The 144,179-nt window shown below is 35.6% G+C and overlaps 2 protein-coding genes across 5 annotated transcripts; one reads left to right on the top strand and one right to left on the bottom strand.

Annotated features, from left to right (window-relative positions):
* The first annotated feature begins 7,301 nt into the window (after positions 1–7,301).
* On the top strand, positions 7,302–13,028 carry LOC131046167 (alpha-galactosidase-like). The gene is made up of 15 exons (XM_057979839.2): positions 7,302–9,187; positions 9,316–9,374; positions 9,569–9,625; positions 9,819–9,853; positions 9,967–10,070; positions 10,173–10,248; positions 10,345–10,403; positions 10,640–10,705; positions 10,790–10,873; positions 10,982–11,046; positions 11,648–11,730; positions 12,020–12,110; positions 12,346–12,395; positions 12,498–12,638; positions 12,777–13,028. Exons 1-15 carry the CDS (start codon positions 9,039–9,041, stop codon positions 12,870–12,872), a joined length of 1,215 nt encoding a protein of 404 aa, XP_057835822.1. The 5' UTR covers positions 7,302–9,038; the 3' UTR covers positions 12,873–13,028.
* A 22,560-nt stretch (positions 13,029–35,588) lies between these two features.
* On the bottom strand, positions 35,589–114,640 carry LOC131046218 (protein ARV 2). Of its 4 annotated transcripts, none has more exons than XM_057979905.2 (10): positions 114,363–114,640; positions 114,221–114,268; positions 107,356–107,445; positions 100,186–100,231; positions 100,010–100,092; positions 84,522–84,619; positions 67,924–67,990; positions 67,548–67,623; positions 35,915–35,993; positions 35,589–35,751 (listed from the first exon to the last, which is right to left on the bottom strand). In XM_057979905.2, the coding sequence occupies exons 1-10, from the start codon at positions 114,447–114,449 to the stop codon at positions 35,745–35,747; spliced, it is 681 nt and encodes a 226-aa protein (XP_057835888.1). In that variant the 5' UTR covers positions 114,450–114,640; the 3' UTR covers positions 35,589–35,744. The 4 variants fall into 4 exon arrangements, with proteins under 4 accessions (XP_057835888.1, XP_057835890.1, XP_057835889.1 ...); XM_057979907.2 differs by having other exon boundaries at positions 114,386–114,640; XM_057979906.2 differs by lacking the exon at positions 100,186–100,231 and having other exon boundaries at positions 100,010–100,084.
* Between the last annotated feature and the right edge of the window lie 29,539 nt (positions 114,641–144,179).

The following is a 144,179-nucleotide window of genomic DNA, read 5'->3' as shown; positions in this document are numbered from 1 at the left end:
TCTCATTATTTCCTCAACCAATCAATTAAAACGGGGACCCATAATGGAGTATTCCACATCTACTGAATGTACAGAAAAGTTGTCCATATTGTCATTGTGTGTATCATTGTTGTTTGTAGTGTCCATGTTCTCAACATTTGGAATGTTTCTATAGGCATCCATGTCAGGTAATGTGGTATGATCAGAATTGAAAAAGATATTATTGTCATACTCATAGGAAATCATGTTTGCAGACCCTTGAGCCTCTTTAGCTTCTCTCCTAGATTTTTGGGAACAAGTTTCAACCATGAACTAGGTATTGACCAAGATGTGTGAGACTAGATGAAAATGGAAAGAGTATGAAAGACCAAGAGTTGGATGGAATGTAAATGAATCTAAGGTGTACTTGCAATGTCCAAAGTGTAAGACCAAGTATGTATGTAGTAGAGTAGGTGTGACTTCCAAAGAGATGATAGTTTCTCTTGATGAGGTAAGTTGACCTTGACTCTAAGTAAGACCAAATGAGACCCAAGGTGATAGACCTTGATGAGGGACCACTTAGCAAAATGTTGTTGTATGTAATGTGTTGACAAAGTATGATGAGGATAAGCAAGTGACCTTTTGACTCAAGTTTAGACAAATGTGTATGTAATGTAAGGTGTAAAGCAATGATGGACTTTGTGAGACCCAAAGATAGGTTGAATTCTAGATGAAAACCCGGAGAGATAACCTAGGAAGCTCAAGAATTTTGAAACTGACTGTTTCTTGTTTGCTGGATTGTAAAATTTTTTCAATTCTGAACACAGACATGCCTGTATACTTCACAGACGCGGTTATATGACACAGACATGATTTTGTCCGACACAAATGCGTTTCTGAGATTTTTGTAAATGCAATGTTGCTCAAAAGATAAAGACGTGTTTCTACCCTTCACAGACACGTTTAGATGAGACAAACACTATTCTGTCAGACACAGACATGTTTCTAAAAACTTTGTGCAATTTTTACAATGTATGAAGTTGCTTGTTGTGACCAAATCTGAATGTTTGATTGTTTTCCGTGACAAGATGACACAATGTTGATGAGGACTCAATGTTTGCGAGTGTTTAGACTCAAAATGACTCCAAGAAAAGTGTGTTGTTTGATGTAAAATTGTTTTGCATACACTTTAAGACACAAAAGACACAATGTTTTGATGTTTGGTTTTGAATGTTTGATTGTTCAAAATAAGTCAAGCACAATTCTTATGGTTGGCCAGGACAATAGTTGTTGATTCCCACATGAGGCTACGCTATTCAGAGTGGATACTTAGATGCTTGAACCCATTGGCTCCATCCTCGACACTCACTTCTCAGGGTAGCCAAGCATCAGTCCCCACAAAAACTCCCCGTGGTGAACTTTTTATCTCTACTAAGAACCGTATGTGTGTGGATTGCTCCAGAGGTCTGACCTCCTGCCCCAACAACTAGAAGGATTTTGGCTTCTAAAACAAAAAGGTGCTAGTAAGGGCATCCGTTCGTGTAGCCATACATGTGGCACTTTCAGCTCTCTAAATACAGAAGGCTCCCAGCTGATAAGGGTTACGCCCTACAATTGATCAAATAAATTTGATCAAACAAGTTTATGGGGAGACATAGTGTCAGTATGAACTAATTAGCACACGTTATCCATGGTTTTCATCATGAATATAGTTGTTTATAGTGGTTCGGAAGATGTGGGTTTTCCTCGCTACCACTTGGGTCGTTCTCTCCTCACTAGTAGTCCTAATGACCACACGGGGAGATAGATCCTCTAAATATTAAACAAAAAGAGCCTATTGCCCAAGACACAAAAGACACTGGTTCAATTTCAGTGCACCAATTGAAGTGTTTGATAATCTATGAAAACAAGGCACACAATAAAGATCAAAAATCCTTGCTAAGGTCCTGCAACAAAGATCTATTAGTAGTAAATTTAGGTAAATTTTAGATCCAAAAGACTTTTTGAAATAGGGGTCTTCAACAAAATGATTTTTCCTTTCAAGACAAGTTGCACCAATTTCATTAGCTAGATCTGAAGATGTTAGCTCAAAATAAACCAAATCTGAAATCCGAATGACAAAATACCAAATCAAAAAAATGCAACAACTGAACACAGACGCGGTTATAAGTAACACAAATGCTATATAAATACGCAAACGCGGTTAGATCTAACACAGATGCGGTTCCCGAACATAGACGCGGTTCCTGAACACAGACGCATCTGGAGACCTCACAAACGCAAATAGGGAACACAGACGCGTTTCCCAGAATCTGCAAAAAAAAAATACTGTCGAAGGTGCAAACGCAATTCCAGATGTCACAGACACGGCAAAAAATCAAAAACGTGATCCGAATGTAGGTAGACGCGAAAATATCAAAAATGTTGTCAGAAATGTCAGATCTGCAATTTAAAAATACAAAATCTACAACCAAATATGTTAAATGTAAAAGGGATAAGAGTCCCACCGGGCATGCCAAAATGTATACGGTGAAAATGGAAACAACAATATTGAAAAGCTAAACGAATTCAACCACAAAACCCTAGCCTAACAACAACAAAGATCCACCATAACATATGAAGATTACCTAAGACAATGCAAATCAAATGAAATCACAAAGATTATACCATCACATATCCAATAGGGTTTGAATCTTCATTCTTCCTATCTCCATTGATCTTGTTTGATATATTTTCTCTCATATTTTATATGCACAAGAGCTCAGCAAAGAATGAGAATGTGGTTGCAAGTATGATCGCATATGAAAAATTGAATGCTAGGATGCTTGATTAAAATGTATATGTCCAGGGGATTGATAATGAAATAAGCATCTCTTTATATAGAAGACACTATAAGAAATGAAGGGATAAGATTGAGAGGTGTAAAAGATAAATGGTCGGCTATGATTAGAGGGTAGGTAGAGAAAATAAGAAAATAATGAGAGGGTAGGTAGTGTAAGAATTAAGAGATGAATGACATGTGTCATGGGTAGAAAAGGTTAATGAATTAATTAAATAAATAAAGATTTATTTAATTAATAGAAGAAGTGGGATCAATTAAATAAATAAGATATTTATTTAATTTAGGAAAGGGGTAATTTAAATAAATAAATGTATTTATTTAAATGAGAAATAAGGCTAAAAGAGGATAAATGAATTAATTAAATAAATAAAGATTTATTTAATTAATAGAAGAATTAGGCTAAAATAATTAAATAAATAAAATATTTATTTAATTAGACTGGACAATTTTAGGTGTCTACAAGTACTTCATGCGTCTTGCATCCTGCTTTTTTATAGTCATATCTAAACTGGGGGAAATGCCCTTGATCTAGTTGATGGAAGTGGATTCTACATTATTTTGTGATTCATTGAGTTTTTCATTCAAAACTATCTCACAAAATCCAAAAACTTTGGAAAACTATCTCACAAAATCCAAAAACATTGAAAAACTATCTTACAAAATCCAAAAACATCAGGAAACATCAAACAAACAAAAACATGGCAACACCTTGTACATACATTTTTCAAAGCAGTTACCAAACAAACATTGTGAAATACTCAAACGATGACCACTTATCTGATCAACCAAACAATCAACATCAAATATGCAAACTGTCTTCAACAAGGAGGCATCCTTCCTTACCAAAACAAAGACATGGTACCATTTTCTTTGACAAGAAAATTATGTTTAAGCTATCAAATACTTGGTTGATTTGTGGGTTATTTATTCATATCAGGTTCCTACAACATTGTTTGTGTATCTTCTGTGAATTATTCCGATGAAGTACTGGGGCATGTCCTAATGGTGTCTACGTGAGAAGTTCACTAAGCTATGTGATCAAAGGCAAAATACAATCATAGATCACAATGGCTTGTTGACTACAGTGTATACCTCGACCATATGAACATGAACCATTATCAAGGATCCATATTCTTTATTCATTATATATGTTGTTTGCTTACAGGTGCAATGCTCCATCTTTGGTTCCTACTGCCTCATCCAAACTCGATGATGATTTATCTCTTATTACGGTATGAACTTGTCTCAGGATATGATTGGCAAAACATCAAGGAGAATGTTCCAAGTCATGCATGAAAGAAGATAATCCTTGTCTGTTCCGCAAGCAATACTCAAGTCAACTTGATCCATTATATCAAGTTGCTTGTATTAACTTGCTATATCAAAATCCATGTAAGGAATACTCCGATCATCTTGAATCATTATGTCAAGTTGCTTGTATTTTCTTACAACATCACCAAGTTCAATGATGAAAAATAAAGCACTATGGATCGCCATTTCATCTCATCTGTATATATTGCATTCTGTTGCATTCCATTCATCCATACATTCATAAATAGCTGCATATCATTCATACATAGTAATGACAATGGGTGCATACTCTATTTTCTTCTTCTTCCATAGGAATGAGTCATAGGTCCTCCATTTCTTCTATCTAACATCAAACCCCCCTACCCTCCCCATCTCGATAATCAACATTACATACCCTACATCGTGCCCCATCAAATCAATCAAGCCATGTTCCTCACCATCCATCTCTAATAGGAGGGGTTGCGTTTCCTATCCCAAGTCATCCTATAAGCCAAGCAAGTTACTCTATCTACACAGGTACATCGACTCACACACACCTAAACTATCAACAGATACTCTGATCAAGTATCTTTGGGTCTCAACAGGTAATCGATTATGGAAAACCTAGACTACATCAGGTATTTATCATAATGACCTAGTCTCAACGGGGCTGCTATGATTCACCACAACCGTCCATCACACGGACACACTGTCAATTGATCAACCAATCCAACACAATCCAATGGACAATTACATCAATTGGCTAAGTCTCAACGAGTATTTTGCTTCATATACCTTGACTTCATCGGACAATTACATCAATTGTCTAAGTCTCATCAGGTCGCTTTGATTCACTTACTCAGACTTTATCATGTCCAAGAGACCAACTGACATCAACTATCACGCTTTGACTCGACCGGGGCAATTGAATCGATTGCACCAGATTGTTCAACCAATTTTGATCAATTATATAGCATCACTCAAAAACCACACACTACATCTGCTCTATATCTCTTGCATGACCCAAAGGTACTCACTAGCTTGTTGTTTTTCTGTTTCACTTTGTTTTCTCCCATTCTTTCCCTGTTATTGCTAACTTCTTCTCTTCTACCACCCTGCCAATTTTCATTATTTTTCGAGAGATCGCCTGATTTTTTAAAAAATTTCGGCCCATCTCTCGAGGGGGCATACCACCCATAATTAATATTTTATGAGACATTTCTTCACACCTATTTTTCTTTCTTTGAAACAACGCGATAAACCGCACCGTCTCAAAGAGGGGCAAATGTAGTCACATAAATATGTCCATTTTAATTAAATGAATATTTGCTATTTATTTAATTAAAGATCCACTAGCCATCAGTTCATTAAATTAATATTTAATTAATTCATCTTCAAACATTCCCCTATTAATTAAATAAATTATTCAATTTATTTCAATTAATTCATTAAACCAAAATTCATAATTAATTAAATGAATAAATTCTATTTATTCAATTTAATCCCCTTTCTTCTTTTAAATAAATTAAATAAAACATTTATTTAAATCATAAATCCCCCCCCACTTGCATTTTTCTACAAATGCAAGTTGCAACCACAAGTTGAAATAAATTAATTTTATTTTAATTAAATTCTATTTTCCATCACCCACCAAATCCACTTGCACTCCTAAACCCCCTTCTAGATTCTTCTAAACCCTTCCTAATTAACCTAATCCATCCCCTAATTATTGTCACATTCCTAAGCAATTTGGAGTCACTTTTCAAAGACATTTAATGCTTTGTGTATTCAACAATTTAACCTCTAAAGTCTTCTAAACCACTTATGGCTTTTACATGACCATTTATGGTTAACCCCTAACTCAACCCTCATATGACTCATGTGTTTCCTCAAACATTTATTGCTTTGACCATGGTTATCCTTTTTACCTTTGAACAAGAGTTTATCCATTGGATAAAAGCTTTATTCTTTGAATTAAGAATTTATTCACTCAACCAAACCTTGACCTTAACTCCCAAATTAACTCTCAGGTCATGTCAAACCTGACCCTTGTTGAGATTACTCAATCTCAACCATCCATTGCTCCATTTTACCTATAAATAGAGCTCACATTCCTTATTTTCAAATCCTCAAACATCCTCAAGCATTTAGCATTCTTAGTCATAATCCTGAAAACTTGTATGCATTTAATCGATAGTGAATTTTAGAGAGAGCATTTAGCATAAATCACATATATTGTCATTTTGGACTAAAATAAATCTTAGTTCATTTCATAATATATCTAATTAGTTTGTTTTAGACTTGCATAGCATAGTTAATCATCTACAATCTTGAACCTCCATAAACATCCAGAGTGCACAAAACTGCTCAGAGCTACACTAATTTGGAACTTGGAGAGGAGAGGAACAAAGGAGAAGGAGCTAAGAGCATGTTAAAAAGCATTTGGAGATGTCTTGTGGTATTTACTTCCATAGTTGAATCTTTTATCATGTTTTTAGTGTCTCTTTTGATATGCCTGCTTAGATTAGTTTTTGGTTGATTAACACTAACAATTTCTTGTGTTTTTGTGTGTTATACGACCACAGGCTTAATCTAACTCCTGCCCATTTCGCAGAGCATCACCTACATTTATAAACTATTTTCCTCTTCTAATCTCTTATAATTTTCTTCTAAATTATCATTCTTTTTCTTGATCTCATCAAATATTTTTTCTCTTTCTTCGAACTTTTTCATGTTTTTCATTAATTTTTCTACTTCTCTCTCAAGATACTTTTTTTTTTCTATTTATCTTTAATAATTGCTATCATTTCTGAATTGTCTTTCTTTCACTTCTAATAATTCTTCTTTTAAAAGATCCATCTCACAAATTAAATTTTCATTTTTTCCTTTCACTTTTTACCTATCTTTAACATCGAAACAAATGACTTCAACTCACCTTGTTTGTACTTGATTTTGTTACAATGATTTACCATCATTGGCAGCTTTGTATGCTTCTCTTCCACCTTTTCCTTTCTTTATCAGCTACACCTTTCTGCTTCTTTTTCAGCTACAGCTTAAAGAAAATCGTAGCAATATTCCAGCCATGATTTGAGCTACTAAAAACTTCTGATTAGCATATGAACTTCAGCAATAAACATTTGCTTCAAACTTCACAACTCCTTAGCTTTCTTGAGGCAGCTTCTTCTCCTATTCCTCTTATATTTGCATCAGCATCAGCATCAGCCTTTGAATCAGTCGCTATTTTTTTTGACATTCATAAATTCTCTTCTGAAATACATTAAAAAAAAACCTTTTATGAACCAGCCACAAATACCTTTTTAAGATCTGTGACCTTCAAACTTCAGTAGTCTCCTTATGCCTGAGGGCTCCCCCTTGGACTTGGTAGTTTTACTTTAAATTCCTGTGGTTTCAGAAATTTCAATGATTTTTATTTGTGGTGTTTCCTTCTGGAAAGAACATGGTTGCAGAGGAGATACCCAAAATTGGGATTTAAGGATTACATTTCCATTCAGTCAATTTATAAGCAGATACATAATAAATGTTACAAAGACTGTAGAGAAGAGTTAGCTGCAGCTTTAATGGTGGATAAATGAAAGAAGCAGCGTGGATGGCTGCACGTGCACCTGAAAGACATGGAGGTGCAAGGCAGTTGGCGTCAGCGTGAGGTGGACTTGCATGGACATGGCAAAATTGGTTTCAAAAAATTTGTGTTATTCTTTTTTAAAAAATCAAATCCTTACCACTAGAAATCTGTAATTTTCGACTAACACAAAAATTATGTGAAAATTGTACTTTTTAGTGATTTTTTTTGGAACCAACTTAGCCGTACCCGACTTGCATAAGATAGATGGTCTGTGCCGACAATACTTGATGGAAATAATTAATTTATTCTTAACACCACCTTGAATCTAAATCGGCCTTTCAAACTGGTGGCAGCTTCTTGCAGTCGAGCAGCTTATTAATCTTCAACGTCCTGAACAAAAGAGTGAACGGCTAATGTTCTTTGCTACAGGGTGACTCCGGTGATTCCATTTGGAGTAGCCCTGACTTCTGCGCTCTTAACAATTATCTCCCTAACCTGTGATAGATGATGGATCAAACTTGGGCGGTTGCTTGTGATCTGATTGGATGGAGATTTTATGAATTTTCAATTCCAATCAAATCCATTCAACCCTTCCATGAAATTCCACAAGAATTCCTTCCTTCCAAACTTCATCAGCAATCTGATCTTCTATCTCATATCAATTGAGCAAATATAAAAAACAATAATGAAACTGAGAACATATCAAACCTAAAATTATTTCATTGTATTCATTCTCCATTACATTTTCATAATACATTTCCGTATATATAGTTATCATTTTCATAATACATTTCCGTCTATATAGATATAAGAATACAACTGAAATTTACAGCCACCTATAAACTAATAACTACATACAATACTAATCCTCATTGTCCTTCATTCTAGTCAAAAGTAGGTGCGAAATAGTTGGAAAGATTGCTTGCTGTGGATAGGGAAATTTCTAATTTTGGTGTAGAGATGACATATCTGAGGTGGCATTTGAGATAATTTCTCAAAAGCACGGTTTATCAGTGTATTGAAGCTGAGAAATGGGTGAATAATTTTAAGTTTGATATGTTCTCAGTTTCATAATACATTTCCGTCTATATAGATATAAGAATACAACTGAAATTTACAGCCACCTATAAACTAATAACTACATACAATACTAATCCTCATTGTCCTTCATTCTAGTCAAAAGAAAGTGCGAAATAGTTGGAAAGATTGCTTGCTGTGGATAGGGAGATTTCTAATTTTGGTGTAGAGATGACGTATCTGAGGTGGCATTTGAGATAATTTCTCAAAAGCACGGTTTATCAGTGTATTGAAGATGAGAAATGGGTGTACTTGCTCTGGCCCAACTAAGCTCTATTGGTCTAAACAATGGCTTGTGTGTGTTGTAAATCAGTTGTTATCTTCTTGCTTGCTGCGGGCTTCTCTGGTGTTGTCTGTAATGGAGAGGATTCAGCTCGGAGTGAGACCTCCTCAAGGAGTTTGCTACAGAATGGACTGGGTGCGACCCCTCCAATGGGGTCAGATTGAATGTTTCCTTGTGACATGTTGTGTTGATGTGGATTTGGAGATCTTGTTTGATCAATGGAGTTTATTGTGGTGATGTTGCTTGTTTTGTCTTTATGTTTTCTGTTGGTGGGTGTTGCAGATGGAATAGTTGGAACCACTTTGGATGCAATATCAATGAAAACATTATTAAGGAAACTGGTATGCAATGGCTAGTAGATACGCTGTCTAATGAAGGATTCGTTGCTTGGTTTAGATACTCAAACTCAATAGAAAATGATTTAGAACACAGGATTTGTTGTTTTGTTTCAAAATCTATTGTCAGCTTCACAGAAATGAAATATTCGGAATCCTGCCAACTACATATTATGACCCTGTTTTCTTGGTTCCTGTAGCTGATGCATTGGTTTCAACTGGCTTTAAGAATCTTGGATACGAGTATGTGAATATAGGTAAATCTAGTCTGCCTGTACATTGATTCAAGTAGAACATGTTATAGGAGTTGGAGCAAATTTTCTGCATTATTATAAGTCTTTCAATGTGTGGCGCTTAGATCTAGAATCAAGGCTTGACAAAGTTTTGGGTCACTGCATTACTAATGTGTGCATTCTTGATTATTTGAATTCCTCGTATTTGATCGACCAGATGATTGCTGGGGGGAGTTCAAGCGATCCGAAAATGTGTGTCTTGACATCCAACAGAGTTTTGTTTAGTGATTTTATGTTTTTAATTGGGCTCTGTGAGTAAGCCAGATTGTCAACCAATTACATGTTGAATCTCTCTGATTTCACAGGGAAAACTGGTTGCAAAATCTTCAACATTTCCATCTGGCATCAAGGCGCTTGCAGACTACGTTCACAGCAAAGGTCTCAAATTAGGCATATATTCAGATGCTGGGTATGGAAAACAGAGGTCTATTGTCTGAAATTGTGCAGGCTAGAAGTATCATATCAGTTTTCTTATTCGTTGCTATTTTCACCGAGTTCCTTGACTTCTCAGATACTATACTTGTGCCAAGCAACAACCAGGTTCCTTAGGACACGAGCAATTAGATGCAGATACTTTTGCTGAATGGGTACATCTACTTCATCCTCCTACAGTCCCGAATTCAAATTTCAATGTGAAGTTTTGAACAAATGAAATTGGCCTCACTAATTGTTTTTCATGATAGGGAGTGGACTATCTCAAATATGACAACTGCAACACGGATGGCAGTAAACCAGAAGCTCGGTATGTCTGTCTTTGTTATCCTTCAAGATCTACTTGGGTTATCCAAATGAGTGTGCTCAAAATAGAGAAAGTGTTGTTATAGTGATGGGTGTTTAAGATAAGAATGACTTGTTCTCCAATATTTTCTGAGGACCAATTAATTAAGTATACGGTGTTTAAGATGAGAATAAATTGTTCTCCAATCTTTTATGTGGACCAATTCACTAAGCATGCTTTATTTTTGCATCAAATTACAGATACCCAATAATGAGAGATGCACTTCTCAAAACAGGGCGTCCGATATTTTACTCTCTGTGTGAATGGTAATTCTTTAAGGTAGTTGCAGATAGAATTGGCAGTGGTTATAAATCTAAATCTTCCCGTTACATGACATTATGTTCTTGCAGGGGAGTAGACCATCCTGCTACATGGGGCGGGAAAGTCGGAAATAGCTGGAGGACAACACAAGACATTAGCAACAGTTGGGATAGGTGATATGGTTGATCCCAAATTCATGGATTGCTATGGTGCTTTAAAATCACTCTTATTGTAGACTAATTGTTCTGAGCATGGATGCTTAAGTGGTTCATTTGGTACAGCATATCTTCTCGAGCAGAACTGAACAACGTATGGGCAGACTATGCAGGACCAGGTGGATGGAATGGTGAGGACTTTCCCAATTAAAGAGAAATGCAACTGATATTATAACTGGGCACAAAATTGTTTCTTTATATTGGCCTAAAACTAAAATCGCCACTACAAGTCTATATCGCACCCATTTTAATTTCTGTAATCATTCATCTTAGCCTACTCAAGGTTCAAATACAGAGTCAACAGTCATTGTTGTTGAAGATGAAACACCAATATTTTTTTTCCCTCCAATTCTCTTCTCTGTTTGGCTTCTTTCTGAGTTGTATTGGAGTAATTATATATATCTGCTGCTGTGTATTGTTTGTAATCCGAACTGAGAATAATAAGAGAGTTCCCTTGCTTAATAGTGGACGTAGCCAATTTGGGTGAACCACTATAAATCCGAGTGTTCTGTTTATTGTGTCTTTTTACTTTATTCTTTTCTTTCCTGTTTTCTCCACTTCGTCAATTCGCTTTTCATAATCAAACAATTGTTTGGGTTTGAAAATGTCTATAGTTTACATAAACGATTTTGACAAAGAATTAATCACCTATTTTTAGCTTTGATGATCTTCTAAATTTTCCTGACCTTATGCCATGTAACCAGTCGTACTCACTATGCATTTGTGAATCAGATCCTGACTTGTTGGAGGTAGGAAATGCTAACGCGAGCAGAGAAGAATACGGCTCACATTTCAGCCTCTGGGCCCTAATGAAGGTAGACTTATTTTATCCTTCATTCTTAATCGTTAAAGTTTGTGATGCTCATATTTGAATTAACTTAGGAGCAAATTACTGCAAAATGCTATATCAGATCTTAACCGGGAAAAAGGGAGTTTGCTGTGGTATACTTGAAGAAAGCTTCTGTAGACAGTGCCATCCACACTGAAGCATTGAACCTCATTAAGAAATTATCAGTGGGAACACTGTTATGACTAAAACAAGTATATACTGAATGATGATGATAAACAATTTGAAATGTCATTTACTCTTAAGCATGATTGCAGGCACCATTGCTGATTGGATGTGATGTGAGATCTATGACTCCAACTACAAGAGATATTCTTGGCAATGCGGATGTGATTGCAGTCAATCAAGGTAAGATGCCCACTAGAATGGTGTGCATCTAGGTTAGGTCTATATTCTAATCAAAGTGCTTAAAGGCTCACTGGAGTAAATGGGTTGGAATCAGTTCTAATTTTTATGAAGTATTCGTAATCCTACATTCTCTCACCAAGCTTTACCGCAATAAAATATACCAATTTCCCACTTTTCAGACCAAAGGAAGAAGATAAGAACTGACTCCTAATTCCCTGTCTTCAAATGTCTGCAGACCCTTTGGGAGTACAAGGAAAAAGAGTGACCAAATATAAAGAGCTTGAGGTATTCATGTTTATCACAGATTGTTTGATTCTGATAACACTTTCACAGTATATGCCATTTATATATATTGTACCTTGAGGCATTATCAAATGGCTTATGCAGGTGTGGGCAGGGCCTTTATCCAACAATCGTGTGGCTGTAATCCTATGGAACAGAAGTGAGACAAGAGCTATGATCACAGCCTTATGGCAGAAGATTGGTCTCCAGCCTGGAGAAGAAGTTACTGTCAGAAACTTATGGAAGGTAATATACTACTCCAGTGTCAAATCAAAATTGTTACATGATTGAAAGGACCTTTAAATTAGCAATCTTTATATTCTTAATGCTGAAGAGCATTTCAAAGTACTGATGGACCATGGCATTGATATATTGATTTTGCAGCATAGAACTGAGCCAGACACCCGCAAAGGCAGGCTGACAGCATCAGTGAAACCACATGCTGTTAAAATGTATATTTTAACCAGAATTCATCAGTAAAATATTGCCAGTAGATTTATCTCAACACAAGTTAAACAGATAACTGGTAAGGTTTATCTTGATTCTTCATACACTTAGTTCATTTTGGAAAAATCTGTAAGATTCTCCTGGCAAATCATATCATTATTGGAATAAAGTTGTCTGGCATTCTTTGGATCTATTTGATCCTCTGGCTTTCATCTTGATTCTTCATAACATTTAGTTCGTTTTGGAAAAATCTGTAAGATTCTCCTGGCAAATCATATCATTATTGGAATAAAGTTGTCTGGCATTCTTTGTATCTATTTGATCCTCTGGCTGAAAAGCTTGTGAATTATGTACAAACATTTATATGATTATTGCTCGTGTATTAATATGCATGAAAAGTAATGAGATCAAGTGTAGAAAACGAATCATCTTCTGTTTTTTTGTTTATTTTAAAATTAGTACATTGTAATATGTATTGGTGACGACCACTTGATGCATTGGACCCAACAATTATATTCTCGAAGTGTTGAATGACCTTTTAGTTGCTATTATTAATTATTAATTATTAATTATCATTGGATCTTCAATACGAGGGAGACCACAAACTATAAACCAATATAATAACATTATAATTGGTCCATATTCTCTTTGATAAATGTTATTTTATTGGAGCTTGGTTGATGGCATCCTTCACTATCAGACAGCCTTATGCAAGAAAAAGTTAAAAAATTAAAAAATTAAAATCTAAACATATTAAATATTAAATAAGAAAATAGTAAATGAGAGTAATTTTTTAGGGTTAATTTAGGTTAGTTAAATAAATGTAATTATCTCAGCATTAATTAATTCATAGATTAAAGTGAATCACAACTGGGCATGATAAAATATGCAAATTAGTAGTATTTTATAAAATTAAATATATTGGGATAAATTTGTTCAATTTTAGGAGATAAATATGAAGTAACATAGATTTCATTTGTCTAGTTTCAAAAAAAGAGATAATCTAGGTATATCCAATGTCTAAAATCTCATATAAAACTAGTCTACTAAGGATGATGCTAAGAATGATGCTAGATCATCCAGGTTTGTGGGCATTGTCCAAAAATATTTTTTAGTTAATTTGTTTTGTTTTGAAATTTTGATGTGTTTTGTGAGAGGAAATGTCATAAATCTTTGGCTAAATTGAGAGGAAAGTTCTTCAATTATGGCTAAAGAGCCTAATGATCTTTAGATAACAAGTTAAAGCACTTAAGGATGACCAAAAGCAAAGAAGTTAGTCAAACTCTAAAAAATATTAAGGTCATCACCAACCTTGACATCCCAATGGGTATCTTATTGGCATCAAGTTAATATTGAACCTCATACCCAATAACCAAATTGGCATGGTGTTTAGGATACACTTGAACCTTGACACTCCAAACTATGCTACAACTAAGTCATGCTTTTAGGTCTTTGTTTACTTGATAATGGAGAATGCATGGAGGCAAGGTTTAGGGTTGATAGTTGATCCCTAATATTCTATGAGGATGCCAAGCCCTTGACGAAACTCATAGCCATGTATCAAAAATGAGTATGCATGTGTTTTAAAGTACACCCAACACTTGACCACTAGGCTTCATCAGGTTTATTAATGATTTGAGCTTTGAGTCCCAAATCCTTAAGGCTTGGTAATCTTTCAAGTCAACCTAAGAAGATCACCATAAACCTATCTTCAGGTTGGGCAACTAAGGACCAATGATTAAGGTGGGTATGATCTTCTTCACTTCTAACATTGCAAGATAGGGGGTTCTCTAAGATGTTGGATTAATGATAAGTAGATTGAGGACTCCCTTAATGGAAACTATACCTAAAGCATAATTTATCCCAATACTGGTGGCATAATATACCTATGTGCTAGTTTGGCAATGTAAGGGTAAGCATCTTACATACAAACAGCATGCAATATGAGTGGTCAAGAATGGATTTTCAAACATCACAGCAAAATGCTCTAAACTAATGGAACTAAAAATTGTTTAATTTGATTGAGTTTTTTAGTGTGTTGAAGACTATTAGAGACATAGAGAAAACAAGTGACATATAGGTGCCTACATCCATTTTGGACAACAAAGTCTCTAAAATCCCACAAATATGGAACAATTAAACCCAAGGTGATACCTCAATCAAGATATCACAAAAGACTATTGTGTTCTAAACATCAAGCAAGCTAGACTCTACATATATATTTAAGAAACTAATAATAGTTACAAAATATTAAGTGAATCTATGTAATAATCCTTGATCATCCAAATAGACTTATTATGTTGAAAAAATATCATACAATATCATTGCATGAATAATTACAAACATCTGATTGAAAAACTAAACAAAATACATAAAAAATGCAATTGAATTTTCATAAACATATTCAACTAATATTGATCATACCATTAATCAATTAAAATACAATGGATACACAAGTCTATTACAAATTTGGTACATGCCCAGATTGTTACAATATCAAATACCTATACCTAGACCTAGAGATTGAAACCTTTCTTGGCAATACACGACATATTCAAAGGACCTGATGGTTGTCGAGAGGTACACAACCGTCAATCAACCGACAGATAACTACCCGAGACTAACAACCCACTCAATACAATTAATCAATACATTGTCAGATAACAAATATTATCAAACATAACAATAAGCAATTTATACCGACAACACATACTTCTTCCTATGAATCATTCTCTGCGTGGGATTTCCTACTTTTCTCTCCTGTGCTCGCTTCTTCTATGTCCTCTCTTCTTACAACGAAGTTTTTCTATCTTTCATCCATTTGATGATAATGAGGAAGAATTATGGCACGAGAACAATCAAGAGATCTCAACCTCTAGGTGATCCAAACTCATGCAAATAGTTGGGCACATAAATCTAGATTTTGACAATCAAGAGAAAGCATGATCAAATGTCTCTACAAGTCAATCGTGTCTAGCATTGTGGGCGTTATCATTTGAGTGTACTACAAGGGAAAATTGCCCGCATAATCAGCGATCTTCAGAATGTAGTTGACAAAGTTGATGTCTACAAATTATAAATGTAGCGCGAGCGTCATTTCAATCCTTGGAAGTCCTGGCAAAACCATTTAAATTCCTTCTACAGTGCTCTGGATTTGAAATCTTGTTGTTGAAGAGGCAGAAGAACATTGATGTTGATCATAATGTCTGTCGAGGTGGAAGACACGTCCTCAAGCAAAATGAACAGCGACAAAATCAATCTAGAAGAGCATTAGGGTTGCGTAAACCTCTTTTGGAAAGGGAACAATAAAGCATCGACCCTGAAAGGTGCTTAGTCAAGTTTTACAATTTTTGCAATGAGGGAAACTTGAACAAGGTATGGAGGATGGAAAAACATATACAAGGGAGTCAATATAAGTTTTCTTGGATTGCCTATTACTAATGGACCATAAGTAGGGGTAAGGCAAACAACTTATGAAGCATAACATAAAGAGAGTCTAGACACACAAAATTTGAGTTGCTAATAGGATCTTTGGCAAAATGTTTATTTCGATGATCATAGAAGCAAATGGGTAACAATTCTTGCCAACCCTCAAACCTCGATGACACCGAAGGAGAAGATAATGTAAATTCCAAGCTGCATAGAACAACCAAGTGCCAATAGGGTCCTTGGTAAAACGTCTATTTTGATGACCATAGAAGCAAATCGGTAACGGTTCTCGCAAACCCTCAAACATCGATGACACGGAAGGAGAAGATAATGTAAATTCCAAGCTGCATAGAACAACTAGAGGATGGAGTGTGGCAAATCTTGATTGAATCATTTGTAGAGAGGATTGAACTTCTTCTTCTTATGATTGAACTGCCATATGAGGGATTTTAAAGGAAAAGAAAAATATTATTTATGGGTCTTTCAACCATGGAAGGAGGTAGAGATTGGGAGTGTGAGGTCGGAAGTCATATGAGGAGATTGCATAATATGTGAGGATAAGTTTTGGCCATAAAGAAAGTAACTAGCATTTGTAGGTATAAACAAAGAGATAGAGTGAGAAAAAGGCCATGAAGGCCAATATGTGATGTAAAATTTGAATAAGAATGTAATCTCTAAGGCAAGTATAAAAATAGAAAATATTTTTAATTTTGTTGTGAGAAATAGTTGGTTGATTGCTTGTATGTGTATGTGGGTTACAAGGTTGGAAATTTTAATAAGGCCCCTTGACCACGACTAAACCAAAGGGTCAGTTCCATGATTTTGGGTCAATTATTTCTCTTGTGATTTCAATCTCTAAGATGGGGTTTGATTTGGAACACTACACACTACACACTTCTATTATCTAATTCGTTACATTTTTCTCCTTGTTGACTATTAAGGACTAACAATATGTAAAAAAAAATGTAGAGAGATTGCTAGATCACAAGGATCAAGTTCTCTTGTCTTCGAACATATAGTGTCGTGGTTTAAACACTTTGTTGGTGAAGCGGCCACCAAGGTTCAAATCCCTGCTGGGCCATTGTGCTCGTAAGGCCTTGTGCCTTCACCGGGCCATTGTTCTCGCAGATTTGAACAAGTAAAGTGTGGGGATGAGGTCCCCCGTTTGTGGCCTCATCGGTTCATAGCTCCAGGTCAAAAGCGTTCATGTGGAGCCGAAGGGCATGTCGTGCCAACGTCACCGGTCATGTTAAAAAGTTTACCAGGCATAGTTTTAAAAAAAAAAAAGGATCAAGTTCTCCTAAGTCAGTCCCCTTGATTGGCTTGGCTTTGTGGTCATTAAAGGATTTGTAGACAACAATTAATGGTGCATGTCATCTAGATTTTGATTATTATGCAAAGTATTGTTCCTTTCAAACCTTTAACTCAAAACTTTTATGTTAAATGCTCCTTGTATGCTCTAGGATTTAGAATGATAATACAATGTGAATTTATGCCCAGATTAATGTCTTTAAATACTAAGAAATAATAAAATTCGGCACAAGTGTGTTACAAATTGGCTCCTAAAAATTATGAGCAAATGATCATAGTCGAGTATTAAATTTAAAAAAAGAAGAAAAGATTTTAGGTTATATCTACGTCATGTGGGACCAATCCCACATGTCATAGGAATGACCTAGGATAGGAAACATGACATATGGGAATTGAGAATGCATTCATGTGAATTAGGGATGAGGGAATAAGTGCAATTAGAGTAGGTAAAAGGATATAAGTATGGAAATGTGTGTGCAAGTGAGGATGGATAAGGATTGAGGAAGTGTCATACCTAGCACAATTGTGTTGCATGTCACTATGTAATCATATTAAGCAAGAACCCCCCAAAAAATCATTTTTATTTGTGTTTGCAAGTATTTTGACAACACTTTGCCGCAAAGAGGTTTTCAAGTGTTTTCGTGTTTATTGTACATATATTTTCTCCACTAAAATTATGTAAATTGTGTCATTAGGCATTATTTCTTTGCACTTTCATTATCAAACTATTAGTATGTTTATATATCTAGTTTTACATATTGGGTGATCTATTGAGTAGGATTAAGATGCTTTTTGGAAGCTTTTTAATATGTGGGTTGTATGGACATCCACATAATGCATTTGCATCTTGGGCAATGACTTTTTATGCTCGATGTCATGTTCTTCTTTGTTGATTATTTTTTATTTTATTTATATTTATCAATATTGTGCTTTAGATTCTATTCAATTAACACTTTCATTCCCATTTCATATTAATGTAAAAGTAGATTTTTTTTTCCCTTTTATAATAGGTTTTCCATACTTATAGGTTGTATGGATAACTCAAATGTGGCTTATCTATATCCATATATATTTCAATGATGATGCAAAATATGTTTGGTTGGTTTGGTTTGGTCACCTGGCTCATAGGTTTGGTTGTTATTATGAGGAAAAGAGATGGTGTTACTTGATATAGTGTTGTGGGACCTATGATTATTGACCATAACACAATATGTGTGAGACTTATTTGGGTGGTGATCATGATTTCGTGGAGGTTTCTTGTATGCTTGGAGACTTGCCACAACATAGTTGTTTATATTGTTACATTTAGTGGTGATCATGATGTCATGTAGGTTCCTAGTATACTTAAAGATTAAGAAAACATAGTTTTTTATGCAATCACGATTGCCAATGATCATGGTTTTATGGAGTTTCCTTGCATGTGTGGATCTTTGACACAACATGGTTTTTTATGATAGAAGTGTTGTTATATGGAGGCTAATTAGACTCGAGGTTAAACTTCCCCCCCTTCTATCAGCACAATTTCCCCCCAGATTATTTAATGGGGGTTTGGGGGCAGCACCCCCAATATTTTTCTATTGGCTGACATATTCTAACCCTATATTTGTAACCAACATAAGTCTTGATAAAATGTCTAAGGGTTAGGATTTTTTGTAGCATTTTGCAGCAGTATTGAGTTGCAAGGATTGTTGGTTGTAATCGGTTCGATTTATTGGATAATAATATTGGACTCTCTATTTGGTGGATGTAGCTCGAGTTTGGGTGAACCACATTAAAATTGTCTCCTCTTTATTATTATTTATGTGTTTTGCATTCCTCTATTTAATCATTATTTGCATATAATTGATATTTTTTGCATGCAATTCCTAACAAGAAGCATGGTTGGTAGTGTTGGATTGATTCTTGATTACAAGTGATGATTTAAATTCTTGTTTTAGAGACCTTGGTGTTGCTTTATGCCCTAGAACTGATGGTGTTGTATTTGAGTGTGTTTTGACCATGTCTAACATTCATTTAGAATATGTTTACCACATGTCTAATATGTAAGTCCTTTATTTTTCATTAGGTCATTGGGTTTCCCCTCTCCAAAGTACCACTTCCATATTCACCTTATTGTTCTTATTTATGGTCAAAATTTTCTTATGTTATAGATAAAGGAGTCAAACCTTCCCTAATCAAGATATCTCATTTGGTTCTTCTAGGTATCCTAGTCTCTAACTTATTTTCATCAAATAATTTTTAGAGCGGGATTTGTGGACTAACCTTCTCTCTTGTATCCCTTTCATAACTTTAATTTCCCAAACCCTACCAATCCCTTTACTTTTTCTTTTAGAGATAAATCTCTACACTTCTACTTGAGCTTGGTACATGTCATGAGGTACTCCTAATACCCCATCCCCAACATTCCAAAAATTAACTTCTTTTCAAGATTTCCCTTTCAAACATCCCACATTCCACACATCTCTACAATATGAGTTTTCCTCTGCCTCTAATTCCCAAAAATTTGACAAAAGACATAAGGTATGACTTTTTCTCAACCCCCAACAATTCAAAGCTCTTGCCAGTTTTTTTGTTGGCTTATTGTCAACTCACTAAAACAACCCATAAATGCCATGTGGGTGGCTCAAAAGGTTCAAGAGAACTACAAAAGTATTGACACCGATAGAGATGGCATTTCACTACTCATTCTTTTTCACTTGGTTTAGGCAAGTATCCAAAGTGATTTTTAATGGAGAAAGACAATAAGTAGGTAGCCTTTCATCTAATCGTTGTTTTTGTCTTACACCTTCCCACAATCATTCAAATGGCCAATTTTGTAACCTAACTCACAACACATGTAGAAAGAAGCATTATCATAGCCATGATGATATTAATGCAAGTGGTTGAAGTGATAGATATTGGATCTATTTTGTTCTTGAGCAGTAATGATGAGAATGACTTGGGTTAGGTTTTAATGCCTCTAGTGCTAACCTTTATGATTACCCAGATCAATTAGTTTGATTGCCATGATGAATATTTAAGGAAATGAAGAAAGGTAAAGTGTGAAATGACATGCATGTGTTTAATATGGTCACCAGGGTTTCAAATCTTGATTCATTTGTGCCATGTTCCAAGTGATTTATGGTGGATTTTGTAGACCTTTTGAACTTTGCACACTAAAACTCCTTAACCATTATCATGCAATGTGACATCAATAAAAATAATTTGTTTGTCATGGTTGAACTATGTTGTGAATCCTAATGACACCAATTTGAGTGCAAACAATGAATAACAACGTTGATAATGGTGTGAGCAACCTCCACACTACCCTTTTGTTGCATTCCCTCATTTCATCCTAAATTCCAACGCTGAATGATATAGTTTTGGACTTTTTCATTTGTAAGGGTTGGTCATTATATGATTTCCATTGTATTAGTGTAAGAACATCTAAGGTTTTTACATTCAAGTTGTGTGTATGTCATTAAGCCTTCTCTCCAAGTGGTAGAGAGGAAGGTACTAAAGCTGATTTCCATAACCATGTGTCTCCTTTGGCATTTTTTAGCATTCTTGAGGGTTTAAAATAATATGGATGATAGGCTCATTGCTATATGAATTTTTTTCGTTCACCACATTTTCTTGTGAGATTGTAACAAAAACTAGATGAGTGTCACAATACTTTAAATCAATGAAAATTGTTATTTGTATTAGTCGCTTCTTTGTTGCATGTGAATGTTTATGAGTTCCGAGAAGGATCATTAAGTAGATGTGATTACAATATATAATTACCTTTATTGTAACTTTTTATTTGTTATTTTAATGGTTGGATATGACTCTATAACTCAAGAAGGCACCAATCACTAGAATCTTCACTTCCCATAGACATTAAACAAAACAAGATCGTTCACTAGCAGTTAGTGGAAGTAGAATTAGGATTTATACATTTGGTTCATGATTCGGAAATATAAACCAAGGAACTATCTTATCAAAATTCGAAATGATGAAATCATTAAAAAATATAAACATGTATGTCAACACATTTCGACTATGTAAAATGATAACCAAAACTACCTTCAAGGATTAAAATAAAGCTGATATCTATTGATGAATGTGCAAGGTGTGTGATTAGCTATATAAAGACATTTTAAATATAGTTACACTTGATCTAGCCATACAAATTAGGGTAAAGTGTAAAAATCAGATATGGGTGATTTTTTATTCATTGTAACATTTTAATTAGAGTAAAGTGTAAAAATCATATAAGCGATACCTCTAGGAATATCCTCCTACATGCAAACTAAGCCTAGAACATGAGAGTTTACTATCACGACCCACTTTTTCATTAATATTTATTACTTCTAAACAAACTCTTAATTCTTGTAGAATTAGTTTATTCATAGGTCAATTGAACTATTTAATGAACTATGAATAGTTCAATTGACTTAAATCGCACAAATCTTATGAAAAATATTTCTTATTAATGTTGTTTAAATTAATTGAATTATTTATAATTTATAATATTTTCTATTTTTTAATTCTATATTCTCTTGGATGAAAGTGTGGATCTTCTATGACACAATTTGTGGGAGGATAGCATTTCACTAGGAGTATATGGATGATAAAATAAATGGTTTACTCAACCTAGAGGGAAGGAGTAAAGGGCCTTAAGATTTCAACCTAGATAGCTTTACGTACAACATAGAAGCAATTGTGGGGCAATTTTATTGTGGTTTTCAAGAGCTTGGTAGTGTGGCACTTGAGCTAACATTTGAGAAGATCTGCAATTTTGATACGTAGATGTTCACCAATAATTATTTTTACGTGATAAAGGCGTGATCTAGAGAGGGATTTCATACAAAAGCAGAAGCCAATATATGAGGCATGCAATAATATCTTCGATCATGAAATTCTCTGTTGATTCTATCATTGGAATTGCTTTTGCATTTGCATTAAATGATATTTTATCTCATTCAAGATTCTGTTGACTATATTTTATGATTGAAGAAAGCTTGTCTTCAATTAGACTTATATATGATTTGTTGGAATCTTTTTCTTTTGATTTCATATCGATGAATTGCACAAAATATTGAAGATCATTAGTTAAGATAGAAATGTATTTATATCATTAATCATTTAAGGCACGCTGTAAATCTAATTTTTATTTAAATTACATATAATTATCTATCATATTAATCAAGATAGAAATGTAATTATGACAATTTGCAAACCTAATCTTTAGGTAAATCTCACATAATTTTCTTGAAGCTTAAGTGCATTTCACTCAAGGTATATACCATCCAAATTTGGATATCTAGAAAAATGATTGAGCATAAATATAAGCTCTCGATGAAAGACTTTCCTTATCATACTAATGTGATAAGTAATAAGGAATTTTAATATTGTTGTTTTTATATTATGATCACACGTAATAAAGGAACAAATAACATTATTGCAGATAGAGTTGATGATTTGGGTTATTTAGATCATATATATAATTTTAGATATGAAACGTAGAATGCTAGATAGTAAAACTTTCTTTCTATTGTTATTTCTTAAATTACAATAAACTTGATTTAGTGAACAAATAACCTACTTAGTTATAATCAATTATAAGCAAGAGAATTTTTACCAAAGGATGGGTATTAAATTAAGAAAAATATATCTATATAATGTAGTTTTTGATTAAAAAAGAAACATATAACGAGGGTGCTGACCCATAGTACAAAGCCCATAGGCAACAAAGAGTAAATACAAACCAGGGGTGCAGACCCCGAGCAAAACAAGGTTAGATAAGTTAACACAAAACCTATCCAACCTACAACAACCCAAAACCCATCTTAAGGATGGGGAGAAGCACCCAGGCCTTGACAAAGAGGGGTTTGAGGGAGGGGGGAAGACTTCCCCTTCCACCTACGACAAACCACAGTCCAAGCAATACTAACACTAGGACTTTCAAATGAAGGATCAAGTAGGGAGAACCCCACAGAGTTACTATCAACAAAGACAGTAGGTTGCTGCAACAAAACAACAATAGGTTGTTGTGACGGTATAACACCAAAAGTAGGCTCAATAGGAGTAGAACGAAGCTGCAGAACAAGAGTAATAGAGGTGGGGGCCTCAAGAATAGAGACAACCACAACAATAGAAGTGAGAGGGTCAGTAGAAGCTTCAACAGCAGTGAGAGGCACTTCATCGCGAGAGGAGACATCACCCTCATGAGAGGAGCCAACAAAATTTGAGTCCATAGCATTGACTGTCAAATGATCTATAGTAGCATCCTTCCACCAAGTAGCAACACCCCTATGATGTGGAAGAGAACAATTCGAAGCAAGATGACCTGTTGAGAAGCATTTCTAACAACGAAAGGGAAGGCCCTCATAATCCAACAGTTGAGATGATATTATGATTGGATACTTATTCAGAAAAAAACTAATTATGTTAAGTATATGTACTTGTTAATTGAAAATATAAGTAAGTATAAAGTCTTTGCCTTTGTTATAGTTCCAAGAAAGAGTAAAGCTTTTTCTCATTTGAGTTCATCAATATAAGAAACTTAAATAGACTAAAACTTTGATTTGCATTATCATCTTGGAATGTCTCACAACTTGAAGCGTTGGTGATGAGACATCACCGGGATTTAAGTACCCTTGACTAAAATGGTTATGTACATTTGGAAACTTTATTTGTATCTTAATGAATGAATAAGTGGGATGGTCAAGATGCTCTAGATCAATTTTTCGATTTGAAATGCTATGCAAGGGAGTTAAACCTTCTAGTTAAACAAAAAAAACTAAAATTATGGGTTGGGTTAATCTCCAATTGATAAGTAGAGATCAAGATTAGGACATTGACATGTGTAGGTTGAACTAATCAACTTAATCTAGTAGTTAAAATCTTACGTCATCTTCTTGTATTTCCCTTTATAGGTATTAAGATGAAACGATTAGAAGTCGATGCATCATTTTACATGTAAATTATTCTTATTGAAAAATATTATCATGTCAATGTGTGATGATTAGGTCATTACTGCATATTATTGTTAATAAAGTTGTATAGCAAAGACTTTGGCGATAAGATGTGAGTATCTGAATGTTAAATAAAATTGGCTATGAGTAGATAGATGGTGATGTGTGTTATAAGTTTAGTTTTCTTAAAAAAGAATCCAACCCTATCTTTCCAATTATAAATTAGTTGCATTCTTGTATTGATGTTTGTATTTCTCTAGTACTAACCTGTTAGATATATCGACAAATAGAGTGAGTATTTTAGTATCACTTCATTAGGATTGTTTGTGTAATTATTTATTCATATAGGATAAAATTACACCTTACTTAAGTTGACTTAGGTAAATGCATAACATCGCAGTTTGCATATGAGACACTTAGGGATGTGCATACATTGAGAGTGAGTATGTAAGAGAAATTCCACCTTTTATGGTGTGATATTGTTGTTACTTTATCATATCCACTTATTGTGGGATGATAATTCCACCTTCTGTGGTTGAACCACCTCATGTGAAATATTTTATTATTTCTCCTACCTACCCCTACCTACCATTGCATCTCATTGAGCCACATGTCATCTTTGTGTGCTCTCTTGTCTTTTAGCCTTGCCTTTATAAGTGGGCTCATCTACATTGTATGTGACTTTTAATGATCTTTTGATAATATTGAGAATACCATTTATTCTCTATTTTGCCTCTCTTTTGTGCTATTCAATGTGCTCTTGATCTTAGTTATTTTCAACAAATTCTTACATGGTATCAAAGTCATTAGGGCTTCATTGAGTAGTCCTTTTGGAGAGCTTTTGGAGCATTCATATTCCAGATCTAGGGAGCTACACATTTTGGAGGTGTCCTATGGTGATTTTGACCTCAACGTGCATCCGGAAGGTCATTTCCAAAAAAATTTGAGTATAAATTCGGCCATTTTTGGAGAAAGTTGATTTTCGAGCCTTTGGAGGAAAAAAATTACCCAATTTAGGCACAGTACGATTTTATATTAAAAAAATTATACCTTTTTCCTACAAAAAAAATAATTTCATTTTTTATTTCTCAAAAATTCGCAGATTTTTTTTCATTGTAAGAAGTTATTTACTGTCAGCACCTGTAGATTTGCAGGGATATTTGTACTCCTCTAACCTCCGACCCACTCTGGTCGCTCCTCGCTGCTCATTTTCTAGCACCCACCGGCAGCCCTGCTGCTCCACTAGTCTTCCTCGCTGCTCTGCCATTCTTCCCGACAACAACTTTGGTGCCATCCACGCCATGCACAGTACCCGACGAAGGCTCTTCATCGTTGCCTCCTAGCAACTGCCTCCACACCGCAACCACTGGTTTAACTCCCTACCTGTTCCTTCTCGACTAGCATGCTCCTACCGACAACCCCACTACCGACAACCCCACTACTTGCAGCGACACGTGGAGCCTCTACATTTGCCCACGCAAACCGTAGTCACTGCCCACTCTATGCTAGTCATCAAACACGTGGCACTTACTCAACTGGCCATGCACGTGCAATCGTATCGGTCGTACTGCCACGCAGCAATCCCAGTCGACAGTCCAGTCACCTACCACACGGACCAAACACGCCATTCATCCGTACAACCCAGGTGGCAATCCAGTCAACAATTTACCGTACTGCCATGTCATTTACATTTTGACACATGTCACATTCTGATTGGCCACGTCAGAAGTCGTACGCCACACCTGCACGGTCAACCTTCTATACAGTCCAGTCAGCATAGAAGTAATTATTTTGTATTATACGGAACCATTCAACGACTGCCACGTGTCATGTTCATACGGTACAAACAACCATGCAAGGGGGTGCAACATTTTGGTGACGAATAGACAATCATCAAATTGAAGCTCGTGAAATGCTGATGTCAACACTGTGTCAGCCCATTTTTTTAAAAAATTGGACCCCCTCCAATGAACTTTTTGATTTTGCAGGCAAATTTTGAAGGGCCATAACTTGCTCAATTTTGCTCCTTTTTGGGTACAATTGTTTTGCACGTTGGTGGTGCTATATTCTGATTTTGGTAGACAAATTTTTCACGAGTTTCAGTTTTTAGTGATTGTACCTTTCCAATCCTCGTTTTTGCAACTTCAAAGGCTCCGTTCGGGCTCATATGACCTCTTTTTCCGGTGTCATTTTTTTGAAAGTGCATAATTTTTCATCTACTTTCATAATCTGCCATCAATTTGCAATGATTTTGAGTGGATATTTTACTTTCAACATTTGGTCAATTTTGACCCATTTGGTACTTGTAATTGCTTGGAGATCATTTATATTTTTTATTTGAGTCTGTAAGATCCTAATTGTGGCAGTTGTAAAACACAATCAAAAGTCCACCTTGCCTTGTTTTGCAAGTGGTCCATTGTATATGCACTACAAAATTATCTTTTTTGGGGGGTTTCTTCATTGAGTGAATTTGGGGAGGGGGGGTTCTCTTGTGCTCTTGTCTTTTGATCTTGTGCTCTTTTGTTTCATCACGGGTTCACATAAGTTTCCTTTGTTAACTGCACATAACTATGCTTCTTAGAAAATTGATGCTTGGAGCAAGTTATTGGAAAAAGGTTTAATACAATATGTTGATGGAACAATAACAGCACATGCGGATCCTAAGGCTGATCTTAATGCTCAAGCTGAATGGCCCATGAAAAACTCTATGGCTATTGGTTTTTTAAGGAAATATGTTTCAAAAGATCTCATCTTCCATATTTAAAAATGTAGAACAGTCGAAGAGGATTGGAACAAATTTGCTTCTTTGTATGGAAAAGTTGATAAGGTTAGGGGGTACATGCTTGATAGTGAACTCTCTAGCTTTGATCCCAAGAATTTTGATTCTATTGAGGATTATGTAACCAAAGCTAATGAGCTTAGAGCACAACTTATTGATTGTGGTATAAACAAGGATGATGATCAATTGGCTTTCAATTTGGTGCACAAGCTTCCATCAGAATATGCAACCTTTGTCTCTAGCTTCCATACTCAAAGATTGACAAGTAGTTCATACTAGGCACCATCTTTTTCTACATTGACAGAATTTTTGATTCTTGAGCAGGATAAGTTGAGGCAAATGGAGATTCTCAAGTCTTCAAAGTCTGTGGTTTTGGTGGCTAATCAAGGGAATCAAGGAAAGGGCTCCAACAAGAAGCATACGCACTCTAAGCCAAAGCCACACCAAGAGAAAACACAACCACCCTCTCCACAACAAAGTGATTTTACATCCTCCTCCTCATCTAAGGGGAAATCATCTAAGGAGAAGTATTTTTGTGCATATTGCAAGAAGTTGGAACATGAACAACAATATTGTTATAATAAGGATATTGATGAGTTGAAGCATCTTCTTGAGAAGAACAAAATCAGTTTACCTTCTAGAATGTCTACTTTAGCTTATCCTTCACCCTCTAAAGAAATGGAAATTAATAAGGGTAAGAATCACACTTCTTGGACACGTGAAGGACAAGCTTTTTGTGCTATAAGTCATGATTCAAGGAGATGACTTCTAGATTCAGGGGCTTCTCATCATATGGCATCTTCACAATCTATGTTCTCTTCATTTGAGTGTTGCCACATGCCACCAATTTAGATGGGCAATCATATCATATTCATGTAACTCCTTGAATGATGTGTTGTGTGCACCTCATTTGACAAATAATCTTCTTTTCATCTATCAGATCACTCATGGGGCAACAAGGAGAACTGTGGAGTTCACATCTGATTCAATTATCATTAGAGACTTGGAGAGTAGAGCTATCCTTGCAACTGGGGTGGTGGATCATGCATCTTGGTTGTACTCTTTTTCACATTTTGGTCCTTTTGATGATGTTGATTATTCACATGATGATCACACTTGTGTTGATTCAGCTATAAAGGAGAATTTTGGTTACTTGAACTTGGGGATTCTCACATGTGAACCCGTTCTTGAGACTAGCATTTCATTTCCTCCTCTTGATATCACATCACCTATTGCACCAGATGATGCTACAGTTGTGCCTACTTGTGATTTAGTGCAGTAGGATATATCTTGTCTTCCAACTTCGGTTCATTGGGATGCCTACTTGATAGACATTGCAGGTTTGTTTGTGGAGTCCTACATTGCAAATTTGGAAGACATCATTGATGATATTCATATTCTCTTTGATGAAGATGATCCTTCTTCACTTGTTGCGAGGGAACACTCTGACCCTCTTGTTCATTCTCTACATGATCATTCTTTCGAGGTTGACATGTGAGTCTTTGGATCTTGTGCTACATTCATCTTCATTAGATATTGGAGTACCTTTTTCAGTAGTGTGGACAAGTACACCTGATTTGGAGAGGGCAACTTTCAGCATCGACATGGGGACACTTGAGCAGTTTTTAGAGACTCCACACATCTTGATTTTTTTTCGTACATCTTCCCTTCATGATTGGGGAGACTTCATGGATACACTTTTGGTTTTGTTTCTTCCCAAGGGGAGGAACGTTGTTCGACGTTCGTAGAGCAATTTCTTCATTCAATTTTGACCTTCTACCATTGGTGTAGATTTTACATTGAGGGGGGGCTACTTGGTCTCTCTTCTCTCTTATGGAGGGGACTTTTTCCTCACATGGGGTTTTGTCCTTCACATACTTCTTTGAGAGTTCTCTTGTATATATTCATCTCTCTTTTGGTGGGGGAGTTTTTTCCCACGTGGTTTTCTCCATTTCTCCGATTGTGAGATTTATTTGCATTGGTTTGATTGCATTTCATTTGTACATAGGTACCTAACACAGCCTAGTAGCTGGGACCCATCTTGCATTGTTAGCTTAAGTGGATTCCCCTAAGTTGCACTTAAGGGAGGGTGTTGGTGTAATTATTTATTCATATAGGATATAATTACACCTTACTTAAGTTGACTTAGGTAAATGCATAACATCGTAGTTTGCATATGAGACACTTAGGGATGTACATACATTGGGAGTGTGTATGTAGGAAAAATTCCACCTTTTGTGGTGTGATATTGTTGTTACTTTATCATATCCACTTATTGTGGGATGATAATTCCACCTTCGGTGGGTGATCCACCTCATGTGGAATATTTTATTATTTCTCCTACCTACCCTTGCATCTCATTGAGCCACATGTCATCTTTGTGTGTTCTCTTGTCTCTTAGCCTTGCCTTTATAAGCAGACTCATCTACATTGTATGTACTTTTTAATGACCATTTTGATAATATTGAGAATACCATTTATTCTCTATTTTGCCTTTCTTTGTGCTATTCAATGTGCTCTTAATCTTGGCTATTTTCAACAAATTCTTACAAGGAAAAATATAATAGGGTGAATGAAATTATGATTAATTAGAAGAAAATTTAATGATTGTTGGAGTATTACTTTTCACCTATGGAATTTTAAATCTTACTATCTGGAATATTAGTTTGAGTTCCTAGTTTATGACTAATGGAGTTGTCACTATTTATGACAAACAAGGTATTACTCCATAATGATCTCGCTAAAAATGACTAAGTAGGTGGTGGAATAATGGGAAAGTTAAATAAAAGAAATACTTCAAGTTAACTTATTGTTGGTAAACAGATTTGTCCTTCTTAAATACCTTTTAAAAATGACTCCCAAATGCCCAAATTGAAAGACAAAACAAGAACCAACAGTTGAGTCACTTGCAATGGTGAGTGCAAGTGCTCTTTGAATTTTGATACAGCTCCCTTCGTTGGATAAAAATATATATTTTCTGAATATGCTTTTAACCAGAAAGCAATAAAGGAAGACTAACATCTACCCATAACCATGAAAGTAGATGCGAATAACAGATTTATATTACAGTGAATGAAGGTAAGTAAAACATAGTTTAATTATCCACACCCACGAGTATGCCCTTTCCAACAGATTAAAATGCTCTTGATGCTGATCGAGTCTCTCTCATGCCTCAAAGGACAAGGGGGATCAGAATACCCAGACAAAGAGTTAACAACAGATTTCTTTCCAAATACAAATTATTTCTGAAATCCAAGTTTCAGAATTAAATGCATACACAACTTTTAATGTAGCAGAAAAGGCAATGAAAGGTAATCACAAGAGAAACAAAGTTCATTGTAATCAAAAGAAAATATTGACAAATCCACAGATCAACAAAATCTTCTTTATTCTATCAATGCCAAAAATGTGAGCTCACAAACTCAATTTTTCTGAAAAATAAAATTGTGCAGTCCAGAAAACAATGTTGTCTTTCCTTTTTTTACAGCAGAAAGATAAAAAAAAGAAAAATCAGAACCATTCTCATTTCTTTCATTACATATATATAGCTGAGAATTTCAGTTATCAATAACTGATTCTTGAAAAGATTATTAATTAATCTTTTCATTTATCTTCTATCTTCTTCCAATAACTCTTTTTAATTTTGCTTCAAATCTTTTATCCTCTATTCTTTTCTGAAAAATATTTGAAAAGAATGTAAATTAAACACATCTAATTATGTGTTGACAGGTGGTCATTTCTTTTATATCTTCATTTCAAAGCCAAGTCTCCACCGTGAGCTTCTCATAATAATAGTTTTCTCAGAAATTTGTATAGACCCATACTCAGAGATCAATAACTTTCGAACGCGATAATATTTGTCCAATCGCTCCGGTGAGGATTTAGAAAACTAGATTTTCTAAAACCTATCAAAAATTCAACACGATCCAACGGTGCAATTAAAAGTTATGCCCCCCGCACCGAGACTGATTTTTCTATCTCAGAAAATCCGTGGTTACAGGTTGCATTGAAAATTATAAATATACATGCCCAAACTTGCACATGGATCACGATTTTTAGGTGCCATTTGAAGGAATGAGCTCTATTTTATGAAAAAGCTCTCTTTATAATAGAGAAGGATTGTAACTCTTCAGATTTTTTGTAATACCATGAGCTGCTGAAACAATTCTTTGAAAATATTATCAACTGTTATCCTTTGTTATCAACATATGAATTGATAATTAAATCCATCTTTCAAAAAACCGAATCTTCCTTTGTAACATGAAGGTTGGACTTTGTATGTGTTAGTGTGCATATCTCAAAAGTCATCCAAACACTTTTACTCTCAGCTCGATGATCATTTTTAAAAACATCCACATTCTGAACCTGTGAACTTTGAACTTTGAACCTTGAACCTTGAATCTGTGAGGTTCAAGCAAATGGTTCAAAAACACAAACTGCACCCACAGTATAATTCATTGATTTTTTTTTCCTTCCATGTTCCTACGCGTTGAACTTTGAACCTAAACAAAAAAGGTTCAATGGTTCAAGTTCAATGAACAAAAATTACAAAGCCCGAAATTTGAACTTTGAACTTTTTGAACCTGCGCGCTTGAACCTGCGGGTTTGAACCAAAAAGGTTCAAGGTTTAAGTTCAATGACAATTGTTCTTTTGGGCTGTCATAGAAAAACCTGCATAACTTTTTACTGGGAGCTCCGCTTATTATGAAATTTTAAGTGTAGAATAAATAAGTTGAGTAGGGCATAACTCAAAAATAATTTTTGCATATGACACATAAAAATCGAGATTTAATTGTTTGGGCATATGGGTAACCCAAAAAATAAACAATTAAAATCTCCTAGCCGACATGGAGTTTGGCCATAAAAACTGGTCATTTTGGAGAAGAGGATGTTAAAATTATCTCTGTAAAAGAATTTATGTCATCTTTCACAGAATTTGAAAAACAATGACTTATTTGTGACTCGCAAGTAGGGGATATCCAAGAGGGTGCTTGAAAATTTGAACAAAGGTGACCGACACTTTCAACATTAAAACATTAGCAATAGCTGGTTTTTAGCTGATTATGAGGCTTTAGGCACGAGCAAAAAATATATGGGTAACACTTATGAAACTAAACATCCTACTGCATCTTCTATTGTCGATGTGTTGCCTACTGTGGGTGTGCTTCTAATCTTTTATGTCTCAGGTTGTATCATGTTTCCTGTATAATTCCATGGATATGCTTCAATCCTACGCTCATGTAACTTAGCTTGTCGTACACTATGTTCTTGATTTTCTCTTTCCTGAGTATGGCATTATACAAATGCAATTAAAGAATATGATTTACACCATGGGAAAGCGTTGGTAGGTGGCTTTTTGGCACCTATATTGCATTGAAGTGGGCCATGTACGAGTAGGATGAAAAGATTGTTGAACAAGCTATCGTGGTACACAAGAAAGAACTTGGAATCGCACTTTGATGTTTTCAGAGCATTAGGGGAAGCGTATCAGTAGTAGATATAGCTAATTTCGCACACATAGAATTTTCAAATCATACATTGGATTTCAAGTTATTTTTTTGGTTGTCTCCGACTTAACTGCTTATAACTAAGGATCCGGTTTCTGGGTAGTAACGATGGATGCTGTGGAAATCGTTATATGCGGAAAGGTCAAAAAGTGGTCATTTAAAAGTGTCGTCCCATACATAAACACCTTTGCGCCAATAGTAGATAACTCATAATTTCCAGTAGTAGTCTAGTAGTAATGGACAAATGCCCCAATAGTTATGCACAAATGTCCTAGTAGTGGTGCACAAATGGGCCAGTAGTGGTGCATAAATGAGCTAATAAAGGGCAAAAAAAACTGAAAAATTATCCATTACTGATACATGTGATATTCATTAATGAACTTTTCATTATCATTTTTTGGGCTCCTTCACAATCTACTAACGAAGGGTTGGGTTGACAAAATGGCATCTACTATTGAAACTATGTCAACTACTGATACCCTTCCCCTACTTTACCCAATTACACGTGGTTCTTCGACCTCATGCTCATAACACTACAGATGAAGGCCACTGCGTGAATAAATAATCAGCTGCCATACTTGGTTTTCACTGTAAAGGGTGTTTGGGCTGTATGTCTTCTATAGGCCATTTTGTTTTTAACCTTGGCATTTGTTTTTTGGTTGCCATTTTCTGTTCCTTGCACCTTTTTCTGGGATATACCAGTAATTATGTGGGAAAACCCCATCGGATTCTCCTCCTGTCTGAAATCGGGAAATTCCTGTCACGGTTTTACCATCATTTTTCCTTTCTTGCATGTTTTTTCTCGGTGTTATTCCAATTTCCACGTACGAAAGGCATGTTTACTTAGTCATGATAATTTTCTAGTCATGCAAATTGCACATTTCTGAGCTATATATTTTATAGTGTTAGCTTTGGTAATGATCTGTTGTTCACTATATCAATTTCCAGTTGCATGAATACCTCCTATATTACAAGGAAACAATCCAAACTGTAATCTGAACACCCAGACAGCAAGCAGAGGAATCAGAGATAAATGTTTATGTTAAAAAATTATAAATCTGTCATCATCATATCTTCAGATGTAAATGAGATCAGAAAGTATATACTCCTCTATATCAATCATTTGCTGAATCTTGAAAACTGTGTAATCTTAAATTCCAGACAGCATATCTCCTCTATTCTATAAGTATTACTTTACAAATAATGAAAAAAACATTAGCATTCACTGTCACTTATAATTTCAGAATTGAAAAGTGATATTATTATTCATTGTATAATAATATATAGATTTAATCCTCTAAAATTATACGCATCTTATTTACACCATCTATCCATACATATAATCATAAAATAATATATACATTAATAAATAAGTATTATGTATCATGGATACAAAAATTTATTATTTAGTTTTTTACATATTAAAAAATATTAATACTTTTAAATAAAATAAAAATTCTAGCCATTTTGATCATAATTATTTCTTCATTATATAATATTTCCCAAATTTATAGTGATTTTTCTATTTCTGACATTTCCACTTTGTGGTTGTTACTCATTTATATACTTGTGTGACACATTCTAAAGCATAAATAGATGTTTTGCCAGAAACAAGATTTAAAATATTAATTGTTAATGAGTTGTTTACAAAAACCAAAAAACATATTAAAATAAAGCTATTGTTTAATGTACACATTATATACACTATCATTAACAAGTAAAATAATAAAAAATGTGAATTTTTTAGTTAATAAAAAATGTGAATATTTTAGTTTTTTAATTTTAATATTTTATTTATAAATATATAATAATAAGATGATTAAATATTATGATTACTTTAATCATTTAGGTATAGCATGATGGTTAAGTTGTTGCATTGTTGTAGTCATCAAGGTTCAAACTCCCATAGACAATAATGATTGCAAAAATTGTGTCTTCATTGATCCATTCTTTTTATGGGTTTGAACCTTCACATTGCAATTGTTGATATTGATGTTGAGGTCTTTGTGATCCAAACCCTCATTAGAATAGTATGCTTGTGGGTTTGTACCTCTACCAACTATTAAGCCCACAGATTTGGTTTATTCACAATAATATGATTTTACTATATTATAAGGCATTAAGTCAATAGTAAAAGCGTAAATATAATGTTGGAAAAAAATCATTTGCAAAAAGTGTATGAATTTAAATGATCTTTTTCTTTCTTATTTTTATGGATGGTATTTGGATGAAAAATCAATTTATAAGAAAATTGTTTAGAATTTTGAATGTCAAATCCACTCAATGGGTTTCTTTCTCTAGTTAAAAATAATAAAAAAATATAATTTAAAGCAATGTGTGATGTGAATATTTTCAAATTCTTATGGCTTGGTATTAATGTTTAGTAAATAGTAGTAGATTACCAAAGTTGTTATTGAAAAAATATTTACGGAATACATCATTAATATTATTTACCATTATATTTTCAAAACCTAAAAATTTATTAAGATGAACAATTTGAAAACTCTATTTTTCTTTAACATTTCATAATTTAAAGAACTTAAGTTAAAAATAAAATACTTGTTAATTTTTTCATGTAAAAAATTCTCTATGTAATTTATTGTCACAGTGAGCACTTATCATTGAAAAAATTATATCTTGTAGTTAATAATGAGAAAAAATGTCTAGTCTATTTTTAGAAAGTACTTAAAAAAAATTATATCTTGTAATTATTATGAGAAAAAAATTATAAATTATAATAACTCCACGTAAAAAAAATTAAGAATAAAAAAAATCTCTTAAATAACGACAAACATTTTCTTAATAAATATAAATATTCCATATAACAAACAACATTTTTTACTAATTTCCATTCTTGTAATTTAAGATAATCCTAATCCTTAGAAAAGTACTCTTGGGAGTGTACAGCTAAATCTCTTTTGACCTCTGAAATAATCTGCTAGCCCCTAGTAGAAGAAGAAACATAAAAAAACCTTGAGACCATGTATTCACATTGTCAAAATATGCATAATAACTATAAATGTATTCCTGATCAACATACTACTATACTACTAATTCTATTGAGTTTAATTATAATTTATGTCAAAATGTAAAAGAGCACAAACTTACATGTGTTGTGTCAATAACTTTGCTAAATGGCAGATAAAACTTGTCCCGATGCTCTCTAACATTCTTGAGTTTGTAATAACTGGTAAATAACAAAATTTCAAATTTCATAATTTGATTAACAAAGAAAATGTATTTACCAATTAAAAACACAAATAACAATCAAGGAAACCCTTAAGATTAAAGACAATCTCAACAAATTTAATTCATAGATAAAAAGTCCAAACCACTTAATTAAAATGAAATTTAATGTATTTATTCAAAATGTATAGAAAAAAATAAAATCTCACAGCATCATTACCAACTACATAACACTCATATGCATTATAATGTATACAATTACAATTAATAATAAATTATAATCCTAATACTATAGATGAAACCCCACTGGCTGGAAATGAAGCATTTGGGAAAGAACAAATAGAGCATCTCATAAAGCAATTCAAGAAGGGCACTTAATCACCCCAAAAGCCTATTGGGGCTGAAGATTATCTCAAAATTTCAACTATCCCAATCATCTCAATAAAAGAAAAAAAATAGTTGAAGTGACTATTATAACTCAATGGAGCAACATGGCAAACAAACTCTCAACATAGGATTTAATGGAAGGTAACAAGGAATCTTTTTTTAAACATCTTATTACTCAAGGAAAGGAACTCAAGTCATAAAGGGGAGAAAATAAATATATAAATTTAATAAAGGCATCGGGTGTTATTTTTCTATTGGCTGACATGTTGTAACCTTAATTTTTCTCATTCTCAGGCGGAGGTTGTAGTGAACAAAGACGAGATCATTCATTTAAAAAAAACTTTTTAAAATGTTTTTTTTTTGTCATTTTATTTAACCCAACCGGCAGCCAAGTTTCAGGCACTGGACTCACCAAGTTTGGCGATTTTGCCTCCTGGACTCGGCCAAGTCCGAGTCCGAGTTCTGCAAACTCAAGAGGCATGACTCTGACCCCACCTTGGGGGCACTGCCCCCAAACCCCCGTCGAAAAATATGAGGGGAAATTGCGTTGATAGAAGTAGGGAAAATTTAACCTCAGAGTCTGACACTAATTGGATTGACCAAGTAGATATAGAGGCTGAGACTATAGCCATGGAAGAGGAGGAGCAGAGATAGGAGATTTAGAGGCATATAGTGACACAAATGTTCCTAATGTTGGTGAGCATGGCATGGTGTCACGAGGAGCGGCTATGGTTTTCGAATCATCCAGGACCTACCTTAGACGCCTTCACAGGGGGCCGGGGCCGGAGGGTGTAGGCTCCTCTGAGCCTAGGCTTGTAGTTGAATTTACCTTTGGTATTTGTATGGAACATTTGATGATGATCATATGATGACATGGATTTTTTATTCCATGAGCTTAGTAATATTTTATACATTTGACAATATTTATATATCTATGTTTGTTATTTCCTTCAGCTACAATTTGTGTTTATGCTTATGTGATTGATGTATACTTGTGTATGTGATCAAATGAGCCGAGTTTGATGATGTTACTGTGTCTTTAAAGTGTATTCAATAAAGGGTGCATGAAACAAGTTTTAAATCTTTAAAAATCTCTAAATTTCTTGAGTTTTTCACTTTCCCGAGTCCAGCCAAGTTTGAAGCCGAGTCTAACTCTGAGTCCTGAGTCCGAGTCTGGGTCGGCCTTGCCAAGTTTGAGCCGAGTCCGAGTCTCGTTTCTTTGGGATTAACCATAAATGTTGATTCCACCAACCCAATAAACTTAAATAATTCCTTCCATTGTGTAGTACAAATATTAGGATGCATTTGATATGAACCAAAAATGCTCTTCATTTTGTTCACTCTTGTACACAAGAACTTTCACTATTAATGACCTAGTTATACATCAAAAATCTCATTTTAGTCGAAAATAGATTATCCAATGAATCACATGTATTCATGTTTTCTAATATGCATGAAATAATCATTTGATAATTCAACTATCACACCAATGTAAAAAATCATATAATAATATGATACAAGAAGATAATAGGATTTAGTGGATACATTAGGATTGATCAGTTTGAAAAATAAACAACTGAAGTGCATGAAACACCACAGACAAAACTACTCCAATAGCTATTAATTTTGCTTGAACCAAACAATGCATTTGATGGTAATATTTATTTCTAACCACCCACATTTCAAAATTGGATTCAAAAGAGTCCAAATTTCTATTATGGACATTTAAATTTTTCAATTAGGGTTATCCATAAAATGCAAAGCTTGACACTAGTGAATTACCAATTTCACAAGGTTTGTATCAACATTGCATCATTGTTGCATTGGAGTTGTGTTAGTGCTTGACCTAGATGATTTGGGGCAATCCATTTCAATTTCTCTAGACACAATAAACTTCAAAAGGAAATCTTCTCAATCTTCTCTTGTTTGTGTTTTGCATGCAATAATCTACTGTTGAAAATGGAAATTCTATCTAATCTAATCTATTTGCAATCAGATACAATGAATGAAAAAGAATGAGAAACAAGTAGATTTGAACAATATTGAATAAACAAATGGCTCTTTCATTTACATAAATGAATTCGATGTTTTCTGAGTTTTTAGTTTACAAATCAGAACATGAAGCTTAAAAAAAGCTTAATTTTTTGGTTTGAAGGAAGGAAGTTCAAATTTTTGATCATTTACATAAATGAATTCAGTGTTTTCTGAGTTTTTAATTTACAAATCATAACATGAAGCTTAAAAAAAGCTTAATGTTTTGGTTTGAAGGAAGTTCAAATTTTTGAAATTTGTTTTTGCATAAAAGAGTGAGTTTTTGACAATTTTTTTCACACCACTACTACTCATTGTTGCTCTCCACTTTCCCTCGACCAATGCTTGACCAAATAAGAGATGCCTTGAAAAAAAAAATTACTTTCAGTTTGAACTTTTAACTTTTCGTTGTTTCAAAACTTCTCTTTGAACTTCAATTTTATAATTTATTTTTATTAATAGTATTGGGTTTTAATATTATTGTGATTTATTAATATAATTATAATAATAATATACATAATTTAATATATATAATGTTTAATAAATATTAAATATTAAATATTAAATATACATAGTAATAAACTAATAGTTTAATCTTTATTATTTTATTTATTTTTTATGGAGGTCCAGATTTGTGAGCATGATGGCCCCAACAAGGGCACGAAATCCGCGAGCCACCGGCCTAACAAGAGCCTTCATACAGTAGTTTTTGCCACCCGATACAGAAGCACGAGCCAATAGTTTGAAACCTCTCCGGCTAAGAGGCAAGGACTGAGGGGTATCCATTCTGCCAAAATTCGCCCAGGACAATCCTAGCCTCATCCCTTATGATGTCGGAGCCTTTGCACTTGGCAAGATTTAATTATTAATTTATTGTATTGTATTTTTTTTTATCGGTTAATTTATTGTATTGTTAATTCAACCTATATATAACATATAATCGTTTAATTTAAATTGTTTTCTTGTCGGTTAATGTCACTCTATGAGGTCACGCCCATTAATTAAAATGCAGGAAACTTAACTTGGCCTGCACCAGGTGAGGCCACAAATGGGGGGCCTCATCCCCACCAAAACCCCTTACAACTAGTTTGTGCATGCCCTATCAATAGGGGTGCAACAAGGCAAGTACAACACTCCAATCTATTGTCTCCCTAAAACTTGCAAAAAGAAACAAACTTTGCCCTCCATATGAGACCCCATGAATGGGATACTAAACACCAAAATAGGCAGCAATACTAAGATTTTTCTCCACATTTAGCACGGGAGTGAAGCTGCATGTTAAACATAATCTCAATTTTCTTCCTTTTCCTTTGCACCACTGTCCAATTTTTCTCTGATCCCCTTGTGCACCTCGTCTCATCCAAGTTGTCCCTACCTCTGAGAGATGCAACAACCGAGCTCTCTATTTGTTCTCCCAACTCTGCAATTGGAGTAGGAACCACAACAGCTTACACGATGTCCTCCCACAGGAGAACACCCATCAGTAGCCCTCAGCGTGGTATGGAGAAAGAGGCATCCTTGCATTTGCTAGCTCTAGAGCAATCCTGTGGGGCAGTAGCAAGGGATATGTCATCATGGCATGAATCTTCTTTCTACACTGAGTAGTGGTGGGGTAAAAAGTCCATCCACCAAATAGCTTGGCTATCAACTTTACATTTTGGACACTACACAACAATATGGCCAACTTTAAAGCATCTATGACAACGAAAGGGTAAACCCTCATAATCTACTAGCTGATTCCAACACCCATCTGCAATTTTTAGATAGGTATCTGCAGGCAGATTTTGCCATAGGTGCTATGCATATAGTTCAAAGAGCCTTCATCCACCCCTAAAAAATTTCCCCACTGAATTACCCATGGCCTCGAAGCAAGAGTCAAACCAGAATTGTAAAGGCAGGTTCACGAGTCTTACCCAAACTGGAGTTGTATCAAAGGATTCGATGATAATCAATAAATACTTCTCACAACTCCACTAATAGTCAAATAAAATTGTGTTTCTGTCACGAACATTGTGAAAAAAACCTCAAAAAACCCCATGCAAAGGGGTAGATCAGGACATCATCATCCAAAAGGGGACGCCAAGAGTCAGTATTCCATTGATGCAGCACAGAGAGGCTTAGCCAAAACCCTCTAAATCTTCAATCAAACCCATCTCTGTAAAATACACTTCACTCTGCGATTTCTCTTTTTATTCCCTCACCAAGATACACAATAGGGTAGATTCCAGCATGAATGGGAGGCCAAGATATCGAATCTGATCCCAAAGATGTTGAACTGGAACCATGTTGTTGCACCAGATCTGCAAGTGACCTCTCTGGTCCCATCCCACACGAAGGTCACGGTCCATGTCCAACAGCAATCAACGGCTTAATCCCTGCACCAAACTGATAAGATCGCCATCTCCCATGAGCATCATCTGAGTGCATGCAGGTTCATGCCATTTCTGTAGAAACCCGAAGCATTTGGCATCGGCAGCAGCATGTAATAGGAAAATAATAATTTAAATCAATTCTTATTACAATATTAATTTATTAAATTATATATGAAATAATTAATATTATATTTACATTAATATTTCACCATAGATTAAATATTAAATTGTTAAATACTAATTTGAATTTTAATATTTCAAAAATATGTAAAATTATAAATTTAAATATTGACATTTATTACTTGCATCTTCTTACTCTCAAATAGAATGAGTACGAGGCACAAAGTTGTGAGACGTAGATCAGAGTGAACTGATTTGGATTTTTCAGCTGCCACACAATCTTCACTTCTTGTGAAGTCGGACACCCAGCTTTTAGTGCAAGTGGTAGTGGGAATGCATGTGGTTCATCTACTCTACTTGCATCATCTAATGTCAAGGATGATGTTGATGTTGGTCATCATGTTGGTCTTCACGATGACCCATATGATGTTGATTACTAATTGTATTATTTTAATATTGAACCAATCAAAAATGAATTCAAAATATCTATCATGACATTCAAGTTTTGACAAATTGATATTAAATTAGTATATTGTATTTGAAATTGTAATATTTATGGTATTTTTGTTTATCATGTGCATGATATGTGATATTCCTAAATTTATTTTTTGTTTTTTGGCTGCAAATATTTATGATTTTTATATGTTGTTTTTGAAAGGACATACTCAAACATATCCAACCCAGAAACAAATTCTGCCCTACCACACATACCCATATCCATACCCAATTCGACGGCTAAGGCAAATGATATAGCAAATTGGATATTTCTTGAAAACGTGGGAAAATTTTAGATTCCTGAAAGATTGGAGGGGTCTAATTGACAACTATTAAACACACCATCCTTCATATTCTTAATCAAAGAAGTCCAATCAAGATGCTTGTAATTAAGCAATTAAACAAGGTAATCTGATTTCTTCATATTATTTACAGTATTAATAGACTTTGGAGCAAGCAGTTAACTAGGAAATCAGACTCAGAAATATCAAAAGGAATCCAAATATTATCAAACATAGAATAAATTTCCCACCTGCAACTTGTATAAGATACAATGCATTTGGGAGGTTCAACTGCAAAAGAGGCTAGCCAGACGGCAAGTCTTCAAGAGATGTCTTATTGACGCTGATAAAAAAGTCATGACAGATAAGTCAAAGATATATTCCATTGACGTGTATGACAAAGTAAAGCAGGCATTGCAAAGAATATTAGGATGAGGTGGAATAACCTCCCAACTCATACTTTACAATGCCCCTAGTTGATAGAATAGCCTTGGTGAAGTCTAGAAGCCTGTCAATAAGGATATTCAAAATCCATTAAAGAGAAGATGGGTGCAGCATATGTGGGTAAGTGCTAAATATATCATCATTGCAGAAGTGGTCAACATAGACAAACTGTTGAATGAGCTTATGCTTGATCCAAAAAAGTCCATTGAATAGAGAAATATGCTTGACATGGCTCAAAGCCTGATCTTTGCCAATATGATGTCAAAATCAACAGGACCTTCCAACTATATGATGACTAGGATGATATTGAAATGGCTCTATGCTCTTGGGGGATTGATTCCTGATTCCACAACCATATAATCCTAAGTGGCTTGTGTTTTATTCAATAGGGGAATAAGAAAATTATCAAACTGTTGGAGCTCAAAGAATTTCAATAGACCACAAAAGAGATCCCCAATTGTTGGGCGGATAGTGCTAGCAAGGAATCATACAGGAAAAAAGGGTAACTTAGATGATAATGCCACCATCATCAAGATGATGGAGCAATCAAAACAGCTAAATGTCAAATCTTATTTTATGAAAAAGAAAACGAAGTCAAAAGACTCAATCCCAGCACCTTAAATATGTACATTTTTTATTAATAATAGTATTCAACTTCATAACATGTAAACTCCAGAAAGACTTTCATCTAAAATTAATACCCTTGGAAGAACCCTTTATGCAATAATGAAACCACAATGCAGTAGAGCTGATTTGTTTTTCTGCTTATCTGCATACTGTATTATTGAATTTTCTCTACATTTTTATGCTCTAGTTTATAAACAAAAGGAGTAAGCAAGCAAATGAAAATTTTAAGTAAAATATATATTTATTTATAATATAGAGAAGAAAATGACATATGAGGGAGCATGAGAAAAATATGAAAAAAGAAGCATGAATCAACAAGAAGTTGAAAGTGAATTATGTCTAAAATGTATGGAGAAGCCGTTAAAACAAAGAACTTTATGAAAACTTCAAGGGTGAAGAATGCAATTTGAGAGCCACTTTCATTACTTTGCAAGTATAACCCTAAGAAAGGCTTCAGATCATTCCCCTCCAAAATAATGTCACTTGGGATTTTCATGGTGCAGGATTGGAATTTGTTGTGAGCATATAGATATGATATGTGGGCAAAAAGCAAGCTGATTCGTCACAAAATTGTTAATGAAACGCCACCCTTAATGGATTCAGCATCATAGACCTCAATTAAAATGAGATTCCTAGAAGACTTTCAAGAATATAGCTAGGCACTTTGATTTGACATGATAAGATACTTGATATTATGTTGTTCCAGTGAGATTTTCTATCAACAATAATGTACTTTCACCACTTGAATGATTTCATGTCCTTCCATTGAAGAAAATTTAAGAATATTCAATCTACACCTGTTAAATCTTGTAACAAGAGAAAGAATGTTACTTTGTCTCAAGAGAGGCTCACTGGTAAAAAAGACTGCGGTTAGAAGATCAAACAGAGTGGTAGCCAAAACTCCTGAGTTGTGGGAGATAGAATAGTTTTCATGAAATTAAGAAAGGAGTCAATAGTAATTCTCATGCCTACCTATTGCTCAAATTACTTTTAATATATATAAAAATTAACAAAGGTCCCATCCCTATTAAAAATCAAGCCACAATAAGACAAAGAAAATATTCAAAAGAGAGAAAACAATAAGTATGTACAAGTGATGGGTCACAAACAACCAGATCCATCACAAATATATAACGAATATCATCTCAATAGAAGAAAGCAAATGAATAAGATGTCACGTCCCCTTCACAAAAAAGTAGCTCCAATGCCAACGGTAAATGTTCAAAGACAGAAAATAAATTATTGTCTACAAACAACATTCCTCCTCTTGAGGAGAAATAGAACCACTAGTGAATATAGAAGTCATTCCCATAATCTTGGCAAATAAAGAATCCAAATCCAAAAAAGTGCCTCTCAATGCAACTATAGTGTTCTCATGCTGGAAAAAATCTCTCCCCCAAAACATGAACTAAATGCCCAATCAAAGAAATGGAACCAAGAAAGAGAAATTTGAATTGCATCCAAAAACACAAATGACAAAGTGATGACATATGTGTCGTCAAAGAGGTAATACAAATCCTCTAATGAATCTATTGAGACATGGACCAGCTAGGACTCGAACCTAGGACCTTCCATACGCTGCTGGAGTGCTCTACCACTGAGCTACTGGCCCCTCTTGGACCAGTCCATCGTCGGTCCAGATGTGGCTTATTTCCAACACCAACACCCCCCCTTAAGCCACAACTCTTGTGTGCTTGGGGCTCCTAGCCTGGACCTGGCTCTGATACCATGTTGAGACATGGACCAGCTAGGACTCGAACCTAGGACCTTCCATACGCTGCTGGAGTGCTCTACCATTGAGCTACTGGCCCCTCTTGGACTAGTCCATCGTCGGTCCGGATGTGGCTTATTTCCAATACCAACAGAATCCTCCAAATTCAAAATGTGAGACTCCATAAACAAGAACGAAATATTATCATAAGTATAAATCACAATGAGGTGGATCTAAAAGAATTTTCTTGCTACACAAAATCAATGGAAGGTCTCAAATAAGTAGTACTATACTATGAAATACCAATAGGTCATGGAGATGTGATCTTGAAAGGAGCAACATGAGGAGACTCTATATCATCAAATATTCAAAACCTTAAGAATATTCAATCTCCTCTAAAGTATCATCATCAATGGGTATGAGGTAACCCATAGTAAGATCATCTACAATGGTTGACACACGACAATCTCCATATATCTCTCAAATCTTGGTTCAAAGTGTGTGTGTGCACTCAAGGTCTGGACTAGCACACATAGTGTCACAATCAATACTAAAACAAATTAATCCTACAACATAATCAATATTGTTTTCTCATGCTAACTTCCTCCTATGTGTAGCTAATTCAAGTATGAGTCCATGAAGATAAGGAAAAAGATTAAGCCACCTAAGTTGTGTTAGAATGTTATTTCGTCAAGACTCGTTATCTTCATTCAAGGTCACCACAAAATGGTGAATAGGAAAACCCATGATACTCTCCTCAAGAAAATGAATAAAAAATCAATAATCTCAATATATAACAATAAGATGAAATGAAGTATACTCACGGAAACATAACTTTTCAATTTGCCAAAATGTCCAAGATATCAATTAACTGACAAATTTAAAAATAAAAGATACTAGGGATTGAGTTTGGAAAAAATACATGCGTTGCTAAGAGCTCATCAATACCTTTCCAACATCTATTCATTTTTTTAAGATGGAAATTCTCAGCTGAAGTTATGAGTCTAGAAGCAAAAAGGCAATTTGGACTTCAATCAACGATAAAATGAACAAGCAAACAAAATAAAAAATGAATTGTACTATCGCTCAGAGCTCGGAACTAACTTTTGGACATCTATTCGTTTGCAAAATTAGTGACACAATATGCCCAAGATATGCCCTTTGGAAGGAAACTGCCTTCTTATGTCAATAAAAAGAGGATGAAAACACTACTTATGGCTTAAAAACACTTCTCACAGTTTAGAAACACTATTCAAGGCAGGAAAAAATATTGTTTGCAATTAGAATCAATATTTATTGTTGGAAGCACTATTCACCCTCAAAAACATATTCTGCAAGGTCATAAAGCCCCAAAAAAAGTTTTTCCTATTGTGATGTATTCACACAATGCCCCATTGCAAATGGAGACCCCCACTTTTTCGCTTTCTAGGTTAGTTGTCTTAGCTTAGTTGTTGGTTGTTGTCGAGTCTTTGCTATTAACCTTTTGTTTGTAGTTGCTCAGGAGCTGATCAAGTCTCTTTCTTAAGGATGAAGTGAGGTTCAACACTCCCTTTGCGCAGCCAAGGCATAATCACTTCCACTTATCCCAGCACTGTCAGTGGGTGCCCAAACCCGATCACACCCATTTCCATTCCTCACCATTGCCATCACCATTTCACCATTCCATTTCCTTCCATTTCCACCTTCTCTATCTCCATCCCGTAGCCCTTCCATCTTCTCTACTTTCCACTTCCACCCCTCTATGCCTTCACCACATCCCTCACATCTCCCCTTCCATTTCCACCTCCCCTTTCATTTCCATTTTCCCTCACTCCCTCTCATCTCCTTCCATTTCTTTCCATTCCCCTACCCCTTACCCTTTTTACTAACCCTTATACCCCCTATTCCACTTTACTCCCCATATATCCTAACTCCTTTACTACCACTTATACCTCCCAACTTCCCTTCCCTTCACCGTAGCACTCTTTCCACACATCCATATCTCTTATGTCTCCCTTTCCTCCAACATCCCATTCCTCCTCTTCCCCACGTAGCAGCTCCCCTTACCACTTCCCTCACATTCCTTCCACCTCACATTCCTCTCATACCTGCTGGGCCCCACAAAATCTGAAATGGAGATTTAAAAGCTTGTCTTAAGGCATAGCATTTCCTTTGACTTCCTTTGCCACCATAGCCTTGCTTGGGTCCCACTAATTAAATAATGGATATAAATCAAAGTTTCTAAGGCATTTCAAGCACGGACAGCAGCACTTCCTTTGACTGTCCTAATCAGCATTGCAAGAGGTGAATCATTTCCTTTGCTCCCATTTTGGAGCGATCTCCTCCTTAAGGTCATTTCCTTTGCTCTAAAATAAGAGCGATTTCTCTCAAGCACTTCCATTGCCTCGTAATTTGAGCGATTTCCTTTGCTCATGATTTTGAGCGATCTCCTTGTTGAATCATTTCCATTGCTCTAATTTTGAGCGATGCCTTTGAGAGAGCATTTCTATTGCTCATGTTTTTGAGCGATGCTTTTTAGACCATTTCCATTGCCTCCCAATCTGAGCGATGTTTGCTGGATGGTACTTCCATTGCTCTAAAATTTGAGCGATCCTCTTTGATTGTATTTCCATTGCCTTGAAATTGGAGAGAGGTCACTTCCAAAGGCATTCATTGAAGCTATTTCAATAGCTTTTATGCATGGAGAACAAGAAACTTAAGGTATAAGGGGATTAAACCAAGTTGAAGGGCGAACTTAAGTGATTTCCATTGCCTCCCAATTTGAGCGATCTTCATGAGAAGTCACTTCCTTTGCATTGAAATTTGAGCGATCTCCTTTTAAGTGACTTCCATCGCTCTCAAATTTGAGCGATCTCCACCTAGAAGTGAATTCCTTTGCTCTTGATTTAGAGTGATTCCTTTGCTTGAGAACTGGAGCGATTTTCTTATGTAGCACTTCCTTTGCTCGTCATTTTGAGCAAACATTCCTAGAGGCACTTCCTTTGCCTCCAAATTGGAGCGATCTCCCCTTTAAGCACTTCCATTGCACTTGAATTAGAGCGAACTTCCTATCAAAGACAAAACAAGGCATATAAGAAGCACCACCTAGGAGAAAAGAGGGCCCACTCAAAACAAAATTGATCCTACTTTGAACAAAGCATGAGAAGAAGAATCTAGCACCAGCAAGGATCAAAGGGGCCCACCTAAAACCAGAACATGAAGAAAAGTCTTAGCACCGCCTAAGAATAATGTAGGGCTCCAAACATTGAGCAATCATGCTTTACCTCCAAAACACCTGATGTATATTAAAGAAAATAGATGCCAGCTAAGTGAATAAAGCTGACTTAGGCAAAGACAAGTCAATCTAAAATATAATCAAATAAAATAAACATTTTTGAAAAGCAAGTTGGCTTAATTGGATTGAGATGAAAATATACATCCCTCCATCCAATAGCGCCTATATAGAGGGGTATCTTAATTCATTCAATACAATCTCTAATTCTGATCTGCATTTAAAGACACAGTGAATTTCATCTAAGACAGTAATTTTGTAATCATTTTGATCATTGCATTTGATCAAAATGGACTTAAAGAGGGCGATTTTGACTTTGAAAGCAGATAAGGGCAGAATTGTGTGAGAATTCACATTACATCAGACCAGCAACGCATAAAAAATCAGAAATCATATCAAATTAAGAGGGTGTGAAAAGGTTATATATCATGTGTGTTTGATATCATATTTGTTTTGTTTTGCAGATAAGAAAGGATGATGATGCAAATTGCAAAGCAACACCTTGAAGGAATAAGAGAGAGGAGATTGCAAGACCTACACCATCATGCAACTTCAAGGGGAAAACTTCATCAGCAAGCACAAGAGTATCAAGGAAGGTGACTACACAAGAAGGATTCACTTATACTAGAGCATGATCCACACATCCAAGTATATGGATGAAAGAATCAACTACATGAAGGGAATCACAAAGAAAGAATTCCAAAGGAGTGAAGAGGCAGTTGTGACATCAAGGGCTCATTCCAAGGCAACATCAAAATTCAAGACTAAGAGGGAGTCAACATCTACACCTTACACCTTCATGGCTTTCAGCATTGAGACATTCAAGAGGATAGTTTCAGAAGAGTTAATCAAAGTTAGAAGATCAGCCTGAATAACATGATATAATTTGGAAACACGCCTTCATCATCATCACCACATTGAGCAAATAACTAATGTTGAGTATCAAGAGATATCGCTCAACATTCCGTCATGATGATCTACCAAGTCTACAAGCAAATTGAGGTGGCATCCTTGTCACCATTCCAACAATCATAAGGTTTCACCTCAGCATGTCCGGATTCAATGAACCAAGCTCATCCATGGGTGCACAAACTCCAATGTACCTACCCCCATTCTCTTTTGCCCTTTTTTCAATTCAAGCTAGTTTAGGGCAAAAAGCATCACAAGATTGCAACATCAGAGGATCAAGTTCCAGCAATTCAAGCATTCAACAATTCAAAGTAGGACCCCTTGTGATTCCAGCATAATCACATCAAACCATTGAGCTTATCCACAAGTCGTGACCCGACATACAAGAACCTTGGAGTTATCTCAAGTGATCCTTAAGCGAATCTTCAGCATTTGAGAGACTTTGATGAAGAGAGGATAAGATACTTTTGGGTATTTTATTTGTGTTTGCATGTGCATAAAAAACACATCAACATGCCCCAAAGCTCTCAAGTCCACATCTTACATGTTTTATATAGATCCAAGTGTTTTGAAGTCTTTTGCACCAAGATGCATTTATGAAACCTTTTGGCAAAAACACTCAAAACAAGTAATGTAATAAACCCCCTTAATATTTTTTTTATTTTTTAACAAGATTACACACACAACCACACCCGTTAGGGTTAGAATAAGAAATCCAAAACCAGCAAGAAGGAACCCTACACCTTTTGATCACCGAGAGCCCAAACTGGGAGGGTAAGAGCATACGGTAGCAAGGGATCGTTAGTAGTAAATTGCTGAAGTACTGAATACAATAATGGGCGGCAAGCCAGCCCCTTCCGCTTATCCAACGGGTAAACAAAGAAACTTGGCAGTAAACCAGCCAAGAGAACAAACACTCCAAAGCACAAATCACTCCGCTGCAATGTTTCAGCGGGAGGACTGCACACACATAACTAAGCTCAACTCAATCGCTTATGCAGCAGGAGGACTGAGTTACAAATATCAAATATAGACGGCAAGCCAACCTCTTCCACTTTTCAGCGGGTATGCTTACAATCCACAAATGGTTGATAGTAGTACTATTCAACCTTACAAAGAGAGGGAAGATAGAATAGAAGAATAATGTAATGTCCCCTTCCTTGTGATGTTGCATTCAGTGGTCCATTGGCCTATTCCGGAGACCCGTAGGCTATGTGGAAAGATGAATTAAGGGTTCCCATGTTCCTTGGAGTTCCGACCAGACTTGTCAGGGGTGGAAGGTGAACTTACTATTTTTAGTAAGTTAGGGTTTGGCTGTCAGGAGTACAGAGTTGCTAAGATCACCAAGTTTTTTCTCTGGTTGCGAAGATAACAATTTTTGGAGCATTATTTCATGACTTACTATTTTTAGTAAGTAGCAGTTTGGGTTATTCTATTTTTGGCAGTCCTGGATTTGGTCCTATCCCAACACAATTCAGTGATCCTCATTGTTCAGCCTCATCTGGATTTCGTTAATAATCAGTACTGGAACTATAAGCAATTTAATTAAATATTATTCCTTATCCTAAGGTTATTATTTAATTATTTTATCACTTATTGATGTTATGGGAAATTGTGCAAAATATAATATTTTTCCTAAGTCATGTCTAGGCGATTTATTTGGAGAATTAAAGGGAGACTTCATTCTTTATATTTTAAAGAATTTATAATGGCAAAAATCGTGGCCCCTCTCCTTGGCGTGATTTTGACTTGGGAAAGTGGGCGCCACATTGGGTCCACCATGAAATGAAATGCAATTGGAAGGAGGCGAAATTGGGAGGTAGTTTCATTTGAATTTCAAATTGGAAAATCTATATAAACAGAGGTTGGGCTCCTCATTTGGCATCCAGAGAAAATGTATCGTTATGTTGTCGGAATGACTCCAGACATTCTTCGAGGGTGGATACCTCCTAGATCCTTCCTTCCGGTTTCGAGTGTGAGACATCACTCCTAGCTGTGGTGCGTAGTTGTGAGCTTCTTGGTGATTTTTGGGTGTGTTGGTGAAGTTTTGTGTGTGCTGTTGGTTTTTTGGTATTGTTGGTGTGTGCCAGCTGAAAGTGTATTTCGCTCGTAGCTGCCTGTGTGTTGAATGCATCATTCTGGGTGAGGGCTCGTTGGAAGCGTGCCAGAGAGACGATAAGTCTCCTATATTGGAGTGGAATTTGGAGAACTCTCCAATTTTTAGTTGCACATCAAATTTTCCAGCAAAAACGCCATTTCCAGAATTGCATTTGGATGTGTGCCTTGTTGTTGGTGCTCTTCATTTGCAGTTTCGATGTATTGTTTTGTTTTCTTATGTCATATGCTTCATTTGCTTCTGATTTGGCATGATTATATGGGGTTTTGAGTGAGTTACAAGCAATTTAGTGGGTTTCTGGATGGCTGGTTCTGCATTTTCCTTGTATTTGATTTCAGAACAGCAAGTAGTATTATTGGTTAGAATGTGTTAGTGAATTCATAAGATATGTACTTCACTCTATGTCCTTTCACATTTCTATCATTGTAAGAATTGCTTCAGTAGTACTGACCAATTCATTCTATGTTGTATTTCCCGCTGAACAAGTGGAAGAGGATGGCTTAGCAGCCTGAATGTTTGTAATTCAGTTTTGTCCTCCCACTGAGCAAGTGGTTGAGTGATATTGTCCTCCTGCTGAGATATGCGGTTGAGTGATAGTTTCATTTAAAGTCCCCCCGCTGCATAAGCGGTAGAGTGATTTGGTTCTATTATGCTTTGTTGCCTTAGCTGGTTTACCGCCAAGTTTGTGTTCTTCATCCCGCTGAAAAGTGGAAGGGGCTGGCTTGCCGCCCAGTTTTGTAATTGCATTGTAATTTCCAGCAGATTAGAAAGCTAACGAACCCCTTGTCACCGTATGCTCTCACCTTCCCACATTGGGCTCTTGGTGATCAGAAAGTGTAAGGGTTACCTTTCAGCAGCATTTGGTGTTCATTTCCTAACCATAACAAGTGTTGTGTTGAATGTAATTGTGGAAAAACTCAAAAAAAAAAGTGGGAATTTTACAAATAATGCTGATCACAGAAGATAACTATCACCAAACCAGCTCAAACACCAACTTCCTAAAATCTGATATGGATAACAGCAAGCTGGAAATGCATAACCAACAACACAAAATCACACCAAAATGCTTCCAACTCGCTCCAAACTCACTCAAAACACCCCACAACTCACCCAAACTGACACTAGGCATAAAGCGACTAAGGACCAACTGAAAATGAGCTTTTGAATACCCCCAAACGCCTAGCACGCATCCCAATGCACCCCCAAAACCCACGCCTAAGCTGGAAAAGTATGATTTGCATTATAAAATCAGAGACTCCAAATTAAGGGCTAAAAACTTACAAAACATATCGCCCAAAGCATAGAAATAGTTCTAGCCAATACCCATAATGATAGGTCGCACAGGCAGGGAGGGAGGATCGAATCTTTGCTTCAACCACACCAAAACTAGCAACATTGGAAAATCACAGCAGCAAACGAACTCTCCAAATCCACACACGCAATCCACACAATCAAACCACAGCTAGGAGTGATGTCTCACACTCGAAACTACAAAGGTTATATAATCTAGGAGGTTTTCACCCTCGAAGAAGTCTAGAATCATTCCGACAGCATAACATTATAAATTCTCTGGATAATGAAATGAGGAGCCAAGCACCTGTATATATAGATTTCCAAGTCTGAGATTCAAATTCAATTGCCTCCAAATTCACCCCTCCTAATTTGCATTTCATTTCCAAGGTGGACCCAAGTATGGCATCCCCCCTTAAGTCAAAACCATGCCTAGCAAAGGGGACCACGATTTTTAGCATAAAAAACACTTTGTCAAATAAAAATAGTCTCCACATTCACTTGGGCGTCCTCCTTCATAACACATAATTCGCCTAGCAGACTTTGGAAAATCATGTTATCCACAATTCTCAATAGCATTAATCAGTAACAAAAATAATTAAATATTAAACCTTAGGATAAGGAAATAATATTTAATTAAACAACTTATAACTCCAATACTAATTATCATCAAAATCAAGAATGAAGTTGTGCGATGAAAACCACTGAACTGAACTGGATCAGGACCCTATCCAAGACTGCCTAAAATAGAAATGCTCAAATTGCTACTCACTAGAAATAGTAAGTCATGAAATACTGCTCCAAAAAACATGATCTTCGCACCCAGAGAAAGAGCTTGGAAAGCTCGGTAAAACTGCACCATCCAAACAGACAAACCCTAACTTACTAGTTCACACTTCAATTTAGAATCAATTGCATGTTATGCCACCCTGGAGTTCATGGAAAACCTAGAAGGAAACCATAAGCGAAACTAAATAATCCCCTCCTGACAAACCCTAAAAAGCTCGTGTAGAACTCCACAAAAGTTGTAAACCCGAATTCTCCTTTCCAAATAGCCTATAGGTCTTCGGAATAGGCCACTGGACCACCGAATGAACATCACTGAGAAAGGGACATTACAAGTAACTTCCATATCTAGAGTTTTTAATTATTGTTGAAAAGTTTCGTCATATGTGTTGAAGTAAACTAAATCGCTTCTACCAAATTTGCAAACTTTAAATTGTAGGTCTATTCAAAGTTGGAAATCATGGCTTCATATTGATTCCCTTAATTTGTTTACCAAAGTGTTTGTATCACTATGTTTGAACCTATTCAATCATTGTGTTCTTGAAATTTCTAATCACTAAATTTAGTTGAACAACACAAGCATGTAGTTATGAGATGTAGTGTAATGTCCTCTATTCCAAAGCTAAGTTAATTAAAAGGTAATATTAATATTAGTTATTTAATATTTTTCTTAAAATGAAAAAATTATGGGAAGTATTAAATAATTAATTAATAAAGTGACTTAAGAATTAATTTAACAAAGTTACTTAACAAATAATTGGCAGAACAGTTGCATGGGAATAATAGCGCTATATTATTGATTTTGGGATTGGAGTTTAAAAGGAAGGAAATATTTTATCTGGCATTGATTTGTGAGTTTCTAACAAACTTACACTCTCAGATTTGAATCCCAAAGTGCCATTTTTGTCAATGAGATATCTAGCCTGAATGGCCTTGGAGCCATTTTTGTCAATGAGATATCTAGCCTGAATGGCCTTGGAAGGATCACATTGGTTCTTTAGGTGAGTTTGTTAAAGTCTATGGGATTTGTGAAATCAATAGGAAAGGTTGCAGTATTTTGAGATAATGAATATCATATATATTCTAAAGTTGATGGACTGCAATGTGCAATCATGGAGACTGAATATTGGACGAGAACTTGCATTTGCTGAGCAATACTTATATTAAATCCTATATGATTGAATTTAATCACTCGAACTAAACTATGCTGCAAAGTACGTCACATCTGGCACCCTTATTGGCTGTATCTTTCCTTAAACAATCATTTGCCTTATTTCCGATAGAACATTATAGGCATTGGCGGAATATCAAATATATTTAAGCATCAGTGTTTCTTGAGTGGATATTGCTACAATCGTACAACATCGATAATATCCATTGGTGTGTTCATTAAACTTGTGGAAGGAGTCTATTTCCTTCTGATTTTATGCGGGAGTATGCTTCTCAAAATGCCCAATATCGGGTTTATTTTATTTGTAGCCATACAACATACAAACAACATTCAATGTGGAGGACGGGAGTAGAAGTAGTCCTATCTTCAGCGGCAACATTCTCTGTCAATAGCACGTGGACACAAGTAACCCCTTACGACGTATAATCCTATTACCTGAACAGTGAATTCGTAATATTTGAAAACCAAATAAGTATTTAAGTCAGGTTCGTTATTTTTCTTTATCTATGAATATGGGATGGGAAATAAAACAATGTAATCGAGAAGAATCTAGTGAATATTGTTTGTATTACACAAAACTAGAGATCAAAGGACTTATAAGAATTGCAATACTCCAACTGTTGAATGCAAACATTAGAAGAAACACTTCCTATAAGAGTGGAAACAGTCTGGAAATTAGTAAGAGTAGTGTAGGAACTCTACATTTAGTTTTGGGGGCTTCTTGCCTATAGTGCCTACATCCTTGGTTCAAACCATAAAAGTTTTACGATGGTGAACGAGAGAAGGAAGAACGGAGTGGCTAGGGTTTCAAATGGAGGAGTAGCAGGGGCTTTGAAGGAGGAATATAGGGGCTCAAATGAAGACGGAGATGGTTGTATAGCTACCAAAGGCAATTATTACCTCTATTATGTGGGCTTTTCGCTTTCCCCTTCGCACTAGGTGTTGTTGGGTTGTGGTGGTAGGAGAGGAGGGGGATGATCTTGTGGGTGCACATGGAGGTGGAGGAAATGATGGTTTTCCTGGCGTGGTTGCTTTTGGGGTCTCAAAGTTGTCTTTTGCAGAGGTCGCTTGGGGTATTAAGATCTTGGACTGTGGAAGGGGTGGCATTTATGCCTATTTGGGTCTTGAGGGCTTTCCTCAACCTTTTCTTTCCAATCCTTCTTTGGTAAGTTTGGCTTCTCTAATGTTTAAGGAGGCTCTTCTAGCGACACCTTTTGGCAACATGAGATCCCATTATGGGGGTCATTTCACTTTGTTTCCCTTTTCTGTGGTGTGGATGAGCAACTGCAAAGGTTGGATGCTCCCCTCTCTTTTTTGGTTGTTCTACTTCGAGGACAAATGTTGTTCTTTGTGGGCTACCCTCTATGGAGGGTTTTGAAGGTGGTGTCACCCCATGTTTTCTTGTTCTATGGTCGGTTGTTTTCGCCATTTTATGGGTGGCTGTTCTTTTTGGCCATTTATGGCTCTATGCTTTTAGCTACTAGGTCTTTTGTGGGTATGCATTAATTTCAGAGATTCGATGCTTTTTTTGGCAGATCTGCTAGGGTTTAGTCCTTGGTTGTCATGGTTGAGGTTTTGTCTACCCGTTTTGGAGTTCACCTATTGGTTTTGAGGGGTATGATTTTCGTTTATGCTTATCTTTTCATACCTAGATTTGTTGCTCTTGGTGCTATGTTGGTTTCCCCAAGCTTGAGTTGTTGGGCTCCTTTTCTCTTGGAGTTATTTTTGTTGGGGCTCTCTATTTTTGCTTAACCGTTCTTTTTGGTTATGAGAAGATGTCCATCCTCGTTCATTTATAAGGAGCTCTACATTTTCTACTTACCAATCTTCTTATGTGGGCTCGTGATGCTCATTTTTTGGTCCTCCTTTGTGATACTCCTATTGAGGTGAGGAACCTTCTTGTGGGAGTGACCAAGGCTTGGTTCTCTCTACTTCTTTCCTCCTTTTTCATGGATCCTATGGAGGTGGAGAATTGCATTGTGGGAAAGGTTGGAAGCTGCAGTTGGAGGGCTTTTGCTGATATGTTTGTGATCGGTTGCATTGGTGTTGTTGATGCCTACAATCTTCTTCTCTTTCATTCTTCTCCTATGGAGGTGGAGACCATGGTGGAGTTTGAGGTTTTGGTTTTCGATGGGATAGTGTTTCGGCATCTGATGAGAGTTTTGGGAGCCTTTACAAAAACCATTATTTCAATAAGTTTAGTATGTAATATCTTTATGTTACTGAAGGTTAAGGTTATAGGAGCCTTGTTAAAACCCAGTGTTAAGGTCAATGGAACCTGGAAAATCCCTATGCTCATGGCTGTTTGAGTAGTTTGTTTTGTTGGCTTCGTCCTATTGTGACGTAATCACACATCGCCCCATTGCAAATGGGGACCCCCCTCTTTTTTGTTTTTCTTTTAGTTTAGACTTTCTCTTAGGTCTCTAGCCTCTGCAGATGAGTCAAATTTTGTGAAATTTGGAGGAGTCATCGAAGTTAGAAGAGTGAAGTGTTGTGACGTTTTCACACATCGCCCCATTGCAAATGTAGACCCCCTACTTTTTTGGCCCTCCCGGTCTTTTGGCTTGCGTTTTTGGGGTCTTTTCGCAGCAGTCTCGTCAGTCTCTCTCCTTTGCAAGTGTTTGGGGGTCATATTGATTAAAATCTGCTTTTTGTTTGAGCGAATTCGGCTAAGTCAAGGACTCGTTTTGTGAATTTTAGGGTTTTTGCCTTCTGTCCTAGATTTTAGGGGTTCCTGTTAGGGTTTCGGGAAAACTAAGCATACAACTGGAATCAGGACCCTTCAAGGGACCTCCCAGTAAAATTTGAGCCCGAACGGAGCAACTTTCTATTTTTAGAAAGTCCCTATTTTTTAGGGATTTTTCCAAGTCCCGAAATGTCGCCATTTTGCCAAAAATCAAACTTACTATTTTTAGTAATTTCTATTTATAGTAAGTCATTCATGAGTCATGTTTTAGGTTCTAACTCTGACATTTTGGAAAAGTTTCTATTCTGGGAAAGTCTATTTGTGGCAGGATCAGGCTAGCAGACAGTGAAGAATCAACATGCACAATCACTTCTAAATCTAGAAAGTTGAAAGCAGACAGGCAGGGGTCTAAAATGGCTAAGTATGAGAATCATCCCTGAAGTGGAAGGCACAAAATTGATCCAAATCCACCTTCAAAATCCCAAAGTGGCATCTCAGCACAAACAGTGGTCAAAATTTGGCTAAGTTTGGATCTCCTATTCCAGAAGAGGAAAGCAAGCATGACCATCCAAGTCCAGAAATCCACATCAATCCACCAATGTCATCCTGATCCGAAAATGGCCTGAAATTTGAAATTTGGAAGATCTTCCAAAATCCAGAATTTGCATTATGATTCCTATGGACCTGAAACCACTCTCAAACATCCTGAAAGTATATATGAAATATAACTTAAAGTATAAGAAACTTATACTTAAATGTTATATTTCATATATATATCCTGACGAAGAGCCTGAAATAGTGCAATTTTCCGCCTCTCCATGGACATCTCCAAAATGCGCCTAGGTATGGGCTAGGGCGCTAAAACCAAGAATGCTTTCACAACTACAATTTTCCATCATTCCTTGGACATGGCAAAAATGCGCCCAGGTCAGGCCTGGGGCGCTAAAACCAAGAAAGCTTTCACAAGTGCAATTTTCCATCATTCCATGGACAGGGCCAACATGCGCCCAGGGATGGGCTGGGGCGCTGAATCCAAGAATCCATTCACAGAAAGAAAATTCATGAATCCTTGGCGTGGTAAAATTTCACCCAAGTAGAAAATTTGAAATTTTGCCTAAGGCACGGAATCCAAGGAGTCAAGGAAGGTTAAAAAACAGAAATTCCCCTCGGGCGAATTTTCAATTATGCTATTTTTAGACATCAAATCCCGGCCAAATATGGAAATTTTTATAGATTCCGAATCGGGATGAAATTCTTCATCCAATGAACCTGGCTCCTAAATTTTAGGAGGATCCCTAAAAATAGGGATGTTGAAAAGGAGACATGTGAAAATTTGGCTAAGTGATGGAAATTCCTTCCTTCAGGGCACAATTCCAAGAAAGGTGAAAAATTGACTAAGTGTTGGAAATTCCTTCCTTCATGACAGAGTTCCTGAAAAAGGTGAAAATTTGGAGGAGTCATCAAAGTTAGAAGAGTGAAGTGTTGTGACGTTTTCACACATCGCCCCATTGCAAATGGGGACTCCCTACTTTTTTGGCCCTCCCGGTCTTTTGGCTTGCGTTTTTGGGGTCTTTTCGCAGCAGTCTCGTCAGTCTCTCTGCTTTGCAAGTGTTTGGGGGTCATATTGATTAAAATCTGCTTTTTGTTTGAGAGAATTCAGCTAAGTCAAGGACTCGTTTTGTGAATTTTAGGATTTTTGCCTTCTGTCCTAGATTTTAGGGGTTCCTGTTAGGGTTTCAGGATTACTAAGCATACAACTGGAATCAGGACCCTTCAAGGGACCTCCCAGTAAAATTTGAGCCCAAACGGAGCAACTTTCTATTTTTAGAAAGTCCCTATTTTTTAGGGATTTTTCCAAGTCCCGAAATGTCGCCATTTTGCCAAAAATCAAACTTACTATTTTTAGTAATTTCTATTTTTAGTAAGTTTCTATTTATAGTAAGTCATTCATGAGTCATGTTTTAGGTTCTAACTCTGACATTTTGGAAAAGTTTCTATTCTGGGAAAGTCTATTTGTGGCAGGATCAGGCTAGCAGACAGCGAAGAATCAACATGCACAATCACTTCTAAATCTAGAAAGTTGAAAGCAGACAGGAAGGGGTCTAAAACGACTAAGTATGAGAATCATCCCTGAAGTGGAAGGCACAAAATTGTTCTAAGTCTAGAAAATCCACCTTCAAAATCTCAAAGTGGCATCTCAGCACAGACAGTGGTCAAAATTTGGCTAAGTTTGGATCTCCTATTCCAGAAGAGGAAAGCAAGCATGATCATCCAAGTCCAGAAATCCACATCAATCCACCAATGTCATCCTGATCCAAAAATGGCCTGAAATTTGACTAAGTCTAGAAATTTGGAAGATCTTCCAAAATCCAGAATTTGCATTATGATTCCTATGGACCTGAAACCACTTTCAAACATCCTGAAAGTATATATGAAATATAACTTAAAGTATAAGAAACTTATACTTAAATGTTATATTTCATATATATATCCTGACGAAGAGCCTGAAATAGTGCAATTTTCCGCCTCTCCATGGACATCTCCAAAATGCGCCTAGGTATGGGCTAGGGCGCTAAAACCAAGAATGCTTTCACAACTACAATTTTCCATCATTCCTTGGACATGGCAAAAATGTGCCTAGGTCAGGCCTGGGGCACTAAAACCAAGAAAGCTTTCACAAGTGCAATTTTCCATCATTCCATGGACAGGGCCAAAATGCGCCCAGGATGGGCTGGGGCGCTAAATCCAAGAAGCCATTCACAGAAAGAAAATTCATGAATCCTTGGTGTGGTAAAATTTCACTTAAGTAGAAAATTTGAAATTTTGCCTAAGGCACGGAATCCAAGGAGTCAAGGAAGGTTAAAAAACAGAAATTCCCCTCGAGCGAATTTTCAATTATGCTATTTTTAGACATCAAATCCCGGCCAAATATGGAAATTTTTATAGATTCCGAATCGGGATGAAATTCTTCATCCAATGAACCTGGCTCCTAAATTTTAGGAGGATCCCTAAAAATAGGGATGTTGAAAAGGAGACATGTGAAAATTTAGCTAAGTGATGGAAATTCCTTCCTTCAGGGCATAATTCCAGGAAAGGTGAAAAATTGACTAAGTGTTGGAAATTCCTTCATGACAGAGTTCCTGAAAAAGGTGAAAATTTGGAGTCATCATCAAAGTTAGAAGAGTGAAGTGTTGTGACGTTTTCACACATCGCCCCATTGCAAATGGGGACCCCCTACTTTTTTGGCCCTCCCGGTCTTTTGGCTTGCGTTTTTGGGGTCTTTTCGCAGCAGTCTCGTCAGTCTCTCTGCTTTGCAAGTGTTTGGGGGTCATATTGATTAAAATCTGCTTTTTGTTTGAGCGAATTCGGCTAAGTCAAGGACTCGTTTTGTGAATTTTAGGATTTTTGCCTTTTGTCCTAGATTTTAGGGGTTCCTGTTAGGGTTTCAGAAAAACTAAGCATACAACTAGAATCAGGACCCTTCAAGGGACCTCCCAGTAAAATTTGAGCCCGAATGGAGCAACTTTCTATTTTTAGAAAGTCCCTATTTTTTAGGGATTTTTCCAAGTCCCGAAATGTCGCCATTTTGCCAAAAATCAAACTTACTATTTTTAGTAATTTCTATTTTTAGTAAGTTTCTATTTATAGTAAGTCATTCATGAGTCATGTTTTAGGTTCTAACTCTGACATTTTAGAAAAGTTTCTATTTTGGGAAAGTCTATTTGTGGCAGGATCAGGCTAGCAGACAGCGAAGAATCAACATGCACAATCACTTCTAAATCTAGAAAGTTGAAAGCAAACAAGCAGGGGTCTAAAATGGCTAAGTATGAGAATCATCCCTGAAGTGGAAGGCACAAAATTGTTCCAAATCCACCTTCAAAATCCCAAAGTGGCATCTCAGCACAAACAGTGGTCAAAATTTGGCTAAGTTTGGATCTCCTATTCCAGAAGAGGAAAGCAAGCATGATCATCCAAGTCCAGAAATCCACATCAATCCACCAATGTCATCCTGATCCGAAAATGGCCTAAAATTTGACTAAGTCTAGAAATTTGGAAGATCTTCCAAAATCCAGAATTTGCATTATGATTCCTATGGACCTGAAACCACTCTCAAACATCCTGAAAGTATATATGAAATATAACTTAAAGTATAAGAAACTTATACTTAAATGTTATATTTCATATATATATCCTGACGAAGAGCCTGAAATAGTGCAATTTTCCGCCTCTCCATGGACATCTCCAAAATGCGCCTAGGTATGGGCTAGGGCGCTAAAACCAAGAATGCTTTCACAACTACAATTTTCCATCATTCCTTGGACAAGGCAAAAATGCGCCTAGGTCAGGCCTGGGGCGCTAAAACCAAGAAAGCTTTCACAAGTGCAATTTTCCATCATTCCATGGACAAGGCCAAAATGCGCCCAGGGATGGGCTGGGGCGCTGAATCCAAGAAGCCATTCACAGAAAGAAAATTCATGAATCCTTGGCGTGGTAAAATTTCACCCAAGTAGAAAATTTGAAATTTTGCCTAAGGCACGGAATCCAAGGAGTCAAGGAAGGTTAAAAAACAGAAATTCCCCTCGGGCGAATTTTCAATTATGCTATTTTTAGACATCAAATCCCGGCTAAATATGGAAATTTTTATAGATTTCGAATCGGGATGAAATTCTTCATCCAATGAACCTGGCTCCTAAATTTTAGGAGGATCCCTAAAAATAGGGATGTTGAAAAGGAGACATGTGAAAATTTGGCTAAGTGATGGAAATTCCTTCCTTCAGGGCATAATTCCAGGAAAGGTGAAAAATTGTATAAGTGTTGGAAATTCCTTCCTTCATGACAGAGTTCCTGAAAAGGGTGAAAATTTGGCTAAGTGTTGGAAATTCCTTCCTTTGGGACAAAATTCCAAGCAAGGAAGAAATACACCCAAGGATGAATTGAACATAAAATTTCTAAGGCAAGGAAGGAATCAGGGATGAACTGAACAAGAAATTTCCCCCCAGGGAAAAATTTGAAAAATCCATTCTCGGGCATCAAATCACATCCAAATTTCAAAAGTTTTACAGATTTGGATTCGTAGGAGAATTTTCTCTCTCCTGGACCGCAAAACCCTAATTTGGAAATTTTCCTAAAAAATAGGAAATGTGCAGAATTGATGAAAAACCTTCTCTGAGCAAGGAAAGTTGAAGAGACTTCAAGAAAATTCTTCCTGAATCGAATTTTCCCTCTCCAACAATTCCTGATGTGCAGGAGCGGATATATGACATCGGGGTCCACTTGCATGGCGAGGATCTTTTGAACAGGTGGCAATAGAGTGGTGCATTCATTATCGAAATATTTGACCTAATGGTGACCTGGTCATTGCATGTTGAATTTATGGCAGATTCCTTTTGCATGCAGCCGCCGCATGTGGAAATGATGGAGCGTTTATGACATAGTGGGGTGATTTTTGCATGGATGAATATTCAACGCATGTTGGGTGAATTTGAAGGAGGTGGTGCATTTAATGCGCAATGGATGCTATTTTCGGTACTTTTGGATTAATTGTATATGGGCATGATGGGTTATTAATTGGAGATTCCCACCTTGTTGCATCATGTGTGGAGAATCTTTTGGGAAAACCCTAATTAGGGTTTTGCATGTAGCCAGGGCTTGAAGCCTATATAAAGGGGTGACCCCCTCATTTAAAAGGGAGGGAGCTTTGTATGAAATTGTTGCAATAAGTTTTTGAGAAAATAATAGTGAAACATTGTTCTCTAATTGTGTCCACTTAAATTATTTTTTCAAAGCTTGCATGGTTTCACCTTCCTCGCTTAGATTAGAAATAGTAAAGTGCTTTGATTTCAATGGAGAATGTAATGGTGTCTGATGAATTTCCATGGTTCATACTTGTTGCATCTTGTTGATTGTAAGTTGCAGTGTAAAGTTAGTCTGAGCCCCCTAAATTCGTGCTAAGTTCGATTGTGGATAGTCATTTGGATTGCGCCGTGTTGGGTATTCAAATGTACTTTCTCGATTTGAAAATCCTCTAGCATCCCCAGAAGATTGCACCGGTTCTTGCGGAGTTGTAGTTGATCTTGGCGAAGCAAAGCTTGGTTTATTTGGAATTTGTCCACCAGAGCACTATTCATTGTTATCACTGCTCTTAGGAATAGATTTAGATCCTTTTGAACCCTTTCCCTTTTACTTTCAGTTCATTTTATTTCATTCGAAGCAGCAGCATCGCAGAATTGCCATATCCGATGATGGAGTTCCAGCCACAGAAAAGAAGTGAAAGAACGATGCACACGTAAGGCCCCTTGAATTACCAGCAATCACATCAACCAACTGAGTCACGTCCACGCATTGAAGGAACCTTGGAGTCGATTGTTTGAACTTCTTGCAATCTTAGCATGCAATTGTACTTTGATCAAGAGAGAGTGAAGTGACCGTTAGGCAACTTTATTCTGTGTTAGACGCTGTCCTAAAAAACACGTCAACATGAAGGAACAATCAAAAGAACGTTTTAATGCTATGGATGGGTTTCAAAGGGGACGAAGGAATAAATCTCAATTTCTTGGGGTCAATTCTGACAACTTGCTTTTTTTAGGAAATTTGCTTTTTTGCTTTTTTCTAAATTTAGAAGGTTTTGTTTTGGGCATTTTGGGGCCAATCCAGGGACCTGCTTTTTCAGCCTACTTTTTTTCTAAAAATAGAAAGTTGTTTTTTGGGAAAGTTGTTTTTTATTCTTTTTGAGGTCTTGGATTGTTTCGGGTTTAGGAAAAGTGTCAAGTCAAAAGAATTCATCCAGAATACACCAAGTATGAAATAAGTTTCGAATCCAAAGGATAATTTCTAAAACGCTGATTGAAGATCACAAGAAATTGACAAAGTCTAGAACCTTGATCGAAAAGAAAAATTCCTAAATTCCTTGAAAAAAATCCTAAATTTCCTTGGAAAAAATCCTAAATTCCTTAGAACAATTCCTTGTTTCCATGGCAAACTTCCTTGAGCATAAGCAAAGTCTGCCTAGGCAAAAATGTTCAAATTTTCAAAAACAAAAAGTTGAATACAAGGAGAAATTCGCCCAACTCATGAAAGGAAAGAGTTTGAACTTGGCTAAATTGAAAAGGAAATAAAGCAAAAAGGTTTCTAGAAGAGAAGCTTCCAAGGGAAAAAGAGAAAAGAATTGCCAATAAGCTTTAAAATAAAATAAAAAACAATAAAACAAGGAAAGTTCAATCTGAAGGCCAAATTGTGACTAAGTTCATTGCCTTTAAAATTTCAAAAAAACAAAAAACAATTCAAAGAAGGAATTCCAATTTCCTATAAGTATAGGCCTTGACCTTTCATTATTCACACTTTTTTCATGGAATTCAAACTTTCTTAGTCTCTCCAAGTTTTCCTTGGGCAATTTAGGAGTTTTTATTGCAGGTTTCAAGAGGAATTCAAGGCATTCATAGATCAACTATCAGCATTCTCTGAGATTTTCTTTCATTTATTGCAGGTCTGAAGCGCTTCTAGGACAGAATTTTGGCATTGTGGATTCCAAATTTCTTCTTTTCTGTCTAGTTTCTCGCAATCTCTGAGTTCCATCCACAAAACAGGGCTGCTTCTTGTGTTTCCTTTAGTCATAAGGGGTAAAAATCCTTAAAAATCAGACCTTGTTTATAAAATCAGGGTTATTTCATATCTGATTTAAAGTTTTGAGCTTCAAATCCAACCAAGTTTCATGATTTTTAAGGTTTTCTCAGTCTGATTTTTTAATTTCCAGAAAGATACAGGGCCTGATTCTGATTAGGTTTTCACCTTGCAGAGTTCGAACCAGATCATATTTCACAATTTTCAAGTAATTTCGGTCTGATTTTAGGTCTCCAAAATGTTCACTAAGTCTGATCAGACCAAATTTCCAAGTTTCCAAGAGTGGTTTTAATATTCTGGAAAATTTCTGAGTTTGATCTTACGTTTCCAGAATGATCAAAAGAACTGATTTTGCTCAAATCAGACTAAATTTCAAGATGTTCATAATTTCTGAGTCTGATTTTGGATTTTCAGAGCCTCTTTTTATCTGATTGTCAGCTCCAGAAGCTCAACTCAGACTAAATTTCAAGATTTTCATAGTTTTCTGAATCTGATTTGAAGTTTCCAAATCTGATTTTCAGTTTTAAGTACAAAAATCAGACATAAATTCAAATTCTCAGTCAATTCAGTCCTGATTTTTGTTTCTCAAACCATTCCCAGTTTGGTTTTAGCTCCTCTGATTTCAAAAGTTTGATCACAAAATCAGAGTTATTCTTTCAAAATTTGTCAAGATAGCATCAAACTTATTTCGTTTAACTTAGAAATTTTTCATATTTTCAAGTACTTGATGTCAACTCAAGGAAGAGACTTCCACGAAGGTGCCGATGAAAAAGGGAACTAGTTGAAAAGATGATGGAAGAACAACATTCACCCTTCAAAAGATTCCATACCAAGGAACGATAGATTCAAGACACAATGAGAATGAAGAAGATGTTCTAATCATTTTGAGTTTCCTTTGGATCAAAAGATATTGCTTAAGACATCAACACTTTTTCATGATGAGAAATCAAATCCACAAGGCAAGCTAAGGTGGCAAACCAATCATCAATCAACCAATCCAAGGGTGCCAAGTCTAATGTGTCTGGGTGCCAAGTCTAATGTGTCTGGGTGCCAAGTCTAAAATGAACCAAACTCAATAAGTGGCTCCTATTTTCTCATTGGTTATCCAAAGTGTTGTAATTTTCCCATTGCCCAAAAGGAGTTTTTTTGCAAGTAACCCTAATTAGGGTTTTATCTATAAATCTTGGCCGTTGATCTTAGATCAATCTGGGTCGTTGCTTTGTAATTGGGTGCCTATATAAACCCCCCTCCTCTCATTTGTAAAGAGAGAGATTTCCGAGAAATTGTTGTACTGATACTTCTTAAGTTCTAAGACATATTCATCGTTCAATTGTTGGTGAGTTTTGTCTACTTTTGCAAGTTAGCATGGTTTCTAGGCTCTCCATAGAATAGATTTCATTTCAAGTTATTAGATTGAATGAAAGATTTGATAGAATTGCTCAATGTGGAACAATGCGTTCATACTTTTGATAATTGGATGATTTTCAGTTATCGTGCAAAGTTAGCCTAAACCAAAAACATAAACTTAACTTCTATCGCTTTATTCATTGTTCAAGATGTTAGTGAATATGAGTGATATGAAAATCTTTTGATTTTCTTAGAAGATTGCACCGTTCTTGTGTAGTTGTTAAATTTGGCAAAACAAGAATTGGTTTTTGAATTCCACTTTTGCAATTTCCATCTCCAAAGTTCATAGGATTAGATTAGGATTAGAAGTAGCTTCCTAAACCCTCATCCTTTTGCCTTTTTTTTTCCGAGTCTGGATAGAAGTAGGATTGAAAAGAGCTTATTGAAAAATTATTCCAAAGAAGGAGAAAGTTATTAGTGTCAACAATCAACAGAATCCTTTGATTGATTCACTCCTCGAACAATTACATAAGTCCCCCTTGAGATTACTCGCAAATCACAACGAACCAACTGAGACTATCTACATGAATCTAGAACCTTGGAGTCGACTTTGTGATCACACAGTTAGTCTGTTTAGCACATAGAAGATTTTGATCAAGAGAGAATAGGATATTTCAGGGTATTTTATTCTAAGTTGCGCATGCATAAAAAACAGACCAACGCGTCCTTCTGTTTCTACAGCTAATTCTTTAATGTTAGCTTTTGTTGTATGGTTGTGAGTTGGTTGTTGGTTGCCTGTGTTATATTTGGTTGCAGCATTTTGTAAGTGTGTTTTAGATCCCCGCAGAATCCGAGGGTTTTGGGTCCCTTCAAAACCTATTGTACAGGGTTTCAAGTCCCCTCAAAACCTGCTTTACCCTTGAACAAAAACTTTACATTTAGTTTCAATCAAAAATCATGTGCCTTGTGTAGAAAGACCTCTTCAAACTTTTAAACTAGTCAAACCTATAAGATATGCATCTAAAGTTTACGCAACCTAAACATAAAATCACCTACAAAAATACTATAAAATTTGTAAGTTGCATGTACATATTGATCATAGTAGGTTAAGTTTTATTTTATAGGGAGCTTCCCCCTCCAATTTGAAGAGCAGTTCTACCACACATCTATTTTGTTTTGCATTGCACTAAAAGATGTAAGTTAAAACACTAACAAGGTTTAAGAGATAGGAAACAAACAAAGAAGTAGAAGTAGGACTAGGAATGGCACACTATAAACATGCATCTCTTCTTCTGATATAAGTGTTCATTATCCAAGATTTGGGTTGCCTAGTTTCCAAAGTATTCGAGGAACACCATCTTTTAGAAGGTTAGCAATGTGAATTGTTTTTGAGATACAAATCAGCTACAAGTAGAAGTAGAACTAAGAATTATGCACTACACATATGCACTTTTTCTCCTGATCTAAGTAGTCATAAACCAATATTTGGGTTGCCAATTTCCAAATTATTAAGGTCACCATCTTCTAGAAGGTTAGTATTGCGAGTCATTTTGAAGATATATGTCAATGTGTGTAACCTTCCTATAGAAGTGTCACGATACAAATCGACACAAACTATGAACATAATACAACCATTTCTACGACCGAGACCTTTTTAAAAAGTAATTTTTAAGGTCCTATTAAATAACATTATATATGAACACCTAAATTAACATATACCATATAAGACTATTGGCAATACTTGCAAAGAATCACCAACTGTGGAAATTAATAGAATATCTCTTTTGATAATTTATGTAGTGATGTGAAATATGATGTTTGCCAAAGCTGAAAAGAACTTCAATAAAAAGAGTAACGAAGGTGGAGGTGGGGTAACACTTCTGAAAATATTTACCTCTTAAAGCAACAGCATTAGAAGACATAACAAAGATATCAGTGATATAGACCGTTAATGATGGAAAATCCCAAACCTGTAGAGGATGACAACCACAAAACATTACGACCGTCAAAACCAAATTGAATACCAAACAAATCAATTATACGATATAAATCATCAAATCCAAACTAAATATTAAAGAAATCAACTATACCATATAAATCAAAATGGTAAGAATGAATCAGAAAACATAAGTACACTAGAAATTTCCGCATTCATTAACTTACAACCCAGAATCATCAACCAAACAGTTCAAGAAAATTTTGTAACTATGGAAAAGAAAAAAAATTCAATCCCCACCAAAGCTCTCTAATAAAGTAAGTAAAATCCATACCATCATCGCAAGGATGAATATCTTGAAGTAACTTGAGAAGAGGATAGCCATAGAAACCTCCATATAACTGAGAAAACCGCAATAAATGATTAAAATTTGTAAAGCTATTCTACATAGTTATTATTACACTCATACGTTGACCTAATACTCATCTCTTGTATCAAAAATACGAAGTTCAAAAACTCAAATGGGGCAAAGACTTGCAAGCCTAACCTTGAACCAAGAGCTTGAAAACACACTAAAAATTTAAATATACATAAATTTGTAACTTAAACTTTTAATTTTTTTTAAATGCAAATATTAATTTTGGAGAACCCATAGGTAGATTTTTCTTCATTTTAAAGACGAAAAAATGAGTACAATGCACATCATAATGTCATGTGATTATTACTTAGAAATTTGTGTAGATATTTTACGAGTTTCCCTTATAACTAAACTTTTCCAGAAACCATGTTAGGGCTCTCGAACTAGATCATAATGATTCCTCACAAGAAACAATATCAGCCTCAAGCATATCGTTATCATCCGATAAAGCAAATCTTGATGCTTCCACCTACCCTCTTGCATGTGCATCTACATTTGTCGCCAATTATACTATTACCCTTTCAAAAAGATTAATCTTGTCCATGGAAAATGTGGGCTCCACGTCCTCAACAATCCAATCTCAATGTGGATTAATGTCATCTAAGTCAAATCACTTTGTGAATTTCAATTCTCTCCACCCTTTTACATGAAAATATAGGTTGCACCACACAAAAATGAGATCATTTTGACACTTTTGGGATAACCTATTACACTTTTTCATGTGAATAGCCTCAAATGTGCTTACAGCTAAAATCATTTCAAGGCTGGCACAAAATGTAGATGGCAAAGCTTTGAAAATTTGGTGCTTTTACACCATAACCTTCTCGCTGCTAATTTTCAAAGACAACATTTATAACTTTGTAACTTAGAAAACTACAATTGCACTTATTAAAATTAGTTAACTTATCTAGTTTTTTTACATGGTAGTTGAGTCATTCTCTTTCAAATGTATTGAGCATAAGAAAACAACCTTCTTCACAACCTTGTAAATCCATAACCTACCCAAATTTGTGTATTTATGGGCTTCATCAAGCATCTACTCTCTATGCATGTATTGGGGCCATCCATAAACTCCTCATTAACCCTAAAAGAATCAAAGAAGAAAAACTTTGAATTCAATTACTAGGCTGTTGCATACACAGTTGAAAAACATGGATTCATCAATTACTTAGCATGCCCAAAAAATTTAAAAACTCAAGGAAAACTCTGCAATAATATCAATCAAACATTTGGAAACACAATTTTTTTAAATATTCTTTAAAAACATACTATTTCTGAATTTGCAGATCTTACTAATTTCCGTCATATAAATCAAAATTAGAGTTTAAAACATATCATAGACAAAAAAATGAGTTCAATCTATGAATACATATGAAGTTCAAGTTTCAATATCCATAAACATTATAAATCATAAATTTTGTCTACGACTAAAACTCAAAAACCTCTACTGCCACTATGTAGGTGTTACAGAAGTGGATTCGATAGTTGCAATACCCTTAATAGAAGCCTCAATAAGCAATCAAGGAAATTTGTATAGTCCCAAGAACCAAGTGTTCAACAAGCATTGAAGAATTCTCCTTTGGTATTCTTTGATAATATCCTCATCTATAGCAAAACTTGCAAAGAACATTCGAGGCATTTGAATGAAGTTTTGCATATTCTTGAGGCTTAAGCATTATTTGCCAAGGAGTCCAACTTTTTTTTGGAATAACTAAGATTTTGTATTTAGATCATGTTATCAATGTTCAGGGTTTTCAAGTTGTACAAGCAAAGATATGAGCTAACTTAGATTAGCCTTCCCCAAAGACTTTTACAGCTAAGAGGATTCTTTGAACTCTCAACTACTATGGAAGATTTCTTAAGGGATTCTCACAATTGGGATCACCTTTAACTAATTTGATTAAAAAGACCTTCACATGGGCCGGTGTAGCACAAGAAACTTTTGACAAGCTTAAAGCAGTGATAGGTTCATGTCCTATGTTGATTGTACTTAATTCTCGCTTCCCTTTGTGTTGGAATGTGATGCATCAAGAAAAGGGATTGAAGCAATTATGATGTAGAATAGGTGTCCAATAGATTTTTGAAGCTGCAAATTTAGAGAAGTAAAAAGAAGGTTCTCAATCTACAACAAAGAGATATTGGCCATCATAGATGCATTAGCCAAGTTCAAGGCGGTAAATTTGTGGTGAAAATATACCACAATAGCTTCAAGTACTCTTCTATTCAGAAAGATTTGAATCAAAGACAGTAGAAATGGGTAAGTAAACTTCAAGCCTATGACTTTGATATTGAATATGCATGGTAGTAGATGCCTTGTCAAGAAAGCCTAGCCAATGCTCTATAACTAATATTTCAATAGATTGGAAAGTTGAAATCTCAATAAAATATTCTAAAAATGTGTTAACTACTGACATTATGGAAGGTAAGGTGAATGATGATAGATATTGGGTAGCAAATGAGCTCATATTCTATGAGGATAGAGTATATCTTGTCCCTAAGTAAAAGTCGGGTGGTCCATGATACCCCCTTCGTAGGACATCCAAAATGTTTCAAGATATACAAATAGATCAAGAAAAGGTTTAGTTGGAAATGATGTCATTTAGCACATCAAAGAATGCATGTCTTGTTAGCAAAATTAAATTAATCAATCCTTTCTAGCAAGTCTATCATAGTGTTGTGACCTTTTCACACATCGCCCCATTGCAAACGAGGACCCCCTCTTTCCTGCTTTCTGCATCTTGTTAGTTTAGGGTTTCGGTAATAGGTGGCAATTTTGAGCTTCTCATTGTCCGAGTCTCGAGTTTTGAAATGTGATCATGCCTAATTGCTATTAGGGTTTTCAAGTTTTGAATAGGATCAAATGTGTGCAAAATGTCAAATGTCTAGGTGCTCCTAATTTTGCTCAAAGTCTGATTGAGTTTTAAAATGCCCAAGTCGGAGATATTTTTGTGCCTAAGTGTTAAGAGGTCCTTTAGGGGTTCTTTTCTTGCTCCCAAGAGGTTATTCAAGTCAAATTTGCACTTTATCCCAATGGAATCCCTATTTTCTCACTTAATTTTTTATGAATTTGGCTAAGTCCCGGCGCATTATGATGAAATTTGATATGTCCAGATGTTTTTGAGTGGAGGAATCATTGAATTCTCGATGAAAATCTATGTTTTAATGGTCAAAAGGTCAAATATCCTGATGGGAGGTGCTTTTCCCTCACATTTCCGATGACCCATGGTTCTCCCCCACTCAAAATTCTGATGGGAGATAAATTTCCCCCAAATTTCCGATGGACCCTATTTTTCCCCCATTCAAGTTCCTAATGGAGGGCGATTTTCCACCAAGAGGCTAAAAACTATGTATGGGAAATTATCCTGATGACCCACAATTTTCCCCTGGAATGCAGATGATTTTGATGCGGATGAAATTCCTTATCTTGATGAAGATCGATTTTCCCTAAGACGGTTTGTGAACAAATTTGATGGATTGTTATGCAGATGATTGTCCCGATGCATGGCGAATTTCCCCAAGTGTGTTTTCGATGAATTTTTTATCTGGATTTTTATCCAAATAGGGAGCAATTTTCCCCCAAAGTGGATTTTTGGACTTAATGATGAAGATGAAGTGATTTTTGGAATCCAAATGAAAATCAATTTTCCCCCAATGGCATTTTTGACAAGTTACGATGATTTTTGAAGAGGAATTTTATTCCAATGGAGGTTGATTTTCCCCCAATAAGCTTTAATGATGTTTTAAATGATTTTTCAACTGGATTTTTATCCAGATATGGGGTGATTTTCCCCCAGGTGGCCAAATTTGGTAAAAATGAAATAATTTAATTCAAGTGGTCCAGAATTTAATTGTTTTCCGCATTTGACAGCGATTATTTAATTATCAAAAACAATTATTAATGGTTTGCAATGATCATTTAATGATTATTATTTTTCTAGATGCAAATCAATTTTCCCAAGCAAGTATAAAGGCAAGTTTTTTATCCCACATTGCTTGTGTGGTGAAACATCAAGGTAAAAACATGTTTAAAAAGAGCCCAGCCAGCAATATAATATTATTATATTTGCTGATGTGATTGATTGAAGGTGGCTAAGTGGCTGATTGAAGAAATTTTTCCAGCTAGGCAATTTTATTGAGTGTCCATTAGACACCATTTGTGAGCTGAAAGTACAAGTTAGAAGGCAATTTTGTCCACCTATACCTAGGCGCTACCATTTGAAGAGAGTTGCAGCAAGTTTGTTAGCTGTTTGTGCCACATTGGGCGATTTGATAGGATGGTGCCATGATTGGAAGTGCCACAATTTTGTTTGGTGGCTGATCACTTCACTTTGTGGAGTAATTTTATTAGTTTTGCTGAGATTTGTTGATGCTAAGGGACTGCCATAACACTTAAATCTGAGTTATACTCCATGGCTGGGCGCTATTGTGGGTGATTCTAATCACCATTGTTGCTGATCATTGACTAGAATGTGCATCCTCAGACCTGATTTTACATTCCCGTCCTTAGGCGATTTGTTGAGAGGTCATTTTAGAGTGGTTTGGAGGTGTTTTCTGAGTACACCATTGCTGGTGTAGGGTCTGCAATTTCATTTCCAGGGTGTCTTCAGACCAATTCATTATTTCCAGCCACCCTAACACTTGGGCAATTTCATCGAAATAACATTTTTGAGGCGATTTATGGTCATTTTCTGAGTGTGCCATCATTGTTTGATGTGCTGGCAGGGTCTGAAACTTCATTTTCAGATCTCTCTTCAGACTGATTTATTTTTACCAGCCCTTTATTCTTGCCCAAATTTGACCATTTTGACATTGGAGAGGTAACATTTCATCAAACATGAGCATTCTACATGGCTGCAACCTCGTTAAGTAACTGATTTATGAGTATTGCAGGTTGTCTTCAGACATTTGGCAGCCATTACTGAGTTTGGAAGGGTGTCTTTAGACATCAAAGAGTGAAAAATTAAACTTTTTACACCTTTCCAGAGCATTTTGAGATTTTGGTATTACTCCTTTGACTTCATTTTTAATAATTTTCTGAGTATACAAACTCTCTTCAGACTTAATTTTAAAATCAGGCCTCATTTAAGTCTGAAAATTGGGTGTTTTTATGAGGGTTTTGGACCCTATTCGTATCAATTTCTTTCTATTTTCAGAATTTGTTAATAATATGGATAATATTTCTGATTTTCATTCCTAGATTTGTCTAGATCATAAAAAATCAGAACTAATTCAATTCTGGAAATAGATAATTTTCCAAGTTATTGACTTCGAGTTTCATACAGGTACCATGTCTAAATCCGAGATTGGAATTCGGAAGGAGCAGTTGAAGATGGTTCAGGAGGAATTTTATCCGGATTCCAAATTGTCTTCTCGATGGAAAGGAATCACAGGATTCGAATATGGAGCGAATGTGGCAAAGGATGTTCGGAGCAAAGAACCAGCTTCCTTCTCCTACATACGCCAATATCATGAAGAGTGACATTTACCACGCCATTAGATTTCCTCAATCCATACAGTGTAGCGAGCTTATTCTCGAATGCGCAAGACATTCTGATCCTCTCTCCAGGATGATCTGGACTCCCAAAGGGATAACCATTGCCTACCTTGCTGAGGATGCAATTACTGAAGTGTTTGGAATTTCTCGCAGTGTAGATATGAAGGAAAGAACGAAAGATGAATATGAAGCAAAGTACAAATTAAAGGCGGATGCATGCAAGACAATTGTTAACAAGGAATGGATGATTGAGCCAAAGCCTCATCACTCCAAGGCGCCAAAGACACTCATGTGTACAGATTTCATAGAGAAATATAACGATTTGGTACTCCTACTCAACCAAGTGATGGGGATGCCGCAAGGTGCCTTGTTCGAAGGATGGATGTATTACTTTGTCCAAAATTGTATAAGAGGAACAATGATCAATTGGGCGAAGATTATCAGCAACAAACTAGATTTTCAATTAAGGAATGTGGAGAAGACTAAGTCATTTGCCATGACTTCCTACCTTGTGTATATACTTGAAGATTTGTCACATATAAAGGACTAATATGCAAGGGAGAAGTCGGGAATGGACCGGGACAATATAGAAGTTATGAATGTTATCCACAACTTGATATGCATAGAATTGAAGACTATAGGAGGGTGAATGATGCTTTCACCATGTATATTACAAGGATGTTGCAAGGCGGAATCCATAAAGGTTGTCCAAAGCGGCAACGGAGCTAGTTGAACAATATGGATCATGGTAGGTGTTGGTGTACGTTTTATCATTCACCGAACATTAGAATATAATATCAAGGACACTCTACCCTCTCTTGAACAAAATCACTACGTATGCCAGGATTGCAAAGAAAGACCACACAATGACTCCAAGGTTTATATGTGCGAACGGGTGACTCTATGTTGGATAGCTTCCTTGGTTATGTATGCTGAAATACAAGGGGGATTTCCACTCAACTAATATCGTTCACAAGTCAAGACTTGAACGAATTTGGTAGTAACTACTCTCTTTTTTTAGATTTTCAATTTTGGACTTCAGAAAAAAAGGATAAAAAGGATAAACTGTTTAGAAGTTCTATGCTACTCCTAAGAACTCAAGAGACGGTAAAAATTAGGTGAAACCAATAACAATACTTTGCTTCGCCACTTTAGGGACAACTACACAAAGTAAGTGAAATCTTTTAGGGTTGTGCTAAAAATTTGAATACTATGAATTATACCATCCAACGAACAATATTTATCCAAAGTAAGAGTTAAAGCATCCACAATGATAAGCTCAGGCTAACTTTACACAATGAACAAAAATCATTCATTCAAAGAAAGTATGAGCAATTGTTTCACCAATCTATACTATCAAATCCTTCATTCAGCTGACAACTTTGAAAAAGAAAATTTACTCTAAGCAAATCTATTCTATGTTGAAAAAAGTATGCAACCACGTGATAATAATAAGGTTTCAAAGCAAACTGCAAGTGAACTTATATTACCAAAGTAGCTCTCAGCAACAATTTCATAGGTCTCTCCACACAACAAAATGAGAGAATAGGAGTTTATATAGAGTTCCGGAAAACAAATGAAATGCCGAGATCAATCTATAAGATCAACGGCTGAGATCAAAACATAAAAACCCCAATTAAGGTTTCCCAAAATAACATCAAGAACAAATGCATGAAGGACAAGTGGCAATATGTTCAATGGACCTAGACACGATCGGGCTGACCTTCTCCATTGTGACATATGGCAGCATATTGACCTTGAATTCCAATCCGTCCAAATCATCTGCACATGCGGCAAAAGCAATCTCCCATTCCAACTCTTGCTTCTGGAAGGCATCCCGAATGGACAAGAAATTTGATGCCTTAGTCAAATTCTACTTCAAGACTGGTTCAGTGACGGCAAAGAAAAACTCCTAAATTCTAAGTTTTAGACTTACCAGCTGCATATCATTTTCTCGGATGGTCTCTTTCTCAAGCAGATCAGTAGCTATAAGGAAAATCTTGTTTTGAACTTCTCTAATCTGCTCCTCAGTCCTAATACTATCAGCCTTCACTCTTTCTAGGACTTCACTCCGTGCAACCAATGTCCAGTGCCATGTGTTGAAATCATATGCAGCTCCTGCTGCAATTACTTTTCCATCAATCAATTCCTGCTTGGGAATTCCTTTCAACACGCTGAGGCATGGATAATTCTGTCACAGACATCATGAAGGTCGTCCCAGGCTTCTGCCATTTTCATGCCTGGGAATTCCTTTCAACACGCTGAGGCATGGAAGCAAAAAGGAGGCCTGTCCATATGCCAACATTAATCTTTCCACAAATGTGGCTGCTTCTTCACTTTTGCTCACGATCCACTCCTTGGCCTCTCTGGCTGTTATCTTTTTTTCTTCAAAATCTTTGATTGCTTCCTATGAAGAATTCAAAAGAAGAGGAGCCACTGCATCACTTTGATTAAGAGGCTTTTGGTCAAGTGTTGAATATATTCCTTTAGGCGCTCAACTTCCCTCTTGTATTCTCTTTTCTTTCCTATCTCCTTTTCCAATCTCGCTTTCATGGAAGTAACTGAATTATCCTAGTCCTCAACCTCTTGACCTTTTGTAGTTGGTCCTAAGTTGATGGTGGTGATTTTTAACGTCCCCTTCTCATTAGTCCGCAAATATTCACGGGATTGGCCTATCACTTGACCCTCGTAGGCCAAAAGGATTAATTAGGGGGTCGGTTTGCAGTGATTTACAGCTTCACATTTCATGTCTACTTGGTTTTATGGCAAAATAAGGAGATTACACGTATTGTGAGACATGTGCACTCTAATTATAATATAATAATATTTTAAAAAGTGCAATTAAATTAATGTGTAATAAAATAATAATAACGTGTACCTACAGGATAAGAAGAGAATCTTCTAGAAGGAATCACATGATTGGATATGAAAAGAATAAATAGAGTAAGGTGATTCATTGTTGAGCATTAGTTGTTGTGAATATCTCTTCTTGTGTAGACTTGTGGAGCCGAAGGGTTTTCTGTAAACAATCATTTGGGAACGGAAACTCCTGATGGTTAGCATAACTAAGGAGGTGAGAGATCTTTTGAGGGGTTTCTATTGTGAGAGGGAGACATATCAATCTTCCTAAGTGTGCTTATCGAGTTTTGCTGTTTGCCATGATAGATGAATTGTTGAATTTTCGGATTGGCAGATTTAGTGTTCATTGCATATCGATTTTGGTTAGGAAGGATAATCGATCCAATTGGAGGAGCATTTGGGGTAAAATAGTGTGCTCACTGATCATATATCAGGTCTGAAGAAAAAACGAGCTGCTGACCCCATACCCACGATTTTATTCATTCCTCTACATTGAAGCATCAAATCCCACTTTGAAGGCCAGCGATATTCTTAGGGGTAAAAGGCGATTCTTCTTGAAGATATTGGGAGGTGATTGGTGAATAAATCAGTGATATATTTCAGTCTGAGTCAAAATCGTGGCAGGCAGGTTATACTTTCAATTTTGCTCATATCTCTTCAATTTGGCATCCAAACTCATCATTAAGGACAGCGCTCTACTTGGGAAGGAAGGGTGATTAGTTTTGGACAACAATTGGAGGCTAGCAGCAGTCATAGCACTTATCATCAGTCCTTCATCATTTGCAGCAGCAGGGGCGATTTTGCTAAGGAGGTCGAATTCAATCATTGGAGGCTCCCAATCACATGATATTGCTTGCTTCTTCAAGGCAATTAATTCCAGGTTCTTTTGGCATTATTATTTCATTGTAATTTCAGACTGAATGTATAGGTTAGTTGCAGTCATTTGTCTTCAGAAAGTCTGAAAGGTGGTCCTTGATAGCAGGCCATGTATTGATCTTATTGCTGCCAATGTAATGTCCTATTTGAAAGTTAAATGAAATAAAGAAGAAAGGAGCTTTGATCTTATTCATGATTATCTGAGGGTGTATGACAATTGTTTGTCATAATGTCAGTTGCTGTTAGTTATGACTTTTGGACCTAGATTCATATATATCATCAATAGATAGTTGCATATGCATCTCTAGTTAACTATCGGTCAAGGGGAGTCATTTAGAAGTTGATTATTCATAAGATATTCAGTGTGATGATCTTCATTACAAACTGAAAACTCTGTCAGCATAACACACAAATCTCAGAACAGCATAACACGCAGTTTGGACAGAAAATATTCCTTGTTCTCAGTCATGACTCATTATAGTACAAGAGATATTTCATGATTTCATACTCCTGAGGAGTAATATCCTCCTTTGCCTTGTCCACTTTCGGTACAACAATTTGAACTATACGACATCCAGTTTCATCCCTCTGGATAGTGGAAAATCTCTTAGCTGGTTTCTTTGTAGCAACCTTCCCTAATCTAGCCAAAAAATCGGCCATGTCATCTTCTTCATGGACTACTTCCATAGGCACTTTTATTTTCAACCTTTCCTTCAACCAATTAGGAATCATAGGTTGTTCAATGCCTTCCTCCTCCTGATTACTTTCTTCACATGGAATATCCCGACCTCCTCGAAGAGCAGAAATCATTCTCTCCTGAAATTCCTCGCCTAGAATATCCATTTCATTTTCTAATTCAAGCATCTTTATGCCTATAGGAGATGGGGCTTCTTCATCTTCCTGCTAGATTGACTCCATATTTCCCTCATGAATTGAAGAAATCTTTATTTCAACCAATGATTCATCCTCAATAGTTAATACATCGTTCAAATTCCTGGACGTGGCAAAACGGGATGGCTCTTACCTATGCTTTTTCTGGGCAAGTTCCTCATTCACAACTTTCTTCCCCTTTGACCTTGAAGAGCTCTCAACTGCTTCCTCCCTTTTCTTGGAATTAGTGTTTTCAATTGGCTCAACACTTTGAGACACTTCTACATTTGAAGAATATGATTCCATTTTGCCCATCAAGTTATAAGTGAGGGTGAAATTTCTTCGCCTTAGCACTTGGACTTGCTAATCAACCCACCATTATGAATATTTGACAATTGGCCGCATTAAAGTGGCTAAATCTGCGAGCTCTGGTTTTGACCATTTCACAGGAGGAAGAGGCCATTTTTCATCAAAGCGCGACTGAGTGTACTCTCCATCATCCTCTAACTGATCAAGCACACGGAAAAGCTTTGTTGTTCGGATCAAGCTTACTGGAAATCTAGACAATAAACTTTTCCTGATATCAAACTCGTCTGTAGCATTTGCCCAAAAATCCTCTAGATCAACCCTATGCCTGTACCTCTCTCCATTCACTGATCCAATATGGTTGTGAGGATTGAAATTAGCCCTAGATCGGTAAAATGTGAATGGATACCACTGCATTTCTAACCTGGCACTCTCAATTGCCTGCGCCATTGGGCAAGACTCCAACATATTTCCAAAGAAAAATGGAAAGGAAATGGCCGCCTTCTACTTTGTTCTTTGGAAGCCTTGATATGTTTCCAATTGTCGAAGGACTTCTAGCAAAATCATTTGATTATTGGGATAAATCGGAAGTGGTTAAGGACATCTGATAAATCCTTGGACTCTTATGTATGTGAATCTTGGATACTGGATAAACCAGGATCCATACTTGCTTATTAAGCTCTTGGCCTCCTGAGTGAGTCTCTGATGAGTTCCTCCCTGCAATGTCCTAGTAATGTACATCATATACCCTTTTGAAGTAGGCCTTCTCACTAAGTTGCAGCTGTGAATAACAGTCATAGGACTTAAATTCATTCTCGCCATTGCCTACTATGCCCTCGCAAATCAATCCTGTATATCTATAGTTTCTTGCCAAAAAGTAGACAATGTAGGAGCTCATGTAAAAGGTCTTCGTCCTTTCCAAATTTTTCAGCTATTCATTCAGGTTGTCTGTAATTATCCTGGACCAATTGAACATTCTGACTCCAAAGGTGATTTCATCAATTAAATAGTACATCCAAGTTTCAAATGGCGCACCTTGAGAGCTGCTCATTACTGTATTCAGCAATAAAATGATATCACCATAGTCCCCCTTGAAGTCAGTACGAAGCAATTTCTTTGGCATTTTCTTGAGGCTAGGCCTTGGCTTCTCTAGCCACGACTTATTGACATTTGTCACACAGAGCTCAAGCTGGTCTTCATAGAGCCTTTTGGTTTCCTTAGTTTTATATGACGTTCAGTTGTTACTTAGGATCCCAAATGCTTCCTGAATGGCTAACTCTCTGAGATGAGCCAATACTCTCCTATCTGGTGCAATGATCTGCCTTTCTTGAGCATTGTAATGCTAAGTTGCCGGTACAGGTACGGGCACAAGTACGGGTACGGTACGCTGGTACGGCAATTTTTGGGGGGGGTGGATACGTATGGGTACGTCTGTACAAAAAAATGTAAAAATCATAAATATATACATATATACAGTCTAATAAGTAGAAACAAAAATTAAATTTAGAATCCCACATATCATCCTGTTGTGACGTTTTCACACATCGCCCCATTGCAAATGGGGACCCATGTTTTTTGCTTTTTAGGGTTTGTTTTTTTGGTCTTTTAGGGTTTTGTTAGTTAGCCTTTGCATTTTGAGTGTCGCCCAGGTGATCACATGGATAAGTAAGTCCAGCTTGAGTGATGTCTTGATCCTGAAATTTGGCTAAGTCTGGAATGTCCTGAAATTTGGGCTAAGTCTGAAAGTCCTGATCCTGAAATTTGGCTAAGTCTGGAATGTCCTGAAATTTGGGCTAAGTCTGAAAGTCCTGATCCTGAAATTTGGCTAAGTCTGGAATGTCCTGATCCTGAATTTGACTAAGTCTGGAAACTAAAAAACCTCAAAAAACTAGATTTTGCAATATAACTCCTGGAGGTCTGAAACCACTCTCAAACACCCTGAAAGTATATATGGAATATAACTTAAAGTATAAGAAAGAAGAAAGATAGAGGGAAATGTCACTTATACTCCATAAAAATTATCCTGATAGAGAGTTCGAAAAGTCAAATTTCGCTCCTGTCCTTCGCTGAGGATCCAGAGCGAAAAGCGCTCCTGTCCCTCTCCAAGGGTCCAAGGCGAATCGCTCATGTCCCTCACCAAGGGTCCAGAGCGAAAAGGCATAGTGGAGTCATTCCTGACCTTGTTTGGACAAATTGAGACATCAAAAGCATGGTAAAGGACGAAATGAGCATGATCGAGCATCCGGACTTGATCAAAGACAATGAAATGATGAATTTTTGCCTAGAAGGTCAAATTCGCTCCTGTCCCTCACTGAAGGACCAGAGCGCTTTTCTTTATATACACAATTTTAGACCTTTTTTGGACATTAACTTTTATTCATAGCCTGAAGTAAGGTGAAATCTTCCCTAGCAAAGAAATTTTGAGATGAAAATTGTAGTGATTTGGCCTTGAGGAAAAAAATCGCTCCTGTCCCTCACTGAAGGACCGGAGCTTGATTTTCAAAATTGCACTATTCTTGCGGGATCAAGACAATTTTATGATTTGAAGAGACCAAGGAAAACATGATTTATCCATTGAATATAATTTGGAAGGCTAACAAAGGACGGATGAGCTTGGATTTGCAAATTCGCTCCTGTCCCTCACTGAAGGACCGGAGCTTGAATCCCAATTTCGCATTATCCTTGCAAGATTTAAGTGGTTTCGCGATTTGAGGAGGTCAAGGGAAGTATGTTTTGCCCGTTGAATATAACTTAAGTACGCCACAATGAAGAAAATCGGCCTAAGTAACAAGTTCACCCCTGTCCCTCTCCAAGGGACCAAGGTGACTGGCTAGGGTGCTCCTGTCCCTCTCCAAGGGACCAGAGCGATTTTCCCTCAAGACAAGATTCGGGCAAGAGAAAAACAAGTTTTACGTTTGAGGTGGGTGAAGGAAGACGCGATCAATCCGTTGAAGATAATTTTGGAAGCTAGCAAAACACAAGTGAGCTTATGAATGCAAAATCGCTCCTGTCCCTCTCCAAGGGACCAAGGCGAAATATACATTGTCAAGTCTTCCCCTCCAAATTTGGATGAGTCCAAGTCAAGACACAAGGTCAAAATGATATTTAAAGTAGCTCTTTGATGTTTTTTAAAGTAGTGTATAATCAGCAACCACATCAAGTAGCTCTTTGATGTTTTTTAATCCATGTCTGAAACTTCCAGCTTGGTGCAGTGTTTGATGTGACTGCATTTATAATGATTTTTGAGTCACCCTCGATGTCTATTCTACTGATAATTGGTTTCGTGCACCATTTCAGTCCCTCATAGAGTAGAGGGCTCTAAACTCAGCATCATTGTTTGAGCCATCAGGGATTTTGAGCGCCCCTAGCCATGATGGGTTTCCTGTGTGATCCCGGATGATAAATCTGCTGCCTGAACAACCAGGGTTTGATTGTGATGCCCCGCCAAAATTTAGCTTTAGTATGCCTGGGGAGCAGCATATTATATATATATATTATTTTTCACACACAACACTCTTCACAAAATCTTACTCCCTTTTATATCTCATGTCTTCATGAAACGATGCACCTCTTTGAAATAGATACAGCCATTTGAATGGTCATGTCATTCACTAACAAATCTGCTTTAACTCAATCATTGCCTTTACCCTCTTTTCATAGTTTGCACATATTCTTCAAATCTGCCATAAACTCTGCATGAATCTGCTGTTTATAAATAAGAAAATTCTGCTCTTACAAAGTCTGATTTCCCATGATAATATTTTGTTTCTGTTCCACCACGAAATTTTCTCTTGGACTTCTGTTGATATTTCTTCAATTCAATGACTATTTCATATTTGACACTCGCTCATCTCCTTTTTCTTACTTCACATGTCTCCACTCATTCTTTATCCACCATTCGCCATCTCTATTTATGCCTTCCAAGAGGTGTTTTTAACTTTGAAAGACATACCTTTTCACAAGTGATACACCTTCTCAAAGAGAGGTGACTTTTACAAACAAATGCTTTTTCTTATAAGCGAATGCATTGTTTAAGATTGGCCTCTATAAAGATTATTTAACTTTGAATAATTGTGGCTTAGAATGTGGTGACTATTAGGAGAGTCAACCCACCAAAATTAATTGTGATTTATAGTTAACTAAACATCCAAGTGACTATCATAGATGAAGTTGCATCATTTGCTTTTCAAGTTTCTATTTCCTTCAGCAATTATCATATCCTATTGATGTGCATCCGGCTGCTCTTCTTATTGGCCTTCATGAACAGTAATGATTTTATGATTGATTGCTCTTTTAGATAGCTACTCTTCTTTTAGTTATCATGATCAGCAAGTTTATTATAAATTTAAATGTCTTCAAACAAGATCGGTCTTCATAACTGTTTGTCTTGGACACCAATAAAATCGGTTATCATAATATTCTGCCTTCAATCATCTCTGTATAATCATGTCTTCAAACATGATCAGCCTTCATAACAGCAACGAACTTTTAACTTTAAACATCATTTTAATCCTCTCAAACCTTAAGGAATCAGCCTCTAGGAATTTCCCTCAAAATCTTTCCTTTCATATTAATATCAATCTTGACATCAATTCTTTCCTTCGACATCAATGACAGCAATCTTAATTAATATGCCTTTGACATCAATGACAACATTTCCAACAAGAAGGGTACATTACATCCATTGAATCATTAAAAGTTCACATAAATTATCATTCATGAAAGAAGATTAATATTTAGTTTTACAATAAGAAAAAATTATGTAGAAGATTTTGTATAATTTTTTGGATCACACTCTGATCTATCATCAGTATAATGAGTGGACTGTGAAAACATTACATACCTAAAAATTAATGTTGTTAATGTCAGCAATAAAAAGTCTGTCAAAACCCCAATCAAATTATTCATTCTCTCTCTTAGACAACTAGCATCGAATTCCTAAATTTTAAGGTTAAATTGCTGATCTGACCAATCTTAGCAATGTCAGGCACAATGTCATTATATTACATGCATTTCATAGATCAAGCATTGAATTCGGTTGATTGTCCCCACCAGATATTACAATTAACTTAGATCCCCAATGTAAATTCCACAGAGAAGGCCAAAAAAGCAGTTAAACCTGCTGGTTGATATCAACATTAGTGCTGGCCAATATTCATACTGTCATTGACCTTGCAGCAGTGTTGTCAATATGCATCAGATACAAATGTATAATTTAACAGTTAACACTACCTCCGCCTCTATGTTTTTTTTCTTCTTCCTCCTCTCTTTTTTCATACCTTCGCTCTTTCCTTTGTTGTTACAAATAGAAAATGAAATGTGTTGAGTTTAGGATTTTGTTCCAGTGGAGAGCCTTGCTAGGAACCCCTTTTAATTTAAGGTTTTTTTTTTTTTTGATTATTTTCTGAAGCCTTCTAAATAAAATTGTAGCAGTCATTGTGGATGTCCTGAAATCTCCATGGTGTTTCCTGAAAAGTCAAATGTCTCAGATTTTTTGCAAGTGGGGTAAGGAGGTAAAGGAAGAGGAGCGGTGGGTCTAAGAATTTCATTCCTATCCTCAAAACATCCAGGACAACTCCCAGACGCTGATGACACAGCCCCACAATTCTCTGATATTAAATGTTAATATGTTGGAGTTAATTGTTAGATAACATGTCATGTACTTACCACATGCATGATGAATATGTATTATTTTACATATAGATTTTAAAAGAAGAATAAGAAGTAAATGTTTGACATGAATAATTATAATGATAGGTTGTACTTATTTATGTCGCCCAAGGAGCATGCTTAAAAGGATGTGTCCGTTCAAGGTGATAGGTTCATCTGCTGGTATAACAATTAGTAACTAATCAGGCCTAATTAGGTCTATAACATAACCAATTTATAGGAATACAAATAAGGTATTATTTAGGCATTCAAATTACTTGTTATAATAGTTAAGTCCCTTTATTCTCACCTGTTGGTGTGTATTAATTTTTCAGGTTAACTATGAAAAATTGCAAATTAGCAAACAAGTCACAAACATATGATATTCTAGAACTTTCAAAATATTATACAAATCAAAAGAATCCTAAATTAAAAAGAGATGATTTGAGATGTTGCTAACCTGTTCTCAAAATTTTCTTTCTTACTTTTGAAAGAATTGACCATGATAAATAATATGCAGAAAAATAATAGGTTGCTCAAAACTGTGTTTGCCATTATCTGCAAAAAACAATCAAGAAATGATTAAGATGTTAATTCTCTTATATGAAAGTAAAAGCCTTTTTCTTGAAAAGCAAAAAATTACATACAAAATACTCAATGAATAACAGAAGAACATGTGCAAAAGGTAAAGGGAATCTTTCCAAGACTACAAACAAAAGATTTCAGTACCAATCCATAACAAAAAATAGTTGCTCATGTGAATCGCTCAACAAACACTAAGAACTTTCTAGTAATTGAACGACTTTTCTCTTAAAAAAAAACTTACTCCTAACCCTCCTAGAAAGTAGCAAACAAATATCTAGATTGCATATAGAAAATTGATGTAAATGAAGAAATGCTAATGCCAATCTTAGAATCCTAGAAGAAACACTACCGAGGGAAAAGGGGATGGCTCCTCTACTATGCATAGAACCATCCATTTCAGCCAAGGCCAATCCAAAAAACAAATTTGTTCTACTAAGTTTATCATCACCTAAAGCCATCACAAATATTTTATAGGTCCTAAGTGTTGGATTATTGTCATTGATGTCATAGTAGGTTGTTGGATTATTGTCATTGATGTCAAAGGAGATTGTTGGATTAGTTGTCATTAATGTCAAGATGGAAAACGGTGGTCCAAGAAGGAAATCGCTAATGAGGATTGAAAGGCCAAAGGCCACTAATTGTCATCAAAGAAAGAACTTGATCATGGCCAACTACCTTAAGCAAATGAAGGTGATGGAATTAAATTAATTACTTTATTAATGCTGGCTGACCCATGTCTTGCGCCAAGATGAAGGCATTATTTGCTATAATCAAAAGAAAAAAAAATTGTATATAATGGGATGACCTCCATCATAGAGCCACTACCCTTGGCGAATTAAATTATTGGAGACACTCCAACCCCTCTATGAAGAAGGGTTATTCTTCTACAAGGCGGAAGAAAAGTCAAATTGAGTCTTCCTCAGAACAGGAAGAGAAAAGTGGAGAGGACAGATTCACTTGTAGAGACATTGACAATGACAATACCAATCTGGATTATGATGAGAAGCAAATGGAGGATGAAGTGGTCAAAGACACTGGAGTAGGCAGCAAGGGAAATACTTCAAAACAGCAAAGGTAAAGCTAACATATGGGAAGAGTCAATCCCAAAAGCCTAGGAGGTGAATAGGGTTGATTAGGGTCACTAACCAAATTGTGAAACAATCATTGGAATTAGTCAAGGAAACTAAAAACCATCATCTTCTTTCCAAATGTTTTTTTACAGAAATCCGTAGGCTTCATGTGAGAATGGCCATTTTGGGCCAAAACTATGAGGGAAAGGGTCTTGAGCCCAAGGAAGAAGACGAGCTGACTCTAAAATACTGGAAAGATAGGCAAGAAATCAACTTGCTGAACATTGAAAAGGAAAAACAAATATGTTAATATACAAAAGCTGGAAGAGGACATAAAGAACATTAAGGATAGACTGATAGCAGTAAAGCCTAAATCAATTCCAACATTTATAGTCTGAAATTTTTGTAGGAGAAACTATAAAGTGCAAAAGGAAAAGATAAGGGGGAGGTTTTTGAGCTGCCAAAAGTGCCTAGATATCCTACCATGGGTAACACAAGTAAAGCCAAAAAGGGAAGGATGACGGAAGCACAAAGGAAGTGTCATTTCTGTATGAAGAACTTGGCGCAGCTGAGTAGACTCACCAGCTGTAATGAGCATATGTTTTCTTGTTCCTTTTAATCAGTGGGTACTTGTGGACTTTTGCATTCTATTATGTTGTTAGTTGTCATTCTAGCTGTTTGTTTGCTGGTCTGGGGTGAAGGTCTGTTGTTCTATGGCGTTGTTCTGAGCTACGGTGTAGCTGTGGTTTTATTGTATTGTTGCTATTACTTTTCATGTGTAGGGTTTATGGTCCCTTCAAAAGCAACTTACCTTAATCAAAGCAATGCCATTAGTGTAACACAAAATTTGAAAGCACATGTCAAGTTTGACGATTTTTTTATGTCCTTAGTCAAGAAGCGGATCCTAGGATGCTATCTTCAAATATCAATTTGCATTTGCAAGTGTCATGGAAAGTTCAAAAGTCAAAAAGAGGGTCAATATTTTCTTAAGGCATCAAGAGTCTTGATGAGTCACGCTTTGTATTGGAAAGTGTCAAAATACTATTAAGCACGCAGATATACTCAAAGAGTGGGGGGTGAAACATCATATACCAAATTATCCTCAAATCCAATATAGCATTAAAACCATTACCGGGTCTCAAATTATCATTAAAGAAGCTATGCAAATGATAAACACAATCACACATCAACATATAAGAACACCATGTATACGTGGAAACCCAGAAGGGAAAAGCCAGGATGACCATACTTGCTTGGATCTATTGCCCAAATCCAACCTCACAAAGATAAAAAATAACTTATAATATTTTGTAGGCACCAACCCACAGGAATTACAACCCAAGATGGAGACACCAATCCCCTATTTCAAGAACTGAGCACCAACTCAGATAATGAGGCACCAACCTCAATTACAAGCAAAAGATACAAAAGATATATTATGTGGACCTTTGCAACTCAATCTTCAATATTTATCTGATCTGCTCTATACCATATCACTTTCACAATGTGTATAGGATCTTCATCTTACTTTGCACACTTCAACACATCTACACTGCTCTTAACTAAGTAAGCAACTTGCACAACTTCTGTCACTTCCGCTAATCACACACAATTGGAATGAGCCTAGATCAAACTATATATACATTCAAATATTAATTACAACCTTATGTCAGCCTAGAACATATTTACAATATCCGCAAGTCAGCCACAAACATTTTCATTATACCAAACGTGTAGTCAGTTTGGTCCTGAAGCCAACACATTACACCAGGAGTAGGGACACGCTATGCGTTACCCAACACAAACTCAATTGGCCCCAAACTACCTTCACACGTTACCATTGTCTGGCACACCCATAAAAAACATCAGCACAATTAGCAACCTAACATAATGACCACTCTATCACTTATAACTCTCTGTTCACTTGATCAAATCCTCTGAAACTCTGCAATGACAAAATTCATGTGTAACTTTTCTTTACTTCCAAACCACGAGCCATAATACATCTCTGCAGTAGCATGTTGTATCAAACATCATGCAAGTGCAACTAGGTGCATATACTGTCTCTAAGCAACTGACCTCAAAAAGCTACGACAAACACATCTAGACCTCTGCAAATATGCTAGACAATCAAGAACAACTAATATCAGAACATAATGATAACTTTAAGAGAACTATCGAACATACTTGACTTTGTCCTTCAAATGCTTTGCATGTCACGATAGAAGTAAATGATCAGTAAAATATTGAATAACTTGAGATCAATGACAATAGTGATACACTTTTGACATCAATGACAACACTTTGTTCAAAAAATACCAGCAAGTACTCGGAAACCTTAAAATCCCATTCAAACAGAAAAGGCCTAATCTTCATCAAAGAACCAAACTCCCCAATGCAAACTTACAAGCTCCAGGTGTCACCCAAAGTCTAAAAGCCAAAAATCCAACCTTCAAATTGGCTAAGTCTAGGTTGAAGTGTCAAGACCCAAAAACCCAAATTCTCTCTCTCAAAGTGATTGTATGGAGCTAATTTGGGGAACTAGAAGCTAATAGACTATATGGCATTTGGAAATGGATCTCATAAACCTAAAAAATCCCACTCTATCGTACCCCCATAAAAAAAGTGTTTTACGCAAATTGCAAGCCACGGTCATTTCTCAAAAGTTAGATCATCCTTAAGGTGTCTATGTTGCCAATGTTTGCATACATATAATCTCTTTTTCAAATGCATTTCTATACTAGTTGTTTATTCTAAGTTTAAATAACGGAATCTTTTTCCACCTTTATTTTTCCATTGTTATAAATAGAGGGTGGAGTAGATTATAATTGCTTAATAGAATGATTACTCATTTTGTGTCATTGTCAATTGCCTCTTTGCAATATTTGTCATATATTTCTTTTGTATTTAAGAATCCATGTGCAAGGATTTGTCGGAAAGATTGATCACGGTAAATCTAATATATTTTTTCAAATGTCAAGTTGGGCATACATTTCCAAGGTATTAATGAGTCGATATAACAACGAGGTGGCTCCAAAGATAGACTTTTTGTGATAGAGAGAACATCATGTTGAGTTCCTTTCTATAAATGAATTTGAATGATGGTATAGACACCATATTTCTAGAGATGTTGAGATTTGGTCAAACTAGGTTTACCTCCCTCTGAATTCTTTCAACTATGTTGATGGGTGTTTTGTGACCACACCAAGATAGAATAAAGTTTCCAAAGGGCGCTCTATCCTCTCTTGAGCAAACACCCCTCGTATGCTAAGATTGCAAAGATCATAGAGGCAACTCCAAGGTTCCTACTATGAACTTGGGACTTTATGTTGGATATGAGCTCGTTTGGCTTGATGTGATATGTTGGTAACACAAAGGGACTTACGTTTGAATCGTTCTCACTTCTTTTGCAATGTTGGCTAGACCTTCTTCATCGGATATTGCGATCTCGTGATGCTTCTTCTTCGAACGGACACAACTGAAATAAGCTAAAATTAAAGGGGAAAGGGTTAGAGAACCCTAATTCTAATCCTAAGGACAATGATATCAATGGATAGTGCTCCAATTGACGAATTCCAAATAAATCAGGTTTTGCTTTGCCAAGATCAACTACAACTCCACTAGACTGGTGCAATCTTCCAAGGATGCAACGGGATTTTCACATCAAGAAAGTGCATTTGAATACCCAAAATGGCGCAATTCAAATGACTATCCACAGTCAAACTTAGCACAAATTTAGTGGCTCGGGCTAACTTTACACTGCAACTTATAATCAACAAGATCCAAAAAGTATGAACCTTGGAAATTCATCAAACACCATTACATTCTCCATTGAAATCAAAGCACTTTATCTAACAATTGATAAATTGGAAGAACACCATGCAACAAGTTGAAATAAACATGAATCCACCATATCTTCAATGAAATCAAATTTTATTTCTCCAAGTTTTACAATGATGTCTTCTCCTTCTCCTACTCCACTTCTACTCTAAGGAGCAAGAGCTCTTCACTTCTAATGAGCTAACTATCTAATGAATTACAAATGAGAAGGCAGGGCCTTTTATAGAGATCCTCCCACAAATGAACGGCCAAGATTGATTTGAAATCAAGGGCCATGATTACACCATGCAAACTCTAATTAGGAATTTGGCCAAAATGAACCCTTTGTAGCGCCAAGTAGTGAACCTATCAATTAATAAGGCATCACGCCCATCATGTATTTAATGGCCCATCACTCCAAATGAGGTGCCCATTATGCATTAAATAGCTCACCGCTCCATTATGCATTTAATAGCTCATTGCCCAAAATAGGGCGCCTACTATCCCTTTCCTCGCAGCCAATGCAATGAATCTGATCATGACAGTTGGGAGACGTTTGATTGGCCGAAGAAGGTGATGGGGTGCCACCTCAGCACGTTGGACGCCATGTGAACCCAATGACTCATCACGAGGAATATTCCATTTTGCATCATTTTGTGATCAAGTTTCTAACTTTGATTAACTTTTTTGAAATTATATTTCCTTGATCATTTTCTTCCTTCAATGTGCTTGCTTGGGAATTCACCTTCTTGGAATATCTTCCCTTGTCGACGATTCTGTCATTCTTGAAGTCTTTCACACTTGAACTAGATCTCAAGAACTTTAAATGTTTTCCTTGAACGTCTAGAACTGGAATTCTTCCTCCTTGCTCTTTCCTGACTGGGATCTTGCTTGGACTTCCAAAGGAAATTCAAGATAGTTGTAAATTCTTCTCATTTGTACTCGCTTGAATCTTGAGGTCTTTCAACTGGCATTCTTTGGAACTGGAATTCCTCCTCCATGAACTTCCTAAGATTGGATTTCTTCTTGAACTTGGATGTCATAAACTACATCTACTCATCTTGGACCTTCGTGCCTGTTGACGTCATGATGTCGTCTTTGGATTGGATAGATGAATTCTTGATGTTTTATCATTTTCTAACATTTTGGAGATGGGCACATTTGGAGCCTAGAGAAGGAATTTCTCCATACTTAGGCAAATTTTTGGGTTTCCACTTCTGACGAATCCTTGAGCACATATCAATCCTAGAAGGAAAATTCCTTTCCTTGTGAAATTTTGCCATTTCATGTTCTATGAATGCTTGGGCGTGTTCTATCCTGAAGGAGGAATTTTTTGACACAATCATTTTTTTGTTTTCCAAGAATTTTGTCGTCTGGAGTCCGAAGGAGAAGAATTTCCAACACAACCAATTTTTACTGTTTCCAAGAATTTTGTCCTAAAGGAAGGAATTTTGGTCATGAGGAAAAATCCCTCCTCAACTAAGATTTTGCGCCCCAAGAGCCTACCTAGGCGCATTTTGGAGGTGGAGAAATTTCCTCATGTAGGGAAAACCCTCCCTACCTTGGGATTTGCACCCGAGGGAGGATGGGCGCATTTGAGGGGTAATGGAGGAATTTTCAAGTTTTGGAAAATTCCTCCACTTCATGAGGATTGCGCTCACTCCACTGGTCTTGTCCATTTCGAGAAAGGTGAAGGATTTTTCAGATTTTGGAAGATTCCTCCTGTTATTGGGAATTGCACCCAAGAATAGACTTTTCCATGCTTTGTCATTTCGAGAAGGATTCCGAGACAGCCAAAATTTCAATCACCTGCCTATTCTTCAACTTTTTTGGACTTAGAACTAGATATTCAGGAACGTTCTACCGTCAATGCCTTGCCAGTTGCCAAAGATAGACTGTCCAAAAATAGACTTACTAAAAATAGTAAGTTCTTCCAAACACCAAACTAGGGCACACTGGGACATAGTAAAACTTACTAAAAATAGACACTGCTAAAAATAGTAAGTTTGTTTAAACACAAAATCAGGCCAATCCGGGCTGCAATGAAACTTACTAAAAATAGACTTGCTAAAAATAGTAAGTGCTCAAAATTTGCTCAAATTTCACTAGTAGCTTCCTTTAAGGGTTCTCTTTTCAAATCTTTGCTCAGATTTCACAATGCCCTAGGCTACTAAGCTCATTTCTAAGTCTAAAGGATAAAAATCCTAAAATAGACATTACATGCTTCCAGACAGCCAAATTTCTCCAAAACACTTGCAAACTTAGCCAAAATTTGTCTATTTGTCTTTCATTTCTTCATATCAATTCTCAAGGTTATCCTGACACTTAGCCAGATATCCATCATTCCATTCCTCTGCACGTGAATTCTTTGTTCTATCACTGCAATCTCTTCCTTAGATGATGATATCATCCACTCAACGATGCCCTCCTCTCAGCATCCAAAGTCCTGCTCCCCGCAATGTACCTGAAAAAGACAAGGAAACGTTGTGAAATACAAGTATCAATCAAGTTCATAGTTAGCGAAATGCAAAGTTTGAAGGATAAGGCGATAAGCACAATGCATTTCTCAATACATCAAAATCCTAATTCTCGACTTGATGACAATATTAAGACTATATCCTATCTCAATTGTGTATATTCTTTAAGAATCCATTGCCTGCATAATCATTTCATTACTTTCAAAGATCAAAATCCAGATTGACAAGACCTTACAACTCATTCCTTATGGTTGAGAGACGACACAGACTACAGAAGACTTGGCTTATTCAGCAAAAAGAGGAGGTCCCCATTTGTGATGGGGCGATGTGTGAAAACGTCACAACAAACCGCAAACTAACTTTCTACACTGAGCATGTCAGACCTTAGTACAAAGGATGGTGTACAAATTAGTATACAGAGAGTGTAGATGCAAATATGTAGGGCAGATTGGTGCGCACCTTGGTGCGGGCTGGTCAGTACACAGACGGTGCAGTGCGGATGCAAGCATGAAAGGAAGATCTAGGGCTGTTTGTGTACTGACCTAGACATCTGGATCTTGTTGTTGTTCATCCTTGTCAGCCTAACAGATAAGTGTGTAATCTGCCTATTTGTGAATAATTCATAATCAGATCCGAGGATCTATTCTGGCTGGGTTTTTCCTCCTAGGAGGTTTTCCCAAGGTAATGGTGTTTTGTCGTATGGTTGTTCATTTTACCTACTTATTGTTTATTACTAATCTGTAACTACTTAACTAACTGCAAACAATCTGAAAGTAGATATTAATTTCTGAATTTTGAACTTACTGTTAATCTGAAAGTGGAAAAAATCAAAATGGTATCACAGTCAGGTTGTACTAATTGTAATCAAATCTAGCATCCTGTAGCCTAGATCTTGCTCTTTCTTGCTGTCGTAAAATTGATGACAAGTTCCAGGATCAAGGAGAGATTGAAAAGGTTTGCGATCAAAAGTTTAGCATGGTCACATCTTGGTCCTGTATGCTTGAAGATCTGACTCTTCAGCGTCATTCAAACTAAGTATTTTTTGAGTCATTGCATTCTTGATTGCAAGATATATTATACTCAGCTTATCCAAAAGATTGAAGTATCATCGTTTGGCTGACCTAGTTCTAGGTCGTATTGATTTTATGATTCTAATTGCCTTAGTTGGTAGACTTATCTAATATAGAACATTATTTAGATATCATCATGATCTTTGATTTGCATACTCTTTTTGTTAGAACTTAGAAGGTATTATGTTTGAGTGTTGCAAGGTATTATAGATCGATTCTTCATTAATGTTTTGATTGGAATCAGGAATGTCTTGGACTCATCATCCACAGTTGTCATCTATATGACTATGATCTAAATACTTGTTATGTTCTCTGCATATGTAATTTAGATATTGTTATTATGTTAAATAATATGGACTAGGTTCTATTATTGACTTTTGATCTAAAAGTTCTAAGTATTCTTGTGATGAATACTTATATGCATTCTGAGTGAGTAGCTATGCTTGGTTGAGTTATGTTTTTTTTTAATGATCTTCATTCATGACTTGAATTCTACTTGACATGAACGACTTATGGAGATGTGTACAGTCATGAGGAGCTAATGATTGTTTGCCTTGGCATCATTGATATAAGTATACCGACTGAGGTGTAGAAATTTTATGTTCTATTAATTATGGAGATGAACTCTTAATGAACAGATCGAGATCACTTTGACTTAATATTTTGGCCTATGTGTAAATAGGTGTTCGTGATAGAAAAGTTTAGTTGAAAGATGATCTGCAATCATATTCATAGTATGCAAGGGTTAATGCTAGTCGAAGAAACTTATTTCTCCTGTCTATTACACAACTTTGTAGTTCATATAATATAGATCTTCTTCATGTGCTTTTTGACATATGGGATTCTTCTACTATCCTAAACTACCTTGAGATCTGTTTTGTTTTGATCAAGTATAAATTGTGCTTGGTGGTTAACAAAGAGTATAACTAATGAGTATTTTATTAATATCATTTTGTAGAATGATGTTGTTGTTAGATCAATTTTATCAATGCTCATTTGTTTTGATTTACTTCTGATTACTTTCCTCTGGACTGAACTGCAAATAGATGAACTAATGGATATTATGGCTGCATTCAATCTTTGGTCTTTTCTATGTTCTTTCTTCTGATTTGAGTGAACTACTACTTTCATTTATTGTTACACCAATGTTATAAATTGTTCTAGTAATCATGTGTTTCAGAACATAGCTTTGAGATGTTCTCAACCTTCAAATCTAACCATTGATGTGAAGAATGAGATCTACTATAAATGTTTTATGAAGAAGTTATGTGTGGCTCCTTGTTGCTTTAGAAGTGTATTAAAGATCCCTTTTGCTCTTGATGTTTTAGTGCAAACCTCTTTTTTGTTTGGTTTTGTAATACCAAAGATAATGATCAACTATGGACCTTAATGGAATCTTGAGTTTTGATAATTGTAGATTCATCACTTCTCCTGTAAGAGGTTGATGGGGCACGGTTGGCTGATTTGTGAGGTTTGAGTATTCTTTATTGTGCTTACTCCGTCGTCTGTTCCAAGAGATTGAATTTGTATCTTGTCTTACTAACATTGCATAATGTTGCTATTCATTGGCTGAAACTATTATCTACAAATCTGTGATTCTATTTGTGGTTCCTCTTTGAAAGATTTCACAATTGATCTCTTAGGATTTTTCGTTTTCTATTGATGACATTTGATTGGCAATTTTGTTGTGTAATCTCTTGATGGAAGTTATCTTCATCTTATCTCAATAATTGTGCTATGGGTCCACCTTATTGATTGAAAGATAGATGGACAGGATCTTTGAGATTGACATAAAAGATTGATTGTGCAGAAGTTAAGAGGGAGCGCCTCCTTCTGAGTTTGGTATACTCTAACTTATGTTGGTTGATTACCTTTTGATTATGAGTATTAGCATGAAATTTTTCTTGGGTCAAGCAGTTTTTAATTTCATTATGATTGAACTGACTTGATGCTTAAGTGTATGATTTCCTATCCTTGAGTACAGGAAATTGATTGGATCTTTCAGTTGCTTGGAGTGCTTCTAAAACAGGGCATACTAATTCTTCAAGGGAAATTATTGGGATTGGCATACACTCGAAGGAAGTTCGAGTGCTTTGGAAGCTGTGATTGGACACAGCTACTACTGAGAGGGAGTTCCAGCTACTTTGGTATATCTTGAGTATGTATTTGTTCTTCACCCTTCCGGGCAATGCAAGGTGAAGATTGTACTTTGGATTTTATCATTAAAAAAAAAACTTTGTCCTTGTTGAGAGGGAGTTTCAGATTCTTCAACTACCCTTTGCGAGCAATGCAAGGTGGAGTCACCCTCTGCGGGCAATGCAAGGTGATAGTGGTTCTTTTGAGATGGTTGATCTCTTCCACCCTCTGCGGGCAATGTAAGAAGGATCCACTCTATGCTTGTGTGCTAGATGGAATCTCATCCTATGCGTGTGTGCTGGATGAAAGAGGTTCTAGATCCACTCTATGCTTGTGTGCTAGATGGAATCTCATCCTATGCTTGTGTGCTGGATGAAAGAGGTTCTAGATCCACTCTATGCTTGTGTGCTAGATGGAATCTCATCCTATGCTTGTCTGCTGGATGAAAGAAGTTCTAGATCCATTCTTTGCTTGTGTGCAAGATGAAGTACTATGGTTTATGTAACTTCATTCTATGCTTGTGTGCAAGATGAAAGATTGTGATATTCTGATTTTACATTCTACTCTGAGAGAAGATTGAAATGGAAGTTCTCCTTCATCCTTAACAGAAAATGAATGGTGGGTATGCATAATGGATATCATGGAAAGAGTCCATGATGTATGAACATACTTCTGTATGTATTCATGGATTATAGGTGTGCATGTTAAAAGTTGGATTCATTCTCTGCAGGCAAGGCAAGATGAACATTATAAAAGGGATCCATGATGAGCTATCATTATGTGATTTGGTTACGACCTATTATTTGTTATTAATGGCTACTTGTTGTAATCCTCTCTAAGAGGGAGTGTTGTAATTGTTGACTAAAGCTCGGATTACAGATTACTCAATGAATGTATTATTTAGGGTCGGGCCCTAATCATGTAACCTGGTTGTAAGATTATTTTTCTCCCTAGTTAAGAGGGAGTGTTGTTTATTGTTAACTTAGGGAGTAAAATAATATTGTAATCGGATTCTAATTAGAATCTGAATAGGGCTGAGCCCTTCTCTCCATCAACACGCCAAACACATAAACTTAACGTGTGCACACTCCTATAGGGCCGACCCTATATCAGGAACATGAAGCGTGGGAAAAGAAAATAATAAAAAGAAAGAGGTTGGCGCCAAAACTAATATTGGGCTGACCCAATATTAGTTCCCCTTCCACATATAAATAAGGATCCATTTGTATGCTTTCATTATTCATTTTTTTTATATCAACACATATGTGAACTACCTCTGCAATTTTGGTGCGAAATCTGATTGAAGGTGAAATACATCTGCTGCTAGTAGGCGAAGTATACTTGCTGCTGAGTGAATTAACTTCAGTCACTAGGGCAAGTTTACCATACAAGTATAATGCAAAATATCTCTGCTCATAAGAGGGTGCGCGATTATCCTTCTAAAGGTGCGAACTGTGTGTGCACTTGGAGCTTCCCAAGTGTGAAGAAGTGCAGACCTTAATACAAAGGATGGTGTGCAAATTAGTATACAGAGAGTGCAGATGCAAGTATGTAGGGCAGATTGGTGCGCACCTTGGTGCGGGCTGATCAGTACACAGACGGTGCAGTGCAGATGCTAGTATGAAAGGAAGATCTAGGGCTGTTTGTGTACTGACCTAGACATCTGGATCTTGCTGTTGTTCATCCTTATTAGCCTAACAGATAAGTGTGTAATCTGCCTATTTGTGAATAATTCATAATCAAATCCGAGGATCTATTCTGGCTGGGTTTTTCCTCCTAGGAGGTTTTCCCAGGGTAATGGTGTTTTGTCTTATGGTTGTTCATTTTGCCTACTTATTGTTTATTACTAATCTGTAACTACTTAACTAACTGCAAACAATCTGAAAGTAGATATTAATTTCTGAATTCTGAACTTACTGTTAATCTGAAAGTGGAAAAAATCAACACAAACACCCATCTTTCATGGCATAGATCTCATGGGCAAGCTCACATCACTAGTTTCTTTTCTACCACAAACAATTCTTCGGCCTTGAATGTTAAGGGAGAATCTATGTAGAATCGAATGCTTTCTAGGATGTCCAATACAGCCCCTTAACACTGCACTTCCGCGATGAGTATTCTTAGACTCTATTTTAATACTCCTACAAAATTGAGGATAATATCATTGGCTCCTTCAATGCATCCCAAAATAAGATGCTTGATTATTTTGTCACCTCACTAGATAGTCTTCATCTGCTACCATGGCTTTGCAAGGTCTTCCCCTGCACATTAAATTATACTTATACTAGTTTGGGGATCACCTATTAAGGTTAACCCCCATGTATTTATTGCTTTGTTTTTCCTGCTTTTCTTGCTTCATTGTAGTTGCTTTGAGACCATGGCCCCCCTTATTGAATTTGCTTTGAGTTGTGGACAGTAATATAATGCAATTCTCTTTCTTTTTCAGAGATAATACTATTCACAGCATTCACTCTAGTAAACAATACTGTTCTTTGTTTGAGTTTGGTAGTAGCCAGTGCAGATTGGTCAAGCCTGTTAAATTTGTCATCCTTGGGTCATGCCTTTTTTTTTGTGAAGTAAAACTCACACGTTTTAATCCTGCTGAGAAATTTACTTAATTAGTTTATTTGGATGCCATGCATGGTCCATCATCCCTCTTTTACCATGAGAAATCAAGTACTTAATTTTAAAGGCCTCATGCCTATCACCTAGTTAATTGTGCATTTAACATGTTTATTTAATCTTCTTGTTGCAGCAACAAAGATGGTTTATAAGCTATTGAAGTGAATCTAACGCAATAAAAAGAAAGTAAAAATATCTGCGTTACCCAGGGACAGGGGACGTCCCTATAAATTCTGCATATTGACTGTGAATTTCGACAATGAATTCTATAAGCAATTTGACTTTGACTCTCAATTTAACACAAATTTGGCATAAGAATTCTGCTAGTTCTTATATGTTAAAGTTCTATAATGTATATGTGCATGCTTTATCCATGTTTCATATAAATCTATATATTTTAATTTTCCCTAATTTTATATAGTCATCACCTAGCCGTCCCCAAAATTGACAAAAAAATTTACCATCCCAGAAGCACATTTCCTTATCCACTATCGTCCCCATCCTAGAAACTCAGGGTAACATAGAAAAATATAAAATTTAACTACTAAAATTTAATCTTTCAGTTATTAGTAGTTGAATTTATTAGTAGTGTAAGCATAAGATTGTTATTATTAATAGTTGAAATTAATTTTTTTCACGCTCATGTTTATTGCATCTTATTGACTTTTTTCTTTTAGTATGTGTAGGATAATATTTTATTTTCAAAAATTTTCGTAAGTTTTATTTCCCTTCCTACCTTGTTTTCCATGCCCCACAATGCCACCTCAACCTCCCCGCCTATTTAGTGAGCAAGCTCTGCAATTTGTCACAGTTTTTCCCCATCCTAAAGTGTGATCCAAAACATTGGTGCAAAAAGCTTCTACGTAGTTAATACTAGAAGCATTCACAAAAATTAAACTTAAAAAAATTGAAACAAGGGGACCTAGAAGCCTAGGCCTGCAAAGACCTGTTTGACTTTGTAGCCAAGCAAGCGCTGTGGGCGACTCTAGCACACTTGGTGCATTTTTTTATTATTTATTTTTAAACTTTTACTTCATAATTATGAATTTGAAAATTTTAGGCCAATTTGACACCTGCCATGCGAAATGGCCAAAAGGATCCTTTTGATGCATTAGACATGCCAAATGGGTCATTTTTACATACCCAATGTGCCATTTTGACACTTTAAACTCAGACAATGCTTTCAAAAATACAATCTAACTAGCAGGCTCAAAACAAAAAACCCATTCCAATTGTACATTTCATAAAAACTGAAAAAGCGTGATTTTGGGTGTTTGATGCACTTGAGGAGATTTTGGCAACTTTCATATGGTTTAAATTATCAGGCCCAAAACTCTCCTGACTTCCTTCATTCTTGATTGTACCTTGATTTAATGATAATGAAGAGACCTCACAACATTTGTGTGGTTTTTAACACATCCAGAACAAAAAACAAGACCGATATCATCCCAAATTACCAAAACGGGTTTAAATAATACTAGCAACAAGAGTAAAATTGATCATTTTGGTAAAAGTACAACATATCTTTACACTGTTGTCTTTAGAATATGATAAGAGTTCTATTGTGTATCTTCATAGTGATGTATCTGACATTTTGCATGAACATATAAATTAACTGCATAACTTCTATTCTATTTCTTTGTTTATAATTATTTTTGGAACAGTTGGATGCCATGGCTATCATATCCAACACACTTAAATCTTTGGCAAGTAGCTTGTCTTAACCATACTAAATTTTGTTTTATTTTAGATTTACAGTGTTTTATTTTAGATATATTAGTCCGAAAATATTTATATCTGGATTGCAAGCCAATCTTAAGTGTTACACTGTTATAGGTTACATATGTTGTTAGGAAGCCCAGGTTTTCATTTCATAGCAACTTCTGAGCTTCCTTGGTTAAAAGGTTTCTATACATTTTAAATTTGACCCTATTTTCGAGCCTTGTCACGATGATTCTGGTGTATGTATTGCATTATGTAATATGTGAATAAATAATACTGCTTCTAACTGATTTTTTCAAAGTGCAGAGAATATGAAAACTGAGGAAAAATATCAAGTGAGAAGTGTAACCCTATACTGAAAGCAAATTGCATATACATAGAAGAGAATTTCCATTCATTAGAAAAAATGAGAATGAGCATTTATTTTCTGTGTGCTATAGAAAGTACCTTCCCAGTTGCAATCCACATGGAGAGATCACTTCTAGACAATTCAGAGTGCAATTTGCTCGGATTCAAAACCACCTGCCTGCCTTTAAAAGTTCAGGTTCACTTACGATAAATCAAGCTGTCTTTGTAATATGATACCTAAATAATTTTAAATTCACATAAGAATTCATGGATACAAGTATCCAATAATAAGAAAATTATCGCTGCCTTCCAAACAAGATCCTGCAAAAACCAAATGGAAATGAACTAAACCACAGAGATTCGGGAAATTATTCATGAACTCAAAGACAAGTGATTGATTCCAAGAAAAATTTATGAATGCTCCATTACTTCATGTAAGAACATGAAAACTTCATTTCACGTTAATTTACTTCTATGAAATAAGCAACCATTAAAAATTTTGAAAATAAAACTAGAAAGATGAATATTTTCAAAACAGAAAATGAAGTCCAATAAAGCCAAATGATAGTTATTCCTGAGAGTGAAAAAGGCCTTTTGGCTGGAAGAACAATGGTCGATAAGATGGCTAGGGCTTGCTAACCTCCAATGAGTTAGGAGTCTATATTCTGTTTCAACATAGAACTTAGATGTTAAGCTTCCCTCCCCTTTGACCTAGACTGAATTTGTTGCAAGAAGATGGGGAATTAAAGGTTTACAATGTACCTATGGCTGATATCAGAAAGGAGTGTTCCATTGACCAGGATTTTCAGGCCTCTTTCAACCCACCATTTACAGAATTTCTGCTGTGTTAATCAAAAGAATTGTTGCTGACTAGGTCCTACTGTGTTGGCCAAGAAAATATTCTGCATTGATTGGTTTGGTGTTTGTACTTTGTTGTGCTCCCTAATTTGACCATTGAATATGCTATGTTGACCAGAAACTTTGGCTGTTGCCTGGTCAGATTTGTTCATGCTTGGTGAATTGAAAATTTTAATTGCATTTTATTATGAGAAAAGTTGTTGTACTTGAATTTCCACGGTTTTGCTTTAGTCTCATATTAGATTTGTACACTCTATTGTTCTTGTTCCTCCCTAGTTTTTAGTAGGTGACTTTAATCCTATTGTTAGCCTTAATAAGAAAAGAGTGAGGGCTGAGCCTCTTAGCTCATCTTCTGCCATGTTGAAGAAAAACATTTCCTATCTCAATCTAGTCGATGTATTTCCAAGAAATGGAATCTTTACCTAAAACAATCATAGGTGTAGAATTGAATTTTGGGTTCAATTAGTCTCCATTTTCAAAGATTTGGGTTGGAAAGGATCTGACCGTTGGCCTATCATATTACATTCCTCAGTGCACTCAATTCCAAAAAACCCTCCATTTATATTTCAACTAATGTAGCTTCAAGACCCTAATTTACGTAAGCTTATGGAGGGATGGCGGATAGAAGGGAAGCTTGCGTTGGGTACAGCCATGTACACCTTCAACCATCTTCAATTTGGAAGTACAAGCTTAAGTTCTACAATAGATTTTCATTTGAAAATATTTTCCTAACTAAATTCTCCTTCAAGATAAGCCAAAGAGAGTCCCATATAAGATTAAAGATGAAGGCATGATCAAGGAGCTATTGCTGGGAGAAATCTTTAGAGTCACCTTGCACATAAGCAGATATTTGGCCATTAACTTATTTTCCATATATTTTCATTAGCTAATTGGCACCAAAAAACGTAAAAATAATTAAATGACTAAGTTGTCAAAAGTTGTTTTTTTATATTTTTATATTGATAGCTTATTTTAATTATTCAAAAATTGACTTTTAAGTAGTGCAAAAAATGACGTGTTAGGTTCAAGGGATGCAAAAGTGACCTTTTTGCACACTTAAAAATGTTTTTTAAGTAATAAAGTGGATATGGAGCCAAAAAGAAAAATTAATATTTTATTGACCAGGAAAAGTTATAGAAGAAGCTGTGAAGAGAAAGGGTTGCCATTTTTCATACCTGCTATTTGTTTTGAGGAGTTTCAAATTTTCTTAATTCTTGAAGATGAAACCCTTTACAAATACTAATTTCGGGGGCGAAAACCCTCCTAGCTAGATTCAGTGATTTCATCCTGAAGTAACAACTCTGCCTACAAGTGAAGACCATTCAATTTGCTGCTAAAAGATGGATGTATTTGATGAGTTTTGGTTTTACTAATATTGTATATGTGATTTTTCAGTTTCTGGAAGTGTGTGAAGCACTAAGAAGGGTCGTACTTGTGAGACTCTAGTGGTCATACCTGCGATACCTCATTGGATGTACTTTCCTGCCAGTCGTAACACAGATGATTGCAGATATAGTGAGAGTCTAACATATTATTTCTTGGTGTTCTTGACATTATTATCTACATTTGCCATCCGTAAAAGGTGTGGGAGAGTTTGTGGCTCTTCTTTGGGGTCGTACTACCTCTTAAGTGAGTTGTCCAGCTTGTTGCCTTGGTTGTACAAGTGTGAGAGAGGAAGCGAGTAGAAGGTGAAGCAACTACCTTTTGAAGTCATTTCCTTCTTGTTGGGAGGCACCCTACAGTTGTTTGATGACCCCTAATCTTCACATGGTGGACAAATGAAGAGTTAATGAGATTTCAAGACCTTTGTACTTGTACCAGCTATACCAATAACAAAAACTCTCTGTTTCAGACTTTTAATGTTTGATTTCTATTATCAGTCTGATAAAGTACTATTCCAGTGTGTGTAGATGTGTTTAGTAGAGGTTTTGATTGTGTTCCCATTAGTTTATCAATTTGGTTGTGTTGGTGTGCTTCTGGGTGGTGGTTTTTGTGTGTTGAAAATGAGTTCCAGTTCCATTTTGGGCATGATATCTGTACCACAGAGTAATATCAGTCCTACATCAGCCTCTTCCTTCAACTATTAGAGGTATTCTTCATGTTGGGTGCCTGATTATATATTTATCAATGTTATTTGGCTTTATTCTAGATATTGCAGTAGTCTCATTTTGAAATCAGACTTTATATCAGTTTATAACAGTAGTTTACTTCTCCAAATATCAATTTGTAAATCTCAGATGGAAATTCCACCGAAGGCTATCATTTGAATGCATTTTCATATTGTAAGTTGGACAATTTACTGCCAACCATTATAGTATTTTCATTCAGCCAATTTGACATGAACAAGTTGGCATTGTCAACCATTTCGGTCTGAGTCAAGCTTAAAAATTATACTAGTGGATTGCATTACATATACGTAGTCCATCAAAGAGGTGTTGATAGGCTCACTCTACCGCCTGCATGTCAATTTACACAATCTATTGAAAGGGTGTTGATTAGGCTAGCTATACCGCCTGCATGTTTTGGCTGGCTTGCCACTGTAACATGGTAATTGCATTTATTTAGATTAGTTGTGTTGTTGGAGGCACTGCATGCTCTCACCCTGCCCACTCCAGGATTTGGGCAAGCAAAAAGTGTTGAAGACATCACATTGCATCCTTTTATATTACAAAAATAAAAAATAAGTAGGGTGGATTGTTACAGTGGTATAAGAGTTGGCACTCTTGCTAGCTTGTGATAGAGTTGGTGTTCTTGCTAGTTTGTGATTTTTGAGCTATTCTTGTCATGCAATAATTGTCATCTCATGCGTCCAAGTGAAAAAGAAAACAAATACTACCAGAGAGAGGCAGAAAACAGTTTCAGTTTCCTCATAATTCAGTTCAGCAGTCAATTCCTAAAAATGGTATTGAAAATCAAACCTTTGAAGGCGACCAAATAGTGGTAGTTGAGAAGAACAAGGGAAATAAAGGCAAGAAACTTGAAATGGGTGAAACTCCTAATCAAAGGGCAAAAAGAAAATTTGAAGTGATGATGAACATAATGGCCTAGCTGATTACAAAAATGCACCAACACATGAACATACCCCAAAAACAAAATGGTGATGAAAAGTACATCCAAAAATACAAATCAACATGTAAATAATGCAAATCAGTCCACGATAACCACTATGGATTCCACAGTTATCCCATTCTAGTCAACCTTTATCTGAAGAGAAGAAAAAATCCATAGACCCAGGCTGCAGTGTTGATAGTTAATGAAATTATGTGCACTATGTTAAGTACCGAGCTCTTCCTCAAGACATTTGGAATGAGTTGTCCCTTAACCAGTTTATGGATCAGAAGAGATCTAGAAGTGGAACTAGAGAAGAACAAAGGTCCCAAGCTCAAAAAAGGGCCTACCAGAACGCATTGGGAAAATTAACACTTCCCCCATTTGATGGAAATGGAGAAAGCACAACTCGTGCATGGATTCAAAAGTTGGACACATACTTGTCCTTGAGACCTATGGCAAAAGATGAGGCCATTAAATTTGCAACTCTTCATCTTGAAGGAGTTGCCCATGAGTGGTGGGATCATGGGATAGTTACTGATATGAGTTTTGCAAGAAGTTGATGGACAAGTTTGACAAAAAGGACCCAGAAGTGAATTTCCGTGAGTTGGCTCAACTTGAGCAGTATGACACTATTGAGAGTTATATTACTGATTTCCATAAGCTTCTTGTTATTGTTCCTAATGTCACAGAAAGAAGATTGGTTAGGTTGTCCATAGAAGGATTGACGGAGAATTTGAGTAGCTTGGTCAAAGCCTTTGAGTCTGCATCCTACAAGAGACTATCAAGAGCACTGTAGCTCTTGAATCTACTCTTCCCGAGAAAACATTTCAGAAGAAGAGTCTCCCATCCAAAAAGCCATTTCAAAAAATGTATCATCAACTAAAGAGTTTGCCACCAAAGTTGGATGAAGAAGCCAAAAATCAATTGAGGAAAAAGTTACGATTCACATGCAAGGAGCCTTTAGTTCCTGGTCATAGGTGCCTTGAGAAAGGCTATTCACTGCATAGAAGCAATTTTTGATGATGAATCAAAATCAGAAAATTCAGAAAAGCAAGCTGATCCTGAGGAAAATGATGAAGAAAATGTAACAAAAAAGCCTTGTGAAGAGAAGACCATTGAAGGTACATTTACCCAACTTTCCAGTACACGAAAGTATGATCCTTTTAGAATCTGTGGTATTCTATGTGGCCAAGGAATCACTATGTTTATTGATTCTGGAGTCATTCAAAATGCATTAATGAAGGAGTTGTTGCTAGAAGAGGTATAAAAACAGAAGAGTTTGAAAGTTTTGATGTCAAAGTTGTTGTGGCTTCACTCTCCAATGTGCCAGAAGAATTCCTAAGTCAAGTCTTTTACTTGGTAATTTACTTGGTAGTTATGATATGAAGAGTGATTTCTATGTGATGAGTATAGGAGACAGTAATGTTGTGTGTTGGATGTCCAATGGCTCCACTCTTTGGATGAGATCACTCAATTTTTTAGACCATGGAACTAAAATTCCATGGTGATGGTAGGAAGGCGGTATTAAGGGAAATGCCCAATAGAACTCGTGTGGTTACAGCCAAAAGGATGGAGAGTTTATTTCATCGTGACCAAGTAGAGTGGGCAGCCCATAATTGATCAGGCCTCACATTTACCAAGAAATAGGAGAGAATATCATGTAGATGTTCAAAAAATGTTGGATAAGCACAAAAATGTTTTCAGTGGCATAGTTCCAGGAAGAACACCAGATACAAGAATAGAGCACATTGTAATGTCCCTTTTTTGCCCCTAGTTCAGTATGAGTAGGAAATTCATTTTAGTTAGGGTTTCCTTCCATAGCCATGACAATTTTTTATGTAGATATATTGTATAAATTCTTACAAAAATCAAATCAAATTTAACCGTTGAAAGTACATTTATTATATTCTCTTTTTTAAATCTACAATATAGCTTTTCATAAATCATTACAATAATATCTGCAAGGAAATATTCTGATTACATAATATGAATTGAATCCTAACAAATTGATGCAAGGGCATCCCTCGGCAATTAGTAATTACTCTATCTTGCATGCTTGGAACCATTCAATGGTCCAGCAGACCCTACATCACACTAAAGCACCCTTTTTCCATCCCAATTTTGAGAAAACGATCATGTTGAACATTCTATTAAGATGATTAATTAGAATTCTTTTAACACTCTCAAAATTATACCACCTTGTTATCTTAATATTTTAATTTTCCAAAAACAATGCAATGTGTACTAATTTCTTCATGATATGTGCTCTCTCAGCTGTGAGACCATGTGCAAGGCAATCTCGTGGGCTCTCACTCACAACACCCCTACCGCCCTATCTCCTCCAACCCAACCCAGGCATGTTACATATAGAATCTGGCCAGTGTAGACTACAACATTTCATTCAGACTCAAAATTCAGTGTCATCATCTTTGAATTGTGTGATCTTTTTGAGAAGCATGCAATTGTGACATTATTTTCTTCATGGTATGTGCCCTCTCAGCCATGAAACCTGATGGAAGCCAATCTCAAGGTTTGTTGTCCATGACATTTTGTTAAGACCATTATTTTTTCATATAGACACAGAATTTAGTGTCATTTCCTATAAATTGTCTAATTTTGGAGAGGAACACAATGGTCCAACCAAATACCCTATGGTTTCTGCCCTATCACTAATGACACCAAGTTTAAGCTGATTTTGTGGTCTCCTGCCTGCAACACCATCCAAAAGTCGATTTGTAGTTACGTACCTAAGACACCATGTCAAGTGCCTAAGTGAGAGGAATACAGACACATGTTACATGATCATGCTTATATGCATGTCAAGATATCAAACTAGAAATATACTCATTTCACCCATCTGCAGTTGTATAGCTTGGGTATTTTCTCAACACACAAGATTGTGTAATGCTTGGGAGATCTATCATTTTATCTTCACCAACAATTATACTTTCCTCTTTTAATAGACAAGGACCACAAAGATGAATATTAGATCTGAATTAGAGACGGAAGTTTTTGGACTTTAAGGAGTGGGAAGAGTGAACCTGGCAAATTGAGGGAAGCTTGCAAGGAAGTTATTGTAGCATGAAAGAGAGATTGTTCAAAAGTCCATCAGTCAATATAGGTGAAGAGTTGTGTTGGTAATTCCAATTTGGTAATAAAGTGTATAAGACCAGCATGTTTACATATATCTGTCAAATACTCTAGTATTCAATCTTTCTGATAATTAAGGAAGAATGTCATATTTAGAATGTCATATTTTCCATTTAGAATGTGTTGTTTTCTGGCTCTCATATTGTGTTAGTGTACTCTGATCAACTGTGTGGTTGATGATTGTGCACTCAACCCTCAACCAGTGCCATCACAAATCTCACTATCAGTTTCTTTTCCCACAGGAATGAGAGTGTGATGACCTCCATTGTTTCTTTTCTTTAATTTTTCATTGTGTATCACCAAATAGCACCTTTTCAGTGTAATTTGCATATATTATTAATTCATCTTGTACCTGCAAAACACAAAATCAGAAGTTTGGACCATACCTGCAAGCCATACTTATTTAGATGCAGCAAGTTGAAGAACAAATGTCGAAAGGCCTTAGTCTTATGCAAGATCAAATCAATCAAAAGTATCTACAAAATCAAAGTATGGTCATTAGTTAAACAAATATAAGAATGATATAGGAAGAAGAACCAAGAAATGTTAACTTCAATCTTGATATAACTCTAAAATGAAACACAAGCAATTAGTCATACATTGCCCCACTATGGCTTACATTAGGAAAACGATTGAGAATTTTAGACCCTGACAACGAAATATCAGTAGCTTGAACATCACCAGTGATCAACATAAATAATTGAAACCTATCAATTGCGAAATGAAAAAGAAATTACCTATGTTACCCTGAGTTTCCAGGACGGGGGGACGGAGAAACGGGTTTCCAGGACGTTTTTTTTCCCAGAGCAGGGGACAGCTATTTATATATATATATATAGGAAAATCTAAAATTTTAAATATATCCATGAATTATATATTTATATAACATTGTAACACAGTAACATTCATCATAGCAACATAATAACATTTAAAAATCAGAATCTAGATTCTAAAATTATTGAATCAGTGATCATTCATTGAATCATCATAGAACTAAGAACATAGCATCAAATGAATCAAATTGAACCATAGAACTAACTAGCTGGTAGTGTCCTCTGGGCCGAATCAACATCTATGATTTGCCTGGGTCGAAAAAAATGTGACTGGCTGCTTCCCTTCGAGATAGAATCGCTTCACTGAGTTCACTCGACTAAGTCTAATCATAATGGAATCACTTTAAATATTCGTATTTAGGTTTACCGTTTTAATAATAAAAATAGATTTTATTAAAAATTCTTTTTTTTATCCCTCCTTCCGCCGGAAATGGTCGTCCGTCCCCGAGACGATCAGGGGACGGCTCGTCCCTAGTGTTCGCGGAACGGTCAACAATCTCCGACTGCATAGTTGACCGTTTCTGAAAATTTTTCTTGATCGGGGACGGCTTGGAAATGTTTCTGGCCGTCCCCCCGTACCCGAAACCGTTTCCATTTCCAAAATGTGTGCCTTTAGGGTGGAAACACATTTCTGGGTAACACTGGAAATTACAAGTGTGATCTTATGAATTTTCAATTTAGAACTGATCCATGGACAGTGAAAAACTTGCGTATATCAATATACAACTTGATCTCTAGAATTGATCCATGGAACAGCGAAAAATTTCATATATGTTAATAGGAGAGAGAGAGAGAGAGAGAGAGAGAGAGAGAGAGAGAGAGAGAGAGAGAGTTCAAAAAATTATATTTATAAATGCACACACATATAATCTCTATATAACCTGAAGAGATTAAGAAGACTATTAAAAATTGAAAACATTCTAGAAGGGCAACGTGAAATAAGGTGGATAGTGGATACTATTAGTGTATAGAAACACTCAAATAATCCTTCAAAATATAAGATATAGTAAACGAATCCAAGAATGAAAAGGACCAAAACACATTGCCGGCTCAATTTAATGGCTCTTCTCACTCTTGTTGCTTTTGAAACAAACTCTAAATCATTTTTTTTTCACAACTATAGGCCTTCAAGATTCATTGACTATTGACAAGACAACTTTTGAGGATAACACTGAACCTGATACCTCCATCAATATTGTTTTTGGCTGCTGCCATTTGAAGTAATGGTCTCTTGGACCCCACTTGGCACAAGGATCCTATGCCCATTGCTCTTGTCACACCTAGCAAGTCAAACCCAAATGAAGGAACAAATATTGCTTCAAGATTTGTCTTGTCAATTGAGGTGTGTCCTTCAAGTTCTAGGGTTTTACTAGCAAACTCTGATATTCCTAAGTCTCCAACTAGACAACCTTCTATGGTGTTGGAGACTTAAATGTGCCATCTTGAACTAGTTCCTTGTTTGGGCATACATCATATTTTAACCCTATTGAAGGATCTTCTACAAGAAAAGGTAAAATTCTCCAATCTAGGCATAATTTGCAAGTTCAATACTTTTTGGCCCTAGCACTTACGGTTTTTTTCTTCTTTATAAAACACGTGAAGATTAATCTCTAATATTGGTAAATCTCATAATTCTAGGACAAGCATGTTTTGTTGGTTCAGCCATACTCCCTACCTTTAACCCCTCTAACAAAATCCTTTTATGTTATGCCTATGTTTTGTCGTTAGTGCGTTGAAATTTATTTAGGTTGAGTTTTGGCTTTAGAACCAAAAATTGATGGGTTGATTTACTCTACTAATATGAGGATTTAGCTGGAGATTGTAATGTCCCCTTTTGGGAGGACACTAAATTTTGCCCAATATACTTGTTGTTAGCAGCAACCAAGAAGGAAGACTAAGAGGGGGGGGGTGAATCAATCTTCACTGGAATATCAAACTTAATCACAAAACATAGATCTGATAAACTGCAGTAATAAGACAGATAAGCAAATTGAAAGCACAACACACAACACCAAGATTTTGACGTGGAAAACCCGGTTAAGGGAAAAAACACGGTGAGAACCTACCCACAGTAAGATGATACTCTGCAGTAGTATGTGAAAATATTACAATGGGGAATGCACATGCATTCAGGCACACTGCTCAAAAGAAAATGGCCCGGAAGGTTACAACCCTCAAGGAAGTCTTACTGACTTACAACAAGATTCGGACTACAATCCGGAAGAAATGAACTGAAAGAATAGCATCTCCAAATGCCTGATTACAGTTTTGGTTAAGCACAGATGTCTGCCCTGCAACACCAATCTCTCCTCAATCACAACACCGAAGGATGAATCACTTGTTCGCACATAAACCTCTCTCTGATAATGCAGACATAACATTGATATCTAAATTACATGACAATATCACCTATATATACAAATCATCAACCTTGACAACAAGGTCGGCTAAACCCTCAACCCTCAATTGCAAAATTATATCACACGATACAAAGAACGACCACTGGACCAATATAATGATTTACATAGCATATCATGGACCTAAAACAAATTCCCAAACGCTCAACTCCACCGGAAATCACGCCAAGATCAACCACAACACGCTACACCACCAGGAAAACCGCATAACACGAAAATCATCATCGGTTGATAGAAACTACCAAAAACTCGCACAACGATCAATGCAGATCATCAAAACAAATAGGACATGACTAGGAAACACCAGCAAGCACATTAGAATTATCAGGAACAGCTGCACCCACACCACTTATCAAATCTTCATCGGTCAACGTCTGAAACTCAAGAATACTCAAACAATAGCAACCGTCACGAAGAAAGATAACTTGCGGGGCACCAAATCATGATCCATCTAAAATGAGGATACACAAGACCATCCCAAACAATATTCCAAAATATCAGCACAAGATCTGATCACACCGGAATATATCGGAGGATATACCGAATTCTGCAAAACAGTGATCGCAAAACAACACCACAAAACGGATCATAAGATCTTCCCAATCTGCCATCACCAGAGCAATGCACAGGAATACGTTGACATCAATGACAACAACATATCCTAGCAGCAGCAAAAACCAACAATATCCAACACTTGTAGAATTATTGCAGGTTGTCTATTTTCAATCTGTAGTGCTAATTTGGACAGATTTAGTTTGATGTTGTTTCCCTCTTTAAATGCAAAGGTCTGCTGTTTATATCAATCTGATCTGCTGCCTATACTCAGATAGATGTGTGTGTGTGTGTGTGTGTGTGTGTCTTTTCTATTCCATCAAGTCTGATTCTCTAGTTATTGATTTAATATTTCCTCTTCTTTTCCTTCGATGCCTGCTTTATTACTGTTTGCAGATTTGTATTTGTGTTCTGATCTCTTTGAAAAAATTTCATAACATTCTTCCAAATTTCCTTATAATTCTGACTTAGGTCTACTCCTAAATCTGCTTCTAATGCTTCATATATTTTTTTCTATTCCATGGATCCCTACTTCTCCACTTTATATCCTCCAATGTGAGGGAGAGTCACACCTCTTCATCATGTATGCCCTTTGGCAAGAGACACACCCTTCACCCTTAGCACCCTTTACAAGAGTGTGACTCTTTATTATTTTTTGTCCTTTGAAAGGGACACAACCTTTCACAATCAGTTCTACACTTCTTATTTAAACCAGATCTGCACTTCTGATTCCCAAATTCTCCCCCTTTTCAAATGAGGTTCTCTTCTCCCTTTTATTTATGTTTGAGGGAGTCACAACTTTTCTTTCCATGTCTTTTGACTATTCATTAACTTAATTAAATTTTAATTATATTTAACTATATTATTTTATATTTTAATTTGGATTTTATTTTTATTCTTTTGTATTTTAATATTATTATCATTATTTATTATTAAATTATATTTCAAAATGGGGACATTACAGAGATGAACATTTCAAAGCACCTACCTAATGAGATATGGCTCCAAGTCAAAGATCGTGTTTGGAAACAAATCCTTGGTTATGAAAATTCATCTTTCAAAGGTAGAAGATGCTTCTAGGTAGGACATATTGTTGTGGATTGTCTTTTCAGTAAACCAAAAAAAATCCTAAGAAGACAACTTGGTGGAAGGGTGCATGTTTATCACATTTATCAATCAAAAGGGCTACATCAAATAATTTGATAATTTTGATATTCCCCCTACTTCTACTCCCCTTGATTTGCCTCTTGTCTTTGCAACAACCTAATTACATTCATTCAGCCTCAACAATGGGTGGCTAATCTGTAATTTCTCCTCAAGTCACACCTTCTCACAATAAACTTGATCATTGCTGACTTCCCCTTTTAGGGCTAGGACTACAACGTGGCCTTCATGTTTGACTCGGATGAGGAATGAGGCATAGGTGATAATATTTCGAACTCCATCCTAAACATGATCAATCAATTTTTGTTTGAAAAAATCAAAATGTCAATAATGGCACCAAATGGCTGTCTTCTCAACATCTTTATCCCTCATGTGGATTTGATGATATCCTGATCTCAGATCAATCTTGGAGAAGTGCATGTCATAACCTAATTCAAAGTGTTTGACATATCATCATGTTGGGCTACCAATGGTTTCACCATGGCGATCAGGGTTTCATATCTGCCAAATATGTCAAGGTTTTAGTCTTCTTCAAAAGATCCAGGGGACTCACCAGTTTCAATGCAAAAAGTGTTTCAGAATCTCAAAAGGTCACCCATATGCAAGATGTTATTTTTAGCAGTGACCTTATTTGGCATCAGTTATTCTCAGCATTCTACTCCGAGCAGTGGAGAAGAACCTATTTAGGCCTTTTGTATTTTATTAATTGTTTTAGGATTAGTTTTCTGTAAAGAAAACTTTCCACTTTCAATAAAGCTTGTGGATGGGTTCACTTTAAAGCAATTCTTTTTGTGATATTTTATTATTATTTTAGATCCTTAAAAGCTCTTCATCCTGGCATATAAATAAGTTGTTTAAGCATATAAACTCTTAATGATAGTTTGAAGCTGAGTTTGTGTTGGTGAAACTGTTATTCAGCTAAAGTGATTGTGGGATTTATGTTTGTGATTTGATTGTGGGATTTATGTTTGTGATTTCATCAAGCAAATCGAAAGGAGATTGCATTTTGTCAAGATTTCTAGTGGTGAAATATGTGTGTCTAAATTATAGTTTTGAATGCAATTTAGTTGTTCACATCAAAAAAATGTGTGATGTTCAATTTGTTTAATCTGCTCCTATTAATGGGGATCTGTTGTTCTCTGCTTTAACCAGTAGCAAGCATTCGTCTTTCAAATTATTTGGTTTGGTTGCAAGTCTTAAATATAAAAATAAATGACCTTCAAGTCTTGTGCTCATTCTCCGAAATCAAAAAAACACGTCTGTCTTATTTTTTCAGTCATTTCCTTTAATGCAAACCCCAGATGATAATCTTGTAAAGTGTGCATAACTATAAACATGTTCAAAATCTTTAGAGTTTAAGATTTTTGATCTCATGGAGCTTCCCTACTAAATTGAAGAGAGGTTTTAGCTTGTGCATTGTTCGTTTTTGTGTTTCCTCACAAAAGACAAATTAAAACGCTAACAGATGTGCCCTCCAATACGAATCTGTGACACTACAAAATTGACCCTTAATTCACTCCTTGTGCACTCAGGTGTTACAGTAGATCCTCGTGGACTATTTTGGTCTTATGGTGTTACTAAAAGTCTAAAACCATTTCATTTTATTTCAAATCATCCGATATCAACAAGAAATTGCTCAATATACACCCCATATTAACTTAGACCTTGTAAGAGGGTAGCCCATAACACCAAGGTGATGATGTGACAATTAGAGGGAACCAGTGTTTAAAAATCTTAGAAACATTGTAATATATGAAATTGTCTATGCAGGGATCAAAATGCACCACATTTATTAATTAATTTAAAAATTAGAATAAATCAGATACAACTTTTTTTATTTTCAATTAATTAAAAAATCCAGTCAACGGTGCATTCTGATCCCTGTATAGACGTTGCCCTGTTTCTATATTATCCTGCAAGTGTGACCTCATGAAGAAACTGCTCAATTAACAACTACAGTGATGCAGAGTAACTAGGAATGATTCAGATCTCACTGCTCGCACCATATACACCCACGTAAAATTTCAATGGTAGAAGCAAATCGATGAAGTCTATATAACAATCACTTGCAGGAAATGATTCAAGTCTCACAGCTCACGCCAAATATACCTTTATAGAATTGCAATGATAGACGCAAATGGATAAAGTCTACATAACAATCACTTGCAACAAACAAATAGAAAAATTAATTTAAGAAGTCGGTATCAATGCATTCAGGATTTGGGAATTCATATATAAATGGGTTCCTTAAAAAAGGACATAGGAAACCAAAAAGATGTGCATACCATTATCTCACATTCAATGTACTCGTCTGCAACTGCCTTGCATTTCGCCTGCAGTAATAAGCATACCACAACTATAAAGAAGTGAAACATACATTACCGAGTATATAATTCAAAATCAGATAACAAGAACATTTGCACTCACACATTTGGTGAGACTGATGTTACCAGGGGAGTACTGGATGAAGAGGGCATTCACTGGCGATCCACAGTTGATACAGAGCAAACCCATCTTTACTTAACCAGAGACCATTAAAAGAAGAGGCCAGTTTTGTATGTGTAGTGGTTTCAGAAAAGAAATTCGCATTCAAATACCCAAAAGAATAGTGGCGGCCTTCGATTTAACCTCCTCTCCCCATTTCGAAATGACTACTTGGAAAGGCTGAGCTGTAACCTCCTAAGCAATTCAAAGTGAGCTTCAAGTTTTGGATTTAAGCTCGAATTAATTTATTAAAAAATTAAAAAAATCAATATATAAGCATTAGAAAACATTAGATCTTCATGTATTTTAATTTATATAAAATATACTTACAAGATTATTAATTTATAAATATATATTATTTATATATATTATAATGTTATAATTTTCTTTTATCAAAAATTACATATTCTCGGTGGAGTAAATAATTATTAAAATGGTTTTCAATCAAAAATATCTATCACAATAAAATTTAATTTAAAGAAATATTTATACATAATAGAAAAATTAGAATCACATATGATTGAGATAGATCCAATAGAAGAAGTAGAAGAAGACATTGATATGTTATTGGAAGTTGCAACGGTTAGAAGGTTTATTGACCCAAACAAACTAGAAGACATATTGAACCCTCAACAAAAGAAGATTGGTATCACAAATTCATGTTAAAATTCCTCCCTAAAGGATTTTTTGTAGCCATATTTCTCAACAAGGTGCATAAGGACTCCATTCTCTCTAACAGAGTGTAGAATGTGGGAGAAATCTCATTATATCTACAAAAATGGTTTCCAAACTTCAACCCTAACAACTAGTCACCTTGTGAAGAACCTTGTTGGATAAGAATACATAATCTTCCATTAGAATTATGGTTAGAAGAATGTCTAGCCTAAATATGAAGAGCCCAGAACTCTTGTTGATCTTGATTTAGACATATTGAGAGAAAATTTGTATATCTATGGAAGAATTCATATAGATTCTAGAAAGGAAATCCTAAATAAAATATCATTAAATCTTTAGTTTCTAAAGTTTGGTATCAAAGACTAGGGATAGATGAAAGAAAAAAAATTGCACAAAGTGTAAAGGGAGGAACTAATCTTCCATTAGAATTATGGTTAGAAGAATGTCCCCAGAACTCTTGTTGATCTTGATTTAGACATATTGAGAGATGTACACATTGAAGAAACACGAGATGATTTCAAATGGTATATAAGGATTCAATAAATAATGGTGGAATAGGCGTACTAGAAGCGCAAATGATTGATCAATCAACTTCCAAAATACTCAAACCAAATTTGAAATTAGTTAAAAGGGGGGGAAGAAAACCAACAAACAAACAAAAAAATGGTGAAAGATGCTACAAATAGAGGTCAAAGATATAAATATTTTGTTGTTCAACACTCAGGGAGGCATCCCCTCCCTTGGCAAAATATGAAGATTGCTACTTGGAATGTTAAGAATTTATAGGTCCCTAATAAGAGACACGTATTTAAGTGCCATTTACAGATAATAAATGTTAACATACTCATACTTCAATAAATAAATCTTTCCTTGGATGATAGAAAAATCTAAAGGAAAACAATAACTGGTGGTTTGAATGGTCTGGGACTAATGTGGAGAACTCAGTGATTTACAATGGAAAATCTAAAGGAAAACAATAACTGGATGACAACCAGAACAACTTGTGCATCCTCAAATGTGTCCTTCATCCTCATCACTATATATGGATCAATCAAATTGAAGGCAAACCAAAGATATATTTGTAATCAAATCTTTACTTTTATTAATGTTTTTAAATTATATTTTTAACACAAGATCGAGATTTCAACAAAATCCTTTCCTCTTCAAAGAAATGTGGAGGACCCTCTAAATTGAGTAATAACCAAAGATATTATTAAAAAATTGTTAACAAAATTGGGCTTATTGATATACATCCTACGAATACAAAATTTACATCCAAATAAATCATAGAAAAGGTTTCACCAATTTTGTCAAAAGATTGAACAAGTTCTTAATCTCCCTAAATTAACTCCAATCCCCAACATTGATGGATTCCATGATCCTTCCTTTTTTGGTTGAAAATATTTTCCTATTGTCTCTAACATAAAGGTGACCAATCACCTCCCAAATTCCCATTCAAAAATGAAAAGATGTAGCTCAAAAGTGAATATGTCAAGGATCTTATCAAGGAATGGTGGACAAAAGCACTAGTATAAAAGGGATCCAAAATGTTAATGGTGGTTAAAAAACTAATTATAATAAAAAAACCAACTAAAAGAATGGAACAGAAGTATATTCATAAACATATTCGATGAGAAATAAATTGTGGAATGGGAATTAGAAACTATCAACCAAAAAGTAATCAACTACAAAATGATAGTGGATTATCATGAGAAGGAAAAAGAATTCAAAACAACCATTCAAAACTCTTAGCTTGTGAGGAAATATTCTAGTAACAAAAGTAATGAGAAATGTGGTTAAAAGAAGGTGAGCAAAGCACAAAATTTTACAATTTCATAAAAGTGCAAAGATTTTGTAATTATATTGCAAACATTAAAAAATCATATGGAACCATTATCAATGGTAAAGAAGAAATGCAAAAAGGTATTTTTTGTTCTTTCAAATTCTCTTAGAAAATATGAGTCCTCTAATTTGGATGAAAAAAAAAATTGTAGACTTAATTCCTATTGTCAGGGACATCACCACTAGACAGATATCGGGAAAATATTTTGCATCTTGTTGCATCAATTCTATGGATCTTGGGGATTGAAATATAGCATGCAAACTAGAGGTACTAGGTATTGTTCACGCCCCATCTAGTAGGTACAAATATATTGTATGATATGATCACTAGTAATAAGGTGAATATAGTGTGATACAATCGAATTATAAGGAAAGGAAGAATATGTAGAAGGGGATTTATGACACAAATGTATAAAGATGTATAAGGAGATAGAAGAGTGTATATGCTATATTGAATGAATACAATCAATACAATTACTTTAAGGTCTCAATCTTATGTTTTATGTATGTTCTTACTCTTCTGTTAGTTAAGATATCTTTTGTTCAAAACAAGTTCTCTATTATCCTTATGCAATGCTCTTTAGAAAATTCATCCAAGTGTTGATGCAATAACATGATCACAAAACATAAATGATGAACATGAAATCATACATGAAGGCGGAGAGTTGTCTCTTGTTGCTAGATATGCCCATATCTAATTTTTGATGATATCAAATGTGGATTTAATTATTTCACAAAACATGTTATGGAGAAAAAATTGGCAAAGGATTTTTAGATAGTTCAAAAATCTTCCATGATTTCCTAGTGGTAATTTTGGGAGCACCTAGAAACCATAGTGGGAAATATGGAGGGAGATTTTGTGCAATCCAATGATAAATTTATTTATTTTTAAGTAAGTGCTAGTAATTTTTTTAACGTGAGCGTCGAAACTGGCAGGACACACCCTTCAACTCCATGTGAAATTCTTTTCACCTGGAGCTATGAACCAATGAGATTACAAATGAGGAACCTCATCCCCATATAAGAATGTTAAGGCTCAAACCTATGAGAACATCGGATCGACAAAGGTACAAGCCTGTGATTATAATGGCCTGACAAGGCTTTGAACCTTGATGCTCACAACAACAATGCTAGCACATAACTAGCACACTATGGGAAGAACCCTACAATGCAATGATGATTATTATACTAGGTTGATCTTCTTTTTTCCAAAGGCATGACAATTGACTTTTGGTTTGCAGACTTGTGTATAGTTTGCAGGGACCACTAGCTAAGCATAACATTGTGTACATACCTTTGTCTTGGATACACCACCTAAATAAGTGAATGTAGAACTAATTTTGAACAATGAATAAAATATATCTAGGAGAAAGTGGAATTTCTTTTCACATGTACAACCTAACCAAGTAGATAAATAACTAGGATTCCCTATCTTCTCCTAGGTGCATATAGTACAATAAATTAATAAGTTTGAATGAGAAAGTACAATATCCTCAACATTAATTTTTTTGAAGAGAACCAACTCTAGACATTCCATACTCTAATTTTACCTTATATTTTATGTAGAATGGATGTAGTGTGTAACTATACAATATGAGAGGCTTGTTAATGAAATATATGAAATACTATACAAGATATATAAGATACACAACAAAAATATTTGATTATAATAGCAAAATATGATTTTAAGAGATATAGTCACATGTGTAAATATACACCTTCACCGAATAAAGGAATTATAGGTCACCTACAAAACTTACCCAAGTGGATACCTATTTATGTAAGCTTATCGTATCTTAGGTGCATATAATTAGAATGTATGTAAATAAAATTTTAAATACACTAACAATTAGTTCTCATGTGTAGAATGATGCAATAAATAACTCTCCTATACTCAACCATCACTATGGTGGCTAGTGAACTAAAAAATAATATAAAATAGATTTGTAATCTATTCTAGATCACAAAAAAAAAAAAAAATACTATGTATACTACCTACAAACATCTCTATTTAAAATGTTGATTTTGATTTAACTATCAACATGCATCTTCACCTTGATTAAAATAAAGAACAACATCATCATTCTATACCTCAATATATAAACATCGTATCTAAATAGAATATTTTTTATTTATAATGTAGCTAAAAAATTATTCCTCTTAGGAATAGGTCAATGACCTTTCATTTCCACATATTTAATGTGCATAGTGGTGTAAAGTGGAAAATTGGGGGCTTGGCCAACTCTCCACTTGGGAGTGGGGAATTTGCTAAGCTCAATTTTCACTTGAGGAAACTTTACATTCAAAAGAGGGGATGAATCTACTGGATCCAATCCCAAAGGATACAAGGATTGAATACTAAGTAGATTGGTTGTGTTTGAAATGTGTTTGACCCTCTTTTGTAAGTTGAATAAGTAAAGTGTTGGAAATGAAGACAAAGTAAGCAAAAACAGTGAGCTACAGGTTCGAGATTCAGTCATGCACCTAAATCTGAGAAGTTTGAGATGATTCAGAGATGCTCCGCAAAATTTGGCAAAATTTGCAAGGACTATGTGTTCGGACAAGGGCGCCCTCCACTTGGTCCTCCGAACTTTCCGCGCGTCGAAAAGGGTTTTTTCATATCTACAGATAAAGCTTAATTCTAGAAGTACAAATGTGCACCTGTTTCCTGCACACATAAAGAAGAAGAAAGGAATTGGTAATAGGGGTTTGCCTAAGTCAAACCCTAGTTTGGAATCAACCTCAAGTGAATGAAATACTGCAAATACTTGAAATAAATGATGGAAAGGTATACCTTCAAATCTGCAATAGATGATAATGATTCTTTTCTTCTTAGATGTAATCACATATGTTATATGAAATGGCATGGACATGGCAAAACCCTAATACACACACATGCTTGCAAATGAATGATGTAATGTTGTTCCAATGGATAGTTGAAGAGTATGCAACCTTGAGGAATGCTAGATGATGAATGTTTGAATGTTTGATGCTTGAATGTAGTCTCCTTGCCTTATCCACCTTGTTATGCTCTTTCCTTATGATTGATGGATTATGATGCTATATCAAAATGAGAGAGGATGACCTCCTTATATACAAGTGCCTATTTAATTTTTTGACAAAGGTCGACATATGGGATTTATTTCCCACTCAAAATTGAGATAGGGCCTAGGGGCCAAGATAGGTCCTAATTAGGGAGGACCAGCGCATGGTCCTACCCCAGTTTGGGCCAGGATCAAAGGGTTATGCAAGTCGTAGGATGCAAATGTGAGATTTGGTTGCATAGAAGAGGCATAAACAGGACCCGATCAAGCATGGGGATGAGAACGGTAACGTGAGGGCCCAAAATGTGGTCAAAATTACAAGGGGTGCAATTTCAGGATGTTGCATTTTGCCCCCACTTTAGCAAGAGTATGAGCTTACACAAATACTCATGGTAAAGTAGAAGAAAGGGAGATGAAGATGAGGAATGTAGAGAAAAATCACAAGGAGTACAAGATGTCACTAATTTTGAGGAACAAAGCCCCCAATCTTAGGATCTTAACTCACTCAAACATATGCAAGGGCACACAAAACAAGACAAAAACAAAAAGACAAACAAAGGCAAAGACACAAAGGCACACAAGACCTAAAAAATAAAGACCAAAAACAAGACCTCGAGTCAACTAGCCAAAGAGACCTTGATATCAAAATGTCCCAACGACTAATATCATTCTTGAAAATGCCATCTCATGAACACAAATCATCATATAAAAGAGAAAAGCAAGCATCATCCATGAACTATCAATACAAAAACCATGAGTTCGTGAGAGGAAGAAGAGAGAGAGCATGAATACATTCTAGATGTGTTTATCTAGGTGATCCATGAGAAGAATGATGAGAGAGAGCATGGACTACTCACCCCTAGATGTTTTTATCTAGGTGATCCATGGTGAGAAAAGGACATGGAATACTCTCCCCTAGATGTTTTTATCTAGGTGATCCATGTGGGGAGGAGAGTAAGAATAGTCTAGTTATTTTTAGCTAGTTCCACCCATCCTTGTGTTTGTGTGCAAGTGATGTCTAGTTTTGAAGTGTATAGCACCTTGTGTAAGAGACTTTGCTTTGTTATTGAGTGTGCTTCAACCCGTTTAAGATATGTAATGTAAATGCAAATGCCAATGGGAGATTGTGTGTGTGCAAATGTGTAAATGTCAAGTGGCAAAGATACATGCTTGGTTTCGATGTCATCCCGTTTAAGACTGCTATTTTTGATGATGTGTTAACCTCGTCTAAGACATATATCAAATGTTGCATCTGGTTTCAATTGTGAAGCACCTTGCTCTAAGAGATTTTACTATGGTTTCAAGAATGAACACCTTGTTTAAGACATGCAAGAGCATAGTACGAAATGGTACAAGGGGAGCGATGTGGGTGCCCCTCCTTAAGATGTCAACATAGTTTTATGTGGATGTCTTAAGAAATATTAGAAACAAGGATTCCTTACCTTCAAAACCAAGGAGATATCCTTTAGGAAACAATGTCATAAATCCCAAGCTAGAGAGGGAATACTCTTCAAGCAAGGATAAGATCGTTGAAAAAGAGATATCTTGCAACAAGTGTAAAGGGGATCCTTCGAGGAGAAAAGATCTTTCCTCAAAAGACATCTACTCCCAAGAGGAGATATCTTGAACAAACATAACATTTTCTACCAAAAGAAAGGAAGGAGAACAAAAATTCATATCTTCCTCCTATTGCTAGGTGAAAGAGATTCTTAATGAAGGATGACACACTTTTGACCCAATGTGAGGGGTAAGTTTATGATATACATTGCCAAGTGAAGAAGACGTTGTAGCCAAGGACTTACACCTCTTGTATAAGAGAGAATCCTTGAGAAAACAATAACTTCACATAAGGAATCACAACCCATTGTTGGTGCCCAAAACCACAGATTGGGAAACCAAAGACTTGCCTAATCCAAAGTTGATCCAATCAGCCTTGGCCAACGAACAGGGATGGTCGAAGACCAAATCCCTCTACACTTTAGGCTCCACTAAACCCAGGTGGGTGTACCTTACACTCTCAAACACAAAAGAGGTTTATTTTAAGTGAATTTAAACTGTGGGAGTTGGCAATTGCAGGGATGGCAAAAGGTTTTCTTGCAATTATGCTAACAAAAGTGATTTTTATTGAATACCTTTAAAACTGATAAAATAATTGTGAATATAGTTGTGATATGTAAAATATTGCTATTAGGACTTTAAGCCATTTTGAAAAAGAGCAGTAGTGATAGAAATTAGAAGATTTGTTTCTTTGATAATGACCTAATGCATAAAAACTTATTCAGCAAACATTAATAACAGACCAGTGCCTTATCTGACCATTAATGAATAACTTTGTGGACAAGAATCATTATCAACTCAAGAGACAATTATAAGACCATCACTTTGAAAGTTTCATTATGTGTTGCATTAACAATAAAAATCCAATCTTACATTCAATACAACATCATGTGATGACACATCACAACAAATCTAAAAGATTTATCAAGAGGACATATGATTCCATCAAACACAAAATTACACATAATAGTCTGAAGATAAAAGCATGAAATCTTGTATATTAACTTCTAGAATAAGAATGTACACAAAAACTGCACTTACAAATACTCCAACACATTCAGTTTGCACAAAATAAACTCACCATTCCTATTAGACTTTTCTAAAACATAACACTTGTAGCCCAGCCAATGGTAGAATATTATCTGTCTCTTATGATACAAATTACTCACTACATATACATGAGCCAAAGGATTCAAATGAAAGGACACACCCTTTCATCTTGTTAAACTAAACTTGACTAAAACCTAACACCTAACTGCTTAACTACTAGATACAAAATATAAAAATTAGTTTTGGTCGTCCAGTATTGTATCACACTTTTGTATGTGCTCCAAATACTTGTTGTCCTGGTGAGTGATGGTGTTGAATACAATATCCCTTATAGCGATCTCCATGGTAACCATTCTCTCCATCTACTCACCTATCTCCTTCATATCCAAAACATCTGCCCGGGCAACATTAAGGGATGTGTTGAGTACATTCTGGCATTTTGTAATCCAAATCCCTTTGTCCTTTAACTTGTTTGCATCATCCACAATATCTGGCACACCATACCTAACAATATTCTTACTATCGGTAAATTATTGCTTAATGTCTACACCAAATGCCTTATGCTTGTTCAACCTTCTCTGGATCTTCTCAACAATTTTCTCATCAATACTCTTCTCTTTCAACAATGCCTTCAACCTCTTCAAAGTTATTTCATGAGAAGCCACATTATCTTGGGTCTTTTGACAATTTTTCCAGAATTCTTTGAGGACCTCCAACAAATGCTCAAACTTGTTTGCCAACAAAACACAAGCATCATCTACCCTAGCAATCCTGATTTTCCTTCTTAGCTTAATGTTTTCTTTCATTTGGCCTTCATATTTCTTTTTCCATTGTACACCAGTATCAGTTATCTATGGTACTTCATGACCATGACTTCTCAATGGGTCTTCATATAAATTCTTGTATTTTTGACCCTCTTTTAACACCCACTGCATTTGGGCCTTATTTAGTTTTTCAATGTCAATCCCCAAATCTGCGGTGATAATTGGATTAACTTCTCCCACTTTCAGCCTCATCATGTGCCCAAATGCCTTATCTACATCTATAATCTTGGGTCTTTATTTGGGGGTTATAGGGCCCAAAGCAACATTTCCTCTTCATTTGGATCATATCTTGATCCAATAAAAATGTCATCAACACCCTATATGTCTAACTTTACATCCTTTCTATCAAAATCTAACAAGCTGTCAAAAATGAAAGAAGCACTTAAGTCTCATCCTGGGAACAAAATGATACCTGCCTCACTGAGAAGTTGTCTCCCTCTCTATGGTGTCATTGTGGCCACTTCTACATCAATGTCTCCTTTTAATTTCTTAAGCATTTCTGCTTCATTTTCTGGGGTAACATTTGGGATGCTTTCCCTCAAAATTTTCCCTTTGTAATAGTACAAGAACGACTTAAAATATTTGGATTGTACAAAAATTTAATTTGCAACGAAAGTTGCATGCTCTTCCATTCTTACATCTGTGTTGGCGTTTATTCTCACCATGGCTTGCTCCTGGCTCTCTGCCACTTCTTCTAGTTCAGGTGCACGAAGGGTAGATACAACTATATTCTCATCAGACCCACTCTTGGGGTCTCCTTCTTTTAGTTCTTGAAGCCTCTGCTTCCACTCTTCCAATTTTTGGTTCAATTCCTTTAAGACTGCATTAGCCTCATCCCGTTCCTTATTTCTAAATAAATCTTCAGCCTCCATGGGTATAAGCAAATATTCTCCCAGGTTCTGGCTCTTCCTACAGTGGTGGATATATCCCTTTGGATCATAATTTTTTCGAGCTTGGTGTCTATACACATTGTACTCCTCTACCAGCTTCTTTTCTATCATCTCATAAGCCTTGGTAGATATAATGGTGAAGTCTCCAAAATGCAAAGTGCCAGGCATAAATACCTACTTGTGTCTAAATTTCCTAACAATCTCTAAATAAGAAATCCTGTCAGGAACTAATGTAGGCAACATATATGGAACATCCTCAAAACCATAAACCCTGAAAAAAGTGAAATTCTGGCATACAAACCAGTTACCCCAATTGTGGTTGACCCTAGTGTCTCCAAAAGCATGGGGTCTCAAGAATCTTTTAATCTCCTGTGAGATAGACCCATCACATTCTACTCCAAACAATCTATACAAGGGGTTGACAAAATATTCTTCAAACAACACATAATGTGATTTGTCGAACCGTGAGTCCCATAAGGATACCCATAATTGAATTAGTTGGTTTTGTCCCTCTTTGTTCCTGGAAGTCACCTTTAATTCTCTTGGCCATAGATCTTGCATCTGACCATAAAACAAAACCATATGCATTAGCAATGAGTAAAACTTGAAAGTAGGGTTAGGCATGTTTGCAAACTCAAAAATCCTTCATGCAACTTCTCTGCCAAGTAAGTTGCATAATCAAATGGCCTTGGCTCATGCATTTGAATATCCACAGCCAACACCAATGGGCCTATTCTTCTAACATCAGGAACTTATTCCCCGCAGACCTGGTCACATGCCCACTATGTGTACTGCAAGTATTGTCTGAACAGAGTAATTTCATAAGGAGGACCGTCTTGCTCCGTGAGTCATCCCTTCTCCTTTTTGTGAATTGCCAACTTCCACACTGTGTGAGTGATGTCCATTTGGGTATATTCTCCTTCTAGGTCTGTGAAGGATAGGGGCATGTAGGGCTCATAAGACATGCCGAAAACCTCTTGAATAGACCCGACAAATATCCAGATGAATGGATCCCCATTAGGAAATTGGATGTATCTTTTTTATTTGTTGTATTTCCTGGTGAGCAATTCCAATAATCTGAGATTCAAAAAAATATTTGGGACCACCAGTCTGCCCAAATCTGTCGTCCAAGGGTTTGATAATGGCATCTCCTTGTTCCACCTGAGGTAGTGATATAAAAACAATTCATGGCCCCTTATGGTTGTCCAGATATCTCCCACCCCTTTGTACTTATCTTCCAATTGATCCTTGGGCAGAAAATTGGTTTTAGACCTCCTCAACTTAGCATTGGATGACTCCATCTGGTCAATCATGTCCTGGTTCAATTTTCGCTTCTGCACACCCTCCATAGACTTCATCTTTTTTGATTTAGTTGACTGTGCATATGAAATCTCTATGACCTTTCTTTTTCCTTGTAAACCAGAAGCCTCCACGATTAAATGCTTGGATTCTTAAATTACCCCCGCTTCTTGTATGCAACTTCAATATTGGCGGCTAAAGAAACTGTGAATAATTCTGGCATGAAAACTCTTTCTTTATGTAGGATATGAAATGGCTAGAGTCTGTAATGATCAAAAACTTATCAGATTTGCTTCATGCAGATCCAACCCACTTGATCGCGAGCATTAAATAATGGTTGTCATATCAGACATTCTAACGGCTAATCGGCGTAACCCCACCCAATAATTCAATTACTTGGCGCCATCTGTATTTTGTGTTCCTTCAATTACCTTTTTGTCTTTCTAATTGGTATAGGTCATTCTGACCAATCCATTTGATCTCGCTCTGGCCATTTCACTTTTTTCCTCAAGGCTTGACTTATCCCGATGAATCTACCTTTCCTTTTTATTAGTCAACTTTTCTTTATGTCACATCGGGGTATATCTCTTTGATGAAACCTTCTTCTGTTTATTCCTCCAATCACTCCATCGGCCTTCAGAATGAAGTCACTTAATACTTCATCCAATGGTCCCATGACATCTAACTTTCTTTTTGATTGGCGTAACTTTCACCGATTGCTTCATTAGGCATCAGAGTAGTGTATTTTCCTTGCTTCCGATAGTTATAGTGTCCCCGATAGATCCGCCCTTTGTGGAATTCTACCCATCAAGCATCGACACAACTCTAAAAATGTTTCTTCGGTAGTGTAAGCTATCCTGATGAGTCTTCTCGCACCTTACTCTCCTTATCAAGTTGCTTCGGTCTATCGACGTAGGCTTTCCCGATGTAGTCACTTTATTTGTGTCGAGCTCATCTTCCTCATCGGGCATTGGGATAACCCAAAACGCATCTCCCCGATAATGTATTTTATCCCGATGAGTCTGACTCCCTTTCTTGCTTGGTATCACTTTATCGGAGAGAGTCTCTCCGATAGAGTCGCCTTCTCCATTTAGTGTGTCGGGTATCGGGGTAACATAAATTGGGACCTTCAGATAACCCAATGTCACCGCTATGAAGACATCACCCCATCGGTTGTCAGCAAGAGCTCCACCGATAACCCCATCGGGTATCAGGATGACATTTTTTCCTTATTGTTGATAGTGTATGTTACTCTGATGACTCCGAATTCCTATCATATTTATACCATAACTCGCCTCGATGGATTTCCACTTATTTACACCTTTTCCTGCCGCTCTCGCATTAGGAAACACCGTCAGCATGAGTTACTCCAATCAACATACTCCTTTCTCCTTTTGTGATCTCATCGGGGTAACTTATGCCCATAAGCAAAAAAATTGCATTTTTTACAAAAGAAGCCCCTCTCCATAGATGCAACTTTTAATAACCATACTACAAGATTTATCCCACACCATCTACAACTCTGAACATGCTCTCCACCTTGCTCTATGCTGACCTTCCAAAAAGTGCTTCTATAATGAAACTAATTTTGAAGATGGGGATTATTAGAATGCCATTTCACTCAACACTTCCCTTGAATATGCCCAAGTGATCCCTTTTTATGAAGACACTGCAACATAACTCCTGCACATACAACCCAACAATAAATGCTCTTATGATGGAACTATATGCAAAAATCATCCATATATAACACAAAAATATTTTGTAAAAATATGTGCTAACACCCATCATGAACAAACACCACTCCATAAAGGAAAAATAGATCCTGAGAGAGGAGATAGAGAGAAGGAGAAATAGATCATTGCCCCCCAAGTGTAAGGAAAATGAGAAGAATTACACAATCTTCTAAGGAAAGATTAGGCATGAGGAAATACACAATATACTCACATAAATAAATATCCAATGCAAGAAAATACATTATTTTATGTAAAATGCATCTGAAAAGAAGTGGAAATCTTCAAAGAGAGAGAGAGAGAGAGAAAGAAAGATCACATATTCCCCTAAGGGGGGATTATTCATAAGAGACATACCATTTGAAGAAAGCATGTACATGAAAAATGCAACCCCTAAAGGCAATAGTGATATATTAGATAGAAAGAGAGAGGGTGAAAAAGCCACCCCCCCCCCCCCCCCCCCCCCAAGCAAGAGGACAAATAGGGAAAATTACACATATTCTAGAGAGAGGTTATTCATAAGAAATAGATCATTTCAAACAAGAATAGATCCTAATCCAGGAACAAACATGTATTCACATGAAGGATAACTCTATGCAAGAAAGGAAATCAAGTGATGAATAACCCGACACAAAAGAAGCAGTAATTTTCAAAGAGAAAGGAAGAGGAAGAATAAGGTTCACAAAAAGTTCTCTAAGGAGAGATTATTCATAATAGATGCACCATTTCAAGCAAGAAATAGGTTCCACCCAAGGAACAAACATGTGCTGGCATGAAGGATAATTTCATGCAAGAAAGGACATCAATTTATGAATAATGCAATCACAAAGAAAATAGTGAAACCTTAAAAAGAGGAGAGAAAGAGGGGAAATCATGTTGCTACCCCAAGATATTTGAAATTGAAGAAGCACCACCTCTAATGACAAAGAGCCCCCAATTAAGTTAACTACTTGTATCATAGGTTGAGGAGAAACATGAGGGGAAAGGAGTGCTAAGGCACTACCTTTTCACCTAGAAAGAGAGCAATATCTGTTGAAAGACATATACAAGCACGATCGTATTATTTTTGAGAAAATTCCTTAAATGCTTTACACTTTCCAAGAGAATGAGAATAAAAATTATAAAAAAGACAATGTAAATCATCTTTCTTATTCTTATAATTGTAATTAGGTTTGAAGAAGGGAAAAGCAATATTCTTATCATACTTCAACCTCCAAAATATTCTAGTCGCTAATCTTTCTTGATCATTAATAGATGTAGGTTTATTCTTTTGAGATTGAGGACAAGAGTTGTTATTAGAAGAGAAAGGATTGTCATCCATGATTTTAACTTTACCACTATCGATAAGTTCTTTTATTGAATTTTTAAAAATCGAGACAATCATCGACATGGTGATCATGGGTTTGATGAAATGAACAAAAAGGAGTTTTTAAGGAAGAAGCTCTTTTGTGAGCACTAATGGCTTGTTGTCTTGCAAGATGATTTTTGAAGTGTTGAATCCTAAGGAGTTCATTCATAGAAGATTTATTATCATTTCCTAGTCCTTCTGTGGTTATTTGTGTAGGAGGGTTTATAGGGACTCAAATTCCTTGCTCAAATTTTCCAAGTCCTTGTCCTCTAAAACCTTGTTTTGATATTATGTTAAAGCCACTCTTATAATAATATTTTAATTGAGAAGGTAGGGGAACATTATAATAAATTTATTTGAAATTTGTAGTGTAAGGATGTTTAGAAGGAATGAAAGGATTAGCAGATGAAGAAGGAATATCTTGTAGAGGAGGATTTTCCTTTCTTTAAACATGCATATCCTCTTTGGTAGATGGGGAAGGAAGATACTTGTCCTCTAAGGCCTCATCTTTGATTAATGTTATATGGGGAGAGAGATCATGAATTAAATGCATGGCATCATCTTCTCTACAGATGCTTTGATTTTTAAGATAGGCTCGAGGTGGATAAGGAGGTTCTAGAGAGATAGAAACACTAGTATTTTGTCCTTGCTCCCCTTGAACAAGGGTATGTGTATGAGAAGAAGATGGGGCCGTGTTGCTCTTAAATGCTTTCTCTCCATTAGAGAGATCATTGATAGGAGAATTAGCTCTTACTTCATTCACATTAGATACCTTAGGAGAGGTACAAGTATTAGATTTCTCACTGTCATCTCTAGGATTAGGATCTACAAAATCTTTTAGGTGACCTATACATATGAAATGCATTTGTCCAAAAAAAATCACCATAACACAACATACATGAAAAATGAAAGTTTTGAGATCTAATCTATGAAAAGGAATCAAATTGGAAAATTCAAAAAATGCAATATGTCCAAGTGCTATGAATGAAAAAAAGTAACATGAAGTGAAAGAAACCATTATCTAACACATGATTATAATAAATGTATGTAAAAAGCAATGTAGTCATATGTGAAATAGCAAACAAATCAAGTCCATTAATTGTCACGATGAATATTGAAATTTAAGTGCAAGCAAATTATTTAAAAATAAATTAGGATTAAATAAAATCACTTAATTTATTTAAGTTTATGAGATTGAAATTTGATTTTATTTTTGAAAAATGTGAAATAGAAATTTAAAAATGAGAATTTAAAAGTTGAGATTTGGAAATTGAAATTTGAATAATTCAAAATTTTAGAAAAATGATTATTCAATTTTTGAAAAATTATGCAACCTCCTAGGAAATTTAAATTTATAATTAGGGCCTTGAAAATAACCTCTTAATTTAAATTTAAAACTACCCACTAGAAGATTTGAATTTATCCAATAAAAAATTAATTTCAAAATTAGGGCTTTGTTATATAACCTCTTAATTTCAAAATTTAAATTTGAAATGTTGAAATTTAAGAATTGAAAGAATTAATTTAATTTTAAAAACTAGGGCTCTTTTAATTAACCTCTTAATTTCTTAAAATTTAAATTTGAAATTCTCCACAAGAGAATTAAATTTAAAATTAGGGTCTTGTAAAAAGAACCCACTTAATTTAAAATATAAATTGAAAATAGATCTAAGATTGGAATTTGAAATTGGAAAATGCACAAGATTAATTTAAATTTAGAAATTAGGGTTTGTTTAATTAACCACATAATTTTAAAATTTAAATTTGAAATTGAAATTTGATCCAAGGTTACAATTTTGAATTTGAATTTTAAAGTAGCAACCAAATTTGAAGAGGGAAATTCAAAATTTAAACAACCCACAAGCTCAATTTCAAAAAGTAGGGTTTTTGAAATCAACCACTTAATTTTTAAAAATTAATTGTGAAATTTGACTTTGCAAATTGAATGAATGCTCAGATCTAAAATAATTAATCCAAATTAAGCAATTCAAAAGCTCAATTTTGAAAATAAAAATTAGGGTTTTAATGAAATTAACCTTTAAATTTTCAAATTTTGCAAGGAAATCAAACTTGTAAATGAAAATTTGAATTTTAAATTGCATACACTTAGATCTAAAAACAAAAATTAGAATTAATGGTGTAAGGAGTTGGGTTTACAAAAATGTAAAGTGGAAAATTGGAGGCTTGGCCAACTCTCCACTTGGGAGGGAATTTGCTAAGCTCAATTTTCACTTGAGGAAACTTTACATTCAAAAGAGGGCATGAATCTACTAGATCCAATCCCAAAGGATACAAGGACGGAATACTCAGTAGATTGGTTGTGTTTGACCCTCTTTTGTAAGTTGAATAAGTAAAGTGTTGGAAATGAAGACAAAGTATTCGAAAACGGTGAGCTACAGGTTCGTGATTCAACCGTGCACCTGGATCCGAGAAGTTTGAGATGATTTGGAGCTGCTTCGTGAAATCTGGCAAAAGTCGTAGGGACCGTGTGTCCTAACAGGGGCGCCCTCCACTTGGTCCTCTGAACTTTCTGCATGTTGAAAAGGGTTTTTTTCGTCTCTACGAATAAAACTTAATTCCAGAAGTACAGCTACGCACCTGTTTCATGCACACAAAAAGAAGAAGAAAGGGGTTGGGAATAGGGGTTTGCCTAAGTCAAACCCCGATTTGGAATCAACCTTGAATGAAATACTGCAAATACTTAAAATAAATGATGGAAAGGTATACCTTCAGATGTGCAATAGATGATAATGATGCTTTTCTTCTCAGATGTAATCACATATGTTGTATGAAATGGCATGAACATGAAAAAACCATAAAACACACGTATGCTTGCAAATGAATGATGTAATGTTGCTCCAATGGATAGGTGAAGAGTATGCAGCCTTGAGGAATGCTAAATGATGAATGTTTGAATACTTGATGCTTGAATGTAGTCTCCTTGCCTTCTCCACCTTGTCATGCTCTTTCCTTAAGATTGATGGATTACGATGCTGTATCAAAATGAGAGGGGAATACCTCCTTATATACTTGCCTATTTAATTTTCTAAAAGAGGCCGATATAGGGGATTTATTTCCCGCTCAAAATTGAGATAGGGCCTAGGGGCCAAGATAGGTCCCAATTAGGGAGGACCAACGTGCTAGTTTGAGCTAGGATCAAAGGGATATGCAAGTCGTAAGATGCAAATATGAGGTTTGGTTGCATAGAAGATGCATAAACAGGTCTCGATCAAGCATGGGGATGAGACAGGTAAGGCAAGGGCACAAAATGTGGTCAAAATTGCAAGGGGTGAAACTTTAGGACACTACAAGTGGTCATACACTTATCTTTCTAAAAGAAATTACTTCTATCATTGTATAATTTCCTATGAATATCATATAATTGGGAATCAGATTATAAAATACATATTCTAGTACACAAGAACTATGGCTTCTTTATTAAAAGATTCCATATTTTTTAAGCCTCATAATATACGATTACTCATAATTAATACTATAATTTAATTTACTTTGTTTTTATGTTTCACATGAATAAATCAAGAGAGAGTATGTTTTAGGGAAGTGACATAGTCATATCCATTGACAATTTTTTTACCTATTTTAAGGGAATAACTCATCTTTTCTTGGATAATAAATTTTAAAATAAAATGAATTCAAGTATTCTACAATATTGATTAATAAATATTAAATGTTTAGAATTATTTGTAGGGAGTTTAAGCTTATCATATGGAATACTCATAATGTCATGCTCTTTATGAAGGGAATTTGTGATGAAAGATAAATCTGTACAAAAATATAAAAGGAGTCAAATGCATCAAAACTATGATCAAACCATTCAAGGATGAAAATTACTATAAATTAATTGATAATAAATTTAAAGTTTTATTTTTTCTTCAGACATGTAGTGTCATGGTTAAAACACTTTGCTGGTGAAGCAGCCACCAAGGTTCAAATCTCTAATGGGCCATTGGGCTCACAAGGCCATGTACCTTCGTTGGACCATTGTGCTTGCAAATTTGAACAAGTGAAGTGTGGGGATGAGGTCTCTCATTTGTGGCTTCACTGATTCATAGCTTCGAGTAAAAAACATTTCACGTTGAGTCGGAGGATGTGTCGTGACAACATCACCGATCACTTTAAATTTTTTACCAGGCATAGCTAAAAAATAAATAAAAAATAAATTTTTATTGTAAGTAGACCCTTTCAAAAAATATCCTCTAAAACTTGAACCAACAATATACCATAAGAAATAAGTAATGAAAACAAAGGGTGGGGGGGAGCAAACAATGACAATGGGGAGAAAGCAAGCAATCATGGGGTCTTAGATGAGGAAGATGATGAAGATGTCACCACTAATGAAATGTTCTCTATGTAGAAGCCCTCTCCATTTGGGTGTGTATGGATAGATCTGAATAGGAGCACTTTTTTATGGTACTCTCTCTAGCAGTGGTGTTAGCAACTTGGTTGGATTTAGCGTATCTTGTAAGGAGAGAACACTCCCATGTAAAATTTTATGGAGTGGTGTGCTAGCAATTTTTTTTTTTGGTGTCCCTTAGCAGGATCCCCTAAGACTGCTCTCTTGAGTTGTCTTGGTGGGCATGTTCCTAGTGGAGAATATCTCTCTCCCCTATGCCCTCTCCCTAAGAGGTTTTGGCAATTAGTTTCAATGCTTTGATTATTAGATGTGTTTCATATATTGATTTATCTTTTGGAGTTTTTTGTGTTGAACTATTGCTCACATGGTCATGGTTTTGGAGCAAAGATGATGAATATTTTCTATTGGTTTTCCTTCTAGAGGGTTCCCCTCAAAATGAGTCAACTATCCTATAGGCTTCTAGGGTATTTTTTGAGTGCTTTAAAAGTATTTGTGTGGGGACTTCTACTACACAAATCTTTGAAGTTCTTCTTCCCTTTTCTCCCCTAGTCTAAACTCTATTCTTGTTGGTATTGCATTGTTGTTGATGGTGTGTATGACATAAGAGGTTAATGTACCTTCTTTTGGTGTTGGCCTATGTAAAAGGTCTCCTTCTTCCTAGGATAAAATGTTTGAGTTTCTCTCTATTGATTTGCCTATGAGTCTATAGTGCTACCATGAGGGGGATTTTTCTATAGTAACTCCAAATATTACTCTTTCTTCTCATATTATAGTGGATTATACTCTTGTAGGTTTTGTTGGGACCTTGTCTCAATGTTGTTAGGGGACTTTTTCCCGTGAAAGAATTTGTAATAAAGGAATACATAAATCAAAGTAATTAAGAAATATTATTTTAATGAAAGGGTGTGATTTTTGGTAAACACCCTTATGACATTATATGAACTTGTGAATTAATAGAGAAAGGACACAAGGAGAAGAATACAAGAGAAAGATAAATTGAAAGGAGCACAAGAGATGGGATAGTTAAGGTCTGGTGGTTGGGCATTGGGCATTGGAGAAGGGGCATACAGTGTGTGTCCAACTCAGGGTACAACATACACCTGGGAGTGTCCTGGCCAGGGCTATGTTTATTTCATGTCGTGAAGGCATGTGGGGTTCTGTGTAGGAACTGTGTCCTCCTAGAGTGATTCCTTGCCTGGAAACCCTAGGCCTATAACTAATCCTCTATGTGCGGGAAAGCAACCTCTCCTTGATTTACAGATATGCATTAATCAATTTCATATAGTCATTGCCCTAATGTTCCACTACTGTAAATTATTATCTCAATGTTTTATTATTGATATATATATATATATTAATGTTTATAAAGATTTCCTCCTTGAATGTATTTAATGTATAAAATTTATATGGTTATATTTCAAATGTTTCTTCGAAATAAATATAATAATTAATTTATCTATTATTACATTTACTTTTCTAAATGTATTAAATGTGATATTAAAACATTATAATAAATTAAATTGCCTTACTATCAAGATTATTTATATTGGGTGAAAAGGTTAATTACATTAGGTTAAACATTAATATTTGATTTATTTAACCCGCAACTAATATTTAATTATCCATAGAGGAAAAGTACCATTACATTTGGTATCAGAGCCTATTAAGATCAAAATTTCTTGATTATATTGTGTGATATTATTTTTATTTTGACATTATAAGCATATATAAAACTACAACCATTCTTTAATTTAGGGTTCAATACATTATATATAATATACAAGCTATAGTTATTCTTTAATAAAATTAAAATTTTGATATGTTCCCCTTGTGAAAATAATTTATTTATTATTATTACAATATTAATGTTTTGACTGGTGATATTGGTTACTACTATTAATGTTAAGATGTTGTGACTAAAATAATTTTTTATCTCGAAATGCATGGTTTAATTAAACTTTACAATTTCATTTATTTTATTAGATTGTCGTCCTTTTCATTTTACCCGATAGAAGTTACCTAAATCTGCACAATTTACTATTTTTTTTGAAAACCATAGAATTAAGGGATATTATATTTGAATAAATAAGAAAGTTAATTTATTTTGAATTTTTTTACCTACCCTCACAACTTAAATCTACAACATTGTAAATTTATTTCTGACCTTCATTTACCTCTTCTTGCAATTCAATATTTATCTCTAGTAATAACATTTACCTCTTATTGTAATTAAATATTTACCTCCAGTGATAGAATTCACCTCCTCTTTACATTTATTTATGTAGTTTTTTCAAGAAATTCATTCTCTGTACAATCATAGCATTTTTGCAAACATTTCCATCATGACGATTGCAACTACAAAGCAAAACTTCCTTATTCCTTGGGCTTGGATTTTGTCCATTACTACACACCAAATCTACTTGGAAGTTCTGAAAGCATTTTTAACACATTCATTTGTGAGTATGATACAATCATGGTGTTCAATAAGACCACATTTGTTTATTGGCTTTTTATCAAACTAGCGGTGCATCTTATGTGCTTCACCAATCTGCCTATATTGGCATAAGATGTACATTTGAGTGTACACCTATTAGGTGCTCTGAAAAAAGAATTTTTAGGATTTTAGGATTTTCATTGATGACAATAATATAGATACCTATTATCCATTCTTTCTAAAGCCTTGCTATAGTTTTGGAAGAAATTATTGTCTTCTCTATGCACTTTTCTCATAACTGAAAAACGGTCATTATTCGTCTCTTCTCAAATCTACTCTAATGATTATATATGTGAATAATAGGGTTACAAATGGAACATTAGGTTTCAAATCATGATAAATATGTTTCCAAAAAATTATTTACTTGTTTACCCTGTGTTGAAAGCTTTAAATTTGCATCTAATGTACCTTTCACCTAAAATTAAACCCACTATCCACGTTAGAAAATATAAAGATTATATTAGAAAAAACTTGAAGTACCTCACACTAATTTGGGAAAATAAATCAAGAAGAATAAAAACACATATCATAATAAATAAATATAATCGTATTTGTGAGTTGAGAATTTAAAATGAGCAATCAATAAATTGTATTTTTTCTTCTTCAAAATTAGATTCTTGAAGTCAATAAAAGTAAGAAGCCTACTTGTGGGAGCGATAGATAAATAATAAAATTACACCCCTCGAAAAGCTTATGCCTATCTTTATCTCCCCCTTCCTTTCTATATGGATGGAGAATAGTTTGTAATATATGGGATTGTTGTGATAGATCCATTTTCATGTAACTTTGAAAAGTAATTAAATTAAGATACTGAGAAAACTATAATGCATACAAAAATTAAGCCACTACAAACATATAACCGTGATGGACTAATTCCATTACAATGAATAACCATGATTTGAATTTAGTCAAATCAAATCATCCATATTTTTCATTTCATATTTCCAACTAATGCCATCCTCTAATAATAGATTTCCAACAATTGTGATTTATGAATTTTCTTTGCCATTTAGATGTTCAGATTTGTGAAATTCTGTTGGAAAGCATTTTTTGAAACCATTTTATTGACTGTATGTTTGAGTTCCTAACATGAGGCCTGGACTTGTTCTTGCAAACTGCACAACTAGGTCTCTTTTAACCACAATAAAATCAACCAACCAAAGTAAAAATAGTGATTAATTTGAGTTGATTTGTTAAAAATAAATAAAAAATTGTAAGTTGGATTTGCATGTACTGAAACAAGTTTACTAGAAAATCTCTAAAACTTCTTTACATTTAATATATATTTACCATGACTTTGTACATCATAATTAAGGCTGAGTGTTGAACCATCGTTAAATAAATATTATTGAAATTTTCTCAAGCAAATAATCTACAATAAATTTTTAAAAGGATTTTATGTGCTTTAACTTCTGGAAACTTGATAGCCACTATCATATACAACTGAAATTTTATGTCGTAGACTACTATGGACTTTAGCTTCAAGTTGGTAGTGCTTAACGATCAAATATTTGAGCAATTGTATGTATCATATGCGTCTCATTCACTAAAGGAATACATGCATCATTTCAAAGGGGTTCAGACCTCTTCCATCTTATGTTATGTCTCTAAATGGTGACATTAGTTACTTATTTCTAAATGAGTCATGAACATTACCAATATCAACATATGTCTCACCTTAGTCATATTAAACACTAGTCAGTATCACAATAGGGAGAAATCAAACAGGTCATAGTTTTTGATAGGGTGGCATCTTCATTTCATCGGTATGTACATTGTATAGCAGCAAATAAATGTAGCTTTGCAAGTTCCTGAGAGTTGCTAGTTGATATGATTTGATGTGTCGACGAGACTGTATTTGGCCAATATTGATACTATATACCATATAAAGATTTAAGCGACCAGATATAGGAAATTTCATATTTATTAAGAGAGAACTAAAAACATCAAGGATATGGTACTATTTGAAAGTACTTATTTTATTCAAACTGTTTCAGCACCAAATCATTATTACTATTGAGCAATAGATCTCTTTATAAAATGACACGCTCAAGTGAACGCTTATCACAATGAGAAGGAAAAACGAGTGGTATTTTCTTTTTTTGTGTGTACACTAGTTTTAACTTGTGGAGATAAATCTATTAAGAGAGAAATTGCAAGCAGTATTTTTTAATAGGGTACATGTACAAAACATCGAAAGAGTTGTGCCATGAAGATAAATGAGGATACTTTATGTTATAAAAAATAAAACATGTTAGTAAATAAATTCACTGAATCATCTTTTAATCCACATACATATTCTAGTTTTTTAGATCACTACCGTTAACTTCATTGTGAACCAATTGAAAAGTTATGGAAATAGAGATATCACATGAAAAACAATTGCTTTATAATTTTATTTTAGGATAATTCTCCTTAAAAATAAATACTTAACCCCTGTCTTTGTGACTTTCAACTATCTCAATTCATTTGGAATTTGAGTTTGTGAGGATTAATGATGTGTTTTTTCCTTGCATAGACTAGATTTCGCTACATTGAAGCCACATGTAAGTAATTGTCAACACCTCTTTTCTGCCAATGCATAGACCATAGACAGCCTCCTCGTTGACTATATTTGGCTCCTTTTCTACATCTTCTAGCATACAGATCAATGCATGAAAACACCTATCTTAGGCCAATAAGCTTTGTCAGAAAAGGCTATGTTTTGTGCCTCATTCCAGTTGGGGAAGTTGTCTCACATCATTATATCTATTTCACTCCTATAAAACTACACCATAAAATTTGTATTCAATGGGGGGTGTCGTACAATGATAAGTTACGTTTGTCTTGTTTCTAATTTCTTGATGTGAATAACATTTTGAAATGAATGAATGCTGGAAGAAATTGTATAAATGTATTTAAAGATAAAATCTAATATTTGCGCAGTAAATGCATATCAATATGGGTCAATACAATTTACTTCTGGTAGCTTAGATAGCTATCCTTAAAGTAAATACTGTATTAAGATGAGTAGATCTGATTCACTGTTGGCTGCCATTTACCATATGGGATAGTGTAAATGAATGTTCTTCCTTGCTGGCTGTGTATAAATAGATTTAAAGTATAATGACAAAGAAAGCAGTCACTAAAGATCATTCAAACAACAACATTGAGAAGAAAAACACATGATTGAAGAGCAATAGTAAGTATGTTTTAAATTATAATAAAATGCACACTCGCCTGAACAATTTGAAGTAATAGATAATTAATCTAGTAGATGCCATTTAAATATCTGAAAAATCTTTAGTACAGTATGACATGAACTACCTCTATTAGATTTATGCTTGAAATATTGATGCATTTATCACATGATTCAAATAAGAGATGGTCACTTTAAAGATGTTGAGTTCATAATCTTGTTTGGATAGTACCCTCTAATATAAGGACTTGATTTTGAAATAAGAGCTAGTTCATTAATACTAATATTGTTTTCTCAATTGGTTTTGTGTTAATTTTGAGTGGTTTTGTCATACTTGTTATGTTTATTCTATACCAATATTTGAATTTAAGTTACATTGTGAGTCCATATTCTATAGGTCCCAAGATCAATCTGACATCTAGAAAATAAGATATTTAAATGAGTTAAAACATTGTAAGAGAAAACATGGGGACATGTAGAACTTTACAGGGGGAGAAGCAACTTTTAAATTTTATGTTTGAATAGATTAAAGTGTCGTTGAATTAAAATTCAAATTCAAATACCTTAGTTACTTAAACAAAAGAAATGTTAGAACCATTTTCTATGAAGGATTTTGTGGGTGGTCATAACCTATTATTATTTCTTTCTTAAGATGCTAGTAATATGTTTTTTAAGTACTATCTTCATCTATTGTACTTTGTTATTAGACTTGATCAACCCAATAACCACACACATGTACTTTATTTTATAGCCAAAGATGATACTCATATAGTCCGAAATGCATGATTATTGTCTTGAAAGATATGTTGTATATATAGTGAGGAGTGGTACATACTATGGGATATGCATGTCATTCACTAAGTAAATGCTATGTTGACATAGATGATTCTTTTAAAATATAATATGGATCTTACATATTAAAATATCTATATTAAAGAAAATGGATTAAATAATAAGACAAGTTGATGACATTGAAATATATGAGAGTAAGCATTACTAATTTTTACAATGAAAATTTGGGATATACTTGTTCTTATCATAATTTTGATTTGCAAAGTGACTCCCTTCGAATTACTTGTTAATTTAAGTTAGAATAGAATGATATCTATGAATTAAAGGAAGGAAAAAGAAAATATATGAAGTAAAAATTAAAAAAATATTATGAAGAACAAGTATGTTCAACATCTATTTTTTGAATTATTAATTATGTGTATTTATTTGAGTTGTGATGCAAATGCATCTCCTGCTATTGAGGACAATAGCTAAATTATAGGGGGATAAATGTTATGGGGCTTTTTCCCGTTAAAGAATTTGTAATAAAGGAATACATAAATCAAAGTAATTAAGAAATATTATTTTAATGAAAGGGTGTGATTTTTGGTAAACACCCTTGTGACATTATATAAACTTGTGAATTAATAGAGAAAGGACACAAGGAGAAGAATACAAGAGAAAGATAAATTGAAAGGAGCACAAGAGAGGGGATAGTTAAGGTTTGGTGGTTGGGCATTGGGCATTAGAGTAGGGGCATACAAGGTGTGTCCAACTCGGGGTACAACGTACACTTGAGAGTGTCTTGGCTAGGGCTATGTTTAAATTTCATGTTGTGAAGGCATGTGGGGTTCTTTGTAGGAACCGTGTCCTCTTGGAGTGCTTCCTTTCCTGAAAACCCTACGCCTATAACTAATCCTCTACGTGCAGGAAAGCAACATCTCCGTGATTTACAGATATGTATTAATCAATTTCATATAGTCATTGCCCTAATGTTTCAACTTTGCAAATTATTATCTCAATGCTTTATATATATATATATATATATATGTTTATAAATAATTCCTCCTTGAATGTATTTAATGTATACAATTTATATGGTTATATTTCAAATATTTTTTTAAAATAAATTTATAATTAATTTATCTATTATTACATTCATTTTTCTAAATGTATTAAATGTGGTATTAAAGAATTATAATAAATGATAAGTTAAACTGCCTTACTGTCAATATTATTTATATTAGGTGAAAAGGTTAATTACATTAGGTTAAACTTTAATATTTGATTTATTTAATCCGTGACTAATATTTAATTAGCCATAGAGGAAAAGTACCATTACAAATGTTGGTGGGAGTGGTTGATAGAACTTATTTTCATGATGGCCTTTGTATGAGGGCTATTTTCTTGATTATATTTTTAGTTCTTGGGATTTTTTTTTGTTATGATTTGCAACTTTCTTCTTCTTATTCTATGATCACTTTCTTTCCTCTATCTCCCTCTCTATGAGATTGGTTATTGTAGACACCTAAAATTGTCCAGTCTAATTAAATTTTATTTATTTAATTACTTTAGCCTAATTCTTCTATTAATTAAATAAATCTTTATTTATTTAATTAATTCATTTATCCTCTTCTAGCCTTATTTCTCATTTAAATAAATACATTTATTTATTTAAATTATCCTTTTCCTAAATTAAATAAATATCTTATTTATTTAATTAATCCCACTTCTTCTATTAATTAAATAATTCTTTATTTATTTAATTAGTTCATTAATCTTTTCTACCCATGACACATGTCATTCATCTCTTAATTCCTACACTACCTACCCTCTCATTATTTTCTTATTTTCTCTACCTACCCTTTAATCATAGCTGACCATTTATCTTTTACACCTCTTAATCTTATCCCTCCATTTCATATAGTGTCTTCTATATAAGGAGATGCTTCCTTCATTATCAACCCTAACTACTTGATCAATTGACTACACTACGCCTTTGAATTTTCATATGCGATCCTACTTGCAACCACATTTCCATTCTTTGTTGAGCTCTTGTGCACACATAAAATCTGAGAGCAAATATATCAAGCAAGATCAATGGAGATAGGAATAATGGAGATTCAAACCCTATTGGACATGTGATGGTATATATTTGTGATTTCATTTGATTTGCATTGTCTTAGGTAATCTTCATATGTTATGGTGGATCTTTGTTGTTGTTAGGCTAGGGTTTTGTGGTTGAATTCATTTAGTCTCTCAATATTATTGTTGTATCCATTTTCATCGTATACATTTTGGTACGCCCAGTGGGACTCTTGTCCCTTTTGCATTTAACATCTTTTGTTGTAGATTTTATGTTTTGAAGTTGCAGATCTGACATTTTCGACAACATTTTGATATTTTCGCGTCTGCGTACTTTCGGATCACGTTTTTGATTTTCTATCGCGTCTATGATATCTGGAATTGCATCTGCGACCTCGACATTTTTTTTTAATTTTGTAGATTCCAGGAAACGCGTTTGTGTTCTCTAACCGCGTCTTTGAGGCTTCCAGACGTGTCTGTGTTGGCGGGCCACGTCTGTGTTCAAGAGGTGCGTTTATGTCAGATCTAGGCACGTTTGCGTGTTTATATAGTGTTTGTGTCACTATTAGCCGTGTTTGTGTTCATCTTTGTTGTATTTTAGTTTCTTTGATTTGTTTTTTTCGTCATTTGGATTTCAGATTTGGTTATATTGAGCTAACATTTTCAGATCTAGCTAACGAAATTGGTGCAGCTTATCTTGAAAGCAAAATCGTTTTGTCAAAGGCCCCTATTTCACAAAGTCTTTTGGATCTAAAATTTACCTAACTTGTGTGTTTGTAGGAAGGGGTGATCATTTGAAACAATCCAAACTACTAACAAATCTTTGTTGCAGGACCTCGGTAAAGAGTTTTTGATCTTTATTGTGTGCCTTGTTTTCATAGATTAGCAAACACTTCAATTGGTGCACTAAAATTGAACCAGTGTCCTTTGTGTCTTGGGCAATACGCTCTTTTTGTTTCATCTTTAGAGGGCTTGTCTCCCTGTGTGGTCATTAGTACTACTAGTGAGGAGAGAACGACCCAAGTGGTAGCGAGGAAAACCCACCTCTTCCGAACCACTATAAACAACTGTATTCATGGTGAAAACTATGGATAATGTGTGCTAATTAGTTCATACCGACACTATGTCTCCCCATAAACCTGTTTGATCAAATTTATTTGATCAGTTGTAGGGTGTAACCCCTACCGGCTGGGAGCCTTCTATATTTACAGAGCTGAAAGTGCCGCATGTATGGCCACACGAGTGGATGCCCTTACTAGCACTTTTTTGTTTTAGAAGCCAAAATCCTTCTAGTTGTTGGGGCAGGAGGTCGGACCTCTGGTAGCGGCCCACACACATACGGTTCTTAGTAGAGATACAAAGTTTACCACGGGGAGTTTTCGTGGGGACTGATGCTTGGCTGCCCCGAGAAGTGAGTGCCGAGGGTGGGGCCAGTGGGGTCAAGCATCTAAGTATCTGCTCTGAATAGCGTAGCCTCAGGGGAAACTCCATGTGGGATCAACAACTATTGTCCTGGCCAACCATAAGAATTGTGCTTGTCTTATTTTGAACAATCAAACATTCAAGACCAAACAACAAAACATTGTGTCTTTTATGTCTTAAAGTGTATGCAAAACAATTTTACATCAAACAACACACTTTTCTTTGAGTCATTTTTGAGCCTAAACACTTGCAAACATTGAGTCTTCATCAACACTGTGTCTTCTTATCACAAAAAATAGTCAAACATTCAGATTTGGTCACAACAAACAACTTCACACATTGGAAAAATTGCACAAAATCTCTAGAAATGTGTTTGTGTCTGACAAAGTAGCATCTGTGACATATAAACGCGTCTGTGAAGGGCAGAAATGCATCTGTGTCTTTTGAACAACATTGCATTTACAACATCTCAGAAACGTGTCTGTGTTTGACAGAATAGCGTATGTGTCATTTAAGCGCATTTGTGAAGTATACAGGCACGTCTGTGTTCAGAATTGAAAATCTTTTACAATCCAGCAAACAAGAACAGTCAGTTTCAGACTTATTGAGCTTCCTAGGTATCTCTTTGGGTTTTCATCTAGCATTCAACCTGTCTTTGGGTCTCACAAAGTCCATCATTGCTTTACACCTTACATTACATTCACATTTATCTAAACTTGAGTCAAAAGGTCACTTGCTTGTCCTGATCATACTTTGTCAACACATTACATACAACAACATTTTGCTAAGTGGTCCCTCATCAAGGTCTATCACCTTTGGGTCTCATTTGGTCTTACTTAGAGTCAAGGTCAACTTACCTCAACAAGAGAAACTATTATCTCTTTGGAAGTCACGCCTACTCTACTACATACATACTTGGTCTTACACTTTAGACATTGCAAGTAAACTTCAGATTTATTTGCATTCCATCCAACTCTTGGTCTTCCATACTCTTTCCATTTTCATCTAGTCTCACACATCTTGGTCAATACCTAGTTCATGGTTAAAACCCGTTCCCAAAAATCTAGGAGAGAAGCTAAAGAGGCTCAAGAGTCCGCAAACATGAGTTCCTATGAGTATGACAATGATGTCTTTTTCAATTCTGATCATACCACATTACCTGACATGGATGCC

The sequence above is a fragment of the Cryptomeria japonica genome, chromosome 2 (assembly GCF_030272615.1).
Source record: "Cryptomeria japonica chromosome 2, Sugi_1.0, whole genome shotgun sequence".
Taxonomy (NCBI): Eukaryota; Viridiplantae; Streptophyta; class Pinopsida; order Cupressales; family Cupressaceae; genus Cryptomeria; species Cryptomeria japonica.
Note: the sequence above shows the minus strand (reverse complement) of the source record. Positions and strands in the feature narration are given on the sequence as shown.

What these genes read in the sequence shown, in the direction of transcription:
- LOC131046167 (XM_057979839.2), top strand. Translation starts at nt 9,039, where the DNA reads ATGGCTTGTGTGTGTTGTAAATCAGTTGTTATCTTCTTGCTTGCTGCG. An exon ending in CAGATACTTTTGCTGAATGG is followed by an intron (nt 10,249 to 10,344) that starts GTACATCTACTT and finishes TTTTCATGATAG; the next exon opens with GGAGTGGACTATCTCAAATA. An exon ending in CCAAATATAAAGAGCTTGAG is followed by an intron (nt 12,396 to 12,497) that starts GTATTCATGTTT and finishes TGGCTTATGCAG; the next exon opens with GTGTGGGCAGGGCCTTTATC.
- LOC131046218 (XM_057979905.2), bottom strand. Translation starts at nt 114,449, where the DNA reads ATGGGTTTGCTCTGTATCAACTGTGGATCGCCAGTGAATGCCCTCTTC. An exon ending in ACATCAGTCTCACCAAATGT is followed by an intron (nt 114,269 to 114,362) that starts GTGAGTGCAAAT and finishes TTATTACTGCAG; the next exon opens with GCGAAATGCAAGGCAGTTGC. An exon ending in TTTCTTATTATTGGATACTT is followed by an intron (nt 100,093 to 100,185) that starts GTATCCATGAAT and finishes GAACTTTTAAAG; the next exon opens with GCAGGCAGGTGGTTTTGAAT.